General features: G+C 45.4%; 3 protein-coding genes and 2 long non-coding RNA genes across 12 annotated transcripts; 1 reads left to right on the top strand and 4 right to left on the bottom strand.

Moving 5' to 3' along the window:
- Positions 1-232: 232 nt before the first annotated feature.
- On the bottom strand, positions 233-33,768 carry HNRNPR (heterogeneous nuclear ribonucleoprotein R). 3 transcript variants are annotated; one of them, XM_079113056.1, is made up of 11 exons: positions 33,612-33,767; positions 30,288-30,453; positions 27,872-27,990; positions 27,140-27,247; positions 23,933-24,046; positions 12,919-13,095; positions 11,040-11,175; positions 8,164-8,369; positions 3,767-3,916; positions 1,805-1,926; positions 233-1,532 (listed from the first exon to the last, which is right to left on the bottom strand). In XM_079113056.1, exons 2-11 carry the CDS (start codon positions 30,442-30,444, stop codon positions 920-922), a joined length of 1,902 nt encoding a protein of 633 aa, XP_078969182.1. In that variant the 5' UTR covers positions 30,445-30,453; positions 33,612-33,767; the 3' UTR covers positions 233-919. The 3 variants fall into 3 exon arrangements, with proteins under 3 accessions (XP_078969182.1, XP_078969181.1, XP_078969183.1); XM_079113055.1 differs by having other exon boundaries at positions 30,288-30,456; positions 33,612-33,766; XM_079113057.1 differs by lacking the exon at positions 30,288-30,453 and having other exon boundaries at positions 33,612-33,768.
- A 10,162-nt stretch (positions 33,769-43,930) lies between these two features.
- On the bottom strand, positions 43,931-48,691 carry LOC306660134. The gene is made up of 2 exons (XR_013763553.1): positions 47,584-48,691; positions 43,931-46,556 (listed from the first exon to the last, which is right to left on the bottom strand). It is a non-coding gene; the product is annotated as an uncharacterized lncRNA (long non-coding RNA).
- Positions 48,692-48,701: 10 nt separating this feature from the next.
- Positions 48,702-58,435, bottom strand: ZNF436 (zinc finger protein 436). Of its 4 annotated transcripts, none has more exons than XM_079138170.1 (4): positions 57,084-58,435; positions 55,572-55,664; positions 54,678-54,804; positions 48,702-52,104 (listed from the first exon to the last, which is right to left on the bottom strand). In XM_079138170.1, exons 2-4 carry the CDS (start codon positions 55,602-55,604, stop codon positions 50,852-50,854), a joined length of 1,413 nt encoding a protein of 470 aa, XP_078994296.1. In that variant the 5' UTR covers positions 55,605-55,664; positions 57,084-58,435; the 3' UTR covers positions 48,702-50,851. The 4 variants fall into 4 exon arrangements, with proteins under 4 accessions (XP_078994296.1, XP_078994297.1, XP_078994298.1 ...); XM_079138171.1 differs by lacking the exon at positions 57,084-58,435 and adding an exon at positions 55,034-55,257 and having other exon boundaries at positions 55,572-56,423; XM_079138172.1 differs by lacking the exon at positions 55,572-55,664.
- A 6,766-nt stretch (positions 58,436-65,201) lies between these two features.
- TCEA3 (transcription elongation factor A3) lies at positions 65,202-100,800 on the bottom strand. The gene is made up of 11 exons (XM_079138228.1): positions 100,586-100,800; positions 95,565-95,627; positions 94,712-94,817; positions 94,120-94,264; positions 87,110-87,172; positions 76,687-76,850; positions 76,450-76,511; positions 73,088-73,237; positions 68,511-68,657; positions 67,651-67,722; positions 65,202-65,349 (listed from the first exon to the last, which is right to left on the bottom strand). The coding sequence occupies exons 1-11, from the start codon at positions 100,652-100,654 to the stop codon at positions 65,341-65,343; spliced, it is 1,050 nt and encodes a 349-aa protein (XP_078994354.1). The 5' UTR covers positions 100,655-100,800; the 3' UTR covers positions 65,202-65,340.
- On the top strand, positions 79,714-92,787 carry LOC306660127. 3 transcript variants are annotated; one of them, XR_013763547.1, is made up of 4 exons: positions 79,714-80,824; positions 82,052-82,481; positions 82,764-83,731; positions 89,730-92,787. It is a non-coding gene; the product is annotated as an uncharacterized lncRNA (long non-coding RNA). The 3 variants fall into 3 exon arrangements; XR_013763548.1 differs by having other exon boundaries at positions 82,052-82,217; positions 82,406-83,731; XR_013763546.1 differs by having other exon boundaries at positions 82,052-83,731.
- Positions 100,801-102,714: the final 1,914 nt, after the last annotated feature.

Raw genomic sequence — 102,714 nt, forward strand, 5'->3', positions numbered from 1 at the left:
TTTCAAAATTAGAATAGATTATGAGAGAACACCAATCAATGAAGTGCTATTTGGAATAAATACTTGAATTTAGACTAACTCTTAGTCTGATATCCACAATACGTGTTGGAATAGACAAGAAATTTTGCATGAATTTGATCACTCACATAGGCAGTTATAATTTGAAAACAATATTCCTTGCAAGGATTACGAATAAAATAATGTTTTAGGACACAATTGAATTTGAAATAGGTAATGTTTTGAATAGATTTTTGAGTTTTATTGAAATCTTACATGAACAAGAAATTGGAAATACAATCACATCAAAGAACAAATTGTCACGGCTTTGACGTTTAAGCCAAACAAATTTTGTAGGGCAGATTTTCAAAAAAGTGTGAAGTTATAACAATTTAAAAACACAGTTAAACCTACTTCTAGGAATGCAAAACATACAATCATAGGTTATTTTCAATACAAGAAAACTTAAATTTGTTTGCTTTAATTTCTTAAAACTACTAAGACAAAGCACTAGCTTGTATCTTTATTTACAGCATACTTCATACTCCTATGTATTCTATCCCAAATCAAAAAAAAAAAAAAAAAAAAAAAAATTGAAACTGTCCAAACCAAAGGTTCTGTAAAATCATGATTTAACAGCTTGTTCTGAAGCTAAAATGAAGCCTGAAACGATAAAAGCATGGTAATCCCCAGAATAAGGGAACTCTGCAAGCCCAATAATGTCCAAGAGCATTTATGAAAAGAAGAAAAATAAAAAGACTTGAGTATATACACAATAGTGATTTCTTCAGCCCAATACAAATGGCAGCAAATTGTTACTTAAAGATGAAACCGTTAAGCCAATTTTTTTTTTTTTTTTTTGAAGAATGTAGATCTAGAGCCAATCGTATCTTGCCAGTATCATTTTCAAGCCCTCACTTGTCTATTTCCACTGTTGCCCATAAGTATCCTGATAAAATTCCTGGTTGTCATTATTGTAACCATAGTTACCAGAATAGTCACCACCTTGCTGAAGCGGTTGCTGAGCGATGGGTTGGGAACCCCAGTTCTGTTGGTTGTTGGTCTGACGACGCTTGGAATCAGGTTGGTTGTACCCATCTGCCTTTCTCTTGCCTCCTACATTGCCCCCACGATTGCCCCGAGCTCCACGGGAACCACGGCCTCTCTGCTGTTGTGCAGGACCCCCTCTACCACCCCTAGAGCCTCTTGGTGGTCCCAAAGGTGCCCCCCTCTGTGAATAGCCAGCTCTACCTCTTGGAGGTGGTGCTCCCCGCCCCCTTGGTGGTGGTGGAGCACCTCGCCCTCCCCTTCCTCCTCCTCTTCCTCTTACTGCATAGCCATCATCATAGCCGTAGTAGGGGTCTTCGTAGCCGCCACGATAGTCGTGATAATCATAACCATAGTAATCATCATAGTAATCTTCATAGCCATAGTAATCTGGAGGGTAGCCATATCCACCTCTCCCTCCACCACGACCTCGACCTCTAATTGGAGGTGGCATGCGAGGGGGAGGGTGATAGTAATAATCTTCATACCTAGCAATGAAGGGAAGGGAAAAGAGAAAACACAAATCACTTTACATTGAGACTCTTTCTGACAGAATGGACTGGACATAACTTATGTTCATATATGAACACATGACCAGTGTAACTCCATGTGTGTATAATATGTCAAAATACGCTCTATTGCCATGTATAACTAAAAAGAACAAATAAAAAAAAGACTTTCTGAACTTTTATTAATCATCATATAACCATTATCAAGTTATTCCTTGTTCAATGACATATCTATTAAAATATAGACTCACGCAGTGCTTCTGGAGGCCTGTCTAGCAGCCTGGCGCTCTTTCCTTTTCTTATCTGGAGGTTTAGCTAAGACTATTTCAATTTCTTCCCCTTCTATTTCTTTTCCGTTCATTTCATCCATGGCCTAAACAAAATGAGAAAAATACAGTTCTTTTATAAGAAAAAATATTTTAAAATGTAACATAATATTATTTAAGATATTTAGCAAACAATTTCATAGTTATTTTAATTTACAAAAGATTAGTCTAGTCAGAAAGTTTTTTCAAAAAAGAACTCCATTCCCTCCATCTTATTTTTTCATATATAAATTACATTGGGAACATCAACGTCCTCTTGTTATACTTAATAAAAAGGTAAAAGAGCTGCCTACTTGCTGCTACTTAGTTCCAAAGAACTCCTTAAAACAGCCCTATCCAAGAAGCAAATGCCACACCACAGAAAAATGCCAGTATTAATACAATCCAGGCAAAAATTAACTTTTCAGGATTCAAATTTTCAAATAAATATTCAACATACAGATCTTATGCAAAATTTCAAGGATCTGAAAATACAAATGAGGTTAACCAATGAAATCCAATATAGTACTGCCAAAAAAGCTTAGGTTTCCCTAATGACACTTAACCTGTAACATACTTTGAACAGTTAATAACCCAGAGCCCAGAAAAGACTATTAAGGTATCAAATAATCACCTAGAAAAACAGGAACCAAGAATTCCACGTTCTAGTCCTTTATTCATGCTGTTCCACTTAGCCACCTCTGCCACCCTTCAAGGTTCAGGCACTCAGTAACAAACCACTTCTTTTCAACAAAATTTTTAATTTCCCTATACAACCTTTTCCCCTGCTGGGCATACATAATAAATGCTCTATCATAAAGAATTTTCAACAACCCAGGCACGTCGGTAATCCCTACAACTGGGAGGCTGACAGGATTGCAAGTCTGAGGCCAGTCTGGGCACCGGAGAGAGACCCTGTCTTATAATTTTTAAAAAAGAAGATGGAGAGGATGTGATGTAGCTCAGCTGGTAGAGTGCCTACCTAGCATGTGCAAGGCCTTAGTTTCAATCTCCAGTACTGGAAGGAAGGGAAAAAAAAAAAAGAGAAATGGAGAAATGTCCAGTGACTTATTAGTATCTAGACAAAAATTACCTTATAATTCCTTTTGATTTCAATTTTCCTCATTCCCATGTCAGCTTTGGGATGATTCAGCTAAAGCAACTGAGTCTACAAAAATGTTCTGGTATAGGGGCTAGGGACGTAGCTCAGTGGTAGGGTAGAGAGCTTGCCTAGCAATCTTCAATCCCCGCATTTGAACCATCACCACCACACACACAAAGGAACTAAGGATTCTTGCCATAAATAAAAGAATGCAACATCTCTTCTTTGCCTTGACCATCCTGGAAGGTGACTCCCAGTTCCAGGACTAGAAATTTTATAATTTCATAGGCTTCTCTACCAAACCATCCTACCAGTTCTTGTAAATACTTTCAATTAAGTCAACTGATTATTTAATACCAACTGAATCAAAAGTAATGTTTAGAAAGTACTGTATAAGTTTATTAGTTATCTGTGTTCTATACCACTAGAAATTTCAAAAGCCAAACATTAATTTCTATACTAAACCATGAATTTTATGAGCAATATTCCCTCATTAAATTCCATCAATAAGCAAACCTATTAATTCTAAACTATGGCTGGAGATGTAGCTCAGATAGTGTTTGCCTAACGAACATGAGGCCCTTGGTTTGTCCTCGGCATGAGGTAGCATAGCTAAAAAACAATTTTCTTTCTTTTTCTTGGGTGGCACTGGGAATGGAACCCAGGGACTCATGCACACTATGAAAATGCTCCACCACTGAGCTATGTCCCTTGCCCTTTTACTTCCTTTTTAAGCAATTTATCTGTTTAGCAAGTTTCAATAAGATTCAAGTCATCAAGAAGAAAAATTTCAAAATTTCTTCTACCTTTACAGCAGCTCCTCGGTCTTCAAAATGAACAAATGCATAATCTTTCAACTTCTTCACTCTTTCAAGTTTCCCAAATTCAGAAAATGACTTTTCCAGTATTTCTTCTGTCACAGTAGTAGCCAAATTTCTTACAAATAAAACTTTCACCTAGCAGCAATAAATACACAAAATTGGCATTACTTTAGATGAAGTTTTAAAGTTTTTCTTTTTGTCTTCATGGTATATAGGCTTTTCTTCTCTAAAACAGTAAGTGCTAGAAGTGTTGTCAGAGAAAATCATTCTCGTATTAGTTACCAATTTACATAAATTCTTGGTTCTCTATGTCTATCATTAAAGCACTTAATTCTGTGGAGAGCGCCTTCAAGAAGTCAACATATCAATATTACTGAGTTAATTCCCAAACGTAAGGGTTTGCTCCCCCAGAACTGGACAACTTTAAGTTTACATTGGGGGGAAGCAGTAATAGCTGGGGTGGGGGTAGATGATGAGCAAAATCTAGAGACTAATACTACTGGATATAAATGGCCTATAATGCTTTTTAGACCACTGAATAAGAGTAGTGTGTTCATCAGGGAAAAAAGGTAACAACTGGTCATACCTCACATTATACACCAGAATAAACTCCAAATAGATCAAACAGTTAAATGATAAGGGGGAGGGGACTAGGAAGTATTAGAAAAAACAAAGGTAATTCCTTTATACAACAATGAAGCAGAAAGACCTTATGACTTAAAATCTAGAAACCATACAAGAGTGATACATTCGTCTACTAAACACATAGCTTCTACATGGTTAAAAAAAAAAAAAAAAAAAAAAAAAGATACGTGTATAAACCAATTCAAAGGAAAAATGACAAATACAGCAAAAATGTTTGCAAGTTATATAATGGGGAGATACTCTTTTATATCAGAGCACAAGAAAATAGGAAAAAGCTCAACAGATGAATAGAAAAATTGGCATAATTCACGAATACATGGTTTATAAAAAAAAAAACATGGCCCTTCAAATATACAAAAAGCTCAAATTCATACATAGTAAGAGAAGTAAATCATTAACAGCATTGAGAGACCACTGATAATCTATCAGATTAGTGAAATCTAAAGGTTAATAACAGGCTATTGTGTCAAGGATGAGGAACACCTCCTACGGAGGGGAATATGCCAATATCTTACTAAGTACAGGTGAATTTACCCTCGGTCTACAAATGTACTCATAAAAATCTATCTTTCAGATGCATTATGTATTTGCATTTGTATCAACTGACATGATACAAGCTTATTCACTATAGTATTGTAATAAAACATTAGAAACAATGTAAAATTCAGTTGACTGAATATACTATGTATACCTACAGAATAGAATATTATATAGCAATAAAAATGAGAACAGAGAGACTGCCAAAATAAGACTTTTCTTCCCCCTATTTTTACATATCCAAAATAGGGATACAACTTAAGAGTCAATGGAATAAGTAACCACTGTGCCACCAAATAGCAACATCTTATAAAATTTTAGTGGGACATATAATTATGTTGTATTTTCTTAGAGCTGATCAAATAGAATGGTGAATAAGCAAATGTAGATCAGTGAATATAGGACAGAAAATAAGAACATATACTCATATTTACCTAAGGAAACATTATAAGAATAAACCAGAAAATAATAAAACTGAATGCCTTAGAGGGGACAAGACATGAAACTGGGGTGGAAGCAGGACTTGATATGTCCATACCATTTTAAATTAACTTTTGATTTCTGAACTAAGAAAATTTTAGATACTGAAACAAAAAATAAACACATACACTAAACAAACTGTTGCCTCACATAAAGAGTTATATAAATAAAAGGGTTCTGAGAAAAAGATATTATTCACTTCTACCCCTACCCCTTTTTTCTTCTCACTGCTATAGGTTGAGATGTAGTCTCTACATTAGGCTCCTATTGATTTATTACCCCACCCACTGTAGTACTGGGAACAGAACTCAGGCCTCCCACATGCTAGGCAAACACTCAACCACTAAGCTATAGCCTTAGCCCTTTTTATTTATTTTGAGACAGGATCTTTCTAAGTTGTCCAACTTGGCCTTAAACTTGTGATCCTCTGCCTCTGCTTCCTGAGTAGCTGGGATTACAGGTAGGCACTACCACAAGCAGTTATATCGCTCTTTAAATTTTAAAATAAAGTATATATTTAGGGCTGGGAGCACAGTTTAGTGGTATAGTGCTTCCCTAGCATGCACAAGGCTCTGGGTTTGATCTCCAGCATTATGAAAAGAAAAAAAAAAAGGTTTTTAATTTCTTTCTTATGTCAGGGGTCAAATTCAGGACCTCATGCATGACAGGCAAGTATTCCACTACTTAGCTATACTCCAAGCATTTTTTTGTTAAATTCAACTTGGATCTTTTATTCTTTTCTGTGTAGAAACCATAGTTCATTATATAAAAATTTTTTAGAATTGTATTTAAAATGTTCAATATGGGGTCTGAGGGTATAACTCAATGGTAGAGTGATTGCCTAGAAAGCTCAAGGTCTGAGGTTTGATTCCCAACACTGCAAAATCATAACAACAATAATAACAATAAATATAAATTAAATTAGACATTCAAAAGAAAAAGGGTTCCTTTAAGACAGATACGTTTAAGTTCTTAGGTTCTGGTTGATTATAAAACTGATTCAACTTGGCAAAGAATCTTCAATGACTCCTAACTGGTGTTAGAGTAAACCATCAGAAGCTTTACTCTAATGGATAAACTTTTTTTTTTAAATTAGGAAACAAAGGAGACGATAATATTCAATTCCAAACTTATGCAGGCTTCCTTTTCATTGGGAAACCTGTTTGTGATACAGAAAGAATAGTCAGAATAAAATCTTGAGGTTTTTCTGACCAAAAAAAAAGAAAAAAGAAAAAAGAAAAAAAACAAAGAAAGGAAGAAAGAAAAAAAAAGATTTAGAATGAAAGATTACCAGGGATAAGTAAAAAGTGGTTAAGAAGCAAACTCTCTTTTAGATTTTCAGGGGATTTTAATTCCTCCCTTATAGTTTATAATATAATTATAATGCTATTTCTAGATGTTTGTGTAGAAAAAGCAACATAGGCAACACTTATGTTTCTACTGACAGATTCAAACTTGAAATGAACCTTGGAGACTTATCCAATCTCAATAAAACAGATGACATCTAAGGTTCAGTAGTCTGCCCAAAGACACAATTATATTGAGAAGAAACGACAAGCTAATTGAAAGAAAGGGGGGGAGGAGAGGGAGGGAGGGAGGAAGGAAAGAAGGAAGGAAGGAGGGAGGGAGGGAGGGAGGAAGAAAAGAAGAAAAGAAAAAAGAAAGAAAGAAAAAACCCACCCCAGGCTATTTAGACTCCTAACCCTTTTCTAAACCCCCATCACCATCTACTCAAGGAAGAGGTAAGACCCTGAGCAGCAGTTCTCAGGCCTCTGGTTCACTCTCAGTGGATCTTTTCTGCTTAACCCAAAGACATCTTTGCTTACAAAGACTTACACCATACTAGTACATACTGGAGTTCTCTTAATCAATCAAAGTTAGTTTTGATTTGTCTCCTCAAAACCTGGAATAAAAGCCTTGAAGAAAATAATTCTCAGTTGTGAAGAATCCAGTCCACTAAACACATGGCCATCCGTAAGATGCCGCCTCCCTGAGAAGGGCTGACGTCACACCAATACTCAAGGACACACTACGAGCAGCAGAGATCTAATTCTGGTGTGTCCCTTTAAACTCAGGAATCACCTGAAGGAAAGCCTGCAGAACCAGGACTCATGGCAACTCCTTTCACCAAGCAAAGGTCCCCACAATGCAAGCGCAGGGCTCAGAGGGAACAGAAGGCCCTCTACAGGGCTTACTTTGCCACTATCAAATAACAGGAAACATGACAATCCTTTGCCTTTTTCATGGGGACAATATTCTAAGGGAAATGATTGTTAAAAAAAATAATAAACTATAAAAAGATAAATCAGCTATAAAATATAATTCATAGCCATATAATAAAAGTCATACTATGGTCAATGAAAATCGTAATTGATAATCTCCAAAACATTACTTCCCTCTTTATTCAACAAGACCTTGTCTTTTTTAAACATTTGTATCCCCAATGATGCATAACACTAAACACTCAGTGTGTACAAAATACTTAATTGAAGGAATTTAATCTCAGTTCCTTTGGCACAATTCATCTGCAGGAAAGGGGATGGTTAATAGAAATTTCTGGGTACCAAGACAAGTTATTGCTTCAGTGTTAAATCAGCTCCTTTTCTAAGCAATTAAAAGTCAAGAGCTATAAATTTTACTTATAAACTCGAAAAGTTTGAGCTTTATTCTGGGTACAAAAATCGAAATAACCTACCCCCACCCCAAGCGACTGCATTTACCTTGGCCATGACTTCTGGATCTGGTTCTTCCACAGGGTCAGCCCATTCAACTGTAACTACATTTCCCCATACTTTTACTTTTCCACTCATCAGCCGGCGTCTGGCTTGTGCTGCTGACTTGTGATCCTCGTATTCAAGGAAGCAGAACCCCCGATTCTTCTTTTTGTCATCGGGTTGATGATAGAGAATAACGTCCACCAAACCCTCTGTTAAACCAACAGCCAGATATATAAGCCAAAAGCATCCACCACACATCTAGCGATTAGGCAGACCTAAATCCACTTGCCGAAAAGCAAAAATAATCGAAAAAGCCTCAAAATGAGTCACTAATTACCTAGTACACAATTAGATCAGCATAATTAGACACAGGATTTGGGACAATATTACATGTTCCCTATTAATTTTAGGGCCCTAAAGGTATAGCCACAACAGGCCCAACTACTGTATTTTGACATTTAACATTCTACAATGTTTTAGAATGTTGATGTACATGACCTCATAATTTATAAAACACTATCAAGAACCTTAAAAAACAAATTAATGTAAATCCAAAAGAAGTAACTTTTATCATCTAAACATGGCCCCAAAAACCTTCCTTAAACCTTACTTAAAGTTATTCTTTTTACCAAGAACAAAGGTGATTGCTAACTACTCTGGTTTTAGTCCTTTGCCCTTGTCCCTCCATGAATGTTCTTTATAGGTCTTGTCAGCTAGTCCTACTTTAAAACACTCTCTACACCCTTTTAAGTCCTTAGATTTCTATCCACACTTCTCTAAATTCCTCGTGTCTATTGCTTAACATGTCCCCTTTGATGTCTTAAGACAAATTTAACATGTCCCACACAACACCATGTCTCAAATCTGTCTTCTCTAGACTTCCCTAATAAGCAAGATCATCCACGGAGTTCTCAAGCACAAACTGATAAGACAGTCTTGACTTCTTCCTTCATCTCTCCTACTTACTTCCAAACTCATTAACATCTCTCCATCTATTACCTTAGTCCAGTGCCCTATTTTATGTCCTATGACAGCTTCATCTAATTTACCAGTCTTTATTCCATGTCCCTCCCCGCAGTACTAGGGTTTGAACCCAGGGATCCTTTATTACTAAGGTACAATCTCAGTTCTTTTATTTTTTTATGGTGAGACAAGTCTCCCTAAGTTGCTCAAGCTGTTCTGGAACTTGTGATCCTCCTGCCTCAGCCTCCTGAGAAGCTGGGAATGTTACAAGCATGTTCTACCACACCCAGCTCAAGTTTCTACTCTTCATCCCATCTCTAAGTCCTTATTCACTTAACAGCAGAAATGATATCCTGTAAACATGAAACATGTGTTATTCCTTGCTTAAAATCTTCAAATACCTTCTCATTATCTACATAATAAAATCCAAATTCTTTACGTGGTCTACAGAAGCCCTACCTATCTCATTATATCTAATTGCACTCCCTAATTTTATCCTTTAACAACACTAGCCTCCTCTTAGTACTTTCACAGATCAAGTTCCTTCTTGTCTTGAAGTCCTGGCATGTGTTGCTCTCTTGGAATGCCCTTTTTTTTTTTTGCTCTTTGTATGCGACATCCTCCTCATCTTTCGGGTCTTAGCTGAAATGTCACCTATCAGAAAGCCTTCCATAACCATGTAAACAGGGATAGTAGTTATTACCTAGCTAAATATCCCATATTTTCCCCTTTCACAGTGTTTCATCACAACATGTTTAAGTATTTAATTTTTTATCTTGACTCCTTTCCCAGAATGTAGGCTCTATGAGGGTGGAGAATGGGTCTCATTCATCACTGTATCCTAATACATAGCACAATGCCAGCATTTAACAGGCACTTTAAGAAAACACCTGTTGAAGGAATGAGTGAATGAACATGTAGCCAGAAAGGAGCTGGTAAATCATAAAACATGATGAGGTCAAAGAACTGTGCCAGTAGAGATATTTGACCAACACAATAATAATGGGCAGTGGTTACAAGGTGGAATGCCAGAAATCAAAAATTCAGAGTGGGGTAGAATTTCTGCTAACAAGTTCCAGAATGTGATCTGGACATGGCAGAGCTCAAGTCAAAGACTAGAGATGAGGTGGTCAGAGAACTAGGAGTCTAGGGTCTTGGACAGGTCATTCACATAGATATCAAAATAACTAGAGTAAGTCAATTTAGGACAGAAGAGGAAGAATGTGAGCTTAAAGCAAATCTTCAGATTAAAGAAAAGCTAAAAATCAGAAGAGCAACAGATTACAGCTTCAAGGGAGGAAAAAGGACAGAATGTCTGGATAACAAAAAATGTAAAGGAACAACGGTTTTTACAAGGGGAGGAAGTGGTCTAAAAAATCTAAATGACACACAGCCAACAATCTCAAGCAGCATGTAAAAAATGAAATGGAATAGAAAATAGAATATATCGTGTTAATAAATGAAACTATGGATTTGTTTCAGTTACATAGCAATAACGTACACAGACGTGTGATGTATAATGTACTCAACAATTGACTGCTTGATTTACAATGGAAAGTTTTAAAAAATATGATCTAGACAAATCAACAGGAGGGAGAAATAAGAACTCCTTGACCCTAAATTAATGTGAATATCAGAGGGAAAAGCCTTCACTTGAAGGCTACACAGCAAAGGCTCTGGCAAATGCCAAGCTTCAATTAGGGCAAAGAAGTGAAGGGGAAATTCCAAGAAATCAAGGATAGGAGGGAGTATATTTAGTCCAAACTACTATAAAGTAGAATAAAGCAGTTTAGAAACAGGAGACTAGGATTCTTAGTTTAATATGTATCTCCTTTTTTAAAAAAAAATCACTTAGAAGTTTTAAAACAATAGAGTAAGTTTCCCAAAACTAACTTCTAAATACATTTTTGTTTTACCTGTGACTTTACTGAACTCTTCCAGGATGTTTTCTTTAGTCTTATTCTTTGGGATGGATCCAACAAAAAGTCTGTTGTTTGCCACAGAAATACATACTCCAAGGTGTTTACCAGGGCGAATTTCATAGCTGTCACACTGCAAGGAAAAAAAGAACCAGAGACCCCCAAAACCACCCCAAACTGAGGACAACTGATCTTAACCTAAAAAAAATTTCACAATTTACGAACAAACACTCCCTGCTTCATGAACTTGCAAGTTACCTCATGCTTACCATAATATGAATGCATATTTTAAACCTCATTGTTATAGTTTTAGTATGATTTTTGTTCTTCCACATAAAAGACTCAAGCTTAATTCACTTTATTTCAAAAAATATCTCCTTTCAAATATTTGTTTTATCTATCTAAAAATTCCTTTCCAGAGAATTTCAGAAAGAACAGTCAAGACTGATTACTCAGGATTTGTGGGGATGAAATTAGATGTAGATAAGCCATAATCAAAACAATACAAAGAGTAACAAATATATTTAATAAATGCAAAAGAAATTTAGAAGAATTTCACAATATATACGTAATTCTAAACATGAATTTTTAAACTCATCCATACTTTCGAAATTTTATGAAAATAGGACTAAAAAAGTTTTATGTAAGTCATTACAGTGATGGTCTCCTTAATAAGGTATAGCTTCTTATGCTTTAATGTTACTTACCCATTAGTTAACTAAAATATGTAATTAAAAATAGTCATCAATATACACCAAAAAATAATAAAGCTTTGAATGCTTCTTAATATTAAATAAGTATGGAAGAAAAATCCCAAAAAACTAAAATCTGGAATAAGCTAGGAGGGCAACTAAATCAGAGCCCACTAAAAATACTAAAACCTTTGGTGAAAGAGGTTTCCTGTTGAAGCAGAGCTAGAACTAGACTAAGTCCTTAGATGTCTGACAAGAATATGCCAAAAAACAATGACACCAAATGACACAAAGATGTATCTTCATAGGAGTAAAGATACAATTTACAGAATTTACTATTGCTCTATAATAAGCACAAAATGGTAAAAAGCACTGGAGGAAGGAAATTCTCTAAGAGAAGGTTGGTTATTAAATAGTAGAAAAGGAGAGAAAGATTAAAGACAGAAAGACTCAATAACAGGCTGGGATTGTGGCTCAGTGGTAGAGCACTTGCCTAGCAGTGTAAGGCACTGGGCTCAATTCTCAGCACCGCATAAAATTAAATAAAAAGGTTCAACGTTCATCAACAACTAATTTAAAAAAAAAAAAAAAAGATTCAATGGCTTGGAAATAAAAATAATAAACTGTGTGATTAAGTTGTGACAAAAATAATAAAACAGATTCACACCATTTCCTGAACTGAATCCTAAAAGTTGTCATCCAGATGTGTCCTCCAGAACCCAGCTGAGCCTTCATTATACCTGAACGTGAATCCTAAAATTTAACTGCAAGAAGAGACATCATTTTGGGCTGGGATGTAGCTCAGTTGGTAGAGTGCTTGCCTCGAAAACACATGGCCCTGGGTTCAATCCCCAGCACCCACCAAAAAAAAAAAAAAAAAAGAGACATCATTTTTAAAACCAAAAGTAAGTCTGTAGAGGCCAAATACTTTAATGATACCAATCAATCTAATGATTAACTTCTTAGAATCATGGAAGACTTTCTATAAACATTATTTCTTGGGTTTTTATTTTTTTATTACTGATAATAGAAAAAATAGCAAAGGTCACATATCAACTTAGCCAATACAAAAACATTCAAAGCAACAATAGAAAATGAAACAATATTAACTGCAAATATTTTTAATTGAGTTTATTCTCTCAAATAGTAACCTGCTAGACAGTAGATATTTGTTTATCACATACCAGTTTAACAGCTTCCTGTGCAGCTTCTTTTCCACAGAAGGTGATAAACGCATACCCTCTGTTCTGACCAGACAGAGGATCCATCATAAGTCGTAGATCCCAAATGGGTCCAGCCTTCTCAAACAGGGGCACCAACTCATCCTCATACAAATCTCTTGGTATTTTACCTACAAAGACCTGAAATAAAACTTCCTGATTAAAACCCAAAACTGGTTTGTAATTTTAGAGTCCAGCCTACTACTGTCCCACCCCCTGCCACACACACAGACACAAGTGGAGCAGAGAAAATGGTTAAGGACAAATAAAGACAATCTGAATCTTGCAGTTGACTTGTAGAACCAAAGGTAACTCTAATTTTTATAATAATTTTAGGACTGTTAACAAAGAACAATAACCTATACTGAAAAATGGAAACTGATACGGGCATGCAAAATTTGCACTTGTTAACAACTTTAATTTGAATTTTTATACTTGTCTTTTCCTCATAACCAATAAAGGATATATATAACTTCATGGAAATATGCTTTTTGTATTTTTTAAAAAAGAATAATATAAGATTGGTATGGCCATTCTCAAATTTTCTCAATTCTAAAATTTTTGATCACTTAAATAGCAAACTTGGTACTTTACAGAAACTCCAGTGCTTTATTCCTTTTTCTATCAGGATATCAAAAAAAATTTTTTTGGAGACAAGGCCTCACTATGTTACTGAGGCTGACCTTGAACTCTTGGGCTCAAGTGATCCTTCCAACTCAGTCTCCCAAAGTGGCTAAGACTACAGATGTACACCACAGCACCTGGCCAGGACATTAAATTTTAAGGCATGAAATAAAGATTTTTTTAGTATTTAGAGAACCTGATGTATCTTTAATTATAAAATCGTACAGTATAAATGGGGTTAAATTATAATATACAATAATGATAAGTAAACAGTCCAAAACTCAGTATTAGTCAGGCACAGGGGTACAAGACTATAATTTTAGCTACTTGGGAGGCTGAGCAAAGGACTGCCAAGTTCAAGGCCAGCCAAGGCAATTTAGCAAGACCCTGTCTTAAAATAATGGGCTGGGGATGTAGTTCAGTAGTATAGTTCTTGTTTAACATGTGCAAGGCCCTGGATTCAAGTTCCAGTACTACCACCAAAAACAAAAACAAAAACAAAAACAAAAAAACCTCAGTGTTTACTACTGGACTAATTTTAATTCTCAGAAATGTCAACATCAAAACGAGTATTTATGTTAAACATTTGCAATTTACATACTCTAAAAGAGAAACAAATATTTACATGAGAGAAATTTCCCAATGAAACTCACCTGCATCAATATTTTACATTGATAATGCAGGAATAACAGCAATCCAAAAGACACTAAAATTATCACTGGATATTAAGTTTCTATAGTTCAGCACTATAACAGGTACCCAAGACAATCTTTCCAAAACAATCATGCTCACTTCCTATGATTCTCACACTTCAGCTATTCCAATTCCCTATCTCCTTAAGGTCCCTATCCTCATTCACAGTCTCCTTCACTGTATTTCCTTAGGTTTTTAAAAGTTAACATCCATTCCCAAGGCCTATAGCTGTGTCATCTCCTTGATCTACATCCCAGGAACTAATTCTCCATCTCCCACTGCCTATTAAATAATTCTTGGGGAGGCAGTTCAGCAAGAGAACATTTGCCTTGCATGCACAAGGCCCTGGGTCTGAGCCCCAGCACCACACACACACAAAAAAAATACAGTAAAATAACGATTTCTCTTGGTTGTCTTCATTTTACCTCAAATCACCAATAAGGCCAGCAATCTTTTGAATATGTGTGAGTAGATATATGTATAGACAACTATGAATATATATATGTCAGAATAATGCTAACAGTGGTTATCAATGCATGTAAAAACTTCTAATTTTACTTTTTCCTTAGTTATATTTTCTAAACATGATGACAATATGTTTTAACATGTTTTCTTTTCCCTAAAATCAACATAACTAAAACGCACTCCAGTGATTTTTCCTATTACTTTTTTTTTTAAAAATTGTCAGTGGACCTTTATTTTATTTATTTATTTATATATACGTGGTGCTGAGACTCAAACCCAGCCCTCACATGCCAAGTAAGTGCGCTGCCACCGAGCCACAACCCCAGTTCCAGATTTTTCCTATTATTCTTTAGAAAATAATCTCTTTGGTTCTCCACTATCAATCCATCTCCCAATTCACTGCCTGGTGACTAAGGAACTACTTCCCTGAACAGAAAGCTCTTACTTTCAATCTCTCCCACTACCATCTATATCAATCACTCTTTTAATACCAACATTAAGCTGCTCTACTGTATAATGCCTCATGTGTACAAAAAAACTGGCTCCCTCCCTATCAATAGAACTTGTCCAAATCTTTTATGAGACAAGTTCAAATACCTTGAACTCATGTCATGTATTTTTCCAGATTCTAGAAATACAGTGACTACCACAATGTCTGGGCATTCATTAAGCATATAATCTACTAACACAAAGGAAAATTTGTTAGATAAACTATGATTTCAGCTGGGTGCAGTAGCACACACCTGTAATCCCAATGACTCGGGTGGCTGAAGCAAATGGATCTCAAGTTCAAAGCCAGTCTCAGCATCTTAGTGAGACTTTGCCCCAAAAGAAAAAATAAAAAGGGCTGAGGATGTGGCTCAGTGGTTAAATGCCCCCGGGGTTCAATCCCTGGTACCAAAACATACCAAAACTATGATTTCAAGAGGTATTAAGAAAAAAAAAAAAAAAAAAAATAAGGTGAAAAGGGGATAGGTGATAAGGTTGTACTTTATAATAGGAGGGCATTCCTAAGGAGGTAATTTGAGCTGAGACCTAAGAGAGAAAATTAAGTAAAAAGCTGAGGAAACACACTTAACATTTGAAGAACAAAAAAACAGGTCAATGCCTGGAATAAAAGGGGCCATTCCAGTGACAGTGGTAGAAAAAGAGAGAAAAGGGCCAGAGGGGTTGTGGCTCAGTTGTAGAGTGCTTGCCTGGCACATATGAAGCACTGGGTTCGAGCCTCAGCACCACATAAAAATAAATAAAAGTATTGTGTCCATCTACGACTTAAAAAAAAAAAAAAGCAGGGAGAATTAAGTTAAATTGTTAAATTGTAAGCTCCATTGTTTGGAGCTCATGCTTTATTCCAGATGTGCTGAGAAGCCATATGAGTTCTGAGCAGACAAATGACTGGGTCATGACCTATGTTCTAAAAGGAACATTCAGACAACTGGAAGAAAATTAACTGTATGGATAAACAGGCTGACTAGTCAGGGTAACAGGGCAATCCAGGCAACATATGATGGTGGGTTGGCTTAGCAGGGTAACAGCAATGAAGGTGCTAGGAATATGAGAGAAGGTGGATATCAGATTATACTGGAATCAAAAATACATCTTAGGCTCTCTGCTATCTGATCACCATGTGAGCTGCTTCCCTCTGCCATACTCTTCCACCATGATGGCACTGGCTATACACGGACTGAGACCTCTGAAACCCTAAGCCTTTAAATAAACTTTTCCTCCACAAACAACAAAAAAAAAACCCCAAAACATCGTTACCTTGAGCAAGTTTCTTAATCAACGAGTTTCAATTTCTTCAGCTGGGAATAAAACCATCGAAAAGAAATGAACCTCCAAGAGAACCCATGTCATACTTCTTATTTCATTCCCAGCACTGAACACCATGCCTGATACGTAACAGCTATTCATCTTTGGATGTATGAATGAATACATACCTCATACTTTTTTTCAGTACCAGGGATTGAATGCAGAAGTGCTTAAGTGCTTAACCACTAAGCCACATCCCCAGCCCTTTTTATTTTCTATTCTGAGACAGGGTCTAGCTAAGTTGCTTAGTGCCTTGCACAGTTGCTGAGGCAGGCTTTGAATCTGCAAGCCTCCTGCCTCGGTCTCCCAAGTTGCTGGGATTAAAGACATGCACCTCCAAGCCCAGGCTACCTCATACTTTTAACTTGTGCACTAGATCCCATCTCATCTTCTATTCAACAACGCTTACTCCAGCAATAATTTCACCTTTAAACTTTCTTTTCTACTAGATCTTTTTTTAACTTTTTTTTTTAGTTGTATATGTACACAATACCTTTGCTTTATTTTTTTATTTATTTTTATGTGGTGCTGAGGATTAAAACCCGTGCCTCACACATGCCAGGCAAGCACTCTACCCCTGAGCCACAACTCCAGCCCCTTCACTAGATCTTTTTAATTGCACACAAATGTTGTGATTTCATTAAAATTTGAGCAGAAATGTATTTTGACTCTATCATCAATTTCTCAAAAAAGCTACATGCATTTGTTATCTCAAATTCCTCATCTCTCACATGTGGTTCTAAATATTCTCTGAATCTGGCTTTTACCATCAATGTTGTCAAAGCTACTAACAACTTTCATGTTGCTACAACCAAGCAATTCTCAGTTCTCATCTTACCTGGAAAGTCTGATAAAACTGACCAGTCACGCATTCCACTGACACTGTGTTTAGCTGACTTCTAGGATTCTATACACCTATTTTTTTTCTCTTTACCCCTCTGGTTCTTTCTTTTCAGTCTCCTTTCCTGATTCCTCTTCATCTCCTCAACTTAAAATGCTGGAAAGCTATGGTGCTCAGATCTTAAACCTCTGCACTAGCTACAAACATTTCCTTGGTGATTTCCTTTAAAGGATTCACTTCCTTCCAAACTTATGGTTTTAAAATATCATTTAAATGCTATACCTCCCACATTTACAATTTCCAGTTAGGTCTCTCCCCTGAACTCCAGGCTCATATAAGCAACTACTTACTCAAGGGTTCCACTTGGATGTCCAAGAGACATCTCACTCATAACATGTCCAGGACTGAACTAGTTTTCAACCCTGCTAACTTGCTCTTCTCTACAGTGTTCCTCATTTCAGTAAATGGCAACTCCATTCTTTTAGCTGCTCAGGTCAAAAGCCTTGAAGTCATCCTTGGCTCCTTTCTCTCATATATTCAACCTGTCAATAAATCCAGTTAGATCTATCTTTAAAAAAATTCAGAATCTGACGCCTTTTCAACAGCTTCAGCTATACCACCCTGTGTATCAATCAAATACCATTCTATGTTTCAATCAAAAAACATTTATTAGCCGGGCACGGTGGCAATCCGTGACTGGGGAAGCTGAGACAGGAGGATCACAAGTTCAAAGCCAGCCTCAGCAATTCACCAAGGTCCTAAGCACCCCTGAGTTCAATCCCTAGTACCAAAAGAAAAAAAAAATTTTATTAACAGGTCAGAGCACTAAAAAAAGATACTGACCTGACCTGAGGCAAGAAATACATAAGAATGATTAGTATTAATAATGAAATGTATTTTTTGGTATAGCCAGACTCTTTGGCCTTAGCTGATTAAGAGTATTTTTATTTGAGTGTATCTGTAGCACTTTACCATTAAGCCATATCACCAGGCCTTTTTTATATTTTATTTAGAGAAAGGGTCTCAATGAGTTGCTTAGGGCCTCACCAAGTTGCTGAGGCTGGCCTTGAACTCATGTCACCATCCTCCTGCCTCAGTCTCCTGTGCTGCTGGGATTACAGGCATATACCACCACGCCCATCTATGTGAGTGTATTTGAATTATGAAATTCAAAATTGTTCTGGAGGACTGGGGATTGTAACTCAGGAGTAGAGCATGTGCTTATTAGCACACACAAGAGGTCTGGGTTGGATGCCCAGCAAACACATGCTAAAAAAAAAAAGGTCTGGGAAGTAAGGTTGGCTTTATGTTTCCATTAACATAATGCTATGGTACTTAGTTACACCTTTTATCATTCATATTTTCTCCCTACCCACTAAATATATGCAAACAAAGGAGACACACAATGACATTATGAAAATAATACATATAACAAATGGCTAAGTGTCAGATACTTATATTACTACCTTATTATTTTGTTTTATTATTATTACTTTTTGGAGACATGTATCCTCATGTATTGCCCAGGCTAGTCTTGAACTCCTAGAGTCAAGGGAACCCCCTGCCTCAGTCTCTGAATGCTGGGACTACAAGCATAACGCACCTGCCTTGTCCTTATACTACTTCTGTAACACTTGTGCCTTATTTTTAGATCCAGTCAGGTTTGCTTTCATTAGACAAACCTAAAGTAAAAGTATCTGCCCTTTCAGAAAAAGTAACTTAAAAAACTGAGTAATCACTTAACAAAGTATTCACAAAAACAAGCTCCTTGTACTCTGTTAATAGCCCAACTTACAGATTTTACATACAAATAGTTTCATTTTAGAAAAAACACTAACATATTTGTATTCAATAAAATCCATGAAGAAAAAGGCCAAGGTTGAAAACACTGCTTTATCTGAGATACAGAAAAATGACCTTATTTCAGGATCAATTTAACTTGAAATTAAAAAATTCAAAAGGCTAAAAAATAGGTTTTTAAAAACTTAGACCAACAAAATCTAGTGGACATCATAATAACAGTTGTTTCTTTACTCACTAGACATCAAGGTTTGAGAAAATTTTTAGTTCTCTATAATCTATTCATGGTATATTTCGACAAGAACAAAGAAAGCCTCTTGGAGAGGGAAGGATAGGAAATCAACCATTTCTTTTTTTTCTTTTTTTCTTCTTTGGTATCAGAGGATTGAACCCAGAGGTGCATAACCACTGAGCCACATCCTCAGCCTTTTTTAAAATTTTTTAAAATTTTGAGACAGGGTCTCACTAAATTTCTTAGGGCCTTACTAAATTGCTAAGGCTGGCTTTGAACTTGCAATCCTCTCCTACCTTAGTCTCCTGAGCCTCTGAAATTATAGGCATGCACCACCACTCCCAGCTTTTTAATTCCTCTACAGAACACCAGTGTTATGCTCTTCAAACAAATAAATTTATTATAACTGGCATGGTGGCTGCAGCTACCTGGAGGCTGAGGTGGGAGGTGCACTTGAGCCCAGGAGCTGGAGACCAGCCTGGGCAATGTAGCAAGACCCAGCCTCAAAAAACTAAAAAGAATTTATTATATATAACCATGATCCTCATGTACATCACATTTATGTTATGGAAACAAATCAAATAGAACTTGCTTCTGTTTTAATACTAGCCAAATAATACAAAGAGACTGTCTTCAGGTGAGGGCCTAGACACACTAAAAAAATGCATTTCAAAATTAATACCCATCATCATTCTTGTTTATTTCTCAAGACAATACTTACTAACAATATCTGTTAATAAGTGCTCACCTATCGGAATAATTTACGGTATATCTGTTTCAAAGAGGAGATCTAAATGTCTTCTCATAATTTAATTTTAATACCACCATGGTCTAAGGTGTTGACCCTAATGTCCAAGTACTCAATCAAGACCTAAAATATTTTAATGACTATAACAAAACAAAGAACAAAACCCAAAACTTTATAGAATCAAAAATGATACCAGTTAGAATCAATGTTTATTAGATCAGCAACACAACACATTAAACACCTATTTTTCAAAATCAAAACTTTCATTTTCAACAAAGATAAGTCAAATCTCATGAAATCTATCTTTATGGGAAGAATGTAAAATTTTACATAAGATTTTCTTGTAATAAACTGCTTGACAAGTGTGGCTTAAGCAGGTAATTTCATAGGAATTTTACTGCAACAATATCTGCTATATGTGCAATAATAGTTAATATATATAAAAATACATCTTTTTCCTAAAAAGGCAGTGCAATATAAGAAATATATAAAGCAAAGATAAAATAAGTCTCCACTGAGTATATTATTGAAACCAATTAAATGGGCTGAAAAAGATCATTTCCATAATTATAAAATAGATATAACCAACTAATTTTGTACCAAGCTGGGCACTGTGAAAAATGTAAAAGGATTATGTAGACTTAATTCTTATTCCTAAGGATTTTATAACTAGTTGGAGAAACAAGACTAAGATAAATATAACAACTGGGAAATACTAACAGGCACATAACATGCTGACTGCTACATACTATTGCTAAGTTTAAACTGTAGTCCCCACATAGAGGTGTTTTAGGTAACCTTAAAAAACAAGAAAAAAGGACTGGGGTTGTGGCTCAGTGGTGGAGCATTTGCCTGGCACATATGAGGCACTGGGTTCAATCCTCAGTATCACAATAAAAATAAATTAATTAATTAAATAAAAGTAATGTGAAAAAAAAAGGCAAAGGCAAAGTAGTTCTATTTTTAATCTACTCATTTTGTATGAGGGTCTAAAAAGGAAAAAACAACTAATACTAAGCAAAATTTAAAACCATTAGAAAAAAAATACATGCTATAGTTCAGGAAAGCTGAACCAAATTTCTATACTACTTAAAAAGCATATTAAATATAGGGCTGAGAATGTGGCTCAGTGGTATAAGCACTTGCCTAGCACACATGAGGCCATGGGTTCAATTCCCAGCACTGGGGAGACAGCGAGTTTATAAAATAAAAATGTAGATTTCAAAGGATTCATGGCAGAAAATGAAAATAAAGATGAAGGATGGGGAGGCTGTTAAGAGGACAAAAGAAAAATAAGTCTAAAATATTATTCACTTATAGTCTAGATTTCCAGTGATGACATTCACTCCTGCAAGGATCCTAGATGATTCAGAGTCTCAATTCCAACTCTATCAATAATCATGAAACATTCACATTATATTACAATAAGTAATATGAAAAAAATTTTGTGTGTGGTATCCAGGGGTGCTCTACCTCCAGCTCCCATTCCCAGACTTTATTTATTTTTCATTTTGAGACAGGGTTTCTCTAAGTCGTCCAGGCTGGCCTTGAACTTGGGATACTCCTGACTCAGCCTCCCAAGTCACTGGAATTACAGGCCTGTTCACTGCACAAGCTAAGTAATATAATTATTAAAGAGACTCAAAATAACATGTAGATGATTCAGGTATCATTAAAAATAAAGATTGAGGGCTAGGGAGATAGCTCAGTTGGTAGAGTGCTTGCCTTGTAAGCATAAGGCCCTGGGTTCGATCCCCAGCACCGCCAAAAAATAAATAAATAAATAAATAAATAAAGATGCAAGGCTGGGGAGAAAGCTCAGTTGGTAGAGTGCTTGCCTGTCAAACACAAGGCCCTGAGTTCAATCTCCAGCACCGCAAAAAAAAAAAAAAAAAAATGCTTAAAATGTCTTTTAATAATGTTAAATACTGAGAAATAGAATATTAATTCTAATAACATTAAAAAGGAGTTCAAAGAACAAAGACCAATAACCATTCTATACAACGAGAACACACAACTGAATTAGTTAACATAGATATAAAAAGTTATGTTAAATGATGCCATCTTTGCTTGTCTTCAAAATTAGAACTAATAATCATTATTTTTGTTACTTGAAAAGTAAGATTTAGGGACTGGGGTTGTGGCTCAGTGGTAGAATGCTTGCCTAGCATGTGTGAGGCACTGGGTTCAATTCTCAGCACCGCATATTCATAAATACAATAAAGGTCCATCAACAACTTAAAAAAAAAAAAAAGATAAAACAAAGAAAAAGATTTATGCTTTTGAGAGCACATCATTGAAGTCTTACTAAGGCATTACTGTTTCCTTTAAAGGGAATTCCCACTCAAATGGGAATCAAGATTCTGAGGCTGGGGTTGTAGCTCAGTGGCAGAGCACTTGCATTGCACATATGAGGCACTGGGTTTGATCTTCAGCACCACATAAAAGTAAGTAAATAAATAAAGGTATTGTGTCCATCTACAACTTAAAAAAAAGACTGAACTTAAAGCCAGCTACAGTGGTGCATGCATGCCTGTAATCCCAACAGCACAGAAGGCTGAGACAGAAGGAGCACAAGTTTGAAGCCAGCCTCAGTAACTTAACAAGGTCCTAAGCAACTTAGGGAGACCGTCTTAAAAATAAAAAGGGCTGGGATTGGGGCTCAGTGCTAAAGCACCCCAGTACCAAAAAAAAAAAAAGAAGTATACTTAAAATTTCTTGGAACTCTTATATCTAATAATAATAAGATCAGTTAAATATTTTAACTCTAAAAAATACCTAACAATAAGAACACCAGTACCTAAATGACATCTTCAATATTTAACTGACATCACCTAAGGAACACTTTGTTTTAAAGAAACCTAGAAGGCCATGATTTCAATATTCTAAGAAAATGACCATCATAAATAAAAAAATACTGTACAATACTATGTTCCTGGCATTCTGCTAGCCACTAAAGACAACCGAAGGACTGGTGATGTGACTCAGTGGTAGAGCCCTTGCCTAGTACGCCCAAGTCCCCAAGTCCAATCCCCAGCACTCCAAAATAAACAAACAGAGACACTGAATCAGAAGAGGTCCACACTATCACAGAGGTTACTTTTTGGCAGTTTTCTCCACTTAAAGGATTAGAACATAAAGGCATAGGGAAGGCATTTTTATGAAAGCACAGACAGAACAGGAACTATTTCTTTGTTTAAGTATGGACCAATGTGCTCGACCTTTTTTCTTTGGTACCATATCCTTCCCTTTTGCAATCTATTCCCATCAACGTCTCTCAGTAAATACTGAAGTACATTACACACAATGGGGGAAGGCAAGGAGGCAAGACAAACACAGTTCAAAATTACTGACATTAAAAAACAAGAACAGGGCCAGAGGTGACCCTCAGTGGAAGAGAGTATGCTTAGCATGTAAGAATCCTGGGTTCAATGACCAGCACCAAAAATTCAAAAGGAAAAAAAAAAAAAAAAAAAAAAAAAAACAGAAGAAAACAATTGCTTCTCCCTTATTACGGTTATTGCTAGTAATATAGTTTAAGCAACCACTTCCAAGAATTCCACATTTCTTTACAAGATGTGTGGGTACCTATACAAAGATTCTCCTTCTAAAAATGGTAGCAAAATATGTATGAATATCCCCAACATAACAATGAAAGGAATCAAGTATTTTGAAAGGAATCAAGTATTTTCTCCTATCATATAGTAGATAGAACAGTTAAGCAAAATGGGAAGACATTGGCAAACAGCTAAAGAACACTCACCTCTGTTCCAATGCCTGGCTGAACACCAGAGTATACACTGTCTGGTGGAGGACCACCATACTTCCTCTGTCCTGTGGTGACATCCAGAGTATAACCAGTCCTCTCAAGCAAGGCCTAGAGGTAATTATATATGTTTATACTTGTATACATAACCACTCACACACGTAACAGTATATTAATCATTTTCAAGAGACACCTCAATAAAGAATAATTTTTTAAAAAAGGTACCCTAACATTTTAGGATATGTTTGTTTTGCAGTACTGAGGACTGAAGCCAGAGACTTGGGTAGGATAGGCAAGCATTCTACTGAGCTATATCCCCAGTCCTTTTTAAAATTTGACAGGGTCTTGATAAACTGTCCAAGTTGGCCATAAACTTGTGATTCCCCCACCTCAATTTCCCCAGTAGTTGAGACTACAGACATGTGTCACCACACTTGGCTTCTCTTTTTAAATTTTATTTTGAAACAGGGTATCACTAAATTGCCCAGGCTGATCTTGAATTTGCAATCCTCCTGTGTCGGCCTCAAGAATAGTGGGATTAGGGCTGGAGTTGCAGCTCAGTGGTAGAGCATTTGACTACCAAGTGTGAGGTACTAGGTTGGATCCTCAGCAACACATACAAACAAATAAATAAAATAAAGGTATTGTGTTCATTCCCCCCGCCCCCCCAAAAAAAGAATAGTGGGATTACAGAATTAGATATGTGGCATCATACCTGGCTAGGTACGTATTTCATAGTTAGGTTAAAAAAAAAAATTGAGGAACTGGGAATATAGCTCAGTCAGTACCATGCTTGCCTTGCACATAGAAGGCCCTGGGTTCAATTGCCCCCAGCACCACACACACAAAAAAAGCTGGGCTAGGGCTGTGGCTCAGTGGCAGAGCACTTGCCTAACATGTGTGAGGCACTGGGTTCCATTCTCAGCACCACATATACATAAATGAATAAAATAAAGGCCTATCAACATCTAAAAAACTAAAGAATAAATAATCTTTTAAAAATTCACCCTGGTTTCACATTGCCCCCTCTTTATTTAACTACTTCCTTCCTTCTTAATGCAAAGAGTCATAGGCAAATTCAATCTTTAAACACACACCACTTTTCTGTTATAAATGGGAACAGAAAAAGGGGGCAAGGATTATTAAACATTCTATATAAACCAACCCCATGCTACCTATTCATACTGATGTACTACAGTACTCTTCATCCTTCACCTTCTGTACTTCAATTAGACCATTTTTCCTTACTCATTTCCATTATATACCATCCTTATTTCCACTAGTAATTTTCTGAAACAAAATGTTCTCTTATCCTTTAAAAATCAGAAGACCTGCCAGGAGTGATGGCACATGCTTGTAATCCCCAAGACTCTCCCAGGAGGATTGCAAGTTCCAGGCCAGTCTCAGTAACTTAGCGAGAATCTCAGTAACTTAGCAAGAACCTCAGCAATGTACCAAGACTCTGTTTCAAAATAAAAAATAAAAAGCTCTGGGGATGAAGGTCAGTCCTGAAGTACCCCTGGTTCTATCCCTAGTACCCACCAAAAAACTCCTCTTTCATGTAGCTTCTCTCATTTATATCAAGCACATTCATGTCTTGCTACTTTTCACTCTATTGTACTCAAAGTTACACAATTTAACATTTTGCTTGATGCTTTTGTTTGTTTCATACTTCTGCTATATCAAGAACTCCATAAGAACTGGATAATTTCTCACACAGTACAGATTTGAAACTTGGTAGTTACCAAATAAACATAGTCAGATTTCAAAAAACAAAACTTTGTTTCCTGATTACCAATCTTCCTCTCAACATTATATGAGGCTCTCAAGAGGAATCATAGAAGATAATGTCCTTGCCCTGAAGGAGCTTGTATTATAACTGAAGCAACATTTATATGAAACTTCTACAGAAAAAAAAAAACAAGGAAATGCAATCTACCCAGAAAGGGAAGAATTTTACACTTTCATGTTTTTAAAATTATATGATGTCAGAGCAACAACAGATTTGAGAGATCATTAAGTTCACTAAACTCTGGCATTCCACAGAGTTGCATGACTTGGACCTTCCATTCTCCTACCTTTGACTCAAAGCTCTCTACTTTTAAACAGAAATACATATAATATAGAATACAAGCCTAATATGCATATAATACAAATAACATGCAAATACATAATACACACATATTACATTTATAATATACACCTTACCAAAAACAAATAGCCAGCTTCAGGGAAATGCTATGGCCTATTTAATGAACATTAATAAGTTATTTTTTAAAGTAACTTATTACTTCACCTAATTAATTGAAATTTTTATAAAGAATGGGGCTATGCCACTTTACAGATGTGGGGGAGTACAAAGGAGCTCTATATAATTAGTTATGTGGCAGGAACTACAAGTTAAATTTCTTATTTAAACAAACCACCTGTACAAACAATTTCAACATTTTCAACATTAAATAACTATTTCAAATTTTAAAATCTGAAGCTCAGTTTGGTGGTACACAGCTATAATCTCACACAGGAGGATCAAAAGTTCTAGGCCAGCCTAGAAAACTTATTAAGGCACTATCTCAAAAAAAGGAGAGTGCTTGCCTAGCAGGTGAGAGGTCCCACCCCAGTGCAGGAAAGGGGTGGGGGTGGGGGTGGGGGGAGTCTGGGCTGGGGGTGTAGTTCACTTCCCTAGCAAGTGAAGCCCTGGGTTTGATCCCCAGCAGGGGATGGGGGAGTCTATTACTGCAGCAGGACATCAATATCCATTTAAGGAATTGGTTCGTTTATCTTTCACTAAAAGCTCTATATTTACCTTTCAGAGCAGTTTATTTAAGTAACAATCATGCTAATCACTCAGTTTGTAGTTCTTCCCATATTCTAGGCACCATTCTAAGTGCTTTACATATGTTAATTCATTCAAACCTCAGAACTATGAATTAGGTGCAATTACTACTCCCATTTTGTAAAGGTATTAAAGTTAAGTGAAAACTCAAAAGGAGGAAAGTAGTGTTAACACCTCCTTGCCAAAAGAAAAGAAACAAAAGTGCTTGGGGAAAAAAGTGAACCAAAACACATTACTGGATCAATCTAAGAAGCCATTATCAGAAGAATTAATAAACATATCACTCATAGTCAGAAGAACAAGGAATGAGGGAGAGTCTGAATTAAAGCTTTTCATCAAACATTACAACTAACCGAATCAAGTTTTACCTTGATCTTGGCTTCATCGGGTCCCTTGGTAGACTCTTGCACCTTGCTGCCCTGTTTCTCCCTTTGCCTGTAGGTCTTCATAACTCCACATAAAAATGCACTTTTGTTCTAAAACAGGTAAATAATTCAATAAAAAGAATCACCAGGAATCTTTGAAGTGCCAAATACACAATTAAATTTAAATTTCAGAAGACTGAAATTTTAACAAAATATTCAGTCAACAAATGTTTGCTGAGTGGTTACTATGTGCCCATGACTGGATCAGACAGCATTAAGACAGTGTAGACCTCAGGGAGCTTACCTTCTACACTGGAAAACAGCCTTCCATTTGTTGATATTTAACTGAATCTGGACTATCTTTGCCAGATGGCTGAAATTATTCCTCCCACCTACATTATTTTCATCCAAGATAATAAGAGTATCCGATAATCCAAAAATGTTAAAAATCTGAGCAATTCGGACATGTACAAACCTAACAGCAACAGTCATCTAACTGTGGTTTTGATTTTAATTTTTTAAAATAACTTACTGAGTCTTTAGTTTTATAATTGTGCTTCTGAAACCCTTTGCCACAGGAGGTCATTTTTTCCCCCTTACACTCATTTTTTTTTTTTTAAAGAAAGAGGTAGTAACAAACAAATTATCACTTTTCCACAGGAAGAAAAGTACGGTGATAGTAAAATAATTTCAGGTCATCAACTGTTCAAAGGCATTTCTGAGTAATAACCTTACCTGAACATGTGATAAGTCACTTTCCTTGAACTGTTGTAGTACAGACAAAGCTCCTTCTTCATTAAATTCCCTGAGAGCATCAATTGCTCTTTCATCAAGATCGACATAAGCTACCAATCCTAAAAATTAAATTAAAAAGGGGTAATATTATTGCAATAACAGGGGTAAGCTAAACTGTTCTATTAGAAGTCTATTAAGAACTGCATATACTATCACTATACTTTTCATTTAACTATACATGTATGCAGCTGCACAAATACTAAGTAGAAAGGTCAAGTACAAATATGGAAATAAAAGATAAAATGTCAACACTTATAAACATGAATTTCAATCCACAAAAAAAGAAAAAAAATCCTAAAATTCATTTCCAACTCCCCAAACTCTGTAAGGCTTGACAGTGTGAAAGTTAGATCTGATACACATACTGTCCTACAGACTAAAAGCATTCATATAACAAATTCTGGTTTATGTTAGAATGTAAAAATACACTATTTCTCAAAAATAAACCTTCAAATTATGTGTTGGTACAGTCATTTACTACATAAGAGGTGGAGGAAAACATGAAAACCAATTTTACCTCTTTCCACTTTCCAGAAAGTCAAAGGCAAAAGTTTCCTCCTTAGCACTAAAGAGAAACTGAAATGCATTTGTTTATCTAAGCATCTACTTTGCTGCAGTCAGAATGTGGAAAGGCATAATTTTTAACTCTTCTATGCAAGTGCAGCTTGATTAATCAATTCTGAAAGTCATATTTTAAGGCATTCTTTGTTCTGATACAAGCTGAGATTTAAAAAAGATGCTGTGGCATTCAAAACACTGACTGTCAATAATAACAATCTTTTTCAAATGGCAATAAGAATTTTATGGACTTACAAATAAACTATACAGGAAATACATGCACTGCATTCTACATATGTACTATATTTAACTGCACACAGAACATCTACTAAGTTTAAAATAAACTTTCTTAATTCTATTGTTTGTGGTACTTATTATTTATATATAAGGAAGCTATTTCAGAATTGATCCAATATAAAATGAAAATAGTTTACAGATTAAAACCCCCAAGTCCATATGAACTAACACAAAAGTTGACTCCATTTTGGTAAAACCAGAAAGAACTTTATTCATACAGTAAATAAATTTTAAATAAATGCAATGCCACTTGCAAAGTTACATTTTTTTTAAAAAAAAAGTTGCCATGATTTGCTTTAAAAGCTCAAAATGAGCATAAATAAATGGAGTTTTTTTTTTTTCTTTAGCTTGAATATTTTATACCACCACCCAAAGCCACAACTCAGGACACTCATCAATCCATCCTGTCAATCCAATCCTACACCCAAAACATCAGCCTCTCTGCAATAACAAAAACACTCTAAGGGAGAGCATCTCTAAGCAGATCACTGCCAATTCTCTAAGGCAGAATGTCACACAAAGTTCCTGAGGACTAATTTTCAAATGGAACCATCACCCAGGAGTCATTTTTATAAGTCATTTTAAGTATCTAAAATTATCCTAAGCTGCCTAGATTTAAATTTATTATTTTTTTTAGGGACCAAAAAAAAAAAAAAAAGCAGCTATTTGTCTACTGTACTTAAGACACATTTCTGAATGAGACAATTCAGTTCTTTTTCTCTCTTTACCTATCCCCAAATCTGAGTAGGCACACAAAACACAGAGGAAGAAAGTTTCCATCTATGGCCCCAAAGGAGGAGGACACATTTATTTACGAACAATACTCCCTAAGGGTAAATATTTCTCTCCCTCTTTGAAACTTCAAACCACTTACAACCAACCATATTAAGATGTTCAAATTTGCTTAAGCACTTAACCATGGGATTTCTGGATTAAAAAAAAAAAAAAAAAAAAAAAAAAAGGCACTGTTACAAACCAAACACTTCCAAATTACAGAGAGATGTGGATTTCTGTTCACTGGAAACTAGACAGACCACACACTCTCAAGGAGTCTGACATTTATTATCGTTTCAGACAATACATTCTAACTATTCCTCTTATTATGCCACCTAATCAGACCTAAGCTGATTTAACAATCACTTTTAAGAAGCTAAAAGGAGAAAAGTAAAAGCAAAATGATGACTGATTTAAGGTTAAGAAAAAAAATGCAAAATTTGGTATGCTGAAACATACATTTTAATTGGTGGTAAATCTAAGACAAATTGATGCTCTCTTCTGAAACAACTAAGACTGCATATTCAACACTAAGGCGGCTTCAAAATAATGAAATAAGAATATCAAAGTCAAACCCAATATGTCCTCAATGAAGGGAAAGTAACAAATATTCAGCTCTACACAGATCAAAAACAATAAGCATTATTTAACCTTAAAAAACTATAAAATTCAAAGTGGTTTGCCCTCACTTTCATAACCAGTCAGAAACAAGAAATGCATATTATACCTGTCTGAAATATTTCATCAAGTCTTTCTGCCACCTTCTGTGGGAGGCCTGCCTCTATCAGTGTCTTGTAGTGTTCTGTGTGAGTTACACTGGAAGTATCCATTGGTTCTTCCTCTTCTTTTAACTGTACCGCATTACCATTCACCTGATTAGCCATTTTATTATGCTGCTGGAAAAAATTCAGGAGCTATATTACATTAAGCCAGAAATAACTAGTTTGTAGGACAATGCATGATTTATCTAAACTAATTTGTACACATGCTGCTAATAACCTCTATCCAAAATAATAGTTTATGCCTTTTGTGATGTATCTGACCTAAATTTGCAATAATAATCCTGTAAAACTATAGAAAATGTACATGAAAGCATTAGATCTTTAAGGATCTTCATGTACACCAAGTTAAATAAAGGCTTAAATTTACTGAAGGTAGAATCGCTGATTAACAAAAGCAGCTGTTGTGTCCTGGTGAGCAGATCAACAAATCACCACAAAGTCCTAAAAGCCCCTCAGCTCTCAATTCTTAAACAGTTTTTAGAAGTTTGGATTAAAAACAGAATAAACACCCACAGACCACTTAATCAAGATTTAAAGACTTCAAATTTTCCTAGCTCTGCTTCAAATACCATATTGGGGTGAAATAAGTCCCTGTTGTCTCTAGTTCAACATGCTGATTGGTGGCTTGGGTTTTCTCCACCTCACTTACACAAAAAAAAGCACAACTTTCACATTAATTTTTGTTCTAAGATTAATTTGCTAATCCCATTCACAGATTTAAAAGAAAAAATGACCAAGTTTAAAAGCTAAACAATTGTTTTAAGTCCACATAAAAATAAGTGAGCTACAATTGAGGTTGCTTTATTTAAAAAAAAAAAGTCATGAATACATACTGAATTTTTCGTATCACCAAAGATGCAAAAACATATTGATGAATGGACAACTAAATTCTTCCAAATAATTTCAACACTACCTAATTAGGATAAATTTCAGATTTCTCAGATTAACCTACCAAAAATCATTTTGTATGTTCAGCCTGTGTGTAATGCTGAAATGGACCAACTCCCTGAAGAGAGTGTAAAATAAAACCACGCAAAGGGCAGTCTCCATACTACCTCAAAAGCCAGGAATCAAAGTGCATTTGTCTATGGCAAAATTATAATGTGATGAAGATAATAGGCAGCAGAAAAAAGACACTGCAACACACACTGAAACAAAAGACATGAAGGTGGACCTCAGGAAATGCCTATGATTCTTGAAGAAACTCAAGATACCCAATCAGCTACAAAGAAAATACAAGTCTCTTCAAAAGCACCAAGACAACATAAGATAACCACACTTTCAGACTGCTTATCAAACACTGTGCAAAGGCACCAGGTGCAGTTTTCTGGCTTAAGACAACTTTTCATTTTAAAATCCACTGATACTTAATTGAAGTTGGTGGAAAAGGGAGGAAGACCAAGAGGAGGAGGAGGAGGTAATAGAAAGGACGAAGAAGAAAAGAAAATGTAGAAATGTTACTCTGAAAATCAGATAAATAATATGATTTCTCAGGATCACAAAACCTTAAGACTTGATAGCCCTCTAACGTCTGTATAAACCCAGATTGTTAAACTTTAGGTGGATAAATCTTTCTCAAGGTAAGTCTCAAATTCTGATGAATGAGCAAAAATGGAAACATTTAAGCCTGGCACACTCTGATCAAGAAACTATTATGTGAGATGAATATATTTACTAATTAATACAACTTAATCCTAGAAAGATGTATCCTAAAATCCAAAAACTCTTTGTGGACATAAAAGTTTTTCCATGCCCACCCACCCCAAAATACTACCTTTAAGATCATCAGAACTCACAAAGTTCTTAGTATCACAAGACCCTCACAGCATTGCACCTGGGAATACCATTAGTTACAGACAAGAGGCAAATTTTTAACAGAAAAGTTCAATGAACATCTGTTTAAGGTGTGGGGTATTTTATGTGTAAAGCAAAAGACAAGTTGTGTATTTACTACAAGACAGAAAAGTTTGTGACTACCAATTGATTGCAAAGGCTCTACAAGCTGATATTGAAATTGGTTAATCCCCCAAAAAAACTGTGTAAACTTTTTACAAAAAACATAAAATAATTAGATTCCAGAAAATAAAACCTTCAGATCAAGGGGGGGGGGAGGACACCTCTCTTCAAGTCGAATACAAAGTGCTCATTTGAAAGACTTTTATGTTATATGAGACCATTTAAAACTCATGTCAATTCAACACAATGCCACACAGCCAAACCATATTTCTGGATGCAGCAAATATACTAAGGTGACTGTAGTCACTTGACCTAAACATTTTTGCAAAAAGGAGATATTTACATAAGATTTTAAAAGGGCCGCTGGGAGATTTGGGAAGTCAGTACTGCCTCCTCCCTGACTTTTTCTGAACATCTCTGTGCAAATCGTTAAAGAGACGGGTTTTAAAAGAACCAACGAAATGAAAACTAACGGTCATCTCATGGCTCACGAGTGTCAAGCCCTTAGCCTACGACTGACTCAGGAGACATGAATCCAGCCTCTTGAGGACAGCAAAAATCTAACAGGTCGTGCGAAAGGCCTGAACCTTTCAAGAACCCCCTGGCTTTGACTTTTGGATTCGGGCAATACGGTTACCACCGTATAAGAAAAAGAATCGCTCTTCCAATTTGGTGCGCCTGTGCCATCCTCAGGCTCGCGCTTGCAGGCGCCGCTCGCAGCCTAAGTTTCGTGGCCTCTATAGTCATTTTTTCCTTCAAATCTCGGTCGCAGCATGCAGCACGGGGGAGGGGGCGGCTTCCCACTTACATCGGCCTTTCGCCCTCTGCTCACACAAAAGTTTTCTCCCGGCTCGGGTCACCCTGCGATCTGCACCCGCCCTCTGCCCACCCCACCCCGCAGCCCGACCCGACTACCGACACATCCCACTGGCTGCCCGGCCGGCCGACGCCGGGGCCCAGCAGCTCCGGCAGAGCGAAGCGACCGGGCCGGGCCGCATGCAGCCGCGGGCGGAGGCGGGAAAAGTGCGGCGGGGCCGGCAGGCCGCGCGGAGGGCAGCGGGCGGGCCGCGCGGAGGGCCGGGCACTGGAGGGGCGGGGGAGGCTGAGCGAGGGCGCGGAGGCGCCGCCGCAGGGCTAGGCCCACGGCTGCGCGGCCCGACGAGGCCGAAGCCGCCCCCAGCCCATCCCCACCCCCACCCCCGGGCCGCGGAGCGCAAATCAAACTGGGGACCAGGCGCCCAGCCTGGGCCGGGCCGAGTCGGGTCGGATCGGGGCTCCCGGCCCCTCCCCCCACGGGCCGGCGCGAGACTCACCAGGGCAGTGCGGGGGTCGGCGGCCGGGCCCGTGAGAACCGGCGCGAGGCGCTTTGAAAACGACTAGAAATGGCGCGCGCGCCACCCCCTCCCCCCCCTCATGGACAGAGACGCGATCCCGGCAGCACGCGGGGTTTCCCGGAACTGCTTCCAGGGACTCCGAGCAGCTGGGCAATCATCTCGCAAGGCACCCTGACAGACAGCTCAGATGACCAATAGTACCGAGGGAAAGCGGCCCACGCCGGACGGCTCCAAAACCAATCGGTGCATCCGTCAGCTGAGCCAATGAGGATACTCAGCGCCACTGACTGGGGCGCCTCCGGGGCGGGGGCAGGCACACAAAGGGGTCTGTGGTGGGGGCTCCTGGTAGTGGGGAGGCTGTAGGGCACCAGGCCCTGGGTGGCCGAGACTCCTCCCTCTTCGTCTGCAGCCGCTACGAGGCCGAAAACCTAGAGGCGGAGAATCCAGGCCTCGCGCCGCGTGGCCGCCTCCGGAGCCCCGCCCCCTGCGGTCCGTACCGGGCCGCTCCGCCATGGCGCTCCCGCCCAGGTGCCGGTGCGTCTTCGCCCCGGAATCCTCCCTAGCTCCGCAGACACGCCCATCGCCACGCGTTGGGTCCCCTCTCTAGGTCACCCATTTGGCTCTCATTAGAATACGATTTACATGTCATATATACTTTTTATTCTGTAGAGTTTTGCATAGGAAAGCATCCCTTGGAACCATCCGAGAACCGCCTCTTTCCCTCCCTGGCTCCTTTGCGCACATCGCTGGTGGCAGCACAGACTGAGGGAAATCGCTAAAGTGGGCATGACTCAAGAGAAATGTGTGTCACAAATTATAAAGCAGGAACCTTTCTCCCACAGGGCTGGGAGCCAGTTAACATCCATAAAGTGGATGGGGTACGTGGAGCAGCAGGTCCATCAATGAAGCCAAAAGAGCCATCCAGGCAAGGAAATCTTCCAAGGGAGATTAACTACCGTTATACCTAAACCTATTTCTCATCTTTTCCCCCTGATTTGTTCCTTGTCCTCGCCTTAGTCCTAACCTAACTCATCCCTCAGAAACCCAGCTCACTACCCTAATGTGGGTTTACCTCCTAATCCTAACTTCACCTGTTCACCCCTATTAAGGAGTTGAGGAGGTTAAGTGGTCGGTAGAATTTCCAGATGCACTTGAGCACATTAAGTCTCTCAGATCCCAGAAACCAAAATTTAATTAGTGCTTTCTTACTGCTGTAGTTTGAATGAGTACTCCAGTTGTACTGGAGTCCAGGGGAACGTTTACTGCAGTGTTGGGCGATGGGGGCTATAGAAGGTAATTAGGTCTTCTGGATTAATGCTGATTATAAAAAGGCTTGAGGTTGTGAGTTTGCTCTCTTGCTTCTTTGGCTCTGACTCTGCCCTTCCATCATGGGATGACACCTAGGAAGACCCTTACCAGCTTCTGCACTTTAATTTTGGATTTCCCAGCTTCCAGAACTATGGGAAATTAATATCCATTCTTTATAAATTTCCGAGTCTCAGGTATTCTGTCATAGCAATAGAAAACAGGCTAAGTCATTTACTGTGCACCCAGGTCGGATCTCTGGGTGGACTGTTTTTGTATTATGGGGTGTAAACATTATAGAAATGCTGGGGGTGGGATGTAGCTTAGTTTTAGAGCTATGCTTAGCATGGAAGAACACCTGTGCTAGATTCTGTAATTAAAACAATTCTATCACCCAGACAGGGATAGTATTTCAAATAGTCTGTCATATAGTTCTCCTAAGTAGATTCCATCCTTTCAGACCATATAGCTTGATTTTTTAATTTGGGCAGTATGGTCACCAAAAAAAAAAAAAAAAAAAAAAAAACATGGACATTCATAAATTGAATATTCCATAAATATTCATTGCATTCCTTCTGCATACAAATTATTGTGTTAAGAACAGGGATAATTAAACGAACAAAACATGATCCCTGTCTTCTTAAGAGTTTATATTCTAGCTGATAAGGTAGAACAAATACAAATAATAAAAATAGGCTGGTAAGAAGAGCTCCAGCTATATCCCTGCTCTTTAAATTAGATAGCACAGGCTGGGCATGGTGGCACATGCCAGTAATCCCAGCTACTGGGGAGGCTGAGATAGGAGGATCATAAGCCTAGGCAACTTAGTGAGACCCCATATCAAGTAAAAAATAAAAAGGACTGAAAGTAGCTCAGGGGTAAAAACTCTGGGTTCAATTCCCAAATCCCAAGTACAAAAGAGAGAGAGAGAGAGAGAAAGAAATAAAGAAAAAGGGGTAACCGTGCAGCCAGGATCTCCCACAACCCTTCACTGTCAGACCAAGTCTGTGGTTTGAGCTGGTAAAATTAATGAATATGCGTTTGTTTCTTAGAACAGTTATCGGGCACCAGAATATTCATATTGAAGGTTTGACATTTAGTATCGACTACCTGAAGGAACAGAGAATTGTTTTAAAATCACCAAACCTTCTTACAGGATCCTTCAACTCATCTTTGCCTTGTTTGTCCCTTTCCTCATACTGAAAGAAACGGTCAACCTATTCCAGACTCCAAACAGGATTACATACATCAACTCAGCCTCTTCAAAATGCCTTAACTTAGCTAACCTGGAGGTTTGAACTTGCAGTCACAGCTACTTGGGAGACTGAGGCAGGAGGACCAGGATCTCTTGAGGTCAGAAGTTTGAGATCAGCCTGCACCACATAGCAAGACCCTGCCTGACCACTAGCCACTAACAGGGATAAATCATCAGAGGCACAGTTCAAGGCACAAGCAGAGCTATGGGTGTAGAACAAGTGCTTAGCTTGTGTAAGGCCCTGAGTTCAATCCACAGCACCAGCAACAAAAAACAAAGGCACATGCAAGGTCTGGAAATAAAGGAGGTAGAAGAGAGATGAATGAACACATAGAAAATGAAAGAAATACCCTTATGTTAGCAGAAAGAGCATCGAAGACCAACCCATGCTGAACTGTAGGTGCTAAGAGCCCTCTACCCAACTGTACTTGAACAGTTCTGCCTTGAGTTTTCTCATTGTCAAGTAGAACTATTTATTTTCTTTGTCTAACTTTAATAATATTTATTATTTTAAGGAAGTTTCCCAAACTGTGGTGCTACGTCTGGAGATGTGGCTCAGTGGTAAAGAGGCTGTCTAGCACGCCTGAGACCCTGGGCTCTTTGATCCGTCTCACAAAAACAAAACAACAAAATGGTGGTGCTCCAACCAAGACTGACTAGAGCTGAAGGCTTGCTGTCTTTCATTTATACCTCCTAAGGTTATGCATCTTTTAAAAAAAGATTCACCTACCTGTAATCCCAGCTACTTGGGAGGATCAAACAAGAGGATTCTAAGTTTGTCTTAAAGCACTTGCAGAGCTTAAAGCAGATAAGATCTTGCAGCATACTTGCTTTATCATCATTGTAGCTTATTTTCTTTCTTTTTTTTTTTTTTTTTGGTACCAGGGATTGAACTCAGGGGCACTCAACCACTGAGCCACATCCCCAGACCTTTTTATTTTTTATCTGGAGACAGGGGCTTGGTAAATTGCTGAAGTTGGCTTTAAACTTGCAATCCTCCTGCCTCAGCCTCCCAAGACACTGGGATTTCAGGTGTGCACCACCCCACCTGGCATGGTTTTTTCTTTTGAAGATTATCCTTGAGCCGGCCTATAAATTCCCTTCAAGTTCTCAGATTCATCAAAGCCATTTTAAAATGGAAAGAAAGTATATTTCGATCTTAGTACCACACCTTTGTAGATAATAATGACCATTTATTGAGCTCCTATTATGTGCTGAATGTTTTAGATATGCTACTGCTGACCTTAGGTGGAACCTGAAACCTTAGTAATACTATCCCATTTTATTGAGGAAACAAGACTTGGAGAGGTTGAAATATTTGCTCAGAGCCACACCACACTGACCTAAGACTCAAATACAAACCTGTGTAACTCCAATGTTATTTCAATAAACTGCTTTCAATCAGAGTCCCAGTGTTGGTAGGCTTGTAGAGGTATATATTTTTATCAGCCAAAAAAATCATGATAAAGCTGGGTACAAAAGCAGCTACCTGTAATCCCAGCTACTTGGGAGGCTCAAGCAAGAGGATCCTAAGTTTGTCTTGCCAGCCTGGGCAACTCAATGAGACCCTGTCTCAAAAAAATAAAAAGGGCCAGGCACATTGATGCACGCCTGTAACCCCAGCGGTTCTGGAGGCTGAGGCATGAGAATCACGAGTTCCATGTCAGCCTCAGCAGTTTAGTGAGGCCCTAAGCAACTCAGTGAGACCCTACTTCTAAATAAAATACCAAAAAAAGGAGGGGGGCTGGATATGTGGCTCAGTGATTAAGTGCCACTGAATTCAATCCCTGGTACTGATAAATAAATAAATAAATAGGACAGGTGATGCAGTTTAGTGGTAGAGCAACCCCTGGCTTCAATCCCCAGTATCACCAAAACTATTCAATTAAATGGAAAATTTCAGAAATAAATAATTCACAAGTTTTAAATAAATTTTATTACAGTGTAATTGTTCTTTTATTATAGTTGTTATTGTTAATCTCTTACTGTGTCTAATTTATAAGTTAAGCTTTATGATAGATATGTATGCATAGAAAAAAAAACATGTAGGGTCCAGTACTATCCATGGTTTCAGGGATGCACTGGGCATCTTGGAACATAGCCTCCATGAATAAAGGGGATTCTATCTGAAATTAACAAAATTGTTTTCATAAGGTTATAAGGTTTCAACTCTGGAAGAGCAACTCTTTGGGGTAGGTTTGTTAGAATAGAAATTTTTCATAAGATCATAGAGATGTCATGATCTTCATTAAAACTTGTTAAGCACTTAGCACATTATCTCATTTAATGCTCAGGATTTATGAGGCAAGTACCAAGAGGTATCATCTCCCTTCTGTATGTGAAACTAAGGCTCAAGCCAGAGCTGAGACCCAAACTCTGGTGTAACTCCAGATTTTGTTCTCTTCATTATCATGCTACTGGCCAGAAAAGATTAATCAAAACCAGTAAAGTTAGGGCTGGGACTGTAGCTCAGAGGCAGAGCTCTTGCCTAGCACGTGTGAGGCACTGGGTTTGATCCTTGTCACCACATAAAAATAAATAAAGGCATTTAAAAAAAACAGTAAGATTAAACCTTCCTCATTTTAAACCTTCCTGTTTCCAAACCTGCTGCTTGTCGTCTGGTTTCTGAAATTCTTTTTGTTCTTAATTTGTTTTTATGAGTTTTCTTCTTGGATTCTGTTGAGGGACCATGGGAAAAACAGAAAAAGAAGATGGAAAAGTGAGCTCGCCTTTTCAACTTTCTACTTCCTCAAACTCAAAAAGCAGAAATAAACTCTTAAGGCCCAGTTAGAAGAGACAAATCCAATTTAAGAACATTCTCCATTCCGCAGCGGTGCCATTCCCTGGCAGATCATCACCAGGACCTCGGTGCACCCAGCCAATGAACTGAATTCTGCAGCCGTTTTAAAAGGAGGGGACCAGGAGGCAGTGGTAGATGTCACCTAAGTTCCAGAAATCACACCCTAGGAGATGGTTGTACATGACTCCACTGAGTTCTAATGTGTGTGTGGGTAGTACTGGAATGGAAACCAGGGACACTTTACCACAGCTACAGCCCGTGCCCTTCTCATTTTTTATTTTGAGGCAGGTCTTGATAAGTTGCTGAGGCTGGTCTGGAATTTGGGATTATCCTGCCTCCTCCTGCTAGCATTATAAGAGTACAGCACAGCACTGTGCCTAGCTTAAAGTCTGGTAGAGTTCCATGGTAAGTATTATCACCCATATTCAAATATACAAGTTAAACATACAGTTCCACAAATCGGATTCTACAGGGATTATGAGTCTGTTTCCAAAATCAGTGTGGTGCCACAGAGTGATTATAGCATTCAGTATAACTTTCATGTTTTGGAAATTCAATAAAACATTCAATAAAACATTAATATTTTATAAATAGACTGCATATATAGCTAAGTTCTCATTACCCTTTAGTTAAAATACTCATTAGAAGTAGGAGTGTGTGCTATCTAATCATCATTAGAATCACCGTGATAGCTTATACTCAGTTTTCCCACTTACAGAGAGTTTCAAACCCCAGATCTCACTGGACATCTGCTGCAACTGGACATGAAACGTGGAGCATCGTTCACCCTGTGACCCCTCTCTTGGTTCTTCTCGGGGTTCCACAGGACCTCCTTCTAGGTCCTCGCCTCTGCCATTCATTGTCTGCTGGTATCTCCAGAATTCCATCCTTCCATACGATTCTCACACTCTATCAGGTCATTTCATTCCTCTACATGATTTTCACTCCTACTACCATTTCCATACTAGCTATTTCCATTTCTCTTTTTCTTCTTCTCCTTCTTCTTCTTCACCAGGCATTGAACCCAGGGGCGTTTAATCATTGAGCCACATCCCCAACCCTTTTTATATTTTATTTGGAGACAGGGTCTCACTAAATTGCTTACAGCCTCGCTAAGTTGCTGAGGCTGGCTTTGAACTTTCACTCCTCCTGCCTCAGCCTCCCAAGTTGCTGGGATTACAGAGGTGCACCACCCACCGGGCTCCCATTTCTCTATGGCAGCATCACTTCATGTCCTGAGCTCTGGACTCCTAGTTTGAAATGCCTGCTGGGCATATGAATACCTGATTGAATTAGTCTCTAAATGTCTCATCTGCCCCACTCAACCTACTCACTGAGCTCCATCCCCTCTGCCTGCCTGGTGACGGCCTCCACCGTGCCATCTGCCGCAGGACCTTTCCATTTGCTCTTCAGTACATTAAGTGCTTAGAATGTTTTCCCCAGGTATCCCGGCAACTCATTTGGAAAGCCGTTCAGATGGTACCTTTTTAAAAAAATCATTATTATTTTTTTTTTTTGCAGTGTTGCAGATAAAATCCAGGGCCTCATGCATACTAGACAAGCACTCTACAACAGTTACACCCCAGCCAAAATGGCACCTCTTTCTATGATCACCTTCTCTAAAAATAGTCCCCATTCACTCCCCTTACTTTATTATTTTTGTATTACCAGGAATCGAACCAAGGGGCTTGTGCACGCCAGGTGAGTGCTGTACAACTGAGCCACTTTCCCAGTTATTTACAGACAGGGTCTCGCTAAGTTGCAGAGGCTGAGCTTGAACTTGTGATCCTCCTGCCTCAGCCTCCTGAGTAGCTGGGATCACTGGTGAGAGCCACGTGCCCTGTCCCCTGTTCTTCTTCATTGCACTAGTTGCCACCCGACCTGGTGTATGTCACTATTGTCCAGCTCCTCCACCATCACACATCTCAACACAGGCAGACTCTTGGTCTTGTCCAGTTTTATGCAGGAACAGAAGTTGGTACTCAACAGATTTTTGTTGAATGGCTCAGCTGTGGTCTTTATCCCCATCCCACTCTTCTTTGTGTGTTCCGATTCCACCAATAGCTACTTATCTATCCAACAAATCACTCACCTCGGAAATCTGAATTTCACAGGTCCTTATTCTTTTATGTCGGGGGTGGGTAGGAGGGGTCCCGGGGATGAAACACAGGGCTTTGTGCACGCTAGGCAAGTGCTCTGCCACAGAACTACCTCCAGCCGCGTCTTATTCTTCATCATAAATCACTCATGGAGGTGTTTGCTAGTTAACCTGCGACCTGAACTGAAGTAAGAGTAGAAAGGGAGGCCTGCCCACCTCTCCCGTTTTGATTCTGTGCCATTCTAGGAGGGTCCTTGTGTCCACATGTGGCAATCCCTGCAAGCCCCAGGGGTACACACAGGCAGCTTGATCTGCACTCAAGAGAATGAACCTGAGGAAGAGTCTTGGAAGTAGGCTGTTTGTTTAAGCAAAGAATTCCAAGCTCTTCTACACTTGGAGTTTGTGATCAGAAGAAGTGGGGAGGAGGATCCCTGCATGGGCATGTTCCAGTGGCCCCCTGGAAAAGGTAGAGCTAGGAGAGGGTCACACCAGGGCTTTCTAAAGAGAGTGGCCCAAGTCGGGCATGGCAGTGCACACCTGAAATCCCAGCCTCTCAGGAGGCTGAGGCCAGTTCAAAGCCAGCCTCAGCAACTTAGCAAGGCACTAAGCAACTTAGTGAGACCCTGACTTAAAATAAAACATAAATGGGGGGATGAGGCTCAGTGGTTAAGTGCCCCTGGGTTCAACCTCTGATACCAAAAAGAGAGGCAGGGGAGGATGTGTTCAAATGGAATGAAGTCCAGAAAATTTGCTTTTCCCCTCGCTTCCCAGAAAACAGAAGATGGAAGTTACATGCTTCAAGAGCTATCAGTGTGGAAATTTAAAAAAAAACTTGGATAAAAATTCTATCAGAACACTACTTTTCATTAAAAATTGTTGGTTCTTTGGAAGATACTATTAAGAGAATGAAGAGTTTCTCAAAAGACTGTAAATGGAACCCATATGACCCAGCTATACCACTCGTTGGTATTTATCCTCAAGACTTAAAGTCAGCAGATCATAGTAATACATGCATATCTATGTTTTTAGCAGCATGACTTACAATAGCCAAATTGTGGAACCAACCAGGTGTCTGCCACAGATGATTGGCTAAAGAAAATGTGGTATATAAACAGAATGAGGTTTTAATTCAGCCATAAAGAAGAATAAAATTATGTCATTTGCAGGAAATGGACAAAACATTATGTTAAGCAAAGTAAGCCCGATTCAGAAAGTCAAGGTTCATGTTTCCTTTCATATGTAGAAGCCAGAGAGAACAAAGGGGGGAAAGGGGACAGGGTTTGTGAAAATAGAAGGGAGACCATTAGATAGGGGATGGGGGAGGGGGATGAGGAGACTGGGGAATGAAACTGACTAAATTATATTGTCATATTGAGTCAAGTACAAATATGTAGCAGTGAATTCTACTACTATGTATAATTATAATGCACCAATAAAAAACTACTGTGAGATTTAAAAAAATAAAAAGGGAAGAAAGGAGAATGAAGCCAGGCATGGTGGCACACACCTGTAATACCAGCAGCTTGGGAGGCTGAAGCAGGAGGATTGTAAATTCAAGGTCAGCCTCAGCAACATAGTGGGCTCTAAGCAGCTTAGTAAGATCCTGTCTCAAAATAAAACATAAAAAGGGCTGAGAATGTGGCTCAGTGCTTATTAAGCACCTCTGGATTCAATCCCCAGCTGCAAAAAGAAAAGACAGAAATATTTGCAAATCATTTACCTATTAAAGGATTTGTGTCCAAGAAAAGACAGTCTTTTAAACAAATGATGCTAAGAGAACTGGGTATCCCTATATGTAGAAAAATGAAACTCGATTCCTATTTCTCACCCTGCACAAAAGTCAAATCTAAGTGGATCAAAAACCCAGGAATTAGAGCAAAAACTTTGCAACTTCTAGAAGAAAACAAAGTCAACACTGCAACCTGTAGGCACAAACATTAACTTCCTCAATAAGACTCCTAAAGTTCAAGAAATAAAACCAAGAACCAATAAGTGGGATGGCATCAAATCAAGAAGTTTCTGCACAGCAAACAATTAAGAACATGAAGAGAGAGCCTATAGAATGGAAGAAAATCTTTGTCCCTACTCTACCAACAGAGGATTAATATCCAGAATACAAAAAGAACTCGAAAAATTTAACAACAACAAAACAAATAACCCAATCAGTAAGAAAATGAATTAAACAGACATTTCTCAAAAGAAATACAAATGACCAGAATGAGACGGACATTATTACCCTCTAAACATGTATGATTACACTACCGGTGTGACTCTGAACCATGTTCAGCCAGAGGAATAAGCTGTGCTCCATTTGTGTACAAAGTGTCCAAATGCATTCTATTGTCATGTATAATTAATTGGAACAAAAAAATTACAAATGACAAACAAATATATAAAAAAAAATGTTCAACATCCTTAGCAATCAGGGAAATGTGAATCAGAACTACACTGAGATTTCATCTCACTCCAGTTAGAATGGCAGCCGTCAATCATACAAACAATAGTAAATGTTGGCAAGAATGAGGGGGAAAAGGAACACTTATATGTTGTTGGTTGAGCAGCCAATTAGCACAACTGCCATGGAAATCAGTATGGAGCTTCCTCAAAACTAGAAATGGTGGGGTACAGTGGTACACACCTATAATCCCTGCAACGTGGGAGGCTGAGGCAGGAGGATCACAAGTTTGAGGCCATCCTGGGTAACTTAGCAAGACCCTCTCTCAAAATAAAAAATAAAAAGATCTAGGGATGTAGCTCAATGGTAAAAGCTCTGCTGGTTCAATCCCACCCCCGCAAGAAAAAAATAACACTAGAAATGAAAGTACCATGTGACCCAACCATTCCACTCCTTGGTATTTATTCAAAAGAACTACAATCAGCATTCTGCAGCAAAACATGCATATCAATGTTTATAGCAGTGCAATTCACAATAGTTAAGTTATGGAACCAGCCTAGGTGTTCATCAGCAGAAGGATGAAGAAAGAAAATGTGTATAGATACGTGATGGAGTTATGGTCAGCTATAAAAAAGAATAAACTTATGTCATTTGCTGGTAAATGGATGGAACTGGAAAACATCATACCAAGTGAAATAAGCCAGACTCAGAAGAGTCAAACGTTTTCTCTCGTATGTGGATGCTAGAGATAAAAAAAAGAACAAAAAAAGATCCCATGACAATAGAATGGAGAACAGCAGAGGAAGGGGATCAGATCAAGGAAGAGACAGAAGGGAAGGAAAGGGGAAGTACTGGGGAATGACATCAACCAAATTATGTTATGTGCACGTAAACCATGAATCCCACTTTTATGAAAAATCACCATGTACCAATTTAAAAAATAAACAGTAAACAGTAAAAGAAGGAACTTGGGGAAGGAAGATATGCTGGGAAATGAAATAAAGCAAATTAAATAGTGTACATGTGCAAATATATCACAATAAATCCCATCATGTATAATTATAATGCACCAATAAAACAAATTTTTAGAGGATTTGTGTCCAAAAATATAAAGAACCCTCAAAACTCAATAAAAATAACAAATGATCCAAAACTTCCATTAGATTCATAAAGGAATTCGAATCCTCCCCAAATATTATTAATCACCTGTTTATATACTAGACTTGGAGAATTCAGATTAGCCAAATGCCAGACTGAACACTGGGAGCTTAGAATCCTGCCCAAGCTCCTTGAATTGGGAACCCGCCATGCAACATGGGTCAGAGTTATAGAGAAAGCCTATTCCTAGATAGGCTTTGGAAGGTCAGTGACAATGACTCATCATTATTAATACAGGAGCAGTCAGGTGTGCACCTGTCCTTGTCCAAGCTTTAAGGGAAGGACTTGATGGGTCACATAACCTCTTCCTCTTGCATAAAGTCCCACCAGATGCACCAATGACGGAACTTTTATAGTTCTTTCATGAGTAGCTTGGGTTGGTGATAAATCAGAAATAATCACCAGCCCTACTAAAAGGGAGAGAGAGAATGAATGAATGAAGGTGTATATTTTCTTCTCTTATTTATTCACAAAATACTTGTTGCCTACCTACTCCAGGTCAAACATCGGCTAGAGGCTGAAGGTACATTAGTGATCAAGACACAGTAACTTCTTCAAGGGTATTACAGGTTAGTAGAGAAGACAAAAAAAGTAAACAGGTAATTACAAAACAGGGATACAATACTTTGGGATAAACCCAAGAAAAATACTTCAGGAACACCTGATCTGGTCTTGTGGAATCAGGAAAGGTCTGCTAGAAAAAAACCAGGTTGGAGACCTGATGAATGGGAAGGAGCTGGCCTGAAGGAGGATGGACAGACAGGCAGCTGGGTGCTGCAAGGGCAGGAAAGTGGGGGAGAACTGAGGTGGGGAGCCAGGTCTTGGACAAACTCCTCATAAATCACACCAAAGGAGCTTTGGTGTTTGCTGTGGGCAATGGCAAGCACAAGATGATTTTATTTTTAAGTTCTTGTTTTTTTGCAGTGCTGGAGATTAAACCCAGGACTTCCAGCTGGCAAGTGCTCTACCACTGAGCTACACCCACCCCTCCCCCTTCTTTGTGTGCTGGGGATTGAACCAGGGGTACTTTGCCACTGAACTACATTCCCAGTCCTTTTTGAGACAGAATTACTAAATTGTTTAGGCTGGCCTTGAACTTGTGATCCTCCTGTCTCAGCCTCCAGATGCACCACACCTGACCTCTACCCTTTTTAAATCTCCTTCATCCCACCCTCAGTGCTGGAGATGGAATTTAGGGGCTTGAGAGGGTTTTACACAGAAGAGTGGCATAAAGGCATTTGTCCTTCAGAAAGATCATTAGAGCTCCAGTAAGAGAGAGGAGACAGGGATCAAACTAGAGGGGACTCATTAGGAGGTCGTTTCAGCAAGCAAGATGTGGCCCCAGTGACAGCCTGTGTAGTTGCTAATATTCTGAGTCCCATTATCTCATTTAAATCTTTGAACTCAGTGAAGTAGATATAATAGATACAATTTCCTATTTATGGATGGGGAATTCAAGGACCAGAAAAGCTAAGTAATTGCCCAAAGTCACTTGGTAAGTGGTGGCAGTAGAGAAGAGTCGACAGATTTGTATGGACAGGACTGGATGGCTAATGACGCCGCTGATATTCATTACTGATTTGGGGAGAAAGGCTAAAGGCAGGAGTTAAGGAAATATGCAAGGGCCTAGCTTGGTAACTAGGCAATGACTGAGTTAGGAACTACAGGAGGAGCTAGGAGTGGGGGGAGAAAGCAGCAAATTTGAGTTTGGGGTTTGATTGCAGCTGTGAAATTCAAGGTGAGCTGGGTGCAGTGCAAACACCTGTGATCCCAGCAACTCGGGAGGCTGAGGCAGGAGGATCGCAAGTACAAAGCCAGCCTCAGCAGTTTAGCAAGGCACTAAGCAATTCAGTGAGACCCTGTTTCAAAATAAAATATAAAAAGGGCTGGGGATGTGCTCAGTGGTTAAGCACCTCTGGGTTCAAGTCCCAGTACCAAAAAAAAAAAAAAAAAAAAAAGAAAGAAAAGAATAAAATTTACTCCTTGCTAATGATCTTAAGTCTTTCTTATCTTGAAGCCTCCTACAGATGAACAAGGCCCAAGTCTATCACAGAAGTGGGTGCTAACAACCCCCTCCATGGGAACTCCTTTGTGGGCAACACTAACTTCTGAAACACTAGGAAGTCACTTAGCAAATAATCATCCGTGCACTCAAGGTGCCCTAATGACCTGAAAACAGCTCTAACCTACCTCTAGCCCCCTAGAGGACTGTTTATAGAGAAGGAAATGTGCTTTGGTAACAATGACCAAATATTAACATATCAAATACCCTTAGAGGGGAGGCCTTGAGTCACACTTCAGGAAAACTGATATTTTCCTTTAACTTTTTGTTGTTGTTCTTATGGTGCTGGGGATTAGAACCCAGGGCCTTGTGCAGGTGAGGCAAGCACTCTACCAACTGAGTTATATCCCCAACCCAGCTTTTTTATTTGTACTTTTTAATTTTTTAAATTTTTCTTCGTTGTAGATGGGCACAATACCTTTACGTTATTTGTTTATTTTTATGTGGTGCTGAGGATGGAACCCGGTGCCTCTCGCATGCCAGGTAAGCCTCCACCACGGAGCTACGACCGCAGCCCACCCCCTTTTTTTAGGTATACGTGGCAGTAGTGTATTTTGGCCTATTGTACACACATGGAGTGTGACTTCCCATGGGTGTGTTTGTACGTGATTCCTTTAACTTTCCTTTCTGGCAATCAAAAATGGCGACCATGCAGAAAGGAGAAGCAGGTTTTGCTTTGTTTTTGGCGCTGGGGATTGAACCTAGGACCTTGTGCCTGCTTAGCACACACTCAAGCACTGAGCTATATCCCTCCCTCTCCCACTTTATTTAATGAGATGGGGTTTTGCTGTATTGCCCAGGCTGGCCTCCAACACCCGGGCTCAAGCCGTTCTCCAGCTTCAACCTCCCAAATAGCTAGGATGACAGGTTCCCACCACTGTGCCTATCGACAAGTAAGTTTTTAAAAACATTTTGATAAAATTTGTTCTGTTTTCCAATTCTTGGTTATAGGGTTGATTAATTCCTTTTTTTTTTTTTTTTTCCCGTATTTGTATTCTGCCCCTATCTTGCCTAGACTGGCCCTCCACTTAAAAAGAAAGATTTCATAAGAGAAAATGACTTGTAATGTTAAAGTTGTGGCCACACCCTAGTAATACATAGTCACTGCCTTGGGCACACTTGCTCCAGTGTTGTGAAGAGACAACCTTCGTGTCCATGAGAGAACATCGCTCTGGGAACCCAGTCCTAGCTCAGCAGAGATTGTGTTAGTCTCCTTAATGCATACCCCCAAAATGTCTCCTGAGAGCAACAAGACCTTCTCCCATTTTTCCTTTTTGATGTTTTTCCTTTTCCTTCAAAGTTAATGAATCATCCATACCAACTACTTCCATGTCGCTTTTGCCACCTGCATAACCTTCGCAGGAAACAGGTTTCCCTTCACAGGTTTTATGCACCTTCTCAAGATATGGCAACATTTAGAGAGCTCAAGACACTACACCCCCGGCTCCCCAACAAGAACATCTGTACAGAGGGTCTGCACACAAAATCATCAATGTCAAGATGGTCATGCCCAATTTTAATGAATCTGATGAAAAGCCCATACGTGCATCCATGCCAAATTATTGAAATAATCCTCAGCTGTTTTGATTTTTAAAATTGTACTTTTAATTATAGAATATTGTTAGGATAATACAGATGTCAATCAACACTAGGATAACTGTGACCAATACCGTAAGGAAAATGCTCTACAGACTTACTTGCTCATTCACTCTCCACATCCACAGAAAACAGGCACAGGGTGTTCATGTGCAGAAGCAGCCAGGGACTTGAGAGCAGAAGCCAGGCAAACACCATTAGCCAAGAGGGTCTGATGCAGGACTTCTACACCCAGTTCAGCACAGCAAAGGGCAGCAATCGGCAGAAAGAGGAGACGGGGCCATGTGGCCCTTGCCCATTTAACTTCCCCACTGGAGCACACGTGTGGAGAGACGGGTGGGCACTCAGAGCTTTTCTTGAGCCCTTCACCTCTAAGAAGCCAAAGGTGGCAGCAGCTTTTCTTGAGCCCTTCACCTCTAAGAAGCCAAAGGTTGGGGTGAGGCAAGAACAGGGAAAGAGAAGAGCGTGAGATACAGTTAGGACGAGAGACGCTGACTTCTCTGCCCCACTCCCAGGGTGACACTTGGAGTCTCAACGCTGCACCAGGAGAACGCTGAAATCATTAAAACCATCAGCAACATTGATACAGGAGAAGACATATGTGAGTTTAGTTACCAAGAACATACAAGTCACCCAACAACTAAAATAGGAATACGCACAGTCTGCTAGATTTTGTATAGAACAAAATCATGCTGCCATTCCCGCGTTTGTTTTAAATACGAGTGGCAATATGAAGCCCCTTGGAGTGGTTTTTCGCTTTGTTTCATTTTTCATTTTGAGGTTGTGTCATTTTCAAGCAATGTAATCCCACAGCTGTGGGTCACGATAACTCACGTAGTATAGTCACTGCCCGAGAGAGACCAATGGCTCCTTTAACACCAAGTCCCAAAGAGATTTGGCAAAAACATTTTTTTTCAAATGTTACAACATTCACAAGAGAGAATGGCAGAAACACACTCGGGCCCTCCCTCTCAAAGGACAAGGCATTCCTTATTCCGGCCCCACCTCCTGGGCGCTAGTTCCTTCCCATCCCCCACAGACTGGGAGAAGTATCAATATTTGGGTTATTTCTTAATTCCTACTTGGACTGAGAGATGGGAAACTAATACTACTGGGCTTAAATCAGGCCAACTCTCATTTTAACCATTTCTATCTGTAGGTTGGGGGGGTGAAAACACATTCCTACCTTATTAATTCCTTCTGACTAAGCCAAAGAGGTCTTCATTGCCATAGAAGATAATTCAGTCTGAGAAGAGGACAATCAACCTTTTTGTCCAGTCATTATCTCTCTGATTGATGGACACATACAATCAGATGGACACATACTGAGCTCTACACAAACTTTACAGGACAGTGCACACATGAGCACTAGTATTTAAATTTTTTTCCATAAGAAATGAAAGAGAAAGGACATTTCTCACATTGGAGTTATGTCTGTAGTTCTGTCACATAATCCACATCACCCAGGAACATGCTAATTCTTTGCAAATTCAGTTACCACTATTAGAAAAACCAAAGGAGTACACATTTCACTGTACAGACATGCCCTTAGCAAGCTAAGATAAACACTAGATGTGGCCCTATCAAGCCCTAGAGTTAGCAGTGTAGGAAGAATTGACCTGAAAGGTTGGGGGGGGGATACAGACCCCATCTAGACGCCTTAGGAAGGGGCTCTGCACTTCCTTCGGGGTAGGAGACACTCCACCTGCTCCTTTCGCTCCATCACTTATAGTCCTATCTTTCCTTGAAGATATTTTCCCTACAACGTTCCCTACAATGATTTCCAAAGAAAATTCATAAACCTGATTCATGGCGATTACAACAGTGGGCATCTCTTGCTAAAGTCCCCCACCGATAATGGGTCCTTGGTCCTCAAATCCGTGTCTCATTTTTCCTTCCACAATTGTGTCTTCGGTTGTGTCCCAAAGACACGAACCTCAAACAGGTTCATTAGAAACAATGAGAGGGAGAAAAGGTAGATCGTTGCCTTCATCACGCAGAATCCTGCTCTCAGGAAGAAAGATGCAGATGTGGGAGTGACTCCAGGGAAAGCCTCTGCAGGGAGGATGGGTGTGCCCTCTACTCTGGTGTGTGAACAGGGTGGCAACTCAGACCGTCTGGTGGCCTTCTCCAGAGCAACCCTGACCACCCTATGACGTCGGCATTTCCCCTAGCAGAGATGTTGGGCCCTGGATCGGAGAAGTAACCTTTAAAGATTTACTCCAATCCCAGGCCTGAGCATTCACCAGCTTTTGTCCCTGGTCTTCAGAGTTCCAGCTACTTGCAGGACTGGATTTGATGAAGTAATCCATTCATATTGGGTGAATAAAAACTGAGTGAATAAAAGCCTCTCTTCCGGAGGAGGGGATAAAGTTCCCAGAGCTGTGGGTCTGAATTTCATAGGGGCAGTCAGTCTTCCTGGATGTTCTAATTGCAACCCACAACCAGGAAAGTCGGCAGGGTAGAAGCAGCTCGGCCTCAAGCCAGCTCACGGGTGTCAGCTACAAGTGTACCTTCAAACTAATCACCGCGCAGTCGGAGTTACAGGACCTAGTCGGTGTGAACCCTCTTGTGTTTAATAAGGGCCGAACTCCGGCTGAAACTCTTCTCGCACTCGGTACACTCGTAGGGCTTCTCGCCCGTGTGGACTCTCTGATGCGTGATGAGGTTGGAGCTCTGGGTAAACCCTTTGCCACACTGCACGCACTCGTAGGGCTTCTCCCCGGTGTGCGTCCGCTGGTGCTTGATGAGATCCGACCTTTCGCCAAAGCTGCGCCAGCACTCGTTGCACTCGTAGGGCTTCTCCCCGGTGTGGATCTTCTGGTGCGTGATGAGATGAGAGCTGCGGCTGAAGCTCTTCCCGCAGGCGTTGCACTCGTAGGGCTTCTCCCCGGTGTGGGTCCGCTGGTGCTGAACCAGGTGGGAGATGCGGCTGAAGTTCTCGCCGCACTCGTTGCAGTGGTACGGCTTCTCCCCGGTGTGCGCCCGCCGGTGCCGCACCAGATCGGAGTTCTGGCTGAAGTTCTTGCCGCACTCGTCGCACTTGTAGGGCCTCTCGCCCGTGTGCACGCGGTAGTGCTTGATGAGATCCGACCTCTCGCTGAAGCCCCGGCCGCACTCGTTGCACTCGTAGGGCTTCTCGCCCGTGTGCGTCCGCTGGTGCTGCGCCAGGTGAGAGCTGCGGCTGAAGCTTTTGCCGCACTCCTCGCACTCGAACGGCTTCTCGCCGCTGTGCGTGCGCTGGTGCTGGATGAGGTGCGACAGCCGGCAGAAGCTCTTCCCGCACTCGCTGCACTTGTGCGGCTTCTCGCCCGTGTGGATGGTCTGATGCTGGATGAGGTGCGAGCTCCGGCCGAAGCTCTTGCCGCACTCGCTGCAGTCGTAGGGCCGCTCCCCGGTGTGCGTGCGCTGGTGCTGGATGAGGTGCGAGCTCCGGCTGAAGCCCTTTCCGCACTCGTAGCACTTATAGGGCCTGTCTCCCGTGTGCGTCTTCTGGTGGCGGTTTAGGTCCGAGATCTGACTGAAGGCCTTTCCGCAGTGGGAACATATGTGGTAGCGGATGCCCGCCGGGCCCTCTTTGTGCACCAGCAGGTCGGTGACTTGTTGGAGAGGATAGCTCACCCACTCTTCTGCTGTCAAGTCGCCCCACTGTCTTTCCGACCTGTCCCCGCTTCCGAAGGCCTCTTCACCGTCAGGATTTTCCTCGGCGTTCCCAACAGGCCTTTCGGATGTGGTCCCAAATTCCACATCTTCGCCGATCTCTTGCTTTGGATTCACTTCGTTCTCGCTCCTGATCTCGAAGTCTGTAATAAAGTGTACAGGATGAGATGGGGAATGCACTGCGGCCAGGTACCACACCAGGTTCTTCACGGGCATTACTTCATTTATGATCGCAGGCATCCTGAGACATCCAAGACCCTGAGAGTGAGCGGCTTGCCCACAGTCCCGGCACTAAATGGTAGGGCCGGGATGTCAGATAAAAGGTTCACGCCCTGGTGAGGGTGGCTCAGGCCTACAATCCCAGCCACTTCGCAGGCTGAGGCGAAAGGATCACAAGTTCCAGGCCAGCTTCAGCAATACAGCAAGGCTGGAAGCAACTCAGGAAGACCCTGCCTCAAAATAAAATAAAAGGGTCTGGGGGTGTAGTTCAGTGGTAGAGTGCTTGCCTAGCATATGTAAAGCCCTGGCTTCAATCCCTAGTACCGTAAAAAGAAAATTAAGAAGTTCAAAATGTCCTCTATTACTACAGTTAATGCTTCTTTATGAAAACTGTACATATTTCTGGTGTTTTGGAAGATTAAAGACAATTATTCACAGAACATATAAAAGACTAAATTAGAATTTCTAAAGGCCCAGAGCCTGGATATTTTTTGTATGTACATATTTTACCTTGTCAAGTTTTCATCATTACCATCACATAATATTTACTAAGAAGAATCTACTAGGTTGGTAGGAAGAAAAATGAATTTTGAGTTATCTGTGTCATATCTTAGTTGACAGAAAAAGTGACTGCCAAATGTCACTTGCTACTTTCCAGTGGCCTTTTTAAATGAAAAGAGATGTGGGAACATTGGAGAAGGCAAAAAAGATGTCTGAGAACAATCTTGTTTTGTGTGGGGGGGGCGGCTAGGAGTGGAATCCTGGGTCTCACTGAGCTGCTCCCCAGCCCTGCATCAGAACATTCTCAGCACTGACTGACTATATTGCATGAGTGGATGTATAGTTCTCAAATGAAAATCAAAAACCACAACCAAAATTCTCAAAGGAATTTTCTACAAACACTGAATTTTCCCAACTGTGTTTTGTTTGTTTGTTTGTTTGCTTGCTTGCTTTTGGTACCAGGGATTGAACTCAGGGTGCTTTACCACTGAGTCACATCCCCAGCCTTTTTTATATTTTATTTAAAGACAGAGTCTTGCCGAATTGCTTAGGGCCTAAGTCGCTGAGGCTGGCTTTGAACTCCTGATCCTCCTGTCTCAGTCTCCCAAGCCACCGTGCCCAGGTCTACTGGGTTTCTTAGTATACTTTTCAGAAAGAGGTTAGTATACCTACTGCTGGGAGAAAAGGGACCACAGATAAATTAGTCTGGTAAATGGTGCATACACTATTCTCTCATCAGAAATTCACAATGTCTGATAACATATTAAAGATTCTGAGAGTCCTGAGATAAACAAGGCTTGCAAACATTATTTAACCCTCTCCCAAACTTATTTGGAAAAGAAACCAGTTTCTTCTTTCTTTCTTGGTTTGTTTGCTTGTTTTTGGTGCTTCTGTCCTTCTAATAAGCACTCCTTGGACTAGGCCAATTTAAACTATTTAAGATTCTCATTTCTTGTTTATGTTGTATTGAGTGAAATACCTGGGTAAAAGACATGAGTAGGTAACATTATTTATGGTTGATTTTCTACAGAAGGGATCAAAACAACTTGGGACTTCAGAGAAAGTCCAAGTTAAGAAGGAAACCGTCAAGTTGTCTTTTGTGCTGAGAAAAGACATGGGATAAAGCTTTTTAAAAAAGGGATTCATTCTAATGAATAGCAGGTGACCTAGTGACAATACACACTTGCTAACTTCTGTCAAGTCCTAACAGGAGACAAAGTGAGTCAAAAGACTGTTCAGTTCTTGGATAAATTATTTATTCTAGTTACACCCAGACCAAAATACAGCTAGGAGGGAAAACAGATTTGCATACCATTTTAAAAAAAAAATGGGGACTGGAGCTACAGCTCAGTGGTAGAAGCACTTGCCTAGCATGTGAGATGCCCTGGGTTCCATCCCTAGCACTGCCAAAGAAAAAAGACAGACAGGCAAACAGACAAACACAATGAAACTGCCTCCACTAATAGAATTTGTGATCCCACTATTTCAGGATTCTTCTGGAACATTTCACATACTCACTCTGAACATCTTTAGACAAGAACTTATTCAGACAAAGAACCTGAGGCAAGACTGGGGCTCTGAAGCCAAAACAAACAGAAACGGGTGCTTCTGCCCTCCCATGAACCTAGCTTAGACTCCCTCATCTTCCAGTGCCCTAGAGTAAAAGCACCATTTACAGGGGCATTCATATCCTGGCAAGCACCATTATGCCAGACCTGTTTGGTCAGGGATCTGTACAAACAGGCTGGAGAATGGCAAATGACTCAAGATACAAGAAAACTGAATGTTTCTAAAATGGGCAGAAACTTTTTTTTTTTCTTTTAGACAATATGATCTGAATGTTTCCACATTCGAAGATCTGCCTGAGCACTCAACTCAAGCCACTATCCAATTAAATGACGTAAAAATCAAACAGCTAGGCTCTGTTGGAAACGCTAAGCCATTTTGCCATAGTTTCAGAAATGCTAGGGTGAAGAAAGGTAGAATCCTTACTTACCTAATGAGACAACATTTCCATAATTCTCCTGCATAACATCCCTGTAAAGGTCCCTTTGTGTAGGATCCAGAGGTCTCCATTCTTCCCGGGTGAGGTACATGGCCATATCTTCAAATGTCACAGGTGCCTGAAATCACACAATGCCTCCTCACTACTCGGTATCAAGGAGTTAGTACCAGTTTTTCTTCTTGAAACTAGAGACATGGTTGAGAATGTTGAGGAAGCAAAAGGCATTAAGTCTGCTCTGTAAAGTCCAAAGACGAAATCAACAAGCAAGAAAACAGATGTGGCAACAAAACAAAAAAGAACTGCTCTGGTTCCATAGCTAGATACTCCTGCCCTACTCGGCGCCTTACCCTCTAGCCTTGCCTTTCTGAGAACACAGACAGCAATTCCATCACTCCATAGCTTTACAGACAATGTTCCTCTTTTCTTGAAATATCTTTCTCAGACTAGTGAAACACTGCCATTCATTACGGTTTTCTTCGATGTCCCCCTCCTTCTGCTCAGCTCCGCCCTCGGATGCTCCAGATAGAATTAATCACTCCCACTTCTGTTTCCACACCACAGCACTTTGTTGCTACGGCAAATACAGCACTTATCACGTTGTATCACGGTTAACCGGATGCGTCTTTCTCCCAACAGACTGTGAGCAGGCGGGGTAGCTCCCGTCCTGTCCATCTTTAATCTCCCCATATTTAAAGGCATACAGCTGGTATTCAATACATGCTTGTTTGCGGCTGTATTAGCCCAGTCGTAGGCCCCTGGAGGTAGAATACCGAAGCGAAAGAATTACGAACCCCAGGGAGTTTCCCACAGGGATTTGCAGAGCGGAGAAATGCCGGACGAGGTGGCTAAGCAGACGCAAGGTCCGAGAAACCACCCCCGGCTTACCTGAGACCCTGCCATGAGCAGGGTGGCTGCCATCTCGGGCACAAGGGTTGGCCTCCCGGGAGAGAGAGCAGGAAAAGCAGCTAGCGGACGGCGCTGAAGGAGGCGAAAAGCAGGGCGTGAGGCACGGCAAACAGGCCCTGCCCACTCCCCGGGGCTGGAGTTAGTTCTGGCCGCAAGGCGGACGGGGAGGGCCCTGGACCAGGGCCGGGTCACTCTCCTCCCTGACCCCGGAGCATGACCCGCGCTCTGAGTCTCCACCACCACCGGGTGGAAGCAATGCCAGAATCGACTAGGACAGCCCCAGGGTGGTCCCTCCCCGGCTGGGGGTCACGCCGATGCTGCCTCAGGGAGAAGGCTCCTCAGCCCAGCCCACAGAACGCCTCTGCTCTTCCATCTCGAGGCTGGGTCCTTTCCGGCAGCTGCCTCAGCCAATCAGTGAGCGAAACTTGCAAGATACTCTGCCAATCAGATGCCGAACTCTTGGCCCGCCTCCTGCAGCGTGGCCGAGCCCCTCTATCACGCCTGCGCCTGCGCCTGCCCGCTGGCCTGCCGGGACTTGGAGTTCCACTCCCGCGTACAAAGGCCGGTCAGAGGCCAAGAGCCGAGGAGGGAAAAGAACAAAAGGGTGAAGGAGGGAGCGCGTCCTCCTAACCAGGGTGGAATATTTCCCGCTTCCTTCTCTTGGAGACCACAGCCCGATTAAGCTAGGGATGTTGCCTTGCTTTCCTCCACGTCCCTAGAAACCCTCTTGAGTAACATCCTATTATCCGCGAAGTCGGACTTAATTTAGCTGATGGCCTGTGCTCATTTCCGCAGGGATTATCCCTCTTTTGACAACACCAGCCGGAGTGAAAAACAGTAGCCGCCCACTCCCCCGGGAGGCCGCGCTGGAACTTTGAGCCCCGCCTACGCACTACACTTCCCAGCAGCGGCGCTCGCACCCGGCACGCATGCAGACTACATCTCCCAGCAGCACCTGCGGCACTCGCACCCTGCACGCACGCAGACTACAACTCCCAGCAGCGCATGCGGCGCTCGCACCCTGCACGCACGCAGACTACAACTCCCAGCAGCGCATGCGGCACTCGCACCCTTGCGCACACGCAGACTACAACTCCCAAGTCGGCCTGGTGCCACTTTTCCTGCCCGGGAGTGCGGTCCGCGGCGGAGCCTGGGGTGTGCGGGCTCCCGGCGCTGTTAACCCTGTCGGGGCATCCAGCCGCGTCCTTCTAAAGAGGGCGCCCGTTGAGAGGCGAGAAGCGAAAACCCTGAAGGAAAGCAGAAGCGGGGATGAGGACAGGGCGTGTGAGGAGGAGACAGGCAGGCCCCCGGGCGAGGGCGGGCGGTCCTTATCATCCTGGAGGGTCTGTCTGCTGAAAGGGTTTCTGGAGGCCTCGCTCACCGAGGGGACCCTGGGCCTCTGGGAGCCTGAGCCCGGCGGGTCCTCAGGATGCTAGCAGTCATTGTGAAGGTAGGAAACTGAAAAGCCGGATTGGGGACGAACAGACTTACCTCCTGACCTGCCAAAGATCCACTAGATCGCCGGCTTCAAGATCCAAGAGGCCTCAAACAGATCTCAAAGCCGCAGTTTTCCTAGACCTCTGATGTGCGGAAAGATTCTGGCGGTCACTGGCAGATTCCGGAGATCTCAGACCCACGGGTCGACCTCGAATCCGTAGACTTGCAGGCAAAGCCCAAAAATCGTTGGCTGATACCAAAGACCTCAGTGAAACCAAGGGCTCATAGGCAGATCTCCGAGGCCACAACAACTGGCCAAGAAGCACCTCCCGCGGCTAAGCTGCGTTCAGCCGGAGTTCCTCCGAACGGAAGGATTTGCAGCCTTCCCTTTCCCCAGCCAGGATGAGGGAATTAGACAATGGAAATGGAGCACTAGGCAAAGCAGGCATTCTGCATGGGGAAGCGCTCCGAGCTCTCTGTAGCCTTGGAGAGGGAAGTGATGGAAAAAGAATATAGCAGCTTATTAGGGACTCCCACCCTCTTCAAGTTATAAATATCCCCAGAACCTTGGCTACGTGCCCGGAAGCCTGTTGTCTCTAACTGTACAGGAGACTTCTCTGCCTGGGCTGGGAAAGGGGCTTTTCTTTTGTTTTGCAGATACATCCACCCACTGAGGGACTTGAAATTTTTTTTTTTTTTTTTTTTTTTTTTTTTTTCTTAACATGACTCCAGGCCATGCTTTTATTACTGAGTGTCCTGTTCCCGGTGCCCAGTTATTTATGGTTAAATTACTCAAGTGTCTAAAAAGAACTATTAGGACCCTACCCAGGCATAATGCAGCATCTCCCACTCCTCCTCCTCTTCCCACCCCCAACTGTGGGGCTAGGGATTGTTTAAATGCCACAGAGTTGTACCATCCTGCCCTATCTAAAATTTTAGATCTGAACACCAAAGGAGTTGGAATCCTGGAGAGTTTCCCAAGAGGCAGCATCCCTAGAGGGTGGGCACCAACGTCAGACAGGTCTGGGTTGGAGTCCAGGCTGCATACCAGAAAGTCATTGCTCTGTCCTGACTCATTTCCTTTTCTGTAAAATGGGAATAGTTGTGAGGACTAAGATGACTTAGAACACTCCATGCAGAGCCCTCAGGTGATAGCTGTGATTATTAATTCAGCCTTTGGTGGGCAGGGGAAACTTCCAGAAAGGCCCATGAGTATATTCAGTGGCCTCGAAGATCTGGAAAAATTAAGAGTGGCTCAAAGGTTATGAGCATCTGGCCTTATGCTCCCATTGTGTTCCTGCTGGAAATTCAGACTGAAGTGGGCCAGTCGTGGGTTCAAGCTGATGCTGTGTGAGCCTACTAGAGCAGAGGTACTGGAAGCTGCCAACTGTCACAGACCTAGCAAGCTGAGGAAACCTCTGCTCTAGGAGAGGGGTCAATAACCAGACTGAAGCAGCGGAGAGGTGCAGGCTTGGGCTGAGTAACTGCAGGTTTCTAGCTGGGCATAAGGTGAGCGAGGGCGAGTCTTTGCCCAGTAGGCTCCCTTTTCATCCATTCTCTGGCAGATTGCTTTGTAAACTTTCTTAGCCGCCCCCGCCCCCCTCCCTTTGCTCCAGTGCTTTAAGCCCTTCTTTGTCCTCCTGCTGTTTCTTTTATTCCTCAGGACTGCCTGGGGGCAGGACGACTCTGGAGCCCAGCTTGGCTGCTCGCCTCCTTCTGAGTAAGAGCTTTTTTCTGTCTTCACCTGGGACCCTCCAGAGGGTGGAGGAGAGAGACTGCCAGCAATGGAAAGCATGACTGCATCTGGAGCCCCAGGGGGGCATGGGGAAGAGGGGGAGGGAGGAAAGACAGGGGCTGGAGGTCTTCCTGTTGCAGCCTTCAGCTGGAATCTGAGGGATGGGGTCACTGGAGGAGGAGGTGGCTTCCTGCCCCATTGTTCAGGACTTCAGTGTTTCCCAGGAATACCTACTATATGCAGGGTTTCCAGTAACCACTTGGAAAGCCATGTTTGTTCCCATCATTCAGCAGAGGATGAACACCTACTGTGTGCAGAGGCTGCAGTACAGCTTATCACTGGGGAAAGGGGTCAGGAGAGCCATCTGGCCAGAATCTTCAGTTTAGGTTTTGACATCTCCAAATGAGGTTTTGCATTACGTTGGACACACTGTTTTTTGGTCAAAGACCCACTATGTACGTCCTTAAAACTTGTGCCTTCCTACCAGACCGTTGTGTCTGTGGTGCACTGTAAATGAGCAGCACAATTGTATTGCAGTTTTTTGGTATCAGAAGTATTGTTAACTATTTAAAGCCATGCTTCAATGTTTGTATTCCTGTTTGTCAAACAGGGAACATCAAAAAATAGAAGTGACCTGGGCTTCTCGATTCCACAAGGAGTCAGGTCACGGGGGACACACTGACTTGCGAACAGTCCCTGCATTCCAAGTGCTATCACGAGGGGGTGAGCTAGTCTGTACCCAGACAGGGGCAGACTCCTAGCAAGGGGGAGGGGAGGGAATTTCCCAGAGGAGGTGACATCTGAGCTGACTTGCAAAGACTGTAGCAGTTTCTGGGAGGTGGAGAAGGTGGGAGGGCAAGCATTCCGGGCTTCAAGAACAGCATGTGCAAAGGCCCGCAAGCGTGAAAGGAGAGACCATGTTCCAGAATGGCCAGGATAAGTTATGGCTAGAGGGAATAGTATGCGGGTGGAGCAGCAGGGGGAGGAAGCAGAGTAGGGACAGTGTCTTATGTCCCCTTGCCTGCCTGCCTGTCTCTGCCCTTGGCTATGGATCAGCAAAGCTGGTGATGAGACAGATGCGGGGTAGCCTGGAACTGGCCTGGGGTAGGAAGAGCAGATTGACTCTGTGGGAGGAAGGCGGACTGCAGAGGACTGGGAGGCTTTCTGACATCAGACATTTCTGTCGGTTTTTCTCTGTGACAATATTTTCAAAAAGTATATACAATTGCTAACCTGGCACCTATAACCCCAGCAACTCAGAAGGCTGAGGCAGGAGGATTGCAAATTGGAGGCCAGCCTCAGCAATTTAACAAGACCCTTGGCAACTTAGTAAGATCCTGTGTCAAAAAAAAAAAAAAAAAAAAAGGACTGGGGTGTAGCTCATTGGTAAAGTGCTCCTGGGTTCAATCCCTAGTACCAAAAATAAAGAAATAAATAGAAGACAGTTTGCATTAATAATGTGTAACCCGCTTATTTGGTATGGTCTAGCCTATTGAAAGACACCAAATGGGCCCATTTCATTCAGTCCTCCTCTGACACTGAACGGGGAAGGTGCCCCCCAGCCATGCCTGCAGAGCTGCTGTGGGAATAAATGTGAAGCCTGCAGAGGAGACCTTGGTGCAGAGCAGCCATCATTGCTGGGGAGGTGAAACATGGAGGCTGGCTGAAGTGAAGCCATATCTCATGGCTCAGAACCCGACAGGGCCTGGGTTCAAATCCAGCCTCTGTCTCCTTGGAACGAATTACTCTCTGAACCTTGGGTCCCTCCACCTGTGAGGAGTGTAACAATACCCATTTGTAGAGACAAAGTACAGCAGCAGTTGCTCGAGGTGGGGGAAGGGGAAGTGAGGAGCTGCTTCACAGTTTGCTTTGGAAGAGGAAAATTTTGGGAGCTTAGTTGCACAACAATGTGAATGTAGCTTACCACACTGCATGCTTAAAAATGGTTAAAATGGGTTGTGTTTGTTAGCGAAGAGAACTTGGTATGCTGGTCTTGGACTCCTGGGCTCAGGTGATCCTCCCACCTCAGCCTCCTGGGTAGCTGGGATGTATAATTTTAAAGGAGTATAATAGTAGTGCCCTGGATCACGGGCCAGAGATTAGGTGAGACAATGTGACCCGCTCCCCTACACGCCTAGTAATAATAGTAGCTAATGTTTACTGATCGCTCCTTGTGTGGGGCAGGATTCTTGGTGCCTTCCTCGTGTTCACTTAATGAATCCTCAAAACAACCCCTGGAGCTCGCGGTGGTTATTATCACTGTTTTATAGACAAAAACTGGAAGTCTGGATAAGTTGCATAGTGTGCCCAAGACACCCAGCTAGTCAGTTCTCAACAGATATTATTGACACTGCCGGACAAAGAAGTATCAGAAGAACCTCATCATGAAGGTAGATGCAATGAGAGAAAGAGCTAGACTCATGGTAGATTCAGGGGTGGCAAGTTCACCGAGCCGTGCGAGTCGTGGGGCACGGTTTGTGTTGCCAGGGCATCAGAGGCTTCAAGATGCGCATCTGAGGTGGGCCTTGAGGAATGGGTGCTATTTCGACCAGGGTGAGGAAGAAGCAGCCCAGATGGTGGTGGGAGGGAAGGTCCACTGGGTATTCAGGGAGAGAGCGAGTTGTCTATGAACACGTGAGCAATGTGACTCCACGGCATGTACAAACAGAAGAAAGGGCAGCTGTGCTCCACGCACGTATAATACGTCCACAGACATTCTCCTGTCACGTATGAACGACAACGAAAACGAATAGAGCAAGTTTCTCCCATGGGCTGTAGCGCCAGGGGCAGCAGAGGTAGAAGACAAGTCACCAAAGACAGGCAGAGGGTGAGGGTCCACCAGGGCGGTCAAAGAACTAAAAGCTTCCAGGTCCCTCAAAAAACAAAAACAAAAAAACCCAAAAAAACAGAAAAACAGAGGGCAGAAGGAGGTGAATTCTGCAAATCGAACCAAGAAGTCTGAGGCTCACTGATGGCGATGAGCTGAAGATAACCAGGAGAAGAGGCTCCGCCATGCAGGTGGGACAAGGAGCGTGCCAGCTGGGAGCCCAGCAAGGAGCCTTCGCCCAGTCCTAGAAAAGAGAAGCCCTGAAAGGCCACGTCCAGGGTGCTGGCCCAGGGAAGGGTAGGAACAGGCAGACGCTGTAGAAGTGGCAGTTGGTCAGGTGCAGAGGTGGGTCTGAGGTCTGAAGCAGTGGACACAAGAGAAAGCGGAAGGACCTGGGAAGGAGGGGTGAGTGCGTTTTCAGATGAGTTGTGTGGGGAGGGGCCGCTTGGGAGGCACTTGGTGTCACAGCCTTGAACTGAGGGAAAATGAGGGCAAAGACAGAGGTGACCGTGTGCGTGAGATTTCTAAGGAAGACCTCTGTGTGGCGTTTTAGGTTCCTGTAACCTTTTGAAAATACCTTTTAAATGGGGTCACGGGATCTTGTATGGGCTTTTCTGTTCTCGTGTGCTTTTGGCCAGAATGTCCCTACAAGGCCGTCTGTCCCCCATCCCAAGCATGTCACCTGTTTCGCCTCATCTAACCCTGTCCTTTTCCTCCCACAAGGGCACGGTGTCCCCTTCCCACTGAAGCCGTCCTGGGTGCGGAAGGTCGTGCTGGCCTGTGGTGGCGCACACCCTCTTCAGCTTTGAGATGGAGGAGAAGATGTGGCTGAGCCTCGTGTGGAAGGCCTCTGTGCCCAGGGGGAGCACAGCCCACCCTGAGGACCTGGGTGGGGCCCGGGCGGCCTGGGCGGCTGGAGCACAAGGTGTGGGGCGAGGCAGAGGCCCGCCTGCCAAGCACAGCGGGGTGCAGGGAAGCTTCCAGGCGACAGGTGGAGCAGGGAACTCAACACCCTCTGATCACCCTCAGATCAACTGTCAAAAGCTGATTCTGGAGCCAGGGCACGCCTGTCATCCCGGAGGCTCGGGAGGCTGAAGCAGGAGGACCTCAAGTTCAAAGCCAGCCTCAGCAACTTAGCAAGGCCCCAAGGAACTCAGTAAGACCCTGTCCCTAAATAAGAGATAAAAAAAGGTCTGGGGATGTGGCTCAGTAGCTCAGTACCCCTGGGTTCGATCCTTAGTACCAAAATAAAATTAAATTAAAAAAGAAGCTGACTGTGGACCCTGGCAATGGAGAGCATGGGTAGAGGAAGGTCGCTGGGGAGGGGGCACGCTTGCTGACAGACACAGTCTGGCCTGTTCATGCTTTTCTGTGTCCTTCTGTGAACCTAGACAAGGACCAACAGATGCGTGGACTTGAGCCGGTTAGTTCTCTTGCTGTTTAATTTGACACATTGCCTTTGTAAGCAGGTTTTGGGGGGGCTATATAGTTGCTCCCCTCACTCTGCTTAAATCCCTATGGAACACAGTGGAGATCAGACTGCCCCCGGGTACCACCTGTAAAAAACATCCCAAAGTAACCTTTATTGACATTAATTTGATAGTGGCTGCTATTTTTTTCTGCTATCGGTTTCTTCCTTTTGGGGGGGGAGGGTACTGGGCATTGAATCCAGGGACACTTAACCACTGAGCCACATCCCCAGCCCTTGTTTCTGTTTTATTTTGAGATAGAGTCTTGCTCAATTGCTAAGTGCCTTGCTAGATTGCTGAGGCTGGCTTTGAACTTGGGATCCTCCTGCCTCAGCCTCCAGAGCCACTGGGATTATAGGCGTGTGCCACCTGCCCAGCTCTGCTGTTGGTTCCTAAACATTTGAATGGAGGATTAGTTAATGCAAACACAAATCTAGATATCCATGCCTTTCCTACTCAAGAGTGCAGCCCATGGTCAGCAGCATCAGTATCACCTGGGAACTTTTTGGGAGTGAAAAATCTCAGGTGCCACCACAGAGGCACTGAATCAAAATCTGTATTTTAGCATAATCCCCAGGGGGTCCCCCCTAATAATAAGGTTCATGGGGCACTTGACTTTCTAAGCAGCATCCCTCTGCATTTCTGTGGACAAGATTCACACCTCCGATATGGCCTGTCACATCCGCCTAGTGTGGCAGTCCCTGCCTATGGTTCTGAAATTTCCCCATCAGGCCATGAACTTCTGGAAGGCAGAGGCTGAGCTTTGTGTCCAGCTCTGGGTGTCTCAGTGTCAAGTACATCGACAGGAAGCCGAAGACTGGGGCCTCAGACCTGGTCTGCCTTTGGGAGCTGTGGGTGTTGCACCTTCTGTGGGAGAACCCCAGCCTTTCCCTTGGACCCTCCAACCCTGACTGCGTACGAGCTGGAGATGGTGGCAGATTCCTGTGCACAGTCTCTTCATGGGCTTCGTCTTCAGGAGGGATCCCAAGACGGGCAGAAGAGGATGTAACTGTTCCAGAGGGGCTGGTGCTCAAGGGGGTGAGGAGCTTGGGCTGTCCTTACAGTTCACCGCAGGGTGAGCCCGGGACCTCCACCTGTCACCCGGGAGGCAGCAGCAGTACTGCTTCCAGTTCTACAGGTCAGGAAGTGGCTCAGAGAGGTTAAGAGACTTGCCCAAGCTCCCAGAGTCCTCAGACTCCTGCACAGCATCCATTTTAGGTAAGAGAGGTAGCTCAGCCTGGGGCGGATGGAAGGCCAGTGACAGAGAATGAGGCTCAACAGACCTGCTCCCAGGGGCTCTTCCAGAAGTTTCCAGCTTTGCCTAGAGTTCTTATCAGCATGAAAAGCCAGCTGATGTCCTCAAGGGAGAAGCATGCTGTGTTCTGCTGGCTTCCTCTGAAGTTCAGGCCACAGATGGAGCTGGGAGGAGCCCAGTGCCAGGGCTCGGGACCCCCACGGGCTGTAGAAGTCAGGGGCACTGCCGTAATGCTCACCAAGAGAGCCTGCGTTCAGAGGGGCCATTCTCCACCTAGAGGGACCTGGTCGAGGCCCTCCAAGGTCCCCTAAAACCAGCTGTGAGCAGGGAATAGCAGGGAGTTGGGGAAGAGACGCGGAGGAGTGGAGAAGATCCTGCCTGGCGTGGGAGTCCTGTCTCTCGGAGCCAAACCACACAGCAGCCATGTGAGGCTCTGGGGCCAGGAGATCTGTGTTGATCTCTTTTCTCATTTACTTGTTTTTGATTCCCTGTGGTCCTGCGGATTGAACCCAGGGGTGCTCTAACACTGAGCTACAGCCCCAGACTTTTTATTTTTTATTTTTAAACAGGGTCTCACTAAATTGCTGACGCTGGCCTCAAACTTGAGATCCTCCTGCCTCGGCCTCCCAAGCTGCTGGGATTACAGGCTGTGACACCACACCCAGCCTCCCCTGGTATTTTTCAGTTCAGAAAAGGCTGAGATTCATGGGGGAGGGAAGGGACCGAAAGCAAAGGTCTGCTAGCCCACTGAGAGACGTGCCCCTCAGCTCTGATGCTCTGGATTTCCACAGGAGTTCCACCAACAGAGTCTAACACTGCACCCCAACAAGGCCCCCTGTTCGCCAGTCGTTATCAACGACGGATTGCCAATTCGCATAAGGATTCTCCCTCAGATCCCCACTACCTCATTCAGAGTCCAGTATTGTTCTTCATCTTAACGTTTATTTTTCTCCAGTTCAGGTGGCTTAGCATGTCCTCTCTGTTCTTCCTTCCCTCACGTGCTGCCGTCCTGGCCGGTGGTCCTGTCAGCAGAACTACAAAACCAAAAAGCAAGAGAATCTGAGAGGTTCCCGTGGATTCCGGGGAGGCCGTGTGGGAACATGGGAAGAAGGCGGGTCTGGAGCCACACAGGCCAGGATCCAAAGCCCGGCTGGGGGTCCTGGGCCGTATGACCTTGAACAGATCACTCATCTGCAAAGTGGATGACGATGGGAACAAGCTCAGGTAAGGAGGGAATGGCCCCTGGTGCCTGGCAGGCGCACCGCAGCCTCTCCGTTCACGGCTAAGAACACTGGCATTGCCACTGGTCCCTCGGGCAGACTTAGTCTCCCCATGGCAGTGGATAAGAACCGAAAGTATTAGTGGACGCCACACAGCTGCCACCTCTAACGGGTCCTTCCTCTCCAACTAACAGGAGGCAGGGAGGAGGCGCTGGGTTGTAGCATGCAGGACACCTTCCCAGGGGTACCCTTCACAAGAGCGATCGTTTATTGAGCACTTACTCTGTGTGAGGCAGTAGTGACATGGTTAACTCATTTCATCCTCACAGTTTCCCATGAGGTGGACATTAGCATTACTTGGCTTTGCACAGGTAAGCAAGCAGCTCAGTTAAAGGACTTACCCCAAATCCCAGAACACCTGTCGATGACATACTCAAAATGGCACCAAGAATGGTTTTCACATACGTGCTCAGGGCTTTTTTTGTATGGTTGTACAAGTCACTGACTGCACAAAGAGCCTAACCCAAGGGGTAAGCTGAGGCTGAAACTTAGCCCATGCTCTGATGGCTCTGTACTTTGGGACAGAACCGTATGCCCGGAGGAAGGGCCACTTCTCTTTCTCTCTTTTCCAGTACTGGGGATTGAACGTAGGGGCACTCTACACAGACCTACATCCCCAGCCCTTTTTATTTTGAAACACAGTCTTGCTAAGTTGCTGAGGCTGGCCTGGAACTTATAATCCTCCTGCCTCGGCCTCTGGAGTCGCTGGGATGGCAGGTGTGCACCACTGTTCCCAGCAGAGACATCTTTTTCTATTTTGACAAAGATGCCACAGAGGAACCAGAGCCCTGGGAGGCGCGTGATGCCTTCAGAACAGCTCCGCGGCTGGACGTTAAACCCCACGTTACAGACGAGGAGGCCCAGGCCTGGAGAGCGGGGGCAGTACGCGAAGGTTCTGTGAGCAGTAAAGCCAGGATCTGAGCCTGGTGCCCAAGCCCTGCTCTCCCCACTAGCCACTGTACTGACCCTCCCCTCAGTGCCCAAGGAGCAAGTAAAGGACACACACATGCCACCTGGCTTCTGCCTTAGACATACGGCAGTTCTAAGCAGGCCCGAAGAAGGGCTGAGGCCCTCCATCTGAGGCCAAATGATCAGGAACTCGGAGCCTCATCCTTCCGAGCTCCACCGTGGTTTTAACTGTTTCTTGAGCTCAGTTTCCTCATCTGAACGTGAGACGGTCATCATAAAGGGACACTTGGTACTGTTTGGAAGTGTGTGCATGTGTAGTGACCCTCACATCAACCCTAGGAGAAAAGCACCATCACCACCCTTCTGCTCTGGGAGGCAAGTGATACGTTCAGGGTCGCACGGTGAAGGGGGCAGAAGGGGCCCGAAGCCAGGGCCCCAGCTCCCAATCCGGGCCCAGCCTCGGGTCCCTTGCTAAGCACCTTAGAACTCTTGGAGCCCTGTGGCCTGCCTGGTGGCCCAGAGGTCACCCAGCGCACATACAAGTGAGATAAATCAGATGGACTGGACCCTGGCATGAGCCGCGTGACCACGCCCTGTCCTCCCGGGAGGCAGCTTGGTGGGGAGGAGCACTCCAGGAGGAGCCTCTTCTCGGCCCAGAACAAAGCCTCTGCCTCTGCGGAGCGGGCAGCCTGGGTCCCAGCCACAGGACACCTGCAGAGCTGCCTGGAGGGGAGATGCCTGGCAGTCCCAGGACGAGTCTCCCCCAGTCTCTCGCCCTGGGCGGCAGTGGGTCAGAGGAAGCACCATCTGCGAAAGCACTCGGCAGAGACGTGGTCGGGTGCTCAGGGCCATTGTCCTTCCTCCCCGCTGTGCGTCTCTGGAAGCAGTTTTCATCTCTGCACCGAAGACAGACTCGCCCACCCATCAGTAAAAGGGAGGCTACTGCTCCCATCCCGTTGGGCACCCTCCCAAAACTAACACACGCAGCGCGCTCTCCCCCGCTGCCCCGAACAACCTGCCACTCCCCCCGCTCTGCGGGCCTGCTCTGTGGGAAGCACCCCAGGCACGAGGCCCTTCTGGGATGTGGGTAGCACTTCCTGTTTTGGGCAGGTCTGTGGGTGGTCAGGGAGGGAGACAGATACAGACCTTCCAGCGATTCCCGCACTCGTTGCACAAGACAAAGGTAGTCATGGGCTCGTCGGCACTGCGCGTTTGCACCTGAGAAAGAACCAGCCATGGAGTCACCCTCCTGTTCTGGGACCTGCTGTGGCTCCCACTGTCTAGTAGGTCCAAATTCCAGAGACAGGCACTGGTATTCCTGCCCCACTTTGGCAATTCCCTTATCTCCAAGAACTCCCTAAGAACTTCCTCTCCCCTGGCTGACGGTGAGTCACTCCCAGCATCTCACCGGCGCAACCTGGCCTTTGCACGTACACTTTGGTTCATCTGTCTGAGCCGATCTCTTATGCTGCCTAAGACTCACCTCCTACAGGCGGAGTCCCGGCCTCCCCCTCCCCGAACACAGATGTACCCTGCTCACCAGAACTTCAGGTGAGCTGGAAGCACTTTAGAAATCACCTTGTACATCTTTATTTTACCCGTGGAAGGACTGAGGCCTGGAGAGGAAAGGGGCTTGGCGGTCACTGGGCCTCGGTTTCCCCAGTGTATAGTGAGGGGGCTGCCTTCACGCTGCTAAGTTCCCCTCCAGCCATAAGTGACTCAGGTTGGGCCCTGAGTCTGGCTCTTCTCATTCTTACTTCAGGGCAGGCCAGAGCATACCGTTTCCACTTCATGGTCACGCAGCCGGCTGTTTCTACCCCCTAGAGGATGTTCTAGAAGCCACAGGAGCACCACGGTGGTACCCCAAGGCTGGCCCTTCCCTCTGCAGCCTGGGGAATCTTAGCCCTTTCTCCCTCCGGCTCCTTCCTGAGCTTCTTTCTGGTCACCACCTCTGTGTCCCTGGGCTGCTCCACAGGCCCAGCCCGCCCCCCCCACCCCCCCAGTACCTGGTTATAGGTGCAGTTCTTCTTCTTGCATTTGCTGCACTGGAAGAGGTCAGTGGTAGTGCCACCAGTCTTGGCCATCTGGTGCTCCCGGATGGCCTCCTGGGTCATGGCGTTCCTCAACTCCTTCAGCTCATCACTGGCCATTTCCTAGAGAGAAGCGAGTCTGCCCATGAGGGCTGGCGAGCCCCAGGGGCTTCGCCCACACCTGCTTGCCCGAGCATTGGAATGGAGGAGCCGGGAGCAAGCCAGATGGAGTATGAGGGGCCAGTGGGAGACCTGGACCTAAAGGGTCCCCATTCCCGTGCCATCCCTGGCGGCAAGGTCAAACCTGGGGCTCGGGCTGGGCCAAGGTCAGCAGGGCGTGTACAGGAGGACAGCAGGCCAACAGCCTGGCCAGGGATTAGTGCTGTGGTCCATTCCATCGGGCCTGGCGCTTACCCCGCCTGCCAGGGCCTTGGCCTGGATTGAACCTTCCTCGTGCAAGCTGACTGAACCACTCCCCATCTGATCTAGATGTCCTGTGTCCCTTGCCCTTCCAGTCTAGGCTCGACCCAGGGCCTGCTCCAGCTGTGAGCACTGGCCAGTGCGTCCTGCCCTGGGAGCCTTGGCCAGCTAGCCATGACTTGCTGCTGCTGCCCCCCACCTAGGGAACCCTGAGGCTTCTGGGCTCACAGGAAAACCACAGGCCCACCTGAGCACGATGGCAGGACTCCAGCACCCAGACTCTTCCCTTCCCTAGCCACCCCCTGGCTATGGGATTCCCCTTAAGGCCCTGCCAGAGGACAGCAGAGAGGGGACGCTCAGGCTGGGGGCAGCCCAGCTAAGGGTGGGTTCGGGGAAAGGCGCACAGCTGAAGTTGATGCGGAAGCGAGACTTGGTGTTGGTGGAGGATTGCAGTTGTGGCCGGCTGTCATGGCTTCCACAGGGAAAGGAGCTGGCAGAAAGGTCAAGTGATTTCAGTGCGCTGACCCTGCATTGTAGCCACCCGCTTCTTGGTAAATGCACATTCCTCTGACTCTGGAAAGCCAAGAGCAGACCCGGGAATATGCATTTTTACCAGTGCCCCCCAAGTTGTTCTGGTGCACACTGACGTTTAAGTCCTGTTGTGTTAAATTCACAAATTAGGGCCTAATCCATGGCAGGGCCAGTAAGAGAAAAATAAGTCAACCAGGATCACAGGAGTTAAAAGCTGCTGACTTTAATTTGGGGGGATTTTCCAGAGCATAATGTATTCATTCATTTGAAATTTATCTGATGCCAACTTACTGAATGCTTTAGCTGCTGTGCTGTTCATGTAAACGGGCTTTGACAGTGGGAGTGCCTGAGTCATTGGAAACATCTGTCAATTTACCTGTCAAATAAATCTGTCAAATATTCCCATTGCGGTCAATTTCTTTTCTCTTTATTTTGGTACTGGGATTGAACTCGGGGGTGTTTAACCACTGAGAATATATATATATATTTTTTGGGGGGGGGCAGTGCTGGGGATTGAACCCAGGACCTTGTGCTTGTGAGGCAAGCACTCTACCAACTGAGCTATCTCCCCAGCCCCCTTTTTTCTATATTTTATTTAGAGACAGAGTCTCCCTGAATTGCTCAGGGCCTCGCTAAGTGCTGAGGCTGGCTTTGAACTTGCGATCCTCCTGCCTCAGCCTCTCACATTGTGGGATTACAAGCGTGCCCACTGTGCCCAGCACCGTACTCAATTTCAAGCTCCTAGGGTGATGGAGCTGAGTGCTGCACATGCTTAGCAATGGAGCTGGCAGGGCCCAGCTGGGCACACCACCACCCCCAGGCTCCCGGGCTCCAGACAGAAAGCTCTGCTCCCTGCCCCGTAACGAGGGAAGGGAGTCCTGGGCCGGAACAGGTGCCGGAAGCACAGCCTCCCTCAGCAAAGTGCCTGGGAAGGCTGGTCATAAAGAGGCTGACAACCTTAGCCAGTGTCCACAGACAGGTTCTGGGAGAATGGCACACTCCAGACAATAGAATAGCAGGCACTAAAGAGCAGAGGACAAGGACAGTGTGTTTGGGGAAGGGTATGTGCGGTGGTTTCAAGTTGAGGAGTGTGGGAAACAGGGCGGGAGGCCGATCCTGGAAGGAGGGTGTTAAGTGCCTGCTGATAGCAGGAAAACCACCCCCACCCTCCAACCCACTGGCCTGTCTCTGCCTGGCACAGTGAAATGAGGCAGCAACAGAGTCGCACGGAGTCAGCTGCCAGCTCAGTGGTAGAGCACTTGCTTAGCATGTGCCAGGCCCTGGGGTTCACCCCCTGCTGCACCAGAACAAAAGATGCACGAGGAATGAGCCCCTATGACCCGGCAGTGAAGAGTTCTGAAAGTGAACTCAGTACGTATCTGTTGAGCACTTTCCCCCAGAACTAGAGATTTAACCCAGGAGCGCTCTACCACCGAGCCACACCCCAGCCCTTTCTTATTTTGAGGCAGTCTCACTAAGTTGCCCAGGCTGGCTTTGAACTTCCTGTGATCCTCCTGCCTCAGCCTCCAGAGTTGCTGGGATTACAGGCGTGCACCGCTCTGCCCGGCACCATTTTTCTTACTGGAGCAAAAATCATCCTGTGTTTCTTTCTCTTTATTTTTTTTAAATGGCACTAGGGACAAATCCAGGTCCTCGGCATACTAGACAAGTGCTACCCCTGAGCTCTACCACCGAGCCCCTCCCCAGCCCTGTCTTTTTTGGAGGTGCTGGGGATTGAACCCAGGGCCTTGGGCGTGCAAGGCAAGCACACTCCCAACTGAGCTATACCTCCAACCCCTGTCTGGTATTTCTAATAGGAACTTCATTCCTGGGGCAAGAAATGCTCCCAAGTATGCCAATGCTGAACTCCTAACCCTAAAGTGATGGGGTTTGGAGGTGGGATCCTTGGGAGGCGATTAGGTTCTGAGGGCCGTGGGATTACTGTCTGTGTAAGAGAGGCAGAGGGCTGGGCTGGGGCTCAGTGGTGGAGCACTTGCCTGGCATGTGTGAGGCACTGGGTTCGATCCTCAGCACCGCATATAAATAAATGAATAAAATAAAGGTCCATCGACAACTAAAAAAATTATATAAAAAATTTAGAAAAATAAAAGAGGCCAGAGACCCTCACTCTTCCTGCCAGCTGAGCTGGCCACATGTGAGATGGAACCTGCCAGCCCTTGATTCTGGACTCTCAGCATTCAGCACTGATGGGAGTAAGCCTGTCACTCATCGGTGGCACGGCTGTGGTGTTTTTGTCCCAGCAGCCTGAACTGAGACACTGATAAGCTGATTTGCGATTTAAAACTATGGGCACACGCTTCTATTTGTCCAGACGATCAGATATTTTAAATTGAGCAGAAAGATAACCCTGGTGTGTGTGCGCCAAGTTCCCTCCGTAGCTGAAGGCCGGGGCTCTTTGTGGTTCGGGTATTTGAGGAAGGCAGCGAGCCCCTCCCGGAAGTGGAGATATACACACCCCGGCACACCGCGCTGCACTCAGCACCCCACACAGATCACAAACGGGTGCAGCCTTGCCGATGGCTTCAGTGGGCTCCAGACCCCCTGAGGCCCACCCAGGCTCCCGGGGCCTAACCTCCCACTCCCTTCTCAGGGCGACTTCCATTCTCCAATCTCTGGGTGCCTGCGGGGATCCCCTAGGGACTCTGGCAGGAAAAAGCCATCGTGCCTGAGGGTGGCAAAAGGTGTCTTTCCAAGATGTGGGTCTGAAATAAGCAGAGCTGGGATCGAGTGGCCTCGGTTTCCTTCTCCATGAAATGGGGACATTTCGTCCTCCACAGCACCGTGAGAAGGGTCACATGAGAGACTGGTGAGGGAGCCGTCACACACGGTTCCGAGGGGAGCCCTGCCTGGAGGCCCAGGAAGCCCTTCTCCCCTCACTACGTGAATATTACTTCACGTATCAACTCATTTAATCGTTCGCAAGAGAGCAATTGTGATTCTCATCCCCATTCCGTAAACAGAAAAAGAGCACAGAGAGGTTAAACAGTTCATCCGAGATCACACAGGGAAGTGGCAGAACTGGAATTCAAACTCGGGCTGACACCATCTGGGCTTCTGAGTACTCTATTGTCCCTCCTCAAATGGTCTCTTCCCTTACTGACCCCTTGAGGCTGGGTCGTTCTCCCCTCATAAATTCCCACGGTGGTGTTATTTACCACTCTGTATTACACATATTTGTAAATCTATCTCCTCACCTTGGACTCCTAGCCTGGCCAGGGCCCTGGGCCCTGAGTCCTGGGATACAGCACTGAACAAGAGAGAGAGGGGGTCAGAGAAGGGTGGGTGCCTGGGCCAAACAGCTGCCTCCTGGCTTCAAGGCTTTCTAGCTGCGTGCAGGGAAAGTCAGCTGACCTATGTCCTCATCTGTAACATGGGGATGATGAGCATTTCTACCTTAGTGGGTGTGGCCCACGCGCTTAAAGTACTCAGCACAGCACTCTGTGCAAGTCAGCTGCGGTTGTTACCTAGCTGGTTCTCCAAGCCCTGTGGGGAGGCTGAGATGATTCTAGTGGGAAAAGGGCCCTGGGCAGACTGGAGGGACCTGGCCTCCCACACTGCCACCCGAAGCCCTGGGCCCTCACCTCTGCGGTCATCTTGGCTATGAGCCCAGCGGAAATGGCCCCACTGAGCACATTGCGCCTCAAGCCAGGGTTCCTGGGGTCCTTGAGGTTGCTGATGCGGCTGCGCACGCGGTTCCGGTACTTCATGTCTGTGCTCTTGAGCTCCTGGTAGATATGTGACAGGGTCAAGGGACAGCCAGACATATGCAGGGCCATCTCCTCCTCTCTGTGCACTTCTTCAGGGGTCAGTGGCACCTCTGTGGCTTCTGACTGGCCACTGAGGGGTGGGACTTGGGCATTTGGGATCAGCCAAGTATCGGAGACAGAAAACAGCCTCCGTGGAGAGATTAATGGTAACACGCACTATGGTGTCAAGGCCCCTGGGGAACAGGCACCTTGCTTTTTCTGAGCCTCTGTGTGACCTCAGATGAGTCACATGACTTCTCTGTGCCTCAGTTTCCTTATTTATAAAATATAGTGTTGGGAGTTGGGCAGGGTGGCGCAGGTCTATAATCCCGGTGATTTGGGAGGCTGAGACAGAAGGATGGCAAGTTTGAGGCCAGCCTCAGCAACTTAGTGAGACCCTGTCTCAAAAGAAAAAGATAAAAAATAAAAGGGCTGGGGATGGAGCTCAGTGGTAAAGTGTCCCTGGGTTCAATCCCTAGTACTGCCAAATAAATAAGTAAATAAATAAAATTCAGTGTTGTCACAAGGATACAGTGAGCTCACTGGCGTGGCGTCTGAAGCTTATCAAATGTCCAACATTACGGGCTGTGAAGACGGCAACAAGCTCAGGATAGCCTCGGGAGGCTGAGGCAGGAGGCTGTCAAGGTCAAAGCCAGCTTCGGCAACCTTGTGAGACCTTGTCTCAAAATTTAAAAACTGGAAAGGGTTGGGTGCATAACTCAATGGTAGGGCTCTTGCCTAGAATGTGGGGAACCCCGGGTTCGACCCCAGGGTGCTGGGCAGGGTGGGGGAGACATGCTGAAGCCTCTGAGAAGTATTGCCAAGAGGAAGAATCACCGAACCTGCGTGATACGGTGGACCTGCATGGCCCATCACAGGTCCCGCCCCCGGACGTGTCCTCCTCTTGGTGCCATATGCTTGTGTACTAGAAATTGCATCAGGACGCCTACTGCCGAGCTACATCCCCGGTTTTTGCTTTTTGGTACTGGGGATTTAAGTCAGGGTGCTTGACCACTGAGCCACATCCCCATCCCCTTTTGTTTTTTATTTTGAAACAGGGCCTCCCAAAGGGCCTTACTAAGTCAGGGGCTGAGGCTGGCTTTGAATTTGCCATCCTCCTGCCTCAGCCTCTCAAATTGCTGGGATTACAGGCATGCGCCACCATGCCCGGTGTTTTTTATTTTGAGATAGGGTCTCATTAAATTGACTGCCCTCAATTTTGTGATCCTTGTGCCTCAGCCTGGGATTAGGGGCCAGTACCACTGTGCCAGGCCCCCCTCCTCCTTTCCTGTGGTAATCCCCATGACCATCACTTCCATCCCATAGAACCCACTTTGGGAAAGGCTAACTTCTCATCCTATTACGAGACAAGGAAGCTGAGGCTTGTAAAGGGTGCAGGCCTTTGCTGAAGGTCACAGGGAAGATTCCCAGCAGACAGGGCTGGAAGCCAGACGCCCTGTTAACGGTAATGTTCTGGCCACTTACCCTGCAGGAAGTTGCCCCTGGCCACCGACCACAGCGAGTTTCTGTCCAAACGCTGCATCCCAGATGGGCCTCCCATCCCTCCACCCTCTGCAGAAGCTAGGGAACACAGCCTATTTTCTTGCCCTCCTGAGCCAAGCAGAATCAGAAGACAAAGGCGGTTGCTGGGGAAAACCATATACAGAAAGAGACTGCGGTGGGGGGGGGGGGGACACACAGCATGGAAGCCACTGACTTGCTGGGGCGCTGGAAAGGAAGGCGGCCTTACTTCTGTTTGTTTTCTGTACCATAAAAGTGTGAAAAGAAGAGAATGTGTCACAGTGCAACTCAAGAGTCCACGTGTGCTGAAAGAGCAGCCACGCAGGATTTCTGGAGTGTGGACCTGTGGTCATGTGGGACCCCCTCAGTCTCTCTCCGACTCGACTCCTCCATTTCCTTCCCTGGGGACACTGAGCATTCAGGTGCCACATCCATCCTCCCAGCCATAAGCGAAGGGCTAAGAGGTTTGTACAGTGTCTGTGTCCTTTCCTTTATAAGAGGGACATCCAGTGGAGGAAGCAGCTGAGGCAGGGAGGCCAGGAGGGGAACCAGGTTCACGGCCAGCCACTTAGTTTCAAACTAGGCTTAGAGAGAGAGAGAGAGGGACCTGCTTAGAGGCGGCTGTTGTGGAGAAAATGAAGCCCTGTCACCTCGGATGGGCTCTGCTCAGCCTTCCTGCATTAACAGGAAATTAGGAAAACGTGTTTGTTGAAGTGTTGGGTGGTTTTAGTCACTGGATGTGCAGAGAAGCTACTGGAAAATGTGTTGGGGGACACAGGGTTGGCCTCAGGCAGGAGACGGAAGCAGGCAAGTTTGCTGTCTGCAGATTCAGCCCTGGGCCTCTCCAGGAGACCCAGCTGAACCCAGGAGGCCTGGGAAGGGCCACTCAGGCCCCATGTGACACTTGGACTCCCTCTCCCCTGGGCAGCCTAGCCCCTCCCTCCACACCTCTTTGTCTCTGACAGGCAAACCTTTGTCTCCAGTAAAAAGACATTCTGTGCGTGCATTCAGCAGGGCTCAGCGGGGAGAGAGACTTTCCCAAGCCAGAAATCCTCTGGACTAATGGGCCTAGAGCACAGTGGTGGTCGCCCCTCCCTGTCTAGGAAAGGCCCCTTTCAGACAGGAAGTGGGGAGCAGGCCTCTGGAGAGAGCTCAGTACACAGAATCCAAAGACCAAAGCTTTCAGTCCAGCTTTGACACCCAGTAGGTCCTGGGCCTTGGCTACCTCATCTGTACGGTGGGAACAGATTGCCAGGAGCATTAACAGAGCAGGAAGCGTCAGGTGCAGAGCACACACGCCCAGTACACATCAGGGGGTCAAACGTGGGCGCTGTTACCCTTGGAGGAAGAGTGGAAAGGCCACGCACGCGAGAGACCTGCTTCCTGTCCGACCACCCAGATCCACATTACGATGTGGCCTGTCCCGCGCAGTCACGGGAGCCCAGAGGTTCTGAAGTTACACCTGGGTTCAAATCCCAACTCTGCAACCACCGTCAGCTGCAGGGCTTTGGCAGGTGGCAACCTCCCTGCGCCTCAGTGGCCACACCTACAGTGGGTGGGACGGGGAACCTGGGCGGGGCTGACTGAGGTGCTTAACAAGAGGCTTGCAGGGAGCTGTCCCCAGAGCCCGCCCCCCACCAGGCATCCGGACACCCACAGCCCCCGCACAGTTCAAGGATATGATCTTCGATTTCTGATGCCATCTTGTCGCAGTTGACTCCATAGTCCTTGTAATCATCTGAAAGAGATCAGGACATGGAGAAGCCAGACTTGACCGTGAGCAACAGTGGTCCCTGCTGGAGCTGGGGACAGCAGCGCTCCCGTGCCGTTCCAGGAAGCGGTGCTGGGGACGGGACACCTCGCCTGCCCCAGGGAGGCCCTTTCCTCCCTTTCCCTGGCCCACGCGCACTCACCTTCTGCCTTCAGGGCCGCTGACAGCATCTCCACACACTTGTCCCGGACAGAGTCCCCTGTGAGATAGCAGGGGGCCAGGAGGCAGGCGGAGGGGGCGAACGTGGGCGTGGAGGGGCTGCTGGGTGTCTTGGGGGTCTCTGCTCTCGATTTGCTGCTGTTTGATCTGGGGATGAGAGTCAGTGGTAGACATTCTGACGTTAGGTGGACAGAGCACTGATCGAGCGCCGCCCTGGACGTTTTCAGGGGTGTCCGCTCTGGCTCCTCCTACCAGCCCAGCGAGGCAGGTTCTATTTCAGCCGCTTGATACGGATCATCTCGTTTAATCCCCGTAACAATCCCATGAGGTCAACGCTATTCTCATCCCGACTTCGGGGGTGCGTCTCAGATGCAGATCCATTTTAAGATGCACTTGACTCGGATCACACATCCAGGCGCCAAGAGGAAGAGCAGTCAAACCCAGGCCGCGGAGCTCCCAGGCACCCGCCTCTGGGCGGGCCACCGTTCTCCGCCGGTCCCAGGACAGGTAGCAACACCAGTAATTATGCTCCGATCCATTAAGCACTGTGCTCCTTTCTCTCCGTCCAGGCTCCCGTAAGCACAGGAGCCATTCATTCTGCAGAAACTGCCTATCAAGCACCCATTCTGCAGGCTCTGGCTACGACCAGGGGACAAAGCAGCCAACTGGGCACGGCCCCACCTCCAGGAGCTGGCATCCTGAGAGCAGAGCTGGCTCCCACCCTGCGGGAGGGCTGGTCCAGCCAGCTGCCTGGAGGGCACCAGGTACTTCACTAGCATTCTCTACTTTAATCCTATTGCAGCACCAGAGAGATGTGAACCCAGGGCTGCCTGGCTCCAGGGCCTTTGTTCTTGATTCTGATCTACTGCCCAGGAACAATCCCATTTTTTAAAAATGGCAGATATAAATGCATACCTGCACAGATAAAAGGAAGGCTAACCAGGTGTCTTAGCTTGGGCTTCGTAACAAAACACCACAGATGGATGACTTCAAGAGCAGAAATTCAGTCAGGCACGGTGGCACATGCCCGCAATCCCAGTGATTCAGGAGACTGAGGCAGGAGGATTGTGAGTTCCAAGTTAGTCTTAGCAACTTAGAGAGGCCCTAAGCAACTTGGTGAGACCTTGTCTCCAAATAAAAAATGGACAGGGCTAGGATGTGGCTCAGTGGTTAATCACCCCCTGGGTTCAGTCCCTGGTACCAAAAACAAAAGCAGAAATTTATGCCACACAGTTCTAGAAACTGGGAAGTCCAAGACCAAGGTGCCAGCCAATTCCGTTTCTGGCGACGGTTTTCTCTGGCTTGTAAATGGCTCCTTTTTGCTCTTTCCACATGGGGGAGAGCAAGTGAGTTTTCTGGTGTCTCTTCTTGAATAAGGATGCTAACCCTATTGGATCAGGGCTCCGCCCTAATGATTTCATTTAGCCTTAAGGCCTCCATAAAGGTCCTATCTCCAAACAAAGTCATATTGGGGTTTGAGGCTTCAACATATGAATCTGGCAGGGGGTAATCACAACCATGTTAATAGCAATTATCTCTCAGATATGGGATCATAAGAGATTTTCATTTTCTTTCTTTTTTTTTTTTTGGTTATATACACTTTTGAAATCTTCTATGAAGAATATAATATATATATATATTTTTATAATAAGAATTGCTTTCTTTTAACATTGGACAATCATGAATGATCACTCTGAGCTGGTGGCTAAGACAGGTTTCCTCTCTTCCTCTTCTCAAGGAGCTATCAGCAAAAGGTGGAAGCAACCCAAGTGTCCACAGATGGATGAATGGATAAGAAAAAGGATATATACATACAATGGAATATTATTCAGTCATGAAGAAGAAGGGGATTCTGACACGTGCTGCAACATGGATGAACTCTGAATAAAATAGTTGGAATCAACCAGACACAAAAGGACAGATGTCATGTGATTCCACTTATATGAGGTTCCTAGAATAATCAGAGTCAAATGGAAAGTAGGATGGTGGCCACAAGAAGCTGGAAGTGGGGGCGGGAATGTCGTTTAATGGGTGTAGAGTTTCAGTTTGGGAACTGCCATCCATCTCTGGAACTTTGTGGTTGAAATGGCTGCACAACCTGTGAACAGACTCAAGGCCACTTGACTGCACACTTAAAATGGCAAAAATGGGTAAATACTATATGTATTTTCTTTCTTTCTTTTTTAGGATCAAACCCAGGAACAGTCTACTACTGAGCGATATCCTTAGCCCTTTGTACTTTTTGTTTTGAGACAGGATCTTGCTAAGTTGCTCAGACTGGCTCTGAACTTGGTGATTCTCCTGCCTCAGCCTCCCAGGTTGCTGGGATTCCAGGCATGTGCCACTGTACTTGGTGTGTTAAATATATATTTAAAAATTTTTGTAATCCATATTGTAAGTTCAGTGAACAGGAATGGGCAGGAAGTTCAGTGGTAAAGCTCTTGCCTAGTATGCATAAGGTCCTGAGCTCGATTTTTAGCACTCAGTGATGAAAAAGAGTTGGCAGGAAATCCGCAATAAACAGCTATAACTAATTTGTTCTATATATTTGGCAAATCTTTGTGTCCAGGGTACAGGAGATTGACCACTGAGCCACATCCCCAGCCCTATTTTGTATTTTATCTAAAGACAGGGTCTCACTGAGTTGTTTATCTCTTTGCTTTTTTTTTTTTTCCAGTATTTTTTCAGTTGTCAATGGATCTTTATTTTATTTATATGCAGTTCTGAGAATTGAACCCAGTGCATCAGGCATGCTAGGTGAGCGCTCTACCACTGAGCTACAACACTAGCCTGCACCTTGCTTTTGCTGAGGCTGGCTTGGAACTGCTGGGATTACAGGTGTGTGCCACCCAGACTATATTTGATAAATCTTAATGCATTCGAAATGACACACTATCTCATTTTTCTCAGGCTAAAAAAAAGAGGTTAAAATGGTAACTTTTGTTGTATATTTTACCACATTAAAAAAAAAAAAAAACAAAAAAAAGCAAGCCTGTCATCCCAGGGCTCAGGAGGCTGAGGCAGGAGGATCACATTCAAAGCCAGCCTCAGCAACAGTGAGGCACTAAGCAACTCGGTGAGACCCTGTCTCTAAATAAAATACAAAATAGGGCTGGGAGTGTGGCTCAGTGGTTGAGTGCCCCTGAGTTCAATCCCCAGGACCAAAAAGAGAGAGAGAGAGAGAGACAGAGAGAGAGAGAGAGAGAGGCGAGATTGGTCACAATTCATTCCAAAGAATTCAGCAAGAATGGAGAGGAGGCAGCCACTCAGAGGAGGGGACAGGACAATGACAGTCATTCTTGGCAGGAGCATATGGGAATGCAGAAGGCCCGGTTTGCATGGGCGAAGCTGAGGGGCTCAGCATCCTGGAGTGGGAGGGCGGAGAGCCTGTGGTTTGCGGGGCTGGTGAGGGGCAGAGCTAGTAGAAGCCACCGCTGGCTACTAGCGTTTCCTATTCACTCCTCATGGTAGCCCTGAGAGGCACGAACTCCTGACCCTGTTTAACAGATGAGGAAATGGAACCTGGAGAAGTGAAAGGACCTGGTGACAGCTGTGTGTGGCCCCCTCCCTTCCAGAGCTGTTTCTGCCCTGGTGGGGAAGGGGCCCCGGCAGGCAGGATGTCTCTGCGCTGCCTGCCTCCCTTCATCTTCTGTGCCCACCAGGATCTGCCCGCCAACTCTCACGCTTCTGTTCACAGAATGACTCATCAGTGACTCTGGGCTGGCATTTTTTTTTGAGACGGGGTCTTGCTATGTAGCCGAGGCTGGTCTCAAAATCACAGCCCTCCTGCCTCTGTCCCCTAAACAGCAGGGATGGCAGGCACCTTCAACCTCAACCTCGCCAGACCTGACTCATCAAAGACGCCCCTCCTCCAGGGTCTCCTCCCGCTGAGCCCTTGTGAAAGGGCCCAGAGGCTGCTGGGTTTCCTGCCCAGGAGGAGCCTTCATACCATGAGCCTCCCGGAGTGGTAACTGCAGCCTGAGCAGCTGCACTCGGCAACCCTGGGGTCTGCATCTGCAGCTGCTTGTCAAGTTCACTTCCAGTGTGTGGATGTGCTTCTTCAGAAGAGGAGGGTGCTGGGCTGCTGAGAGAGTCTTCAGGTCTAAGGAGTTGCAGCTGAGGTGAGGCTGGCTGAGTAGCCAGGGCTTCCAGGTATTAAGCTCCTGGGGTTTCAGCCAGGCCGGGGGCACAGCCTGTAATCCCAGCAACTGAGGCAGGAGGATCACAAGTTCCAGGCTTGCCTCAGCAGCTTAGAGAGGCCCTGTCTCAAAATAAGAAAGAAGGAGAGCTGGGTGGTGTAGCTCAGTGGTAGAGTGGTCGCCTAGCCTGTGGGAGGCCCTGGGTTCTGTCCCCGGTATCACCAAACCAAACCAAACCCGGAGTTTGAAGAGAATCCTGCTCAGCATCCTCAGAGCACTGCACAGTGTGAACTTTGCCTGTGCCCTCCTGTCCCCATGCCCGCGGTGGGGCCTGGCTTTGAATGCCCTCTGTGGCCACAGGCACCCCACACCACTGGGCTTTCTGCTATGCTTCTCAACGGCGTCTCCTGGTCATCATGTGGGCAAGGCGGGCTGGGAGCACAGGCTGGGCCCTTGTGCCATTTGCACTGTAAGTTCCTAAACATTTCACTCAACGGCATGCCTCCCTCGCTCTCACTTATCCATTCTTTAATGCGGTCCGCGACTTACTGTTCTGGATCACCCAACTCCCCCTGGCCACAGGTGGCTCGGGCAGGGCCAGGGGATGAGGGCCCAGGACCCAGCTGGATCTCTCTGTGGCCGTTTCAGCAGGAGGGGTGGGAGGGTTGTGGACGGGGGTGCTTCCTGACCCAACCCTGTCCCCAGCCGCTGGGCTCTTATCTGCACAGGAGCTGTTTCCCTGGTGCTCTTGCCTCCCATAAATCCACTTGCCACCCAGCAGCTGAGGGACCCCTCAAAACCTCACGCAGGCCAAGTCATGCCCCTGCCTCTGACTTGCTAACGGCCCACTTATTTTCATCATCAAGTCCAACTCCTCCTCGCCTTGGCTTCCCAGCCCCTCGGCATCTGGCCCGTGAGACCTGACCTGGTGGCCCTGCCCCCCCGCAGCTCACTGAAGCCCGCACAGCGCTGCTCTTTCCGCTCCACTGCCACACCTGCGCTGGCTCCTGCCTCCTCCTGGAACGCTCTTCCTCCCGACAGGTGCCTTCCCGCCAGCCAGGTCTCAGCTCAAATGTCACATCCGCAGGGAGGCCTTCCCTGACCAGCTCAGCCGAGGCACACTGTCCCTGCCCTGAATTTTTCCCTGCAGAGCAAGTCTATAATTAACCTGTTTATGTGTTTGTAAACATTGTCTGCCTCCACCTCCAGGTCACAGGCCACCGAGTGCCGCGACCTTGAGGCTTCCCACCACTCTGTCCCAGCACCTGCGACAGTGCTCCAGGTGGGCACCTGGATGGACAAATCCGTGAGGAGCTGGGGAAGCTGAGCAGGAGAGGCGTGTGCGTCCATGGGCTCCAGGCGACCCTCTCGGCAGGTCAGTGACCAGACCCCCTGGGCTTAAGAGGGTCTGCTCTCCCACGGCCTGTGGTGGCATGAAGCCTGTGGCCCAGCACACATCCTCAACATCTCGGGCTCACCAGAGGGAGGCCTGGAGGGAGGCCAGAGCTCGCTGCTTGGAAGGAGCCATAATAATTGTTGCTGTTTCTGGACTGTCCACACCAGGTGGTATATTTACGAAGAGCACCGACTCCAAAGCCAAGCTCGTAGGTACCTCCACTGTGCAGTTATGGGACCTCAGGTAAACTCCTTAACCTCTAGGTGCCTCACTCAGTGTCTTCACACATGAAATGGAAATAACAGTAGCACGCATCTTATGGGGTTGCTGAAGTGACTCAAGAACCTAAGGGAGGTTCACTGGAAAAGCACCAGGCAACCTACAGCAGCAAGCACCCGCACATGAGCATGACCACTTCCCAGCATGCACTTAGGAGCTCTTGCAGGGCTGGGGACAGTGCTGGTGGCTCATTACCCCTTGGCGCTTCTGTGACTTTGGGGGGTCATAATTACTCCTGTTTTACAGATCGTTAGACTAGGACTCCAGAGCTGAACTGACTTGTCCAAGGTCCTCCGTCCAATACCAAAGGCCGGGTCAAGCCACAGATTTAGGTCTGTCTGCCTTCCCAATTCTTTTCAGCACATGGCACTGTGTCTCTAGACGAAAGCTTTCCGAATCATGGTATTAGAGCGAGGCAAGGCTGCTCGGAGCCTTCTCCTCCACCTTCTCGCAGGGCACACCAGCCCCTCCCTCCGGCTTGGCCAGGAGCTGGCTGGCGGGTGGAATGCCAATGTCTGTTGGTGGCATTTCAGACAGCCCACTCATTCTGCTTTCAGTGCACACGATTGGGAACCAGTCGGAACTGCAGAGAGGGCGTCATCGTTGGAAGTAGGGTGGGGCTGGATTTATCAACAGCTTCTTTCTGCTTCCCCAAGGGCCAGCGCCAGTCCTTAGGAAACCCTTCCCCTGGTCCGGACAGAGGCACCTGGAGCCCCTCTTGCTGCTTCTGTGCGCCACCTTGAGGGCATTTGAGTTACTGCACCGCCAACATGCGGTCGCTGCTCTGGCCAAAGTCCAACGATTCTAACTAGGTTAAGGGCATAAGATTCAAGTGCAAGTCCTTCCCTGTCACCATGGTGCCCTTCCTGGTCAATTTCCTGGTATTCCAGCTACATCTTGGAGAGCACCATCCTCACTTTTACTGCCGGCGGTTGCCTGGGCCATTTCTCTGCTTGGGACGCCCTCTCCTGGACGGCCTACCCAGCAAACTGCTATTTATCTTTTGATTCCCACTCCAAAAACTCTCACTGCCATGAGTCTCCAGTGACCACTCGTCACGTTGAAACACTCTCCCCGCGTCCCCCCTGCGAGTTACATCCACTCCCTTCTAAAAGCTCTCGCTCTGTGGCGTGTGTCTCCTCATGAGCTGTCAGAGATACAAACTCAGAGGCCACGAGCTTCGGTTTTTGCCTGGCTTTAAACACGATAAACAGGTGAGCTATAAAATAATGTTTGGTGTCCTGTTGTGCCTTAAAAAAATATGGATACGTTGCCAATATTTAAAAGTGGAAGTTTCACAGGAGAATCTAGGTGTCCAGCTCCCCTGAAAACACTGGAAGACCACCTGGCATCGTAGTGTGTGCCTGTGGTCCCAGCAACTTGGGAGGCTGAGGCAAGAGGATGCCTTAAGACCAGGAGTTCAAGGCCAACCTGGACAGCACAGCAAGACCCTGCCTCAAAACCCAAACCATAATATTTGTAGTCTACTACCTTTTAATAAGCTAATTAGTTGGTAATGTGACATTACTGATTTGTAAGGTGACACAAATCATACTAAATATATCAAATCAATAAAGATAACATGTGCTATTAAAAAAAAAAAAAAAAAAACCCTGGAAGATAAGGCCCATTGGGTCTGCATTTCCCAAGGCAACTACCAGCTGGGGCTGGGTAGAGACTGCCCCCTTCAGATGGGCACATACTCTCTGGTTTGTCAGGCTGGGCACATGCCCTGGGACTGCTGAGGTTGCAAGGAGGTGCGCTAAATGCACGCGCACATGGATGAATACGAAACACGAGCTCTCTCTGGAGAGTGCGGAAAACAGTCTGAGTAGAAGGTAAAGTGAATTTGCGAGATTGCTTGTGTCCTTTAGGTTGCCCACCCCCAATACCGAGCCAGCAGGAAATGGTTCGACCACTAGAAGGACAAATATAATCTGCCTGACAGACTTTTAGGGAAAAAGTGCATTAGTAGAGGGAGCCAGGAGACTTTAAGGCTGGGAAGCAAAGTCAGGAAAGCAGTCCGGAGGTATAAGCCCTACGTCACGTTTTGGTTACAGCATCAAACCCAGAACTGGGTTAATGGTCAATTTGATCTGGGGATAGGACAATTGTTCACTTAACACCTTAGGTCCCTGCCTACTAAATGCCAGTCGTGTCTTCCTGCCCTCACCCCTTACCCCATTCAAGTCATGACGACCAAAAATGTCCACAATGTCTAAATGACTCCTGCTGAGAACCAGCAGGCTAGACGCAAGATGACACTGAAGCCTCTGTTCTAGGCCTTACCCATGGCAGACATGGCTAGTTGAGTGCATTCATGAAGATAAGTCTTATAATTGGGAATCTTTTCTTCAGAGGCAGGACATAGCTTCAGACTCCTTCTCCAAGGAGCGGTCCAGACAGCCTCCACTCACCAGCTAGGGCTGGCACTCAACTGCCACGCTGGAACTGTGTCAGCATCTCAGGTCTGCTGCAATTTGCTATTAATGCCTTAAATGGCCAAATCTTTGTGCCCTTACCCTTCTTTCCATTAGTGTCTTACTGGTACATTAGACTTAAACCAATTTCAGCTCTCACACAGTCTCCTTGAGGCCAACACCCTGCTTGTCAACAGGCCTCTCCAGAATTCAATATGGCACCTGGACCCTCACGGCTGACCTTGATCCACCTCTAAGCCACCTCCTGTCTGCTCTTCCCTGGTCCTACTTCTCCTACTGTTCTGACTTCTGCCCTCCCTCTTGGGCCATGACCTGTGTTCACTCCTTCATCGACAACCACTTTGGTGATGTCACTTTGGTGATGTAACTTTAAATGCCAGCTTCACACTAATGACTCTGTAATTTATATTTCCGGCATAGACGTTCTTCCTGAATTCTACCCTTCTATAACTGTTTATTCAACTTCTCTGCCTGAACACACACCTCAAATCCAACATGTCCAAACCTGACCTTTATTTTTTTTCTCAGTATCAGGGATTAAATCCAGGGCCTTGCACATTGCTAGGCAAGTACTGACTCACATCCCTAGCCTCCCCCCTTTTTCTTTTTGGGACTGGGGATTGAAACTAGGGGTACTTTACCACTGAGCTGCACCCCCAACCCTTTTTATTCTTTATTTTGCCAAGTTTCTGAGTCTAGCCTCTAGTTGACAATCCTCCTGCCTCAGCGTCCTGATCACTGGAATTACAGGTGTGCACCACTACGCCCGGCTCTCCACACTCCTTTTCCATTTTTTATTTTGAGACAGGGTCTCACTAAATTGCCCAGTCTGGCCTTGAGCTTGTGATCTTCCCATCTCAACCTTCCAAATAGCTGAAATTACAGGGATGTGTATGCAGCTTCCAAACCTGAACTCTTGATATTCCACCCCAAACCTAATTTCCATGCAGTCTTCCCCAAACCAATCAATGGCAACTCCATCCTTGCAGATACTCAAATGAAAAATCTTGGAGTCATCTTCCAGTCTCACTTTTTCTCTCATACCCCACGTCCAATCTGCCAGGGAAATCCTATCAGCTCCTTGCCAAAATAGATCTCAGTCCACCCCTCCTTCCCACCCACACCTCTCTCACCCTGGTCCAAGCCACCACCATATCTGGTCCGAATCATCTCAACGGCCTTCTGACTGGTCTCTCTGCTTCTGCCCAGGGGTCCCTACAATCCATTCTCAGCTCAGCAGGAAGAAGGATCCTGGTAAACATGGTGTTTTGATTCCAGTGCTCAATGTCTTCCAAAGGTCCCCTCCAGCCTCCCTCCTCCCCCAATCTGCTCCCTCCACCTCCAGTGTCCCTGAACCCTATCAGGCTGTCACCCCAGGACCCTCGGCTTGAAAAGACACTCATATCTGCATCGCTCACTGCCTTGCCTCCTTCAAGTTTTTCCTCTAAGGTCACCTTCTCAGTGTAGCCTCCTCACCCCTCTGATGAACATCCTCCCTTCCCGCTCCCTCCCCTCTCTGCTTTCCTGTATGTACTGCCTGTTGCCACTCTGGTGGGGACTTTTCTTCTTTTGTTTGTTTCTGTATTCCTGGCACCTGGAACAGTTTCTAGCACGTAATAGGCCCTTGGTAAATTTTTTTTTTGGGGGGGTACTGGAGATTGAACCCAGAGGTGCTTAACTACTGAGCCACATCCCCAGCCTTTTAAAATTTTATTTAGAGAGAGGGTCTTGCTGAGTTGCTTAGGGTGGCTGAGGCTGGCTTTGAACTCACCAAGTTCAAACTTCCCAAGCTGCTGGGATTACAGGCGTGCGCCACTGCGCCTGGCTCCCACAGCAAACGTGTGATGAACGAATGTCTGGATTTGTGCTGCCTTTGGTGGGCACCCTAAGCAGTTCAGCCCAAATGCAGATATGTCACTCTAGAAAAAGGCTTTCAAGACTTCTGTCCTTTCTGGGTTCAACTTGATCTTAAGAATGTTTCCCAAATGGTGAGGGAACAACAGCAACTGGTCAGCTGCCCCAGAGAGGCCACACCTGTGGGGCCCTGAATTTGGAGGCCACATAATGTATGAGGTTTCCTCCTCCCCCTGCCTCAGACTGCCTCCATTAAGCAGCAACTTTTACAGTGGAGAAATCAGTGGCTTCCTTTACCTTTCCATCGGAGGCCTTTTCGGAGAGGAGGTGGTGGAAGACTTGGAGTCCACAGAGTCTCTCCTGAAAGAAGAGAAATTGGAGATGAGCATCTTGCAGGCTGGACCAGGGCTGATGCCCCAGGAGGCTGGGAGAAAGCATCATGGAGCCAGGCCTGCGGTGCCTGGCGAGGGAGGGCCAGGCAGTGCTGGCTGCTCACCCTCACCTGCTCCCATCCAGTGGAGCAACAGGAGGGGAGGAAGCCCAGACCCGCAGACCTGCTCCATATGTTACACCATGTAATTACTAATAACTAATTATTCATAACTAGTTCTCAGCAAGCTCCCTCCTTGCAGGGTTGGTCTGCACCTGTACCCATCTGTAGCCAGGGACACCGAGAGATGGGCTTCAGCCACCCCTGCTGGGCACAGTAGGAGGAGGGGCGGGAGAGAAGTGCAAAGAATCTGAAGATACCAGAGCTGAGTTAAAATGGCAACTGAAAGAGTCGGGACAAAATTAGATGTAGACTGTGCCTGAAGTCATGCAAGAAAACCTATGCCTGGGGGGGATAAATATGGGAAGAAAATGTACCAGAACCCTATAGAAACCATCAGGTTTGGGTGTTGAGATTGGGGTGAATTTCCTTTTTTTTTTTTTAGGTGGTGCTGGGGATTGGACCCAGGAAGTTGTGCATGCCAGACAAGCACTCTACCAACTAACTGAGCTATATACCCCCAGCAACCCCTCCAGGTGAAACTTTTTTTCTCAATTTTCCAAAATGCATTTAACTTCATTATTTTCATGATTCTTTAACACCATTTTTTCATTCATTTGGTTTTATGAAATGAACATTTGCAAACTGCAATTCTTCCAAGTCCACAGCACACGTCATCTTCTAACATGATGTATGACTGATTGTATTTATTGCCTAGCCACCCTCCACAAGGCAGTTAGGCAGGTCCTGGTCACTGTGGTGGGCACTGTGCAGAGTCCATTGCCTCTTGGGCCCTCCCTCTCCCAGGGTCCCAGATCCACAGCTTCCTCCTCAACCTCCCCAGGGCCTCTGCCTTCGGGGTTTTTCTAGGCCAGCCAGGGGGCTGCCAGGGCTGGGGAGGTGCAGATCCCAGGAGTAGCCTTCAAGCAGACACAGGAGGACTGGGGTGAACACCTGGCTTCCTCAGCCCCCACAGAGGCCACCTGACATGTGCTCTCCACTGTCCCCCAGGATTTAAATCCCAGTGCCCACACTGGTAAGCGGCTAGGCAATTCACACTGTGCTGGTTTCTGCCCCGTCCCTCCGGCTTCCGTCTCTCCGTCTCACTTCCCATTCCCCTATCCACACCTCCTGAATCACTTCCACAAAGCTGCACTTGAATCTATGTGTCAGGGGCTGCTTCTGGGGAGCCCAGCCTACTGTGTGGCCAGGCTTATTCCAAACATACAGAATTGTGCCTGGCACCAAGTAGGTGCTCACCAAGTAGGTGCTGAATGCTGTGAAATCAAACAACGCAGAAACGTCAAACTCAAAAGGTGGAGAAGGAACCTCTCCAGAGGCAGTCACTAAATTTATTTATTATTTATTATTAGTATTTGCAGTACTGGTGATTGAACCCAGGACATTCTACCACTGAGCTACACCCCCAGTCCTTACTTTTTAGAGACAGGATCTCGATGAGTTGCCCAGGCTGGCTTTGAACTTGTGATCCTCCTCCGCAGCCCCCCAAGTTCCTGGGATTACAGGCCCGAGTCACTGTGCCTGGCTGCAAGGAGGGGAACACCAGGCTCCAGTCCAGAACCATCACTACCTTCTGACCCTGCTTCCTCGTTTTTCTTTTATAAACAAACCCGAAATAGTCTACAGTTATTACCAACGGTCATTACAAAAACTATTCAGGAAAATGAAAAAGTGCTTAGGACACAATAGGAAAATTAATAAACAGCAGACAAGAGTTTGCACACTCTGCTTACAGAAATGGAAAAATTAATTATGTAGGTAGATCCTTTGCCAAAGGTGGCACACTGTGGGCAAAGGCTTCTTAGTGTTATTTTAAATTTCATGACTGTGGCTATGGTGTTTGTATAATAAGAAAATGTACAATAAGAAAATGACAAAGAGAAAGTTCATCAATTGAGCTGAAGTAGGACCCCTGCCAGCTTGCTTCTCCCAACAGGGTGGGGAGACACCTCCCACCCTCTGTTGAGCCCCAGTGACATTTCAGAGCCCCGAGGCTACAGAAGGTGAGCTGGCATCACAACTCAGCATCCCAGGAGAACATAATGTGCGCTTCAAATTTTATTAAGAAAATACAAATGTATATAGAGTTTTTTTTTACAAGACTAGAAAGATAGTCATCAACATATTAATAGTGTTTACTTCTCTTATTTTCTTCTCCTGTTTGGTTTTCTAAACTTTTTACATGAAGCATGACTTACTGTTGAAATGAATAAATGTGTGTATGTGAAAAGGGTACAAAATAGTATACAGGGTATACTTCCACTTGTTTAAAACAAGTATTTTATGAATAGTGATGCAGAAGAAAAAGTCTAGAGGGATATAATTGTGTGTGTATATACATATGCACACACATATATACACACACATTCTAGGAAATGGACGATTTCTTTTCTTTTCTTTCTGCAGTGCTGGGATGGAACCCAAGGCTTTGAGCGTGAGAGGCAAGAGGTCTACCACTGAGCTATATTCCCAGCCCCCGTGTGTATTTTTAAAACTTTCTACAATGAATAATTGATTGCCTGTATAACAAAATAAACATAAAATAGTTAAACTACCTTTACTCCATGTACAGAGAAACAACATGTATCCCATTTGTTTACAATAAAAAAATAGTTAAAATATACAATAAATATAATTAAATACATCACAAATAAAATATTTCATTTTTATTTAGCTGTGAGATAATGATGGTCATTTTACAGGCCACAATAACAAGTCTCAGAGACTAAGAGATCCAGGTCAGCCCAGAGGCTGGCTTTCTGCTTTCTAATTGCTGGCTCTCTCATACTGGTTATCTCTGTAGTCCTTTAAAGAGGACCCTTTCCTGACCATTGAGTGGGGTCTGGATATGGAGCAAAAGACAACACACATGATCTGGCTTCATCTGCTTTTTTTTTTTGTCCTGGAAATGGAACCAGGGGCACTTAACCACAGAGCTACATCCCCGACCCTTTATATTGTTTGAGACAGGACCTCACTAAGCTGCTTAGAGCCTCACTAAGTTCCTGAGGCTGGTCTTGAACTTGCGATCTTCCTGCCTCAGCCTCGAGTCATGGGGATTACAGGTGTGCACCACCACTCCGGGCTCAGTCTGTCATCTTTTGCAGGGGGGTGGGGTGTACTGGGGACTGATCTCAGGAGCACTTGACCACTGAGCCACATCCCAGTCATAGTTTGTAATTTATTTAGAGACAGGGTCTCACTGAGTTGCTTAGTGCCTTGATTTTGCTGAGGCTGGCTTTGAACTCTTCATCCTCCTGCCTGAGCCTCCTGAGCCACTGGGATTACAGGCATGTGCCACCACACCCGGCTTCAGTCTGTCCTCTTTACCTGGCTGTCTATACTCCCTATTCTCCAGATCAGTCCCATAGTCCATTAGGTCTCCTCTCCCAATAGTCTAGCCTTTTATCTTTCAATTTCACCTCACGAGACCCCTGTCCATTCTGGTCCTTCATTTGCGGAGGTGTTTAGAACAAAACGGGTGCTCTGCCATGGCTGGACCCCCTAGAGCATCAGGGGGTCCACAGGGCCACACCAGCAATGCGAGCAATGCGCATTATGTTCTCGCTCTGTGCTTGGCACTGTGGGGGCGGTCAGAGCATCCCTGCCCGGCACCCTTCTAACCCCTCTGGGGAAACAAAACACACCCATGTGAAACGTGCAATGCGTTAGTGCTCTCCAGCTGGGACACAACTGCAAAGGGAGCAAAATAAAAAGAACAGAACGTAGAAAATGCTACAGACTCTACGCTAAGATACTAAAAGACTAACGTCACATTTCGAAAAGAAGACTATAAAACTGGTGATACGATTAGAAAGCAAGTAGAAGACAGCATAGAAAGAAAAACCATATCCAGATATGAAGAGTGATTGTCTTCGGGTGGAGGGGAATGTGGGTGCTTTTATTTTACTTTTCTATATTTTCTAGATTTCTACAACAGATTTTCATTGCTCTTATTTGTTTCAAAAGTACACTGTTCTGATTATTTCTAAAGGAACACGGGCTGGGGCGGGTAGCTCAGTGGCAGAGTGTTTGCCTAGTACACATGAGGCACTGGGTTTGACCCTTAGCACCACATAAAAATAAACAAATAAAATAAAGGCATGCTGTTCATCTACAACTGAAAAAAATATTTTTTAAAACAGCAATACAGGATCATTGTGGAGAAAAACTGAAAAGAAAGATCTAAAAATTTTATTGTGAAATATAGAATGTGAAGATCATCTTAATTACAATCACATAGATATATCTTTGTTTATTTATTTGTCTATTTATTTATTTACGGGTGCTGGTGATTGTACCCAGGAGTGCTAAATCCCCAACCTTATTTATTTTTTTGAGACAGTCTTGTTAAGTTGCTGAGGCTGGCCTTACACTTGCAATTTTTCAGCCTCAGCCTCCCCGGTCACACACCACCACACCTGACTACATCTTTGTTTAAAATGTAGTTTCATTATTTTTTATTTCAAAATCAGTACATATTTATTGGAAAAGAAAATAGATATAAACTTGTCAAAAGACAAAAAAACAAGAAACTTCTCAATTTTAGCACCCAGAAATAATTGTGATTGCCATTTGAGTTTTTTTCCAATGCATATTCATAAAATTCACATATTTCATTTTTATAACAGTATTATACTATATATACTACATCATTCACAACTTCTTTCAATACTTAGTGAACATTTCCCCATATCATTAAATATTCTTCTATCCTATGGTGTTTTTTCTCTCTCTCTCTGTTCCAGGGATTGAACCCAGAGACACTTAACCACTGAGCCACATCCCCAGCCCTATTTTATTTTTTTATTTTGAAACAGGGTCTCACTAAGTTGCTTAGGGCCTCGCTAAGTTGCTGAGGCTGCCTTTGAACTTGTGACCCTCCTGCCTCAGCCGCCCAAGCTGCTGGGATTACAGATATGCACCACCAGGCCCAGCCCCGCTGGTATTTTAAATGTTAATAAATGCTGTTATTCCTTAGTATCCATGGATACCAAAATCCACAAACACTCAAGTGTCTTATGTAAAATACCATAGTATTTGCACACAATCTCTGCTTACCCTCCTGTATACACCTCTACATTACTTTTAAAATACAATTTAATATAAATGCTATATAGTCTTTATACTATATCTTTTAGGGGGGATCATGACAAAAAAGCCTACAGATGTTCAGTACAGACATAATTTTCCCCCAAATATATTTGACCTCCATTTGGTTGAATTTAGAGAGCCATCCATGGATGTGGAACCTGAGCCAGGGAGGGCTAACCGTATTTCTTCAATGTGGGGGACTGACTATTCTGTGGACTACAGGATATTTAACACCCTGCCCCCATGGCTATTTCTTTTACAATCCAAAATGGGAACAAGGTGGTTAGGGTATTTTCAATCCACCTGGTTGAGAACCACTCTCTCAGGGCCTTGTCTTTTATACAATTATAATAAATGTTCATTTAAAAAAGTGTTCCCCAGCACCGAAAAAAAAAAAAAAAAAAAAAAAAAATGTGTTCAGAGGGGCTGGGGTTGTGGCCCAGTGGTAGAGCACTTGCTTAGCATGTGTGAGGCACTGGGTTCGATTCTCAGCACCACATCTAAATAAATGTCCATCAACATCTAAAATATATATATATATATATATATATATTTTTTTTTTTTTTTTTTTTTTAAGAAAATATTGAAATGCCCTAAACAGCAGGCGTCTTTAGTTGGGTGTTACCTAATACCACCCCTTTATCTACTAGATGGACAAATGTAACCACCCCTTCCCCCAAGGAGTTCTGGCTACACAGGGAACAGGTAGGGTTTTTGTTTTCGTTTGTTGGTTTTGTTTTGTTTTGAGACTGGATCTTATGTTGCCCAAGCTGGCCTCAAACTCCCGGGGTCAAGTGACCCTCTTGTCTCAGCCTCCTCAAGACGTATTTAGACATCCATGAAAGCTTTAATCTACTGCAAAGACCGTGGCATTTGAGCCCTGAGACTCATGCAATTTGGTGGAACACCCTGGCTGGGGTGGGCAAGGGGGAACAGGGACAGAGCTGAGGCAAACAACTTCTATTCCTGTTTGCAGAATGGTGGAGGCCCCACTCCATGGCATACTAGCCACGTGGTCTTGGGGGAGTCTCTGCTCCCCTGACCTCAGCTTTCTGGTGGCAGAAGGAAATGCCAAGTAAAAACTTAACCAAACACGTCTTCCCGATGGACAAATGAGCTCCCAGTCCCAGGGGCCCTGCAGACCTGACCAAGGTGGACCGTGGGCTGGGTTACCAGGCAACATCACTTACGGAGCAAATGACCCCTGGCTGGAAAAGCTGTCTAGACAGGAAAGGCTGAGAATGAATTGCAAATAATTAGTGGAAATCCACAGTCTCTGGGCTGTCCTGAGGGCAGTGGGTCGTGCCAGTGGGTAGTGTCCTTGCTGGATCCCAGACACTCTGCCTCCAGGACTAGCACCATAACTGGGACATGGGGTTCCCTCCCACGTGGTCACATTTCCCTGTCCTGGGCTGTTGCCCGGTGGCTGGAGTACAGCTCTCTTCCCTGCGGTTCCCTGTGAGAACTCTGGAGGCGGAGCATGTCTGCTGCACACCTGTGTCCCCTCCCTGCACCCTAAAAAATGTCAGTGCCACCTTGGGTGGATTTGGTTCTGTCAGGTTGAGCCAACATCCCCTGGAGGGAGCGCTGCAGGAGGCAGCGACTGTACCTCCCAGGCCCAGAGGCTCCAATAAGCTACTATAAACAGCTGCTGGGGCGGGGGAGCAGGTGGGACCACTCTCCCCATCCCAGAGAAAGATACCTGTGTGGGGGCTCCTCCCCTCGCTTCTTCCTTGGGGGAGAAAGGCCTGCTTCTGGCTTCCAGTCTGAACAGCCCAGGCTTTTCTCCTCCTTCTTTGCTTTTTCTCTTTCCTCTCCTTTTTCCCCTTTGGGGTGTCCTGGGGAGTCTGGAAATGAAAGCGAGATATTGTCCCTCAACCCAGCGCCTTCTCAGCAGAACCCTGCGTGACTTGGGGAAGGAGGGAGCCAAAGGCAGGGACCGGGACAGGGGCACATAGTCTACACGCACATACGCACGCTGGACACAAATGCACATATAGCATGCACATGGGTGGAAATACCTGTTTTCATGTGGGGACATCAATATAAGTAGCACCACATCCGTGTGCACAGGAACACGACTTGCGTGCCTACAGACATGTACCACGCACACCAACAGGACCGCTCACGTCTACACGGCTCGCTGTCCTGTGCACAACGCTGGCATTCCTCACTCACCACCTCCCTGGTCCATCTGCCATTTACTGAGTCACTTAGCAGACACACCGAGCACCTGCTATGAGCCACGCTCTGTCCCCTCCACAGTGGCTCGAACCAATCCTGCCCACGCTCACCCAGCAACCGCTTCCAGTTTTTGATGAGGACCTTGGCCAAGGACACCACCTCCCGGTCCGAGCAGTGCTTGCGAACCCCGTTGACGGCGACTCCAATCCTGGTCGTCTGCAAAGCAAGGGGTTAGGGCTGGTCTGGGAATGGACGGGCGGGACAGCTGCCTCACTGGCAGACCTGCTGTGGCTCAGTCACCACCTCCCCTCCGGCCTAGATCCCTCCAGAGCCCTGGCCCTGACTGGCGGCTGAGGTGATGACCCCAGTCCTACAGCGAGCCCTCGGCTGAGGCCCTGACCTGCCGCCCTGTGTGGGGTCAATGCCCAAGGCACAACTCTGACCCCAGATGTAGCTGGCTTTGGTGGAAAGCTGAGAACAGGGCTGTGGCTACAATCAGGACCTCGCCCCATTTCCAGACCGCTGGCATCTTCGAGTGCAAGTTTCAGCGAGGTGGCGTCTCTGGCTCCCAGACCTTGGGTCTGCACTCCTCTCTCGGAGGCAGGAGCTTCTGTAGGTTTGGGGGCATGTGGACAATCCAGGGAGGATTTAAGGACAGAGGAATCTTCCCTCTTCCTGGATTCTGGCCTCTTGGATTTCACATGCCCAGGGCCTCGGGAATTGGGGAACCCACGGAAAGCAAACCAGTCTTTCCCCAGAACCAAGGTTGGGTGAGCTAGAAAGTACCCTGCCCCCAACAAGATGCTTCCGGGTATCCCTGGGCCTCCCCTCCGCCTGGCTGCACCTCAAGGTGCCCCTCCCCCAAGACCCTCCTCAGAAATTCCTCCCAGAATCCATCCTTGCAGGTCTCCCCCAGGGTCCCTCCTTCCCCCAGAGGCACTGCCCCAGGGGCTCCCCACACACCTGTAGAAGCTGGATGGACATCTGACAGCTGTTCAGCTTCTTCAGAAGATCAAGGGCCCCTTCCTGTGGGAGGTCACAAGGTGAGACTGACCATTGCGTGGGTTTGGTGGGAGAGGACAGAGGAGGCAGACACGGTGGAAGGACCGACGTCAGGCAGACAGACAACAGAAAAGGAAGAAGTCCTATCCCAGACCAACCCTCTATCTTCGCCTCCCGCACCCAGCTGCGTGGAGTCCAGCCTGACTGCTGCCTGACCGGCCTCTGCTTCTGTGTGGTCTCCCAGCGCCTCCCCTTCCGTCCTCCTCCAGATGAATGGCTCCCCACCACTGCTGCTGCTTCTGCGGCTGGAGCCTCGCTCCCTCCCTTCCCAGCTGGGAGGGTCCACAGGTGAGGACTGTGGGCATTTTTTGTTTTTCTTTTACAGAGATAGGGTCTCGCTGGGTTGCCCAGGCTGGCCTCGCACTCATGGGCTCCAGGAATCTTCCTGCCTCAGCCTCCGGAAGGGCTGGGACCACAGGTGTGTGCCACTGCACCTGGGTCTTGTGTGCTTTTCCCCAGCTTTACTGAGGTGTAACTGACATACCATAAGCCACACATGCCTAGCGTCCAGTTCGATGAGTTTCGACAATGTCTGACCCGTGAAACCATCACCACGTCAAGATAAGAACATGGTCATTATCCACAGAGGATTTCTTGGGCTCTTTTAATCCATCCCTCCCACCACCCCCAACTCCAGGTAACCATTACTCTGCTTTCTGTCACTATAGGTGACCTTCCTTTTTTTCTTTTTTAGCACTGAGGATTGAACCCAGGGGTGCTTCACCACTGAGCCACATCCCCAGACCCTTGTATTTTTTGGAGACAGGGGTCTCTCTAATTTGCTTAGGGCCCTGCTAAATTGCTGAGGCTGTCTTTGAACTTGAGATCCTCCTGCCTCAGCCTCCTGAGCTACTGGGATTACAGGCATGTGCCACCATGCCTGGTGTGACTTTGTATTTTTAAGGAATTTATATAAAAAGTGCAGGCTGAACATTTTTTCACTAGCTTAATTATTCTGAGATTCCAGCTGCCTCAGAGGTCAACAGTCCCTTTTTATTCTCAGTAGTTTTCTACTGTGTATATGTACCATAGTGTCTACCCATTTACTGTGGGAGGGTCTTTTGGGTGGTTTCCAGCTTGGGGTTACTGCACTTCAGGCTTCGAGAAACACTCATGTTCAATTCTTTGTGTGGGTAAACTCTCACCTCTCTAGGTTAAAGAGAACCGTTTTTGTTGTTTTTGCGGTGCTGTGGATTGAACTCAGGGCCTTGCGCTTGACAGGCAAGCACTCTATGAACTGAGCTAGACCCCCAACCCAGAGAGAACCCTTTCCATCTGAGTCCTGAGGGCCGTGTGCAGAGCCCAGCGCTCCCCAGTGAAGGATGCATGGATGAGAGCAGCAGAGCAGAAGGTGGGAGGAGAGGAGGGAAGTGTAGATCGGAAAACCTGGCTGCCAGGCCCTGCACCCACTCCTGACCCGTTTTAGCCTTCTTCCCCCTCCCCCTTCCTAGAAGCCAGCCCATGGCTTCTCCACCTAAGATCAAGTGTAGTGTCTAGAAGCCAGTTCCAGCCCCCAGTCCTGAGACTGGTTCCCTGGGGAACGCCAGCTGACCGTGTCCTGTATGTCCTTTGCTTGCTTCCAGCTGCCAACCCTGCCCTGGGAGGAGCTGGACCACCTCCCGCGGCTGCCCTGTCAGGCCTTAGCCTCTCATGGAGCTTGGGTTCAGTGTTTTCAGAGATGCGTCCTGCAGATGTGACATGCGGGAACCTGTGGGCCTGCAACTCGGTCTATGTGCCAGGCTCTCTTCTAAGTGTTTTACCTGCATCAAGTGCTCACGGTGACCTAGGAAATAGGTCCTATTCACTTCCCCATTTTTATAGACTTACTAACCTCTTTTCATAAAAGAGGAATCCAATCAACAGAGAGGTTAAACAATCTGCTTACAGTTCCAACTTCGTAAGGAGTTGCACTGGGGTTCAAACTCAGGCCTTTGGGCTCGAATCACTTGACAAACTGCGGGCATGGGCATAGATCTGTCTAGACGTGCATGATCATGGCATAGCAAGGTCACGTGCTGACCAACATAGGATGGCCAGCTCTCAAAAAAACCACCTGATTTGTTGTGTTTGCCAGTTTCTGTGGTGGAAAAACTCTTCCCATGGCCAAGTTCAAGCTACTGACATGCTGTCACTGAATCGAAACAGATAAAGGGAAGAAAAGTGCAGTACCTTACCATCTAGCACTTCCAACATCTGGATTTATTTAATAGAAATAAATTACCTCTAGACTATGGATGAGAGTAAAATAATGAGAAAGTGATGATTTTGAAGTATTTATTACCTTTATTTTTCATACACTTTATTTAATTGAAAGCAGACAATCTAATTTTTTAAATAATGGCTGAGTTTAACAACCAGCTTGCAAAATCCCTGAAAATTCAACCACCAGTACTAAACCAGTTCCTGCTTGCCACTGGGGGCATGTCTCTGTAAAGTGGGGTCAGACTGGAGAACAGCCACAAGCCTGAGTTGTACCCAGTTCAGAAAGCCATGTGCAAAGGTTACGAGGTGTGTCTCTCTAGGTGTAGTGAGCAGTATCTCTGGTCCAGGTGTGGAGCTCCGGGTATGCAGCCCCAGGCATGCAGCCCCAGGCCCAGCTGCGTTTATTTGTCTTTGTGGAATACCTGAGTTACAATGTCTGAGTGTGTACATGTGACTGTGAACTGAGTTTGCAGCTTTGCAAGTGGGTCCAGGTGTGTTGTGTGCATTCGTGTGCGCGGCTGTCTCACGTATCAGCTGTGTTTTGTGCATTCGTGTGTGCGGCTGTCTCACGTATCAGCTGTGTTTTGTGCATTCGTGTGTGCGGCTGTCTCACATATCTTTCTACAACTGTGTGTCCTGTGTGTGGTGCCTGTCATGTCAGTGTCAGAGGCCATGCCTCACATGCAGTTAGGTTCTTAGGTGCCTGGGTAGCTTTTGCTGTGTGGGGTGCACGTGTTGACTCTGGTGCTGTATCTGCAGCTGTGACTGTTGGTACTTGGTTGTCTGTTGGAAGCTGTTTCCCTTGGTACTCAGGTGCTCACAGTATGTGACAAATCCCGAAGTCCCTGGGAGTCGGGATTCATAATAAACCCTGGGCTGGGCTGCAACGTGGAGCATCCGTCTTCTTACAGGAAGTGTGTCCTCCTTTGCCTAACCACCACTGGGCGGGCCCACTTTCACTCCCAGACCAGGCCCCACCTTTCTCGGCTAGATGCCCAGAGCTCTGTGCCCACCCAGATGCTGCCAAGAGCTCAGGCGCAGACGTGGCTGTAAACTGGTTTTGCACTGGAAGGACCCTGCCACTAGACCAGGACAGCTCTGGGCCCTTCCAAGGGAATCCGTCCCCAAGGGACACGGTTTCCTCTTCCCATTTCACAGAGGAGGAAACAGAGGCCAAAAGAAGGAAAGTAGAATGGCTTGCCTCAGGCCATAAAAGGAGTGAGGGGGCCTTTATCCTAACTGCCTGCCTTTCTTCAGGTCTCTTAAGCTCCTCTAAACTGCACCCCGCACCTCCCAGAGAGGCTCGGAATTTCTTTCCCGGCCCTAGTGAGGGTTGTCTAAGGGCTGTGCTGGGATAACCTGTCTATCTGAAATAGAATTCAGCTCAGGACACCTCAGGCTGCCTGGCTGGGCCCTGCCACCCCCAGCTAGGTAAGCAACCCCCATGGCTCAAGGCTGTTTTACTGAGGATTTGGAGGAGGGTAGGGGAGCGGCTCCCAGCACTCTGGAGGTCTACACTGTACCTTTCTGTATCCACCTGGCCTGGGGGAAACAAGCCCATCACTCCCTGGTACCAGGCAGCAGACCTCAGCTATGCCTGAGCAGGGAGTTTTCATGGCTAAAGAAAGCAGGCTCTGGGCTTTTGTATGGATGCCATCTCATTACTGTCCACTCTAGGACCCTGACACTTCATGGTTCCAGTGACCCCTCCCTCTAGCCTTGGTCACCCTTCCCAGGGCCCTCCCTTCCCAAGCTCCTAAGGTCAAGGAATGTACTGGAATGCAGGTACTGATGCAGCATTCAGCCTATGGATGGTGGGAGGAAGAGGACCCTAGGACCGGGCAAGGTTGGGGACATGCCAACCGGGCTTCTCACCCATCTCTTTCCCTCACAGGGTGAGCCCATGCCCTCAGGTACTCTAGCCAAGGTTGCTTTGGCCAGGCGACACGGTAGCCTCCGGCCTAAGGCAAAGATCACAGGGAAGATCAAACATTAACTTACCGCCTGGCCTGCGCCCTGAGCGGCTGGGACTGCGAGCTCAGGAACCCTCAGGTAGGGCGGTGGGCCCGATCCCCCAAGTCCCCTCCAGGCCGCGCACCGCCCGGCGCGGCCCCGCGGCCCAGGCCTCCGCCCGCCCCTTCCCCCGCCCGCACCTGTTCCACCCCGCCCGCCGGCCCCACCCAGCCGCCAAGGAAAAAGTTGCAAACAGAACCGCTGCTGGCACCCGGGCTGTGGGGTCGCAGATCCCCTCCGGGGCGCGGAGGAGACTCGGCTCAGCACTCCTCTCAACCCATCTCTTTGCTCCTTTTTGGGCCACCCGAAGTTTGCTCCCTAGTCCCTGCCTGCCCTGCCGCTCAGGGGCTTTGCACGCTCCGCGAGCGCAGGGATCCCTGAGTCCCTTCCCAGGCTCTTTGCCCGCTTTCCCCTGCCCTGCACAAACTGCCCGCGGTGAACTCTCCGCGTCCAGCGGGACGTGCACAAGCTGCGCCTCCGCCTCCGGGGCCTGCAGGTCCCGGCGCCCAGCGCTGTGTTCACGCCCACCCGAGGTGCCCAGCAAGTGTCCCTGGGGACCCTGCGCCCTACACCGGCCCGCCTCCCTGGGGTCCCAGTGCCCCATTCGCGCGCGCCCGGCGCCCAGCCCGCACACGCCCCTGGGCGCCCTGGCTCGCCCGCGCCGCGCCTCCCGGGGCGGGGGCTGCGGCCCAAACTCTGCAGCTCACCGTGTTCTTCCTGGCCACCATCTTCTCCAGCTTTTTGGCGATCCTCAGCAGCTCCTCTTCCTGGCCCATGTTGGCCTGCGACGCCCGGCTGGGCGAGGGGCGCAGGGCAGCAGCCTGGACGCGGCGCAGCGGGCGCCAGAGCAGAGGGCGCGCAACCCGCGCGGGCCCCAAACACACAGGACACACACACGCCTGGCGGGGGCGGGGCGCTCCCCTCCCCCCCGCCTCCCGACAGTCGGGGGGAGGGGTGGCGTGCACTAAATATAGACTTCAAGGACTCGCCCGGGCGGGGATTGCCTGCGCTGGTCTCTCGGGCCTCTGGGGAGCGGACGAGGCTGCGAGACTGGCACTTCACCTAGGACCCTTCCAGGAGTGCCGCGCGACTGAAGGGAGATTTGGGGAAGAGGACTTTCTGGTGAGCTGAGAGGCTCTTGTCCCGGGCCACTAGAGGCGGTCGTGGCGCGGAGGTCTCCTGAGGGTGCCCCAAGAGCTCCAGGAAGAGTTTTGGGCGCTCGCGTGTCTGCATGGTTGCAGCTTAAAGAGGGAGGACCCAGCTTCGTGCCCATGCCCAAGTGCAGGCAACTTGGCGCACTGGGATCACGTTCAGGTGCAGATCGTGGAGTCCCACTCTGCCCTAACAAGCTTGTGCGGATAGCCTGCTGTTTCGGTCCGTGGCTCAGAGCTTACAGTTTGCTCGCAGTCTGTTTCGTTACAGTAAAGGTTTTGCGTTTCTAGCGAGCTCCGAAGTGCTGGGGGTGCTGCTGGCCTCAGGGCCATACTTGGAGTGGTGAGGGAGATTCTTAAGGGCACCCAACTGAGATAATGACCAGGTGCCCACCGGTGCCCAGAATTTATTCAGCGCTAGACCAGGGCCTTCCCAGCTGGGTTGGGCTTGCAAGGGTAATTTGCAGTGGAGGGGCAGAACGACTGCCTAGCTCCCCCAGCTGTCCATACATCAGCCTTCCTGTTTAAGGATCTCCTGAGCGTTCCTTGCAAACCTGGTTCCCTGGTCCCTTTCTAAACCTGCAAGTGTAATGGACAGAAAATGACCTTCCCCATGGACCGAAGGTGCCTGACTGTAATCCTAGCACTTGGGAGGCTGAGGCCGGAGGATTGCTGGTTCAAGAGCAGCCTGGACCCCTACATCATCAGAATTAGAAGGACCCTAAGAAAACATCAAGTGCAACCTTTCCATCATACATATGGGAAGACTGAAGCCCAGAGAGGATTATGAGCCCCAAGGGATGTGGTTCTGGACTGACACTATAGGTCCCACTGTATCCCCCTGTCTACCTGTCCACTTGGAGGTCACTGTGGACAATGCATGAACACACCTCCAACGGCTTTCCACATCCCTGAGTTTGGGGCAGGCTCGGAATTGATACATCCTAGAAGGACCCTGGTAACCAACAAGACTCCAGAGTTGGTGGCCAACACCCTTTCTCTTTACTCTTAGTGGAACAACTTGAGGAGTCTTCTAAGTATCATCTCTCAAAGGCACCCAGCAAAATTAAACTCGTGTTGCTTGCAGTGGTCAGCCCTCGTGGACACATTCTTTATTGTCCCCACCCTGCCCTGGTACTAGGGATAGAACCCAGGGACTCTTTATCACTGAGCCACATTCCCAGTCCTTCTTGTTTTGCATTTGGAGACTGGGATTTGTTAAGTTGCTCAGGATCTTAATAAGTTGCTGAGGTTGGCCTTGAACTTGCAATCCTTCTGCCTCAGCTTCTGGGTCACTGGGATCACATATGAACGCTTATCCTGTTTGTTTGTTTGTTTGTTTGTTTGAGACCTGGTCTTGTTAAGTTGCAGAGGTTGGCCTCATACTTAAATTTGCAATCTTCCCACCTCAGCCTCCCAAGCAGCTGGAATAGAGGCATGCACCACCACACCTGGTTCTTTCATTTTTTGATCTGTTTCACTTCTCTATACCCTCATTATGCTTCTGGGATCATCTCACAAATAAAATACTTGCTCCTAAATCCTTTTCTCAGGGGTCAAAAGGGACTGGTGGGGCCTGTGGCAAAGGCGAAAACTTTGACTCTCCAGCACAGTCCAGGGCTCTTTCCTCCACACCAGAGCTCCGCAGCCTCGGCACCATCAACCTCATGGACTGGATAATTCAC

The sequence above is a fragment of the Sciurus vulgaris genome (genome assembly GCF_902686455.1).
Source record: "Sciurus vulgaris genome assembly, chromosome: 1".
NCBI classification, from domain to species: Eukaryota; Metazoa; Chordata; class Mammalia; order Rodentia; family Sciuridae; genus Sciurus; species Sciurus vulgaris.

What these genes read in the sequence shown, in the direction of transcription:
- TCEA3 (XM_079138228.1), bottom strand. Translation starts at nt 100,654, where the DNA reads ATGGGCCAGGAAGAGGAGCTGCTGAGGATCGCCAAAAAGCTGGAGAAG. An exon ending in AGCGGCCCTGAAGGCAGAAG is followed by an intron (nt 76,512 to 76,686) that starts GTGAGTGCGCGT and finishes GATCTCTTTCAG; the next exon opens with ATGATTACAAGGACTATGGA. An exon ending in TAGCCAAGATGACCGCAGAG is followed by an intron (nt 68,658 to 73,087) that starts GTGAGGGCCCAG and finishes GCTTCTCTCTAG; the next exon opens with GAAATGGCCAGTGATGAGCT.
- ZNF436 (XM_079138170.1), bottom strand. Translation starts at nt 55,604, where the DNA reads ATGGCAGCCACCCTGCTCATGGCAGGGTCTCAG. An exon ending in TGCTCATGGCAGGGTCTCAG is followed by an intron (nt 54,805 to 55,571) that starts GTAAGCCGGGGG and finishes GTGTGATTTCAG; the next exon opens with GCACCTGTGACATTTGAAGA. An exon ending in TGGAAATGTTGTCTCATTAG is followed by an intron (nt 52,105 to 54,677) that starts GTAAGTAAGGAT and finishes ACTTTATTACAG; the next exon opens with ACTTCGAGATCAGGAGCGAG.
- HNRNPR (XM_079113056.1), bottom strand. Translation starts at nt 30,444, where the DNA reads ATGGCTAATCAGGTGAATGGTAATGCGGTACAGTTAAAAGAAGAGGAA. An exon ending in CACAGGAAGCTGTTAAACTG is followed by an intron (nt 11,176 to 12,918) that starts GTATGTGATAAA and finishes TTTTCCTTGCAG; the next exon opens with TGTGACAGCTATGAAATTCG. An exon ending in ATCCAGAAGTCATGGCCAAG is followed by an intron (nt 3,917 to 8,163) that starts GTAAATGCAGTC and finishes TATTGCTGCTAG; the next exon opens with GTGAAAGTTTTATTTGTAAG.